Here is a 143374-nt window from a genome sequence, read left to right as displayed (position 1 = left end):
CAAAACTTGGACTCTACTCTCCACCTCCTTGGCCCTGTTCTCCCTGATTCCTGGTCCTTTTCCAGAGCAGGCTTCACTCCACCCCTCGTGTAAACCTCACCAGTCTTCTTTTTCTTTCATGCCTTCTACATCTTCCATGGCCCAAACCTTGGGTGTTTTAGAGCCAGCCCATCCCAATATAGGGAAAAATTTGGTTTACTCCTGTGTCTTATGGGATCAGATGTGACAGCAGTGAACACAATAGAAAAGCTCTTCACTGGAGGAAATACAGGGAGACTGGAGTTCAAATCTGATGACTGGGAACCATTTCAAGTGTTAATCATTCTTTGTTGTTCTTTATCCAAGTTGAAGCTAAATCTTAATCTCCTTAATCCCACTATTTCCATGTGAAAGGTCTGCAGGCAATGTGGGAGATAAACTCATTTATTTCTCTTAGAAATTATGTCAAGGATGGGAAGATCCGCATAGGCAGGAATTTTTAGGTACAGTCCCCCAGGGTGTGAAAGCCGTGTTCTTTTTTCAAACCTGATTAATTCTGCATCAGCTGGGCACATTACAGACACCATTTTCCTGAAGTCTACAGTGTATTCCCTGGGCCACAGCTGCTGCTTCTGCCACTACTTGCTATTTGTGGAGTGATTGCATCTGACAAATAGCAATGGGGAGACATTCAGGAATGACTCAGAGGCAAAGGCAATTTCACATCCAATTTTATATCCAAGGACAGCTCTTCAGTGGTTACAGAAATATGAATGGATGAGGCTTACTCCCACTGCAGCACACTCTTGGGATCTTGTCACATCCTAAGCCATGAGTGTCCATCACCTTTCAGCATTTCTCTGCTCCAGGCACTGGGGCAATGACAATCAAGCCCTCAGCACATTTCTTGGGTTTCTCCCAGGCTGGTGACAGTGTGCTGGGTTTGGATGTACCTATTTATCCCTGAAGGAGCTGAAGTGATTGATCTCTCCAACCTGAACTACCTTTGCAAGTTGTCAGGATTTACTAACTGGCTTTTCTTGCCCAGTCTGGGTGTCCTAAGACATTGCACATAGCTGTGCTGGGATCTTGCTGTTTTGCTCATCTAGTGGCCATCTACACCTGCCATTTTTGCAGCCCTCTGCTGTTTGTCTCTTCTGGTGCTCCTACACCAATCCTCATCCAATTTCCATTCTTTCCAGTCCCAGCATTTCTATTATAATTCCCCAACACACACAAAATCCCTTCTCCTGCTGACAGCATAACAACACCTTCAAGATGGGACAAGATGCTGCCACACAGGAATCTGCCCACACAGACCTCATCATCTGAGACATTTCAAACACAGTCCCAAGTTCCTGTGGGAAATACTGCACGATCAACAAATTCAGGCTACTGCTCTTCAAATCCCTTTGCTACAAACAACAGTAAACTTTTAACCACTCTGGTGTAATCAGCCAAGAAACACCCTGAGCCAAGGGTTGCATGTTCACACCAAGTTGTCCCTAGGGGAACATTTATCTTTGGTGGCAGAGATTGGTGTGACTTTATCACAGAGGTAAGACAAGAGTACCCCTGCCTTCTTTCTTACAGCACCATTCCACAGAGCAGAAGCTCTCTCTGCCCCATCCTGGGGATGTCTGTAACATGCTCCATGTCCACCAGTTTCACAGCACATGGCACTACTGGGCAATTTGTGGAGTGGGAGCATGGTTAAGGGCATCCTTATGCTGTAGTGATGAATTATCCATAGTGAGCAACCAGCCTGGCAGTACTGAGTGCTCCATCAAGGCAATGAGAATTGAGTCTATTTCCCTTTGCATCCAGTCCTTTCTGCAGCACTGTCGAAAGCCCATTCAAGAAACTAAGCAGCAAGCGGCAGATGTCAGTAGTGCAGCTTGCAAACTGCAACATTGTTGAGCTTCAGATACAATCCCACAGCTGGCATAATGCCCAAACAATAAAAAATTGATCTGCAGTGCTCAGTTTCCAAAGCACCCACGATATGAATTACTGGTGACAGAACATCAGTCAGGGTGGGATATGGCCACAGAAGTGACTCTCCTGCACCTGCAGGACCCACCTGCTAATGGGAACCAAGAGAAGCCTTGTCCCCCACTGTGGGTAAAGTTGCCACTATTACCACATCCCTGCACAGAGAAACATCGAATCACAGAATCATTTAGATTGAATATTACATCTGAGCTCATTTACAGGCATTCACCCAACACTGCCAAGTCCATCACTAAACCATGTCCCTAAGTGCCACATCTTTTAAATACTTGCAGGTATGATGACGCCATGACTTCCATGGTCAGACTGTTCTGATGCCTGACCACCCTGGTCAGACCACATTGTTCAAAATCCCATCCAGCCTGACCTTGAACACTTCCAGGAATGGGGCAGCCACAGCTTCTCTGGGTGACCTGTGCCAGGGCCTCACCACCCTCACAGGAAAGAATGTCTACCTAAGACATAATCTTTTATTTTAAAGCCATTCCCTCTTGTCCTATCACTACCTTTGTCAAAAGTCCCTCTCTAGCTCTCTTGTAGCCCCTTTGGGTACTGGCAGGCTGCTGTAAGGTCACCCTGGAGCCTTCTTCAGGCTGAAAAATCCCAACTCTCTCAGCCTGTCTTCATATGAGAGGTACTCCAGTCCTCTGAGCATCTTCATGGCCTCCTCTGGACTCATTGCAACAGGCCCATTTATTTCTACTGTTGCAGACATCAGGGGTGGATACAGCACTCCAGGTGGAGTTTCACCAGACCACAGCACAGGACAGAATAACTTTTGTAGCTGCCTAGGACACAATTGGATTTCTGGGCTGCCAGTGCAAATTGACAGGTCATATCCAGCCTCTCATCCACCAGCACCACCACCAAGGCTGCTTTCAATCCATCCTATGCCCAGCCTGTATTTCTGTTTGGGAATGCCCCAATGGATGTGCAGAACTGCGCACTTGGCCTTGTTGAACTTCATGAGTTCTCAGAGTAATGGGAATTAGCAGTAGATATTAACACCTCATTTTACTCCCATTGTTGTTAATATTAATGATAGCAATTGTTGTTACTCCTCTGTCAATTAGAAGAATAGAGTTATTGCAGATATTATATGCTGTCATTTACCTCTAACCCTGAAGCACATCAGAGTGCTCATCATGGGAGAGGACACTGTTCCAGCTTTCTCTGAGCCAGCCATGGTGACCTGAGCCTCAAAGCACAAGCCAAGAGGCTCCTTGGGGAGATGCTGGAGGGAGATAAAGTGGGGACATGAGACATGTCAGCACCCTGGCATGGTGAAAGTGTGCAAGTCAAGAGATCCAGAAGCATTCTCCATCTCCACCACAACCTTCCTGCGTGACCTCCAAAGAGGTATTTGGAAAGCCACTGGAGACAGGAGGCAGATGCAGCTTACAATGCTTAATTGCAGGTGTCTCCTTGTGTGTTAATGCCTGGTCTCACATTACAGCCACCAAGGAGCTCATTAGCACTGTCAGCGCAGACTAATTAGCAATTTAACTGAGTGAATGTACAGCTAACCCATTTGCCTAAACATAAGCACCACATGTTATTTGAGATGCTTGAATGTATCTCTGACTGAAACCTGCTGAATCTCTTCATGGTGCAGCTCCCCAGCAGTTACATGGAGATACTACAGCTCACTCCTCTACAGCTGAGTGTTCTGACATACTACTCCCCATGATAAGAGGAGCACAGAGCTCTGTCCTCAACTGAAAAACATCAATTATATTAGTAACAACACAAGAGTTTTGCTTTGTGGCAAGGCCACAATGTCAGCACCTGATTAACTCAATTTTGGGCTTCTATATGAATCTCACATCTGCATGGAAATCTCAAGATGAGCCAAACACATCTATATTTTGTATATATTTACATATTTCAACCCATCCTGGAAGGTTATAACATCTGTGAATGAGAAGACAAGCCCAGCTACATATGCTGACCACATCAATAACAGTGATTCACTGTTCCTGTCAGGAACATTGCAAAAACCAGCATTGGTCCTGCTGGCCACCCTCTGCTCCCCAGGAGTGACACATTACAAATGAGATTCCTTGTCCTTCCCCCAGGGTGTGTCACAGGTTGTACTAAAGACTTTCCAGTGTCCACTCCAACCTGAATCATCCTGCAATCACAGACTCTTGCAACAAAGCATGGATGCACAATGTGAATGTTGTGCCCACCAGTGTGGCCTCATGTCAGGAAGGGCTCTTTAAAGGGCAGTTTTTTATTGATTCTGGAATAACATCAGTTGTGCCATTTGTCCTTCTCTCATATCTCTTCTGTGCCAGGAGGCCTGGGGGGCTCTGCCTTGACAGCAAACCACAGGTTACCCTGGACAGACCTGGCTGAGGAAAGCCTGCCAAGGCAGCATGGCTGGGGCACACCTCTGCCTCCATCCAGCTCTGAGCAACAGCACAGCAGGGTCAGAGCGTTGTTTTTGGCCCCCCTCCAGCAGGTCATTGACCTTCCTGCTTCTGAGCAGGAGTTTTGGCAACAAGACCCATAATCAGTATTTATTTGTGAGTCAGACAGATAAATAGCAGTTAACCCACGTCCAGAGAAGGGCAACAGAACTGGGGAAGGGTGTGGAGCATAAGTCTGGTGAGGAAAAGCTGAGGGAGCTGGGAGGGCTCAGCCTGGAGAGAAGGAGCTGCAAGAATGGTCTTCTAGGTCTCTACAACTCACTGAAAGGAGGATGTAGCCAGGTGGGAGTGGGTCTCTTGTCCCAAGTAACATGTGACAGGACAAGAGGAAATAGCCTCAAGATGCACCAGGGCAGAATTCAGTTGGATATTATGCAAAATTTCTTCATGGAAGGGGTAGTCAGGCATTGGAACAGGCCACTCAGGGAAGTGGCAGAGTCACCATCCTTGATGGGATTCAATGGACATGTAGATGTGGCACTTGGGGAGATGATTTAGTGCTGGAATTGGCATTGCTGAGCCAATGATTTTAAAGGTATTTTCCAGCCTATATGACTCTTTGGGTTCTATTTCAGTTGTCTTTCCTTACGTGCTTCTTTAGGCTGGTGACTCTGAGCCTTGGGCTATGGCTACACAGCCAGCCTGATTCTCCATCCCAGGAATTAACATTGGTGATGGTTGTTGGATGGACCTTGTGATTTCCTCCTCCTGGCCCAGGAAGTTGGGAAGGACTCTTTGTTACTCAGCACCCTGTTTAATCATTTACAGCAGGGTAAAGGTGGGGCAGGCACAGTGTCCCCGTGCTCTCCGTGCCTGGGGAGGTGTCACACTGGAGGGCGTCCCAGCCTGCCCATCCCACTCCTGCAGCCCCACACAAGGCTGACCCAGGGACTCCTCCCCTGCTGGGGCAGAGCTCTCTGGGAAGGGTGAGTTATTTCAAACGGGTTTCAAAACACTGTTTACTCCACATCCAGCCACAGATCTCCCAGGTAATGCCATTCTTTTGCTTCACACTATGTGCCTACTTGACCCACACCCAGTTCTTTGCCCTCCCCACCCAAGGAGAAATTAACTCCTTCCCACCCACGGCAAGATTCCCTTTCACACCCAGGAAGTCCTGGCCATTCCTGGTGACACAATCTCTGTCCACAATGCTGACACTCTCCCTGAACCCCAAAATGTGCCAGTGGGCATCCCAGTACCTCCCTTGGGGTCAGGAGCACCTCTGCAGTTCCCTTCCCCACTGCCATGCATTAGGGGTACTCACATTCCTGGTGGCTGAGCAACATGCTCGAGGATCTCAGTGTGTGTCATTCCCTGAATCCTCCACTCACAGCCCAGAGTCCCAAGCACTGAAAACACTGTGGGAACAAGAACATTGGTAAGACATAAACAAGCAGACTGTAAGAAACCTGTGTGTCATTGATGGGAGGGCCTTGTTTCCAAAGTAACTGGGTGGAACTTCAAACCACTGAGAGTGGGATTGGGAAGGACATGAGGAGGTGACCTTGTCCTTCCCTCTGCCCCAAGGCAAGATCAAGCATGCCTGAACCAGTCCTGAGAGCTCTCAGTTTAACCTGCCTTTGGAACATCCAGGCCCACTACATTTGTTTCTCCAGCTCTGACAAGTTCCTGCCTCAGTTTCCCTACCTGTAAAAGGAGGAATGGTCAGAACTAGTGGATCCATTGCTGTGTTACTGGAGAGGAAAGAAGTGGGAAGGGAGACCTTTGGCTGGTGACTAATGATTCACAAACATATGGTGAAAAGCAGTAAATAAGCCTGGATTATTGTGTGCCTATGGGCAGGAACTGTGGCCCAATTTCCAAAGGATACCAGATATCTCTTTTTAACTTGTAGCAAGCCTTGCTTTTTTATTTCATTGAGCATGGAGAAGTGTGGGAATCACAGAGCTGGACTTCCTAAGAAAGGCCAACATTTGCTAGATTAGGTCAGCATCTGACTGCAGTCAGCAGGGTGGCAAGAGGATCCTTATTTGTGTCCAACACTGCATGGATCTGACAATTGTTGGAGTACATGATTCCAAGTACAGCCAAAAGGGTGTTTTTAAAAGAACAGCATTTTTATGGCACTTACAACCTCAAGATTTGAACTCTCCTGCCTTGAAAGACATCTTGAGCCTCCAAAACTGGTTATTGTGGGTCCAAGTCTCTGGTCAAGAGTCTGAAGACAGAAGGTAACAAAGGCTCCAACATGGGCTGTGAGTATCAAAGTAATTTGGGTGCTGGGTCTCATGCAGAGGCACAAACCTATTTCAGCTGTCTGAAACCATGGATGGGCTGCACCTCTGCTGGAAAACATGAGGAGCCATGAACAAAAGGAGGCTGAAAACCAGGCTTTTAACCCCAGATGCTCTCCTGCACTATAAGCCCATATAATGCATTATAACAGCATTACAACATACATCCCAGAAACCTCCAATATGACAAAGGAGCAGGAAGAAAAAAACAAAAGCAAAAAGGATTTTTTTCTCAAATTTGAACAATAGTTTTGGCACATGCCAGAGCAAACTTAGCTGAAGTTGATTTGGTGTCCTATATCTTATGATGTTCCTAATTTAGCTCTCAAGTCACTGCTTCAGCCAGTGACTTGATACACTAAACCTGTGTCATTAAATCATCTCACAGCTCTCTGGGGAACAGATAAGATTCAGGATGGCCTCTCAGCATTACTGTGCAATTTAGGTCTCTATAATTCCCTTTAGCCAAGAAATATGATGAAAATGTATCTAGGAGATCAGTAATCAGCCATACAGCTTCTATTCTTGACAGATGCACAAGCCCAGCTTTCCACTGATAGTTATTGCTGAGAACCAGGACCTCATGATTTATCCAAGGCTCTTAAGAGCTTGATATCTGCTGTTCTTCCAGCAAGGAAATGCAAAGTTTAAATATAAAACCTGCCTTGAAAAGTTCTGTGCAATCCAATCAGCCAGTATATTTCTTGCAGATGATAGCACACTGATCCCAGCATAATCCAATGTTTCATAAATGTCTTAGAAGATTAAGGCATCATTTTCTGCCCAAATGACAGAGGAGATTCACATGTCTGCAGAGTAAACACTGGCAACACTCTTGCATAAGAGCCAGCAATATTGTTAAAATTCTCCTTTGTGCTTCCTTACAAGGGCAATTACATAACCAGAAGCCTTCCATCTATCAAAATAAATCCTTTTCATTAAACATGATGCTGTAGTGTAAGTGCACAAACACACATCCATGGGAAGGAAGGGAAGGTGGCTGGATTGAATTGCATGACTGACCTGGAAAGAGGATTTTAACCCTGCAGTGACTCACCCCTGCTGGCTATTCTCTTTGGTTGATTTCTAGCTCTGACTCATGAATCATAGACCCCAGCACGCCAGACACTGTGCTTACAGACACATATGTCCCATTCTTTATAACAGACAAGGGTTGTGCCTGCAAAGGAGAATGGGTCTGGCTGAATGACCTGCAGGTGCAGAACTGCCAAAGAAACCTCACCAGCTGCTTGCCAAAATGGATCCTGCTCAGCCAAGCTCCCTTAGGGACTAGTAGTTCTGCTGCTCCCTCTGGCAGAGGCTCCCTTAGTTCCCAGTTTATCCTAAACTGCAACGAGGACTGCAAGTTACAGCAATTCCTGTCTGAATCCTAAGGTGACAGCAGACGGAGACAGCAGACAGGAGCAGGTGTCTGCATGTGACCTTTCATCCAGATTCCATAGGATCCATGAGGAGACATTCCCTAGGATGAGATGTCCTAGTCAAGCCTGTTTTCCTCTGACAATGGAGGGTGAATCTGTCATAATCTGCAGCACCTCTGCATCAGTTCTACAAACAGGTACAGCAATGGGCAGCTTTGTCACCACCTCCTCTGGTACTACACATAGCAGCTGTCCCAGGAAAAATCACATCAAGAGCCACATATGTGTCATGAAGAACCATGTCCAGTTATAGAACCAGCAAATGTGCCAACTAACCTGGAATAAAAGATCCCTGCTGTCTGCTCCCCAGCAAGAGACCCTGGGAGAGCCTGGCCTTGCTCCCTCACAGGAAAGCTGTGGGATCTCTTGCCCTCACTGGGGCTTTCCCTTGAGCTGGCAGCTCAGATTAGGACTAATATATTCTCCTAAAGGAAGATAAGACTAAAATGTGCAGGGGCTCTGAGGATGCCCCTCAGGAATTGAGATAAGCCTCATGTCTCTGTTCTTCTTATTGCCATCCATGATGCAGCTACAAGGGGAAAATCAGGGACAGAAAGGACCAGATTTAATAGACATTATCTCCTTTGAGTCAGCTGAGGAGGGATGTAATTCACTGAAGTGCCTTGCCTCAGCGGCAGAAACTTTCCTGACTGCTGATAATGAAATAGCAGGAAACTGTATTTTCCTGCTCAGACCTGGCAAGAACACAGCAAAGAGGAAGGATTTTTGACAGAGGTCCTCTCAGAGAGTAGATAGTAACAGGATAATTGGATGAAGGCAAATGGGAAGCAAGGAGAAGGAAGCCATGATGGCAAGGTTAGAGTCTGCAAGACAGCCCAGGACAGTTGGGAGCTGGAAAAGGAAGGGAACAAGCACAAGGAAAAATAGATGGAACAAGGAATAACTGGGACAGGGAGCTAGGGGCAGGACATGGGTGTCCCCAGAGAGTCCCCACCAGGAGCAGACATAACAGACAAACAGCACAGCTGTGACCTGCTGGTGTGTCTGGGCCTCCTAAAGGCTCTTCCCTACGGAGCAAAAACATGAAACCAGATGAGTTTATTTCTGAAAAGATCCCACCTCATATTTAGGCTCATGCACTTGTGATCTAAAAGTCCCACATTATCTTTCACTGCCATTTCTCTGGCTTCAATTCAGGCCCCTTGGGTTTCACGGCTAAAACAATGCAATGTCACAAACCACAGAATGGTTGGTTGAAAAGGACTTTCAAGATCATCTCATTCCAACTGCCTGTCATGAGCAGGGGCATAAAGATGATCTGGTCCGACGGGTTTCGTCCCTCTAAACTAGCCTTGAACACCTCCGGGGATGGGGCAGCCATAACTTCTCTGTGCTGGGCCTCACCACCCTCACAGTAATACATTTCTATCTAATATCTAACCTCAATCTGCCCTCTTTCAGTTTCAAACCATTTCCCCTTGTCCCCCTGTCCCCCCACCACAACCCATCAAACTTCAATACTTTCCTTGAGAAAATAAATCCCTGCTTCTTTGTGGTCCTCCCTCCCATCAGCAGCATGACCCAGTCCACAAAGCCACCCTCCTGCAGTGGCAGTTTTTGTGGTCTCTCAGCTCCCAGACTGGGAAACTACAAGGGCAAAAGGTAAGAGAGATGATCTAACAAACCACTGCTAATCATTCACTGCAATGAAGAAGCTGTCCTTGGACAAGTGGATCAATGAAACCTGCTTTAAAGAGAATGGAAGGTTTTTTACAGAGAGTTTTTTGAGATTTTTTAGAAACTTCAGCTCTGGGGTAATATGTAATGTCCTCATAGCATTGTATTTCCATTATTGGAGGCACTGAAAGAGACTTTTCCTTTATCCAGCAATTAATATTTACAAAAGTGGTAGGAATTTTTATATCTGCCACTATTGGCTCTTCACCTGACATGGCTGAAATGGGAAAGGATTCAAAGGTATGGAAGATGAAGCAGGAAAGGCATATCAAGAGAAAGCAAGGCAGTATTAGCTTCCTATCTCCAGTATATGAGAAATCAACATCCTTAGCTACTGACTGTAGCATCCTGCTATTGCAGGAACTGGCCCCGAAAGGTATGAAAAGATGGCTCAGTAATTTCAGAGGTTCAGGATGATTTTGCCACTTCCTGTTAGCATTTTCAGGAAAAGCTGGGCACCCAGTGGGAGGAGGAGGGCAAACACAAGGCGATTGTCTGAGTAACTTTCACATACGTTCACACAGGCGGCTGTGCAGTGAATGGTCCCATTGAAAGTGTTTCAAAGCCAGGCACGAGATTGGTTGTAGAAAAAAAAGTTTTTGTTGGAAAGTATTAGCACTGGAACTAAATACCTGTTGTGCTCTGCCCATGGCAAGGTTGCAGCTTATCTCCCCAGCAGCAAGAAAGCAACACAAGCCCTCCAGCAAAACAGCAAACAGCAGCAGGATTAATTAATAACACCCAAAAAGGAGACAGTGCAGGAACAAGCCATTACTACTGTACTCACAGGCCAGACCTGCTCTAGGAAGCCACTTTCAAGCATTTGAGGATGAGACAAAAAAAGGCTTATAAAATCAATTACTCTTTGCAAAAGGTCCCCTGTGATGGAGTTTCCATGGGTCCAGGCAAGGTAACACACAGAGAACCAGGGCCACCATTCATCCACTGAGTACCAGCAGGGTAAACACAATGCCTGGGACAATAGAAATGTCAGAGCCTGCACCAGGCAGAAGAAAAAAATAAAAGGAAAACTGCTGATATTGCAGCTGAGGGGATTGAAAAGCTGAACTGACTTAGAGCAGGTCACTTCCACAGTGCTTGGAACTGCCTTCGAATTATCCGGTCAAATGAGCGTTAGATAAGCAGAGTCCTTCTGGGCCTTCAGGGGAATTCAGACAAGAGGGTTATTCAGCAGCTGGGTGATGACTAAAACTTTCTGAAGCAGGTGGGGGATAAATCCCTTCTGTGACCAGAGACTCAGCTGGTGCTGGAGGGCAGGCTGGGAGGGTGCCCGAGGGAACCAGGGTGACTCAGCTGGGGCAGGGTCAGGGTCCTTGTCTGTGTCAGAGCCTGCCCAGTTACCACATCCCTGAGCTCTTTGAGGAACCTTATTTCAAGAAGGGATTTTTTTTCTCAGATTTGTATTTCTGTCAGGTTTCCTAAGTTGCCAGGAAATCCCCTTATGCAATCACTGTGCATGACTGTAACTCTGCTCCTGACCAACAATTTTTTACCTCACCAATGCAGGGCTCTCAGAAGTCCAAACAAAGGTTTTTTCAACAGGTGATTTGCAAATTGTGAATGAGGAGAGTACAGTGCTTGGGATCAAAGGGTTTGAGCAAAGCATGGGATCACAGTCTCTCTGTCCCCTCCATAACACCAGAGGTGAGGACAAATCCCTGTAGAAAAGCTGGAGGATGCTCCCCCTCAGACACACCTCAGATTGTAGAGATGGACAGGAGATGGAGAGCATTCCCATGTGGTGGGGACCATCTCTGCCTGCCTGCAGCCAGGGCTGAGCCTGCTCTGGGACCCTGGTGAGCACTCTGGGGCTTTGTGCAGGGGAGGGACCTGGAGAGAGCCATATCTGCAGTCTGGCACAGGGCTATCCTTGGAGATAGCCTGGCTGGAGATGGAGGGGGCTGAGAGATTGGAGTTTGGCTGCTGCCAGCGCATCACTGCAGAGCTGGGCAAGCTGCCTGTTCCCTCCACTCCTGGCAGAACCTGGGATACAGCTCTGTCCCCACACTGGGCTCTGAAATCAACTGAAGGAGGCAGGGCTTGTTTACTAGCCATCCCAAGGCTGTTCCTGAGAGCCTTGTGAAGGGAAAAGGCACAGTTTCTCCTGCAGCCAGCAGGGTCACATACACAGCTGATGATTCAAAGTGTGTCAGTAAGGTCAATGAAGGACACGAAGTCATTGCTCCCCCTTCTCTTTCCTTTCCTCTTGTCAAAACAAAGACCTTCTCTTTCATGTGCTGTCTGAGGAGAATGGAATAATTTCAGTCAGAAAGGTCCTCTGGGTGTCTCCAGTCCAATCTCCTGCTCTGAGAAGGCTCATCTTCAAACTTTGGTCAGGATCTTACCCAGGTGGCTTCTGGTAATTTCCAGGTGTGGAGACAGCACAGTGTCCTGTGTACCTGTCCCCTCTCCAAGTGAAAAAGGTTTCCTTTGCCATGCAGGGCTCCATAACAGAAATGTTCAGACTGGAAGGAATGTGGATGTTCTCTGTGGATGCACCAGAAGGAACAAATGGCAGGGAAGGGCTACACAAGCGGCACATTCTGGTGGCACCTGGCAGAACAAGCCAGCAAGATCCCAGCACATCTCCATACACCATCTCAGGACACTCAGGATTGGACACAAAGGCCAGTGAGTAGATCCTGGTGATTTTCAGACATGGGACAGGATGGAGAGGTTCAGCTGGTGACATCCCTTGTCCTCCATGGCTTTGCAGGGAACCCTGGAGAGATGACTCGGCCTCAAGTGTTTTGGTGCCAGACTGGTGGGTACACACAACTGCTGTGGGCATGAAAGTCGTGGATGCAGTAAGCAACAACTTTTGTTTTGTTTTGATTTGGGTTTAAAATGTAATCAACTCCCAGCAAATTCCTCCTGTTATTTGTCAAATATCTGCATGAGCAGCAAGAACAAGCTCCTGAATCTTTGGCAGCAAGTCTTTAAGTATTTGCTGATAACTAACTTTCTCCACTCCATTTCATGTGTCTCCTCTGCTCTGCCTGATAAATTGGCTTCCACATCTCCATCTCTGCTGAGCAAAAACTGATTAGGAGAAACATAAGAGAAACAAACAGTATAAGGTTCCTGCCAGTTTGGAGATGAAAGGGTGCTTTTAAATCATTAAGAAAATAATTGAGGGAGGTTTTCTTCCTCCAAAGCAGGAGCCCAGATCAGCTTTTAATTATTTCCTCACCCCTACAGCCCCCTTGGGAAGTTATTTCTCCGGCTGGTTGAGCTCATTGAGGCACAGAAGCAAGAGCAGGAGCTGCAAGACAGGATGTCTGGGCTCCCCTCTGGTTCTGTCCCTGACCTGCTGTGGGAAACACAGCTCAGCCCTGCTCCTGATGGCCTGAGCCTGCCTGAGGGGTGGGTTTATGCAGCATATGTCACTGCAGCTGTGGTTTTCACTGACTGACCACTATGGTGCTCTAGTGCTTCCTTGTCTTCTGCAAGTGTCAGGAAGATTAGCTGGTGTTTGCTCAGCACTGGACAGATGCAAGGGGAGGGGGAAGGTTCCCTGCCAGCTCTTCCTTCTCACATGTAATTCTCTCTCATATTTTCAAGGCCTGTCAGGATTCCTGTGCTTGCCTTTGCCTCCTCCCGTCCTGTGGCCCTTGCAGATCAAGGTACCAGAGCACAGCCTCCCCACCCAGCATGACAGGAGCCTTCCACAGGAAAAAATCAAGGCTCTCAAAAAGCCCTTCTGTTTCACATCTTGTTTTTGTGTCATCATGGAATGGTTTGGATTGGAAGAGACCTCCAAGATCATCTTGCTAAACCCCCTGCCATAGGCAGGGACACCTTCCACTAGACCACGTTGCTCAGGGCTCCATCCAGCCTGGCCTTGAACACCTCCAGGGATGGGGAAGTCACAGCTTCTCTGGGCAACCTGTGCTAGTGCCTCACTACCTTCACAGTAAAGGATTTTTTCCTAACATCTAATCTAAATCTTCCCTCTGTCAGTTTGAAGCCGTTGCCCCTTGTCCTATCATTTGAGGGCCCTTGTCAAAAGTCTCTCTCCAACTCTCCTGTAGCTGTTTTAGGTCCTGGCAGGGCCTCTAAGGTTTCCCCAGAGCCCCAGTTTATCTTCTCCAGGTGGAACAACCCCAGAAGTTCTCCATCCCTCAAGCATGGCCCAAGCTCCACTCTGGACAAGCTGAGAAACATCTACAAAGCTGACTTGGCCATCAGCTCTGGGGTATAAAAAGTTCCCCTGCCAGCTCTCCATGCTAATACAAGAAGCACAATTCCCTTTGTCTGAGACACTGTCAGGAGGAACTGAAAGTGGTGACACAGCACCACAGGTGACACACACCCCTGTGCCACTGCACCAGGGTGCAGAGGAGCCTGGCTGTCGTGCCCTGAGGACATTCTGCAATGCAGGTGCCTTTCTCCCAGGGGTGACCAGCCAAGAGCTGCACCAGCTCAACAGCACAAAGCCAAGGCACGACCTGCCTCTGGCAGGGACATCCCATTTGTCTCGTCTCTGGTCCTGCAGGCTTGTCATTCCCCATGCTGAGCACTGCCTGCATTCATTGAGCATCTCCTGATGCCTCCAGGTCTGGTCTGAGCTGACAGAGAGTCTGCAGCAGGGCTGCTGTGTCCCACAGATCCCTTCAGCTGTGTGGGCACAGGTCAGGGTATAACACAGGCACAGCTTGTAGGAAGCACAGACAGACCATGTGTAGCCAGGCTGGTCAATCCCACAGCCCCATGGGGTATGTCAGGAGCTCTGGTTTTGTGGCCATGGCCCATTCTTGGCAGACCTTCCCCTCCCACCACCTCCTGATCTCCCCAGCTGATGCCCTTCCATGTTTCCTTTGCACCACTCTTTCTCCAGCCACAGAACTGAAGTGAGCATGTGTGCTCTGCTCCAGTCTGCAGAGAGCTGTGGCCATTTCTCCAAGCCAGCAGTGCCATGGGGACAAACCCTGTGCTTTTAATGAGCCTCATGGGGAATAACCACGGAGAGTGCAGAAAAACAGCAGCCAAGCAGCACCACAGCCCTGCACAACTGAACTATTGTTTGAGGAATGAAGAAATCTCATTTTATGTGACCCTGCATTTGCCCTGTTCCACTCCCTCCTTGCTGCCTGAAGCTTAGACACTGCCATGATTCATCCCCAGGAATAAGAGGCAGGTTAGCTCTGAGTTACTTCCAATCCCTCACACAGCCTGGTGGCTGCAAAATTCCACATTGCCACCAGCTGAACCAGCTGCTGCTGGGTGTTGAGCCAGACTCTGAGGCTCCTCTATGTTGCAGATCAGCAGGGCTGTGGGGCAGGGGTGCCCTCAGAGCAGAGAGGGGCAGGAATACAAAACCAGCAGCATTGCTTCAGGAGAGCATCACATATCTGGCTGCAGTGGGGAAAAGGGGATGAATAACTGGACTTGCTTCCAGCTAAAGGCTGGCTTCAGTGAAGAGCATTTGACTTCATGCCAACCCCAGAGCCAGCAGATCTTTAGGGGAAAAAAAGCAACCCAAAAACAAAAGTTCAAAGTGAAGCATTCCTGTACTTGGAGGGAGGTTTTATGAGGCCTTGACTCACAGGATTTTTTTAAACCTTATCCTTAGCATAACCAAAAGGAGGGCAGGAGTCTCAGCAGGTGAGGGGACCTTCATCTGGCCAAACAGTTCTGAAAGCTTTCTGTCAAGGAGGATTCTCAGGTGACCCAGCCGTGAGCAATCTCTTCCCATGCTGGAGCCTCTGCTGGGGCAAGGCTCCTGCTGCTGCCAAACTTCCCAGCTTCAACACAGGACAGCAGTTTGAGGAATCAAGGAGAATTTATGCATCCATCTCCTCGCCCTCTGAGTTCTGGTCATGCTTCTGATTAAGCATTGTCTCCTTGAAGCCCAGGTTTCCCTCACCAAACACCTCTCTGGTGCTCTGTTCTGTATGTGCACATCCCAGTGCCAAGGGAGCAGCTTGGGAAGGGGGCCAGCAAACATGGGGGTGGGCAGGATCCCTGCATGCTTTTCTTGCAGGGAAACAGGTGTGCTGCAGGCAGAGACATTGCACATCTACATCTCTCCCTCATTTCACGCACCTCTTTCACTCAGCTGTTTGAGATCAGCGCAAGGACAAGGCATGAGGATGGCTTCCTCTAAGTCAGTCTCTCCAAATGTGTGTGCACAGGAAACAGAGATTTTGTAAGCAATGCTGCAGAGCACCTCCTGGCCATGTAACATACTCACAAAGCTTCTCATGACTCTGGCTAAGAGGGACCAGTGACCAGCATCTGGTTCAGAAGTCACAGGGTTTAAGGCACATGGAATGAACAGTGCTCAGCAATCCACCCTATTGCAAAACCCAGCACTGACCACTTCTGCCAAGCCCGCAATTTCCTTTTGTGCAATAATTTTGCTGTGTTGATTTGGAGATTTCCAGCAATGGAGAACCTACTGTGCACCAGCTACCACAGGTGTCTGTTCACAGTGGTCTGCAGCCTGCACCAGTTAAAGCCAGGAGGGCATCAGACTGACTGAACACATCGGGCCCATGCTCCACATCACTGGATGGGGTTTGGTTTTCCCAGTGGGACTGAAGTGTTGTTCATCCCTTGGAAAGTCTTTTGCATCTCATCCAGGTCAGCTCCTTCTTTTCTGAACTTCATTGCTGCTTTGGGCATAACTGTGTCTCACCATCCACAGTGGCCAAGAACAGCTGTGCTCTGTTCCCTGTTCTGATGCCCCTGATTCCCCTCAAGGTTATGTTACACAAGATCTTCTCAGATGTTCAAAAACCAAGAGCCACATCAGGGCCAGGAAAGACCAAATCAACATCTGCTGGACAATTTTCTCTCAAAGAAATCACAGTGAGGGTGCAGGACATACACACAGGACATGTAGATGTTATTATCTGGGTGTACTTTTATTAAGACTCAACATCACATGCTCTCATAGTCTCCACTGACCCCCAGCACATTTTTGGTGATGCTGGTAGTGCCAGCAGCCTGGGATCTCAGTTCCAGTCATCCTGCCTTCTTGCAGGCCCATGGGTAGAGGCAGGTAATCTGTCCCCAGATCACCTCATCCTTTCAGCCAGGGGCTGCTTTAAGCTGGGGGACAACCACTTTCATGGCATTCAGGTCCAGTGTGCAACTTCTTCTCTCCAGGAGCATTAGATCCCTGGAGACACTCTGGGCAACGGAGGTGCCCCATGGTGGAGATGTAGGGGGTGTGGAAAGCCAGGATATGCCTTATCCTCAAGTCAAACCCCAGAAAAGCAGGTTGTTGAATCCCTGTGAAAACCCACCACCAAGCACTGACAAACCCAAACCCCTTAGGAACCTTTTGCATGATCTCACTGACCAACAAACTGCTGACCTCACCCCCATTCCCATCTCAGACATCCCTGTGGCCACTCCATCTCTGCTCTAACCAGGGTTTTCTGACTGAAGTCAAACCTCCTCCCCAGCATTCTGTGCCGTCAGAGAAGCCATTTTGCCTTTCAGCTGCCAATTTCATGCGAATCTTTGATTTGCCAGCACCTGCCAGGTGGGACACGGCAGGATCCCTGAGCAGTGCAAGAGCCGCAGGGATGATCCACGCAATGCCTGAGCTGCAACCGGATCTGGAGGGAGAACGCTAGCCTGTGAGATCTGACACGCTCACAACAAACCCAGCTGGCTGGCACACACACCAAGCCCAAAACACCCCAGGCCACCCCCCTCCTACCCTTCTGATACCATCACACCCCTCAGCAGTTAATTAAAAAAGGATTAAAGCAAGGCTGTAAGGACGTGGGCGATGCTGAGGTCAAGGGGTGCCTTGCAAACCTACGCCAAGCCCCGCAGCTGGTGCTGGGACAGGGGGCTGCCTGCTGGTGAATTCAGCTTCTCCAAGAATAAGGCAGGTCTAATCCAAGACCCAGCAACGTATCCGGGCTGCTTGCCTGTGGCAGTGCTGCTCTGCACAGAGAGCTGCAGGGCAAGGATTGGGATGAGGGATGTGGGAGCCTGCAGGGTAAGAGAGCAAGCAGTTATGGCTTGTTTGCCAGTGCTTCCATGCTGTCCTGCTGGCCCTTCCACAGCTCATACCTTTACCCCACATGAGCCACGTGCACTCATCCCAACCCTGGCAGTGAGGTTCATCTCGTGCAAGCAGCTCTGTCACAACAGTACAGGCTGTTCCTACCTGCTCCCTGTTTCCGAAAATATTAATGTTTCACCAGGGCAGCGCTCAGAGGCTTTTTCCAGCCAGAGTGATGCCAGGTAGATAGGTCCTTCCCACATCCAGCCTCATAGAAAGCCCTGGGAATATGTGTGTGGATGAGGCACAATGCCAAAGAGTCCCTCATCTTACCTGGCTGAGATACCATGATCATGGATGGCTGGAAGTCACCTCTGCAGGGGGATTAACACTGGGGTTAAAGCTTCAGTATCAGTAAGTCACACCTTCAAGGGGGGACATTTTTTCACAAGAAGGTGGAAAACACCCTGGCTGACTCTGAGGACACTCCTATGCTGTTCAAAGGTCTTTGGGAGCAGACTCCATGACATACCTGGGAAGCTCCCACAGGGAGAGAAGCAGAGGGCAAAGCTCAGCAGGAAGGGTCAGGGGAATTAGAGACTGTGGAAGATGCAATTTGCTGGCACAAGGCAACAGGTCCAGGTCTGAAACTCACCCCTGAAGAAGAGATGTCTCAGGCTGGTGATGGACTGCACCAACATTCCTGATGGGAACCCTCTCAGCTTGTAATCTCTGCATGGAGAACTGTCCCTGCAGGACACAAGTTGGCTCCTCAGCAGCAGATCCATGTCCCACCCAAGCCTATAACATGGGGCCAGAGCCTGCAGGGAAGACAGGTGAGTCCATGGTACATTAAGACCTCCCCACTTCACCCAAATCACTCTCATGTCCCTCAATGCATTTTTTTTTTTGGTTCAGCCCCAAACCCACCGCTTTCAGAGTGACTTGGCCATAACAAGCCTGGAGAGCTCAATAAAGTTCTTCATGGTCTTTTTACCACTTTCTTCTATGAAAACTGCCTAAGGGCCTCCTGCTCCCTGGAGCCAGCTGCTCCATGCAGGACCTGACCACTTTTTATGTCCTAAGTGCTCCCAGTCAAAGAATCACAGAATGGTTTGGGTTGGAAGGGACCTTCAAGATCATCTCATTACAACCCCCTGCCATGGGCAGGGGCACTTTCCACGAGACCAGGTTGCTCATGGCTCCATCCAGTCAGACCTGGAACACTTCCAGGGATGGAGCAGCCACAGCTTCTCTGGACAACCTGTGTGAGTCCCAGTGACCTCAGTAATAGCTGCTGTCCCCTAACCAACCCATGCTACTGTCACCCAGCCTTAAAAAGTTTCTTCCCTCATTACCTTGCACTTGCCAGAGAAGGGCTGATTCATCCATTCTCTGCCTCAGGCATCCCACTCAGCCACTGATGATTGAGTTACTTAACAATTAAGCAGAGCCTTAAATCTTTGCAGCACTTAACATGTATTGACTAATTAATCCAAGCTTTATCTGAGGTAGGTTAGTTCAGTCTTGTGTGTAGCTTCCAAACATGCCCACGGCCGCCTCATTGGTCAAAGGCAGAAGCAGTTCTGCAGAGATGATGGGAGGTCCATCATTCCCACTGCCCACCCTTCGAAGAAGGACCCATGTAGCACTGCCCTTCTGTGCTGTGACTTCAGAGATCACTGGGCCCAGGGGACCATGTCCCCAGCACAGAACTCTTGCCAAGCTTGTCCTCAAGTGGCCTTTTCTCCTGCATCTTCTCTGGTGCTCCATGATTGCTTCATTCTCTGCTCTCCCACCCAGTGGGGCTCTGGGCACATCCACCAGCTGAAGCCAATTTGCTTGGACAAGCACCAAGTTGCCCGAGGCTCTGCCAGACCTCGAGTGCAGGTGGGATAAACCTTCCCCTGGGGTCTGGCTGGCAGCCATCCATGAGTTCTGCTGACGCAGGAGAACAAACCTGGCCTTAGGACAGTGACAGGTGAGCACAGCACAGCACTCTGCTGCATCCTGCTGAAGTGACACCAGGGGAGCCAGGCTTCCCCCTCAGCCTATTCACAGGGACTGTCTCAGCCACATCAAACCCCACATTCCAGTCTCACTGTCAGCAGGGAACAAGGCCAGGTGTGGAAGGCAAGGAACCCGTTCCCTGCATGGATGAGCTGCACAGGAACTTTGTGCAGATGAGAGGGATGGGGAGGTACAGGGACACACCCAGGGTTCTCCAGAGAGTCCCTGAGAGAGGTCAGTGCCTCAGTGGCTCCTAGTCCTGGGCTTTGAGAGAGGAAAAGGGAAGGGGTTGGCAGTAGCTAAAACCAGGGAGCTGGGGACCTGAGCTGGGTTCCCAGCCACACAAGCCCGGGGACCTGATCCTGAGAAAATCATTTCATTTTCCTCCAGTGCAGTCACTCTAGTTCCAAGATTAAAGGAATGCCTTGTTCCTTTTGCCCCACAGGTTCCCAACCATTAGCTAAGACCAAGAGAGACATCAAAACTCTTGCCATACCATGAGCCTCTTGCACTGGAGCACAGGATCCCCCCAGCACAACAATAGAGACCCAGAGATAGAAGACTCTCTTTGACATAACACTGACACCAAAATATTTCAGCCCATCTGAGTCCTCTGAGCACCTCTTACCCTTTTTCTGCCTCCCTGTCACCCCAGGGTTTCAGCTCAGTGATATCCCCAGTCTGACAGGCAGGTGATGAGCCTTGAGAGACGCTTGATGTGAAGGACATGGCAGAAGAAAGGGACTTTGTGAACCTGGGGAGTCATGGAGCAGCCAGGTGGAAGAGAGCTTAATCCGAACAACCTCACTCAGGAAAGCCAGGACCAGTGGAGTCTGGATCTGCCCAGCCCATGTGGAGCCTGTAACAGCAAGGTGCTGGTTTGAGTCAAAAGGCATCAGCCTGCAGGTTATAAAAGCATCTCTGCTGCTTCTAAGGGTGCCCTTCACATGCCCTCCACCTCATGTGGCTAAGGATGGGTTCCTGCCTACCCCATGGATATCACCACCATTTGCTTGCTTTTTAACACATCTAACAACAACAAATGCAGAGGAGAAACTCCTCTCCCTATGAAATTCATCCCAGAAAATCCTGAGTAGTAAAGCAGAGCAACTTGTGGACCAACTCTTTTCCTCTGGGTCTTAAACCATCACTTTTTTTTTTTTTTTTTTTTTTCTTGACTGAATATGTGCTGATCTCATTCATCCTGGGAAAAGCACGGGGTGTTCTCATCCCGGCTATACCTGGCAAGCTGCACACAGTGACAGAGGGAGCGAACTTCTGATCAGGCTCTGCAGTGGCTGCTGCCCAGCTTCTTGTGGCTCTTTCCTGGAGCGAGAGGCCGGCTTCTTCACCTGGCATTCCTGGGAGAGATGAAGGGTAAGTCAGCAAATCAGCTTCATGCACTGCAGACATCCTCTGCTTTCAGCCATAGCAGAATTAGCTCAGGTCAGGATTTGCTGGTAGCTGGGCAGAAAAACATCAACAGGGCTTTCCCCCCCCCCCTCCACCTCCTTTGGAAAGAAAAGGTAAGAAAATGTTTTTAACGTGCTGCATGCAGGCAGGTTGCAGGAGCCGTGGTCCCCGGCACGGCTCAGCAAGCACTGCCGGGGAAATCAACAGGGAACGTTCCTGATGCTATTTTAGACATCGGCAGAAAACGCCAGATAGCAACACCGAGTTCGACGGGGCTGCACAAACCCCGGAGCGGCGGCGGCGGCGGCACGGAACGCAGGGACCCGCTCCCGCCGATGTGTGGGTTGTCAGTCGATTTGTTGATGAGCTTGCTAACCACGACGTTGCTTTGACATGTCAGCTGGCGAGCCGGCGTCTGGATGCCTCGGTGTCATGCAGGCAGCTCCGTCTGAGCCCTGCGGAGAGCAGCTTAGATCCGCTGGCCGGGGTTGAAAATGAGCCGCAGTTAAGCTGCTGAAAGGGATCCGCGCTGCCGCCAACGTGAGTGCTCCGCGCCTGCCAGCGCAGGTGGAAGTGCATGCCTGTCTCCAAGGGGGGATGCAGCTCTCGCCGGGTGACTGCCGGCTCCATCGGGAGCGTCCTGGCTTGCTTGCCCGGGAGAGGATGGAAAGAGGGCATTTTAAGGGATTGATGCAGCCAGTGGTGCTGCTGAAGGCAGAGTGTGAGATTAAAGGCGGTATCTGAGCATAAAGATACCGCAACCTGATTTAGGAATAATGAATATAGCAGGGCTGGCTGCTGCAGGAAATGTCCCCTTTGTAAGTCGGGCTGTTTGGAGCAAAAAAGAGCAATTATGTGGATTCTGCTGCAGCTCATTGTGGTCGGGTTAATTTGGGAAAAGATTGCTTGCTGGCAGCTAAAGGAGGCAGCCTGGCAGAAGGGTTAAAATGTGCAATTATCAGACCAGGCTGGGCTTTGAAATGGTACAATAATCCCAAGGCAGGGGAATATTGTTTGGTATAATTTGTCTTCTGAAATAGTCGGGAGCAGGAAAATCTTAACTTAGAGGGCTACTCTTAATAATTTTTTTTTTTTAATTTTAAAAATATTTTCAAAGACAGACCCTGTTTTGCAAAGCCCTGACACCATAATGACAGGCACTGCTGATACCAGCTATCCTGCCTGCCATCTGAATGCCAGGCCTTCCCAGAAATGCTGCTTGTGAAAGATCCGTCACAGGGAAGTTTTTAACACCCCGGTTTTGTGTGTGGGTGCGAAAGCACATCTGTGTTTGGGGAGAAGAGACATGAACTGCTCATTGTACCCCAAACTTGGCTGTGCAGCCAAGGAATTACTGTAGCTGTGATGATGAGTGTTAGGCAGGGCTGTGCTTTTAAAAGGACAGCCTGGCTGGGTTCAAACGTGGTGTCCCCTCCTGGAGCTTTCAGCGCTCATGGTCTTGGGCATCTCATAGATAAAACTGGTGCCTGTTCCTCAAAAGCTGGTGTCAAATGCCTGGTGCTCTGATAGGACCTCCTGCATGGACACAGCAAGGACACAAGGTCTGAGTTGATTCATAGCTCCAGCTGGGGTGGCATAGTGAAAATGCCATGGAGGGCGACTTGGCAGGGTTGATTTGGACAGGATGGGGATTGGAAAGGAGGGCAAATAGCAGTGAATCTTCGTGGAGAGAAGGTGACCAGGGATCAAAAGGGAGAGATGGCATTGGTGTGTGCTGGGACAGGTCTGGGATGTGAAGGGGACAAGGGTTTGCGATGGCAGGGAGTGCTTCCTGTACTAACCCATCACTGTGTGTACTTGTCAGCAATGCACAAAGCCACAAATGAGAGATATTGTACGTTTGCAAGAAAAGGGGAATATGCTCCTTCCTCATTTCTCTACTAAAGTTTACATTGCAAACTGTGCCTCAGCTCTCCTTCCAGAGGAAAAAGAGCAGTTGCTGTGAAGGCTTATTTTTTAAAAAGCAGTAGCACAAGGAACTTAAAGCACAACCTTCCTCTGACATAACCTTACTCTGATCTCATTCCCAGTGGCTGCTTCAGGACTGACCAGAACGAAACCATTCAGCAGTGTAAGAGCTCATCCTCTGCAGAAGCAGCAGCCTACCTTGGAGGGCTACTTCATTTTCATTCATTAAATTTACTGTTTGTATTATTTTGTTTAATGCTGTTGAGGAAAAAGGGTCCTCTCTGCTGAGCATTCCTATTAAAACACGCCTATTAAACCTCACCCCACGAAATCACAGGGGCTGGCTGGTGCTAGTGGCAGTCCTGCTGGAAGGTTACAGGAACCAAGCACAGACCAATGTTGCTGTTGTCAAAGGCCAGGGGTCTGCTGCTATGAGAGCAAGTACAATGAGGGAGGGAGGTTTTACAGCTTTCTAGCTGGCAGGAGATGTTCCAGATGTCTTTTTCCTTTGCCCTTCATCTAATGTGAAAAAGGAGATGGAGTAAAGGCTGTCCCTTCATGGCTTGGGGCTTGTTGACAGCTTTTCAGGCAGAGGTTGGGAGGAACCAGTTAACACCTGGGTATTCCTGTAATTTAGTTCTTCCAGCAACTAATGCTGGTTCGTGATCTGTGTTTTCAGAAACCTCTCCATCCACCTCTGAAGCATGGTCACTGTTTTGCTTGGCAGGGATCAGAATCCTGGTTATCACTTGCTATTGACATGGGCATAGCATTTTATTCTTTCCACCTTCCCTCCATGAAAAGATGAAGCCCCACCAGCAAACTGATCCAGACTGCTCTGTTCTCCTGGGGTGACATCACACGGTGCCTTTCTCTGCCATGGAGCCCTGTGTCAGTGCAAGCTGCACTGAGAACATGGACCCAGACCCAAAACTGGGTGAGGACAAGGGCCTCCAACACCCCACAGCAAGGGGAATTGTATCACATGCACAGCAAACACTTTGCCAGTGGCTGCACCATATACTGAAGCAACTCCACAGCCTGCAGCCCTGATACAAAACCACTGACCTGAACAGCAGCCAGATCATTTTTCTTATGAGAATGCACCATTCTTGAGCAATTTTTCCAGCACATCCCACGCAAACAGGTTTCCTGTGAACACTGCACGGCAGCATTTACCATCTCATGCCAGCTCTTGTTTTTCCCTAATGGCAGGGGTTGGGAGGGCTCTCACGTAACACTGGTGTGTCAGTGCTGGTGGGCACAGAATCTGAGGGGTATCCTCATTGAAAATCGAGCACTGAACCATTTCATGTCACCAGTTCTTCTGAAGACAAAATTACAGGATGGTTTGGGTTGGAAGGGATCTTAAAGATCATCTATTTCCAACCTTAAGTTAGACAAGGTCACACCTTTCTGCAGAAATCTGAGATCCTGGACCTTGCACATACATACTAGTCTAATAACACATTCTTCATCTTATCACTGCAACAGCTTTTCCAGGAAGGGCCCGTTCACTCATCCCAGCTGGCATGCAGGGGGTTGCAGAAGCAGTGTTGATCCCTTAACACTGACACTAACTCCAGTTGTTTGGGATATTATGCTAAATTAGCTGATATTCTTGGTGGTAAAAAGGAAATGTGGAGGGAAATGGAGAGTGTCTGTAGAGTCTCATTTATGGCCCAGTGCATTTTGTGCCCACTCTGACCTGGAGTTTAAGCTACTGTGGAAGCAAGGAGATTTTAAGGCATTTTTTTGGCCCAATTTATCAACTTCCATTGCACAACAGCACCTCGGGGCAGCCAGGGTGTATCACCAGATACATTAACTGGGCTTCTTAGTGGTGAGTGATGGCCATGTGCTATTTGTTCATAACTAAGAAAAAGAAATGGCCAAAATCCCTCTCTTCCCACATGGCAGAGATAGAGGGATGTTTCTACAGGAGCAGCTCTGCTCCTTGGCAGCCACTACTTTTTGATCCAAGCTTGCAATCTCCTCATGTCCCTCATTTCTGTATGCAGGAGGGAGGAGGAAGCAAAAGCAGCTGTGCTTCTACTTGTCTGGCCCTGGTACCCCATACACTGATCTGATGGGAAGACCAGGGCAAAAAAAGGTATTTATTCAAGATGATATAATTAACATTTCCCATATTGACTCATTTGGTAAGAGACTGATACTCTATTTCTCCCTTGATCACACTGAAAAGTCCATTAATTTTGAGCTGCCAAAAAAGAATTCGGGGATATAAAATTTGACCCTCAAGCAAAAAAAAAAAAAAAGAAAAAAAAAAGAAAAAGAGCAGAAATTGAGTATTTTCCTTTATTTGTAATGCAATGCACTAAATAATGTTCAGCAGTGGCAAATGCCCAGGGAAAAGCATTTTATCATATAATTTTACAAGGGAGAGAAGAAGCAAACCCAATAGTTATGGACTCAGTGGATAGAGTGGATTGAGCCCTGTCCCTGTGCAGTACTGGAGTCAGTCTGATCAACCTCCCATGTCTCTTGCACTTGTCCTGTCAGACCTATCTGAGGGTATTTGAGGTGATTCTTACCTAATTGTCAGGCACAGAAGCAACTTCTGTCTGGTATCACGACTGTGCCGTCAGCTGTGAGCTTCTGGGTTTGATTCCTGTGTTCACAAACTTCAAGCAAGTACCTGTTGGGAGAGGGAGAGAATGAGCTGGGTGGTAAGTTAGGTTCTTCTTGCCATTGTCAGAGGATTCAGTGTGGTTTGGAAGAGAGGCAAGAGACTTTAGAAAAACAATTCTCATATACACAAGTCTACAGAGAAAGCAACAATCAGCACACAAAGAAAAACACAGCAACTTTAGCAGCCTACAAAATTCACAGCAATGGTGCTGCGCAGGGGGAGTTTGGCATATGTGAAAAAGTTCAGTGGCCCCAAGAGTGAAAAAACATGCACAGCTGGCAGTATATTATGCAGTTCTCATCAGAGCATCCAAATTCCCCCTCAGTGAGCTGCGCTACACTGCAGAGCAGTCTGTAATCGGGAAGCTTGGCAGTGATGGCAGAGATGTTCCTGGCATCCATTTTGACCAGTCCATTGTGAAGCCGGGTCTGCAGAGCCTCTCTGGGTACCAGAGAGAACAGAGGCCTCTCCTGCAACTGGGCAAGAGCTGTGGCTGTCCACACATTGGACAGGATCCACTTCAGCCCCCGGCACAAAGCCCTGGGAGCAATGGAGCTGGGGCCACGTTGCCTCTTTGTACCGAGTCTGGGCAGACACATCCAGGTCACTCACTCCAGACAGCATTCATGACCTGTGTCTTTGCTGTTTTTCAGTCGCCCAGAGGGGAGCTCAGAGCCTTGGCAGCAGCCGTGTCACAGTCCCCAGAGTCCCTGGGCTGTCCTGCCTGCTGAAGCACGGCTGGAGCGTGTGGCAGCTCAGGAACTTGGGAAGAGGCCACCACGTCCAGCTTGGATGTGATGTGCCTCACCCCACGGTGCCTTTTGGGTTCATTTAGGCACTCAGCTTATTCTTCAATGGCTGAAGGGAGATCCAAGAACAGGATTTAGCTGTGGCTCACCCTCCCTTTTCCCTCCTCTATCCTCTAGAAAGAATAAATGCTAAAGAGAATGAAGGTCATCCACGGCCAAGGCAAGTCCACACTAATCCCTCTCTGGAGTCTTGGCCGAGTCCAGCTTTTAAGTCCTGGGAAGTATTAGCAAATGGATAATAGAACAGGAAATGCCAGATTTTGGTAGCTGTGAAAAGGAGAGACACACACGTTACCCATGCCATAGAGATAAAGGAGAGGGTTTCCCTCTCCTCTCAGGCTATGGATGCTAGAACTGAATGGACAGGGTGTCCAAACTGGGTGAAAAAAGACTGTGCCACTCTTCTTGTGGGGCTTACAGGAAGGGGCCACACTGGGAAAAAGCCAATGGCTTGAGGATGACTTTCATACTTGGTGCCTACCCCTTGTGCTTGCTTCCATGGAATTTTCAGTAGCTCCCCTTGCAGGCATTTGAGAGGGAAAGAAAACATGTCTGGCAGCCCATTGCTCTTGCAGATCTTCCCTTTCATTTCTGAGCCCAGCTCAAAAAGGACTTTTCTCAGCCATCCTGGAAAAGGAACTGAAAGTGCATGATCAGCTGAAAAAGCAAGCTCAAGCAGCTGCAAGCAAACCTGACACTTTCTGCAACATCCAAGAGTCCAGAAACTTTGTTTGCTTTGTTTCTAACAACTGATCAATTGAAACCAATCGATGAAATGCTGGGGGCTGGCACATTCCTGCCTCCACCCCATGGGCTCTGCCTGATCCTGATCCCAACAGCAGCCCAGAGCTGGCTCCCATGCAAATGCACACACAAGTACAGATCCTCCAGTGACACCTGATCCTCCAGGATATCTCATGGGTGTCTAATTATTATCTAAAGCCCAGCCTGGATAAAACAGAGTTTTTGATATCCCTTTTCTCCCAAATCTTTTACCTAAATCTTCTCAAAACACAGTGGGCAACATTATGGTTTATCTGCCATGCAGGCAACTGCTCCTGCTCTCCTTCAAAGCCCATGAATTGTGGCTGCAGTTAAACCTTGTAGAATTTTTCAAGCCCAGCTTCTCCAGCCCTGCAGGTAAATCTCTTGCATATCTCTTCCTTCATCTGTTACTGAAGCACTTCTCCTGGGCCCTGATCACACCTCAGTCTTACCCATTCACAATACCACCATGGAGATTTTTCTCCTAACCTTTCTCTTTTGTCCTGTTTCTCAGGCTGTACCCCTTCATGGGTTAATCCCTTCCAATGACACCAAACTCAGGTCTTTGCTGTCAATGCCCTGTGACTTCTCTGTCCATAGCCCTTCCCACCAACAACCAGCCCACAATGGTGGCCAACCTCCTTTCTCTCATGTCTTTGGAAGTGCTCCTCAAAAAACCTCCAAAAATCAGTCTCTGGTAGAAACCCATCTTTGCTCCCAGTATCTACATACTGGTCATGTTGCCACACAACACATTGGCAAATATCACTTTCCTTCTCCATGTTCCCATTTGTCTGAGCCACCCATTTTCCTATGTCCTAATCTTGGAATAGCAAGAGTGAGGATTTGTTGCGTAGCACAGCTCAGCCCAGCTGCAGCTTCTTGTCCTATGGCAACAAGAACCAGGAATAATAACAGCAAGGTGGTGACTCATTAAAACCAATAACCTCAATAATTAGACTTAACTTTTCCAATTGTATAAACAGCTGAGAAAAAAAAAAATAGAGTCTTATGCTTTACCAATATTTTTCCTTCTTCCAGTTTCCCACACAGAAATTGTCTGTATTGGCACTTGTCACAGTCAAATTTCCTCTCTCTCCACACAACAGTAAATTCATGGAGTGAACTGAAGTGTTTGCTTTGTTCATACTCTGTGAGTGCTGAAGACTCTCCAGCATCTCTTTTCTCTGAGCAAGGAGGAAACCAGCTGCAGCCCTGCCTTGGTGCCAACATTGTTCCAGCTGCTGTTGCTATAGGAAAAAAACCAAAGGCAGAACTGTCCAAGTTTCGAGTTCCTGAAAAAATCTGTTTAAGTCAGCAGGGATAGAAACTGGATGCAAATTTCTCTCCAGATCTGATGATCAGTGGGTGCCATCTACCACTTCATTCAGCTGCTGCTGGTTGAAGCTGCATCCTGGTACAGCCTCTTTGCTCCCCCTGTGATCTGCCCCTCTTAACACTTCCCTGCCCATTGCCAGAGGCAGAGAAAGAGGCTTGGACCAAGGAAAAAGCTGACCATGGGATTAACAGAGGGTGTCTGTGGGACAAGGAGCCATCAAAGTAGGACAGAACTCAGAGAGCACTGCAGAGAAAGGTAGCCTGGGGGCAAAACACTGGGACAAGACAGCTGGTGAGATAAGAAGCAATCAGGCTGGCAGGGGGTGGGAGAGACGAGGCAAGGGACCAGGGAGGAAGACCTGAGAGGACTGAGATGAAAAGGCAATGAAGAGACCAAACTGCTAAGAGAGGTAGGCATCATCCCTGAGCAGAGCCTCACACTCCACTCCTCTTTCTCAGTCCTTGTCCCTGCATTTTGGGCACACCAGAACTTTGTGTTTAACTTTGTCTTTCTTTAATTTCAAAAAGGACCTCGGTCCCCTGTAGCTGGTGTGGCTGCAGAACCAGCACTGCCCTGGAAACGGCTGCTCTGACCCCACCAGGGCAACTGCCCTGCTGCCAGCATTGAGGGAACCTTAGTATGGATCAGACCTCAGGAACCTGAGTGCCAAACCTGCCCTACAGACCTCACCCCCCTCCCAAAAGAAGCACACCAGTGAGTACAATAATATGGAGTTAAAAATGGAAAGTGCTTTTGGAGAGAGATCAGCTGCTTTGTGAGGCAGCTGTATGTTCTGGAGCTCCTTTTGATGTAAATGTGTGAAATTACACATTTATTGCAGGATTCAAATGTAGCCATGGCAACATGATTATCAAACAGTTTCATATGGAAGTGTAAATCCATACAGGTTTCTGGCTGGCGAGATTAAACTGCCCAGAGACAGAGCTCAATGTATTCCAAGCTCAGACCCTCTGTGCCCAAAAGGATTCATCTCTGGCTTCTGTGCTTGGGAAAAATTCCATTTCTTTGCAAGCAAATTGGCTCCACTCAAGTGGGCCAACCACCAAACAGATGGAGGAGAGCACTAAACAGGCAGCACCAGGTACTCCCCTGCACACTGCTGTACGAGGTGACCCTGTCCTGAAGGCTGATTTGGACAAACTCCTCTGCTCAGCCTTGCAAGGGCCAGGGACATTTCAGCCAGTAGCTGTGTCTGCAGAGCAGGTTTCAGTTACACCTCGAGCATCATCAGGCTATATTCATAGAGTCCCTGGGCACAAAAACAGGCTGGGCAGCCAAAGACACCCCCTCACCTCATGTGACAGTGATCTGGTGACATGGTGACATCTGAAGAGGGGACAGCAAAGCTCGCATGTGTACTGGCTGCAAGTAGGAAAGGGCTGTGCCCTTATAGCCTCAAAACCGTGACCTTGACAGCCATTCCTTGGAAACAGGGCTCATCCATTAATTTTCCATAGCTGTCAGTTCCAGGCTGAGCCACAGTGTCACAGCCAAGGAAAGTCAGGCAGTCTCCTCCCCTGGATATGCAGCAGGCTCTGACACCTCATGTAACAGTGTCTGTACATAGACTGGGCTCAGCTCAGGGACCTTGTGTGTCTGGAGTGATAAGTGATGAGTATCACAGGTGGACTGTGAAACAAGGGAAAAGAAAAAGAAAAAGAAAAAGAAAAAGAAAAAGAAAAAGAAAAAGAAAAAGAAAAAGAAAAAGAAAAAGAAAGAAAAAAGGAACATGCACGCCAGCACGGAAACAGACTGGTGGGAAGGAAATAGAGGTTTTAAATAGGCACTAAAAGATTGGCAGAATTTGGCTGTAAATGAAAACACAGTAGTGGAAGGGCAGAACTTTGTAATTGTTTTGCTTTTTTTTTTTTTTTCCAGAGCCTTGATGAGGCTCTTTCACTGAGAAACACAAAAGTAGGGCACAGTCCTGCAGCAGGCGCCCAGGGTATCCACAGTCCTGAGGTTTGGGGATCTGCAGCAGGAGCCCTGGCATCCATCTGGAACCAGTGGAAAAGCAGGTTATCTCCACAACAACGTGGTGAGCAGCTTCATGGGACACCTAAAGCATCTGATGGCAATGCTCCCAAGCCATCAAGTAAAAATTCACAGGATGGCTTCTCAGTAGGATGTTTCTATAGTTAATTAACCTCTGGTCCTGATTTTCAGCAGGAACATCTCATGTTTTCATCTCCAGCAAATGGCTCTAATAGATTTGACAGCCTGCTTTCAACTGGCACCCTCTTCTCCTGCAGGTATTTCTGGGCAAAATCCCTTCTCACCTTCCCTACTGCAGTGTAAACATCCTGGAGCTCCACCACACTCCTGTTTCCAAACCTGTGAAGTCCCAGACGGTCCATCAACCATCCTCCTCAGTTTTGTTCTCTGCATTGTGAGACTTTCTAGCAGAACCTCCTTACCTTTTCTTGGGGACTTTTTTAATAGTGATGTTTCACAGAGGATTTTTGGGTTGGGAAAAAATATAGGCTCTTGGCACTAAACACAGACCCTTCTCAGTAAACATGAGGCCCTTGATTTTAAAAGTGACAAACCTTGCTTTTTAATTTAAAAAAAGATTAATTTTCCCAAGCCTATTTAGAAAATAAAGAAAAACTATTGCTGTGCTAATTGCTATTACCAAATGATTTTCACATAATCTCCCACCTGTGGCCACACAGATACAGGTCATGCAAATGGACTTGGCATTCCAGGCTGCAGCAGATCAAGTATCAGGTTTCTGGCTAACCATGAATTATCACAAAAAAAATAAAGGCATCCCAGCCCTGTCGTTAATTCTGCCTGAGTACCATGACTTGGGAGTGCTGCTGTGCTGTGCTGCCATGGCATCTGCTCCCCAAATTTGGCCTCTGCTCCTTGAGAGAATGAACCAAACCTCCCTAAGAGGGGAGGTGAAGTTGTTGCCCACACCTCCTCATTCCCCTCGCTGCAGTGCTCTCATCTCTTTGCTATATTAGCATTCTGGAGAGCACTAATGGGTGTGAAGTGGCTAAAAGCCATTTTCTTTATTGCTGGATTAGTGCTGGAAGGGTATGAAACTGCCGGCGCTCGGCTGCAGCACGTCAGAGCTTTCTGCTCCAAGCAGACACGAGCGCTCAGAGCCCCGGCCCTCCTCACACAGCCCAGCTCACTGCTTTTATGAATGGAGTTAAAAACAACACACGCCGTGAAACTGTTGCTCAGAAGCTTTTTTTTCTTCCTGGTGTCCTGACTGCTCCGGCCAATACAAGCCCCAGTGCTCCGGAGCAGTGCACAGCCATGAAAACAAGGAAGTGGGCAGAAAAAGCAAAGCACAGGTTCCCTATCTGTTCCCTGCCTGCCTTTAGTTGAGCAATTATACAGCTCCAGATCTGTGATTATTCCTGGCAAGGTTTGTTCATCTCATGGGAGACTTTTGGAACAACATAGTGCTTTTGTAGGGAGTGTCAACCACCAGGCGAACGTGTCTTCCAGATCAGATTTTTTTTTAAATATGTAAGTAATTGTTTCTTTACAGATTGGTCTTTGCCTTTTAATGACTCACATTTCTACCTTGTCAGCTTTCAGCACGGGCCCTGCCCTCCCTCCCAGTGCTACAATCCTCCCAGATCTCACCCACAGTGCCAGGTCACACCAGGTGAAATCCTGAAGGATGAGAATCCATTTTGTCGGTGCCCTGTCCAGATGTTCTGCTTACAGGGGCTGCTTTTTTGGGGGCTGCAGAAACTACAGGCACAGCAGTCAGAATGCATAAAACCGATGTACAAACCTGCCTCTAAAACACTGAAGTAGGGGTTTGTGTGTGGTTTATTTTTTGGACAAACCCAGACGCATTTTCATGGCAATGGTGACAGATTCTCATCCCCAGCCCTGCTGCTGTGCCAGGAGTCTCATTCCCACTCTGGCCTCCTGAAGTGCAAACATGCTCTTGAAAATAAAGAGGGAGAATGCTTAAACATCCCTAAAACTAAATAATTAGCTTTAAGCTCAGTGCAATATAACTGCACCTTTTTAAGAGGTTTTTTTTTTTTGTTTTTTTTTGGTTTTTTTTGTTTGTTTGGTTTTTTTTTCTGAAGCTTTTCCCCCTTCACTGCTCTCTGAAAATGTATTCAACATGAGGCAGGGAGCAATTATGGAAAATTTCAGGCTGGATGGTTAAGCATGGCCAACTTGTAAAGTAATTGGAAACGCAGAAAGAAAATGTTTGGCAACACGGGATAAAAGGTGCTGTGTAAGTGGAGGATTTTTTCTTATTGCAAACTGTCCTCTCTGATATGTTAATTGTGTTTGGCCTGATCCCTTGACAGTCCATTAATTTGTTGTCCAATTGCAGGCTGCTGAGAGCAGATAAATTTCAGCCTATTATGGGAACACCCTAGAAGTTTGTATAGAAAGGAAACTCTCTGTTTCCTGTATCATCCTTCTGGGGATCTTGAAAGAGTTCACAAAAGCCACTTAAGCAAACTTTCTTTGCTGGATAACGGAAGGAAAGGAAGCTGTGAACAAGCAAACAACACTCAATTCCATGAGACAAGAGATACTGGTAGGTCATTTGAGAGAAAGTAAAGTCTGTGAATGAAATGCACACACACACACGCAGAAGATATTCTGTACTTTGAAAATAATAGGTATTTCTGCACCCCTGCACTCTTTCTGATTAAAAACAATGTAAATTCTGCAAACCACCATTAAGACAGGAGGTGTAACATCCATCCCTGCAAGGCATGAAATGTATGGAGGGTTTTTGTGGTTCAAATAATACATCTCAGGATGAGTTGGAGATGGTCATGTATCAGGTGAACAGCTTCTCTTTCTTTCTTTCTTTCTTTCTTTCTTTCTTTCTTTTCTCTTTCTTTCTTTTCTTTTTCTTTCTTTCTTTCTCTCTTTCTCTCTCTCTTTCTGTTATTAACAGTGCAGCTGCCAGAGCTCTGCTACAACCAGCTCTGTGTTGTTTGTCACCCACAGATAAAAAGCAAAGGTCTGAAGAGCTCTAAGTTTCCCCGGGGCTGGCTTCAAGTGCAAAATTCAGACAGAGCTCAGGGAGCTGGGGCAAAACTCAGATTCAAGCAATCTAAACTCAGCCTTCAAGCCCTGGAAATATTGGGGGGTTCCAATTTATAGGCTTGTCCCTGTCTCTGAATTTTACACCAGTAATCTAAGGAGGTAAGTTTGATCCAACAGTGCAGTGTGTCCCTTTTCCTGAGAAATTTTAAATATCTTGGTGTCAGCTGCATTTCAGAGGGAGATCAAAACACAGAGAGGATGAAATGCTGTAAGTTTGTTAAAATAAGCTCTTAGTGGAGGAGATTTGTAGCTCATCTGAAATATGGGGTTTGTGGTATTTGATGTGAGTAAATCCATGTGTTAGAGAGACTCTGTATCTATTCAAACCACAGGAAAACAGGTTCAAGTTTGCAGTCAACAACAAGGCATGGTCCTTCAAGAAGAAATGGTTTGGGAGAATACTTGGTTAGCAGGAAACTACCTGGGCAGTGACTGAAAAATTTTTAAAGGCATTTAGGAAATCAATTCATCAATTGTGAGAACATTTTTCTTCTAGCAGATTCTGCAACATATGCCTATGGTCTGACCAAAACCACTAATGGTAGGGCGGGGTGGGGGGCGGCGGGGAAGGAAAAAGAGCAAGGAAAATATATTAGTATTTGCCAGCTGGAAAAAAGAAAGGTTTTGTTAAAATTTGGGGCAATCCATTCAGGTCAGTTCTTGTTTAATTGGGTCTGGGAAAGGCCTTTTCTGGCAGAAATATAGCTGATTACTTGACAGGAAAAATCTAAACTCCTCAAAAACATTTCTCCTAGTCTCTTCTCAAAGTTATCCACAGGAACACTACCTCCCTGGGGAGCTTGTTAAACCTCCCAAATAACCTCATTGCTAGGAACTTTCTCTCAGTTTTACAAACTTTTTTATCTTCAGCTGTAACCTCTTGAGTCTGCTCTCCAGGTTTCAAATGATCTCCATTCAAATTATCTGTTGTCCTTCTGTGCTCTGGCCCAGGTGAGGGCCAACACATCCCTGTGGAGAGCATCCATATGCCCAGTGTAACTGCACCACCAGTCCAAAGAAATGGGCTGGAACCCATTCAAGGAGAAAAGTTCTTTATTCCTATTCTGACAGTAATACAAAACTTTTGGTCCTACCAAAGCAGCCTTGAGTCTTTGAGGTGCTTAAGTCAAGAGCTTAGTTGCCAGGCTCCTGATATAAATAAGGAAAGAAGCTGCTGAACTGATAGGATTGTCTAAGGAAGAAGAGCAGCAGGAAAGCTCAATTCCATCCTAATCTTCCTGGGCTCTGCTGTTGGCACAGTGTTCATGCACATAGGCCACCTTCACGTCCCCCTTCAGCAGGTTGTGTTGTAGCTCTTGGAAGGTCTGGGAAGTGTTTGAGGGAAAATTATGAAATTGCTTGAGGAGAAACTGGAAAATGAAGCTGTTTTTATAGGAGTCAGAAATGAGAACTGGAGGCTGATTTGTTCTGTGAAAGGGCCTGACCATGACCTGCCAACCTTGGCAGGCTCACACAAGGTAGGACCGTGGCATGGGTCAATGTGTGCAGTTTCTTCAACAGAAAATTATACTTCTTTTTTTTTAGGGTTTCTTATCAAATAAATTAGATTAACTGATTCATCCCAAGACTAAACTCTTACAATTCCTTAGGCAGAGTTCTGGGGTTCCACAGTGTATTGCCATGTATTTATTCCCACAAAAATGTCTGCAAGTTGCATGACCTATCCCACATTCCAGAAGTCTTCTATCCAGTGCAGTCATTTAAGGAGAGCACTGTATTTGTGGGGGTCCTCGTAAGGGCCCCTACAGAGTTCAAGCAGTGCCTGGACAATGTGATAAGGTTTAGTTTTAGGTTCTGCAAGGAGCAGGCAGTTGGAGTAAATTACCCTTACGGGTCCTTTCCAAACTGAGATATTCTATGATTCTATAGATCACGAGGAGATGAAAAGGAAAGGAAAAGTTACTCCTTTTCAGAGTAAGTGGTTTTAAAATCATTGAGGTTGACAAGCCACACGAGAGCCCAAGAACAGTGGTGGGAAGTATCCACATTGTACTTCAGGTAGAGGGACTTTCACAAGTCCAACACTGCCTGAAAATCAATGACTGGGGTGACATTCAGGTCTAGCAAAAGGGAAAAAGTACTAAACACGATTAACTCAAAACAATTTTTTTGAGTTAATTCCAAAAATTGTGAATGCTTCAGTCTACACTCGGCTTTTAGGAGCAGCAGTTGGGGGTGGGGGGGAAATGATTAAAAGAATCCTAAAAAAATCCCAGTATTTTGTAGGGGATTTCCACTCCAATCAACTTTGGCATTTTTTCCTCAAAATTTAAAATTACTTTAATAATAAATACTTTAGGGCCTGCAGCTGTTTGGTTCTCTGGTTGTGTTTGGAAATTCAAGCAATTAGAATAAAAAGTATTCACCCAATTTGGTTTCTCAGTCACAACTAAAACAGCCTGCTTGGGGTTATTCTTGAAACTTGGGTTGCTTAAGTAATTTAAATAGATTTCTATTTCAGAAACAACACAAGAGCCAACAATTTCACAACTAAAAGCTCGAGGGCTACAAAACTTGGCTTCACCTAAGACTCTTAACATTGTTTTTCATTATCTTAATCACTAGGTTCTTTACATACTAATTTTCCATCCCGTTGCCAACGAGTGCCAATCCAACTTGCTTTTCCATCACCCAGGTGAGTGTTACTCATGTTTTCATGGAAATGTGAAAACACTCTGAATACAGTCAGCACAACAGTGTCCATTTTTGCAACTGCTCATTGGCTTCTGCTAACACTGAGTCACATCTGCAGAAGTCACTAACACGGGTGTAGCTTCTGAGCTCTTTTCTAGGATTTTCCAAAATTATGGAGAATGTTGATGGTTATCCAGATGCAGTTTTGATGACACAGGGCTAAACAATTTGTTTATGCAGGGACCCAAAATATTGCAAATACCAATTAGGTATGTGACTGATTAAGCAAGGGGAGAGATGAGATAAATCACAGCACGTGGTTCTAACAGGCCTTAGCAGAGCAGAGAGCAAAGTGAATCCTCCAGGAAGGCTACAGAGGATTCAGGTCCCACCTGGTGATCAAAACAGTGCCCAGTAACACCTGCACAGTTTGAATCCAGCTGGAGCCACAAGGCTGCAAAACAAACAGGCAGTGTGAACAGGGATAAATGCTCAGTTAACTAAAGGTCATCACTTAGTGTCTAGAGCTATAAACTAAGCATTTGTGTGGTAATCAGGTAAGAAATGATATTTTCTTCTCTCTGGCTTAGCTCAATTGTCTATCATCTATTAATTAATCCATGAAATGTGTTATAATGAGAAAGCATTAAGTAACCAAGAACTACAGAATGGTTTGTGTTGGAAGGGACCTTGAAGCCGATCTCATTCCAATCCCCCTGCCACAGGCAGGGACACCTTCCACTATCCCAGCTTGCTCCAATCTCCATCCATCCTGGTCTTGAACACTTCTAGGGATGGGGCTTCCACAGCTTCTCTGGGTAACTCATGTCAGTGCTTCACTACCCTCTGCGTAAAGAATTTCTTCTTAATATCTAATCTTAAGTGTCCCCCTTTTTAGTTTAAAACTGTTCCCCCTCGTTTTATCACTTTCTGGCTGTATAAAAAGTCCCTCTCCATCTTTTTTATAAGCTTCCATTAAGTACTGAAAGGCCACAAGATCTGAGGTGAAACTTCAGAAAATTTGGCTTTATGGGAGGCAGCAGTAGTCTGTGCAAGTAGAAGACTAACTGGTCTTTTTTTAGACATTTACCAGTGTAAACTGAAAATCCTACCAGTCAGCTTTCACCAGGGTAAGGTGAAAGTCACTTGAAAATCATCTCAGAATTAAACAGTCTCCTGTACTTCAGGCTTTGGTTCAGGATTTTGATTCTCTGCACACACAATATGATGAAAATATATACGTTTTTCAATAAAAATACAGCAACCAAAATACAAATATCCCTGTGCAGCAATGGAAACCTCATAAACATCACAGTCATGGTTTCATAAGAGGCAGCTCAGAAGGAAAACTGACTAATCTCAGCTCATTGCCCAAGTGCAGAGAAACAGAAAAGTTTCAGAAAAGTAAACAATTTAAAAAAATTAAAAGTAGAGGTTCTGATCTCTCCAAGACAAGGGAAGCAGTGATTGAACTGAATAAGCTCTGCAGTTCTTAAGTGCTGTCTAGCAGCATCTTAACTGCTCTTGGCACTTGAGGAATGAAAGCCACAGTTCTTGAAGGACTGTCACATCACCCCTTGACACCTATAAACTATTCTGAAGCTTAATTCCTCACAGTTTTATTGTGAAGATAATTATATACCACATAAACTCAAGAGGCAGGATAATTTCTGCAGCCATTAATACCAGGTTTCAGCTGTGCAAACCAGGAACATAATGACAGGGAACTCTCATTCTTCAAGGCATGAACTCATGATGAGACCTCACAAGTGGCAGAAGTAGGAAATCCCATCTTACAGCCTGTATGAGCACCTTGTAACATAACTGCTATCATGAGCTGTTTATTTTCCATATGTGGGTGATGTGAGGGAAGTTGTAGCTACTGCTTTTAGAGTCATACAATCATTTCAGTTGGAAAAGACCTTTAGGAACACAAAATCCAACCATTAACCCAGCACTGCCAAGACCACCACTGAATTATCTCCCCAAGAGTGATAGAGATCATCTCTCTTGTAGATAGTGGTAAGGTCACCTCTCAGCCTCCTTTTCTCCAGGCTGAACACTCCCTGTACCCTCAGCCACTCATCCAGACCCTTCCCTAGCTCCACTGTCCTTCTTTGGACATGCTCCAGCACCTCAATGCCCTTGCTGTTAGGGGTCCAAAACTGAACAAAGGATTTGAGGTGTGACCTCACCAATGCCCAGCACAGGGGGATTCCAGGTTTCAGTGCAGGACGAGGGCAAAGGGAACCTACACCTCCACCACCCTGTTTGCTCAGGACTGTTGACATTGCTCTGGGGTGGCATGAACCAACTGGCTCCAGATGGGTGGACTTTGGGCTGGTGGCAGAGCAAAGGGCTGAGTCACACGCTATACCTTGAGTTCTGTCGGAAGCCTTTTGGCTCTCAGAATAAGAAGTTAACTTTGGCTAACATGAGCAACCTGAATGGACCTGAAAATCTGCCTATCTGGGTGCCAGACACAAATTCACACAATCTCCTGCCCTTCTTCATAAAACCTTCTTGAGACTTGTCTGTGTCCAGATAAAATATCTTTGGTTGACTAGCCACAAGTTCACATCTGAAAAAACCAGAAGCATCCCAATGCTTTTAGGGGAAAAAAAAAAAAAAAAGTAGGCATCAAGGGACATGGACCATTTTGTACAGCCATTAAAGTTCCATTGTAATGACAGCATGTGTTGGGGGAGGGTGGGAAGAAGGATAAACAGCAGTTTCAAGTCCAGAGTCTAGGTCTCCCATTAGATATATCACCCTGGAGCTGAGTTACAGGCCAAATGTGTAAAAGTTGAGACTCATTTTTCATGTCCTGTTTATAAATGTCCTGGCTGGGAGACCTCACCTGGGTTTCTGAGTGCTCAGTGTTGCTTCAAGCACAGCCTCAGGCTTCCCAAACCCACGGCCACTCCCAATCAGGAGACACCTCAGAGAGCTGGCTGTGTCAAATATCATTAAGTCTGAAAGCAAGTCAAAACAATCCCAAGGGCTTCTGTCCATCCAGAGGGAGAATTACCTTTTTTTTTTTTTTTTTTTTTTTTTTTTTTTTCCGCTTTTTAATCGCAGCTTTGAAAGGATTTGGGAGCAGCAGTGTTCTCAGGAGGTTTGTATAATCTAGGAATCCCCTTGTTTCATATAAAGCAATTCACACTAGATCTGAACACTGGCAAACAGTCAGCTAAATCCATTATCGCATGATAATGCTCAAACATTTCATTAATTCCTAACCAGCTGTCCTCTGCTCCCTTACCCCTTTCATCATGCAAACATTTCTTTAACTGTCTAAGGGAGGGGAGAAGGGAGGATCAGCCGCAGCCTCGTAAAATTCCTTCACCCGCTTGGCCTGCGGCAAGTTATTTCTTTTGACACGCGTGTAAAATAATATTGGGGGTGGTGTTTGTTTGGCTTGGCTGGATGGTGAGTTTTCATAACAATTTGGTAAGCCAAGTACCTGTGAAATGGAGTACAGAGAACTCATGGCAGCTTGTTGATGAGCCTGCCGTCTGGTAGATTAACATCTCATTAAATAGGGAAGACCCCTTGCTCCAGCATCTATGCCAAGACACAAGGCAAGGTGTTTGGAGCAGGATGCTGCTTTCCAGTGGTTTGAGGTCCTGTAGGTTATTTCTCTTTTAAAGTCCTCGGGTACTCCATGCCAAACAAACTAGGGGAAGCGAGGGGAAGCAAGGGATCAGTACCTTGGGGGCTTCTCAAACTACGTGACTCACTGAAGTGGATACATGCACGCCAAGAGCCAGAGACAGATTTTAAGGTGACTTCTGGATGCTTTCCTTAAAAAAAGCTCCCCCTGAAGTGCCTCAAATCCCTACACGTTGCCTAGGGACTCTCCAAAGAACAGGATTCGCCACCCTGCTGAGGAGCGACCCGAGGGGAGTGCTCAGGGGCTGTCTCCAATCCTGCTCTCAACCTCAGCCCAGGGGCTTTTCTGCCAGTCCCTCTCCCAGGCAAACGTAGCACACGTCTGGACAGCACATCAGCCTCCTGACTGACACTCATTTCTCCCCTGCCAAGACATGAGAGTGCGTTTATTTATTATGGGTTAAATATTTGGAGTTGAGTAAGAACCTCAGAGGGAAAAGGTGGGTCTGTTTCCTTGGATTTTTTTTTTTCCTACCCCCTCACTCAGTAAGAAAAATCACATTTTTTAAAGTAAAATGATTTGTTTATGGAAAATTCCCCTTTCTGACTTTAGGATCAGCTAAAAGCTGAGAATTAACAACTCCAGAGTGTAAATAACATGAGGAAATACAGTGGAGAAATATCTGGACACGTCTGGACATGTCTGGACATTGCCAGAACGGGTCTAAAATGTCAGGCTGAGGTAAGGATCACACTTCACCACAACAGCAGGCAACAAAAGGACTGAAAAATAAGTACTTTAAATTTTTTTTTCAGTTATTTTGAAATGAGGTGTCAAAACATGAGGTAGCTGGGGCTGCCACAAAGGCATGGGTAACAAGAAGCACATCTTAGAAGTTGAGGTCTTTTCTTGGTGTTTTTAGGTGTGTTAGGCTCTCAGAATTTCCACTAAAGTCATTAAAGACTTTTTTCTTACCACAGAGCCATTAGACATTTCTATAAGTATAGGTATATTTCGTTTATTCTGTGGAAGAACCTTTAATGTTTTATTCATGTGTATCACAGTTTTGATACAATGGATGTTTTGCTGTCAAGAGTAGATGTTACACTGGGCTGTTATGGGTGTGTATCCTTTATCTTCACCATTTGGCTACTTAAGATAATTATTTTGCCGCTTTTTTTGTTTATAAACATCAGTAGTACGTCTTAAAAACCATCACTCTTTGAATGGACTTTGGACATCCTCACCAGAGGATGTTTAATTTAGTGAGTTGTGCATGACTGGTCATGCATGCTTTTCAGCCCTTGGTCTGAATTAGCCTAAAACCAAAAACATATTGATAACAGCATTATAGAACAAAATATTGCTCACTTTTTTTTTTTTTTTTCTTTAGGACTTGTAACAGAGTCTCTCTGTTAGATTCAAGATTCATCTTGCTTTTTAATAGATGTGTACAGTTCTTCCATTTTGCCTTCTGTGGTTTTCCTTTTCTGAAGTCTGGTATGCTTTGCGGTTTATTTATTCATGAGTTGTAGAAAAAGAAGTTCACCATTAAAAAAACTTGTTTTGGAATATATACTTAATGGTGTGTCAAGAAACAGAAAACAATTACACTTACGCAACATAACGTGCAATTTTACATGCCACTTGCAGGCTGCTTTATGTATCCCCAGTTTATGTAAGTAATGAAAATTAAATATCATGCTAGCCTGCACAATGCAGTCAGCACAATTAAAGCTAGGAGACCTTAATTGGGAATAAAAAAAACACACACCAGTACTAAAAAAACACAGTCTTTTATGGCAAGTTTGCAGAGGGTTCTTCCAATTTGGCAGGGCTATGGCTGCCATGGGGAATTAAGTGTTTTAATGTCCTGAGAGTCACTGGGGGCTGTGTGTTGAGGGTTGTGTTCTGCAGATGTGGCAAATACATAACAAATGCCACATGTCAACCTCTCCATGGTGGCCTGGCACATACCCGGTCACAAGGCTGGGCTAGACATGAGGAGAGGCAGCTCATGGTCTCGGTGGGCAGAGCAGCAGGGGATGGTGGGGAGGCAGGATGGGACCTTGACTGCAGCCAAACATAAGAAAAAGGTATTATTCTCCTTCATGACGAAGGACAATTTCAGCAGCTTGGGGCCAGCACATTTGCAGTATCTCAGGCAGAGAACAGCACCCACTCCTGCACTTTCCAAGTTGTTGGCTTGCAGCTGTACTTGGCACAACTTTGCCTGAGAGGAGCAAGGGGGTCTGTGATCTGTTTCTGTGCAAATGCCCACTACCTTGGCAGGGACAGGGCAGGTAGAGCCTCCATCCACCCTCAGGTTGCCACTCATGCTCCCTTTCCAACCAAGAGCACCTCTTCAACCCACGAGCGGTGCCAACAGGCTCATCCTTCATCCCTGGGCAGAGGGAAAAACTCCTGCTACACAAACTGTGAAATGACATGCTGGAAAGAAGCATTTTAGGAAGGAATCTGAGGGTCGTGGTTGATGGCAAGATGAATATGAGTCAGCAGTGTCCTGGCACCCAGGAGGACCAACCGTGTCCTGGGGCCATCAGGCACAACATCATCAGCTGGGCAAGGGAGGGGATTGTTCTGCTCTGCTCTGCGCTGGGGTGGCCTCACCTTGAATATTGTGTGCGGTTTTGGGTACCACAATATTAAATAGAAAGGTATTAGACAGCAACCAAAGGAGGGTAATGAAGACGGTGAAGGGCCTTGAGGAGACAAGGAATATGAGAAATGGCTGAGGACACTGGAGGAGACTGAGGGGAGACCTCGTTGCAGGGGGGAAGAGGGGCAGACACTGATCTCTTCTCTGTGGTGACCAGTGACACCACGCGAGGAAATGCCCTGATGCTGTGTTCAAGAGGTTTAGGTTGGATATTACAAAAAGGATCTTCACCCAGAGTTGGGTGCAGCTGGGCACTGGAACAGTTTCCCAGGCAAGTGGTCACAGCACCAAGCGTAGCAGAGCTCAGGGTGTGTTTGGACAGCTCTCACAGGCACGAGAGTTTGTTTGGATTGTTGGGGATTGTTGGGACTGTCCGGTGCAGGGCCAGGAGTTGGACTCGACTCACGAGTATTCTGCGTCACTCTGTGACACCGTCGCTCTCCAACACCGGCCCGGCCATCGCCCGCCTCAGCTCCCCTCATGTGGGCATCCCTGCGGCGGACGCCTGGGCGCCCCCGTAGCCCGCCCGCCGTCACCCAGCAACACCCCCCGCCCGTCCCCTACCCTGCCCCGAGGCCACGCCCCTCGTTACATATTCATGACAACCCGCCCACAGCCTGAGGACACCACGCCTCTTGATACATATTCATTACCCACACCTCACGTACCCCCGGGAGGCCACGCCTCTTTCGCTGCATATTCATGACCCCGGGGGCGGGAGGGGGCGGAAGCGGAAGCGGAAGCGGGTGCCGGTTCCCGAGGACCCGGTATAAAGCGGCCGCCGCTGCCCGGTGCCGCCGCGCTCGCGCCGCCGTCAGTGACCTCGTCCCTTCCCTCCTTCCCTCCCTCATCCCCCCCGCCCTCCCCGGCGCTGCCGCCTCCCCCCTCCGCCGCACGGAGCAGGTCCCGGGTGCTGGGGGAGACCCGGGGGCAGGTAAGGGGGGCGGCGGGAGCTTGGGCTGTGAGGGGTGTCTGGAGTGAGGATGGCGTGTGGAGGCGAGGGCGGCTGAGGAGCTGTGGGTGACGGGGATAAGGGTCTGGTGAAGGCGAGGAAGGGCTTGGAGTGAGAAGGTCGTGAGAGTGAGGAAGATGAGGGGCTGGTGAAGGTGAGGAAGGGTTTGGGGTGAAGCTGAGAAAGGTTTGGGGTTAGGGGCTCTTTTTGGGTGAAAGAGTTATATGGGACTGGAGAGATGAGAGGGTTGAGGAGCTTTGGGGTGTGGGTATGTGAAGTTGTGAAGATGGGAAGACAGTGAGGGTCTTGGGGATGAGGGAGATGTTGGGCTGCAGAGGTGGAAATTGGAAATGCCATGTGCTGTGGTGACAAATCGGGTCAAAGGAGATGTTGGGCTACAGAGGTTGGGAAGGGATGAGGAATGAGTAAGGTGATGTTGGAGAGACTTGTGGGGTGTCTGAAATAGCCACCTCTTTGTCATCAGAATTCATTAAGTGCCCCTTTAGGATTGTGTTGGGTGGAGACTGCACTGCAAGAGGACTTGACAAAGGGACCAAAGATGGAAATTAGTGTACCTTTTCAGACTGTTAAACTTAAGTAGCCTGCCATTTGAATAATTCCACGCTTAATCTGTCACCTGATCTCAAAGCTTTATCACAAAACAATTGTGTCTCTCCTTGCCTGATGTGATGGTGGGAGGGTACTGAGGAAAGAAATGACTTCCAACTTTGCTCTTAAACATCCATGAATGCAGCGATCATGTTATAAGTGATTTGCAACTCTTAACATGCCTTAATTTAGCACCTTTAGCAGGTGCAGAAACTCTGCTTGACCTTGAAAAATACTCTCTCCATGGGGCAGTTTTCTGTTGGAGTGCTTTGCCTTCAATATGCTCTAGGTACAGAGGGGAAAAAGGAGGGGAGGAAAAGATTTTGTCGAGGCTCTGACTTGGCACCGGGTGCAGTGAGTGAATCAATGTTTCTGGAGCCTGGCTAATTCAGGGACCTACAAATGGGAAAGCATAGGAAAGATATTGCAGGATATTGAATTGTTGGACAGAGGAGATGTTTTCTCCTTCAGGAAAAGAGATGTTACAAGAATTGAATCTACAAGGAGAGGTAGCACTAGGTACAGAGCACATCCAAATAACTGCATCATTGTGAGGATCTGTGGGAAGGAATTGCACTGTTACAGCATGTATCCTCTCTGCTCTGCAAAAACTGCTCCAGCGTGAGCTGCGTCATGTTCCACTGCTGTGATCAGACAGTGCTACTAAAATATTTAGTGAAATATGGCTTGAGCAGGTGCTTGAGCTCAAAGAGTGAGCTGGTGAATACTTTCTGCTTCCCTCCCAAGTTAGGCTTTTTTGTAAATGTCTGGCACAGGGGGGTTCCTGATGTGATTGCACTGCTGTGGCTTGTGTGACTTCTTCCCTCCTACCAGTACTGTGAAAGATAAGGTCTTCCTTGCTTGGTTTGTTTAGTGATTATAGTGGATTGATGAAATGTTCAACATGCCTAATTTTTCAGACAAGAGATTAAACTATTTACTTGACACTTTGGCTATAAATGCTTACAGAAGTGCTTTTTACTGTAAGTTTGAAAAGCTGACACTACCTTAAACTCCTAAAGGTGCATCCAGTAGTCTCTGATGCGTCCAAAAAACATCTGTGAGTTCCTGTTTATGTCAGAGGTAGTGGCAGCTGCTGTCTTGGAAGTGAGAGCTTCATTCCCATATTAATGAGATTAAATTGGATACTTAAGGGAGTTTTCATGACAAAATAACAACTTCCATGATGTAATGGGTGGGATCAGTGGAACAACTTCTATTTTAGTTAGCTATTTGTAATGTCAGAGGCTGGTTTACATGGGTTGGCTTGTGCCTCTCCGAGCAAGTAAATGATAGCAGTTCTTGTGTTCAATTATGTATGACTGAGGCATCTTCAGCAAAAGGAAAATGTGTGGTTCTACAGATAAACCCTCCTGTGTAACTGTGGGTTAACTCCTGCAGGAATCTGCTGCTCTCTGGGAGTCTGTTGCTGAGAAAGGAATGAGCAGTATCTGCTGACGTGATCTTGCTTGGATGCTGAGGGAACTGCCTGCAATCAAGGGCAATCCTCTCTCTCCAAGCTGAAATGTGCCTAAAAAAATCAGTCTGTTTTAAATACAGTTATATTGTACTGCCTTGTGCTGACAAGGGAGATTGTTTTCTGCTGGAGGTGTCCTTAGTTAGTCATGAGAAGGTGGCAGGAACACTGACTGACAGCTGGTGAACCTGCTGCTCCTTCTGTGTTGTGTTACAGCAAAACTCAAGAAGTGCAACTTTGTCCATGTGCCTTTTCAGTGGGGTGGCACAAGTGGAATATTTTCGTGGCTTCCAGTGAAGCGTGGTGTAACTCTGACTGAAACAATGCACATGCTTGTATGCCTAAGTGCATGTGACCTTAAGTTTTCACACTGAGGCTTGTTGAGCTTTCTGAAGTAACTGCCTTGATTCCTCCAGGTGGAAATCCAGGCTCTGAGAGAGCAGGCTGAAGTTGGACCTGTCTCACAGGGCTGTGACCTCCAAGGTTAATTACCTTTAAACTCACTCCAGTCCTGGCAGCTAGAAAGTTAAGACTTGGTAATATAATGTTGCTGTGCTTGTACGCTGAGACAGGAATGCATGGACTCTGCCTCTATCCCTGTATAAACTTAAATGGATCATTTATAAAAGCAAAGAGAATACTAACATTGGATGGTACCTGCAGAGTAATTCACCAGTGAGTCTGCATCTAATGATTGAAAAACTTTCTTGCAGTCAAAATATGTTGCCAACTGAGCAGCTTAGAAAAGTTGTTGAAGCTTTAGGGGTCATGAATTCCTGGGTGGGAAGATGATGGCTGGAATGACCTGCCAGGTGATGCCTGCAGTTGTGAACACAGCTGCGTGTATCACTTCAGGACTTTCAGCAGACACTGATTTAAGCTATAAACAGTTCCTTTATACAAGAGCATTTGATCTTGTGTAGCTTAGTCTGTAAACTCTGTTTGTGATGCTGCAAGTCATAAGGTGCTTATTTGAGCACCTTATGACTTGCAGCAGCAATTCCTAGAGTAGAAAGCCAGTTCCACTGGCAGAATGTGGGCACTGCTGCTTGCATGGTAGACAAAACCAGTGAAATCCTTCACATTGCTCATCACAAGGAGCTGGAGCTGGCAGTTGCTTTTGAGCTTTACTTGTGGTCTGCAACTCTTCTGCCTCTCTAACAACATAAGCCATCCTAAAATAATTTCATCAAATGATCAAGCAGTATCTGTTGAGCAACAGAGTATGTGTGCTGGTGTCATGTTTGACATAAAAACAAGCTTCACTTGCCCTTCAAACTGTCTGCAATGCTATAGGTTACTTTTAATAGTGTAAAAGCATGCTGAACAGAGGCAAAGCTCTTGAAGTTGAAATGGAGCTTCCCAGCTGATCTGCCAGGAGAGCCCTGTGGAAGTGACAAGACTGTCGTGACGGAGGAGGAAGCTTTAGCAGCTTGCAGAGTAATGAGTAATATGAAGAACTGTTTGTGCTGTGTTTTAGTTTTGCAAGGGTCACTCCCATGACCTTTATATCTCTAATACTTGCAAGATCCCAGGCTGTGACCTATTCCAACTATAGGCATAAGATTCACCAAAACGCCAACAGAACAGCTTTGTGTTCAGTTGTTTCCCTTAGAGATGGGTTAACTGATCTGATACCTGTTCTGTTGGAGCTCATGGTCCTTCAGCTTAGTGTCAGCCTTACTGAACACTTTGATTCAGCAGTAGTCCATTGACTTGGGATTACAGAGTGCAGAGAGCATTGCTTAGCTTAATACACCAGCATTAAACATGGTGTGAGTGAAACAATACTTTTCCTAAGCAGAGCATTACACCTGCCCAGTAATGGCTGTATCAAGTCCAATAAACTTTCTAGCTGTTGTGTGTTTAAGGCTCCATGAAAAACCAGAAAACAATCCAGTTGTCAAAGTTGAAGCAGAATGCTGTCAGGATGAGTGACACCATGTGTGTAGCTTGACAGCTGATGTTCCAACCTGAGAGTCACCTTTCAGACAGGAGATCCTGGGCAGCACAGAAAGCAAGCATGGAAGCAGACACTGTTAAGCTGCGGTGTTGTGAAGTAGGGACTGCGTGCTTTCAGTAAGCTGCTGCTGTCAGGTGACTTTTACGGTCAGCAGCTTATCAGTTACCCACACATCTTGCAGTTGGGTCACAGCCCTGCCCAGAGAAACTACCCAAAGCTTCCACTGGTAAACAGATAATATCCTGCATCTGGGACTGTGAGGGGCTCTGGTATCCAAGCACTGAGTAATTACTGCTCTTCTAAATAACCTGATTACTCTTTAGTGTGGTAAAGAAGCATAATATTCCTCCAAGTGAAACAAGGTACTCTGCATGAAAAAGAGCTGATTTCTTGCTATTAAATCTAGTCCTCCAGAAGAGTTGTCCAAGACTGAATTTGCCTTGAATTAAAAGCTGGGCTTTGGGCATCTCAGTGATGGGTTCAGAGCACTGCAGTGTCTGAGCCATGGAGCGGTTTGTGCCGTGACCTAACTGGCACATGGTGGCTATTAACTAAAGCCCCTTCTTGCTGGTACTTCCAACAAGTGCTGTGCAGTCATTTAGACTGCAGCTGGCATACGGCTTTGTAACAACTCGGGACAAGCAGCCAGGTTTCCTCATCAAACTTGCTCTTGGCAAGTGACTCTGGCAAGCATCAGGACACAAGGCTTTTGTTGGGTAATGACTGGGTTTGGCTTAAGAGCTGTTCCTGACCTTGGTTTGGCTCTTGCTGGGATGTATTCTGCTCAAAACGTGAATCTCAATCTATAGATGAAGGGAAGATGGTCTCTACAATGTGGACCACTACCAAAACTTAAACCCCAGTTAAAGATGGGGAAGACTTGCTTTCCAGGACTCCCATTTATGAAGACTAAAGACTATTAAACTTTAGCTTTAGGAGACCTGGCTGGCCTGACACTTCAGGCTTGACTCAATCTCTTTGCAGTGTTACATGAAGACTGACTAATCTGGTGGCCTGAGGTATTCTGGGAGAGGACTGAGACATACTTTCCTTGCATGACTGAAATTGTCAGTCAATAGCTGCTGCTCGTGTAGCAGGGCATAAAAGGGTAGGAGATAAAGCTTAGTCCTAAGAGCAAGCCAAATATACTTTTAAGAAAATTCTAGTGTGTAAGTGGCAGCAGGAAGCTGTTACCCTGAATTGTTTTGCTGAACTCTGTTTGAAGTGGATTTTGTCAGTATTCTGGGGAGAGAAGGTTGGTTCTCTCAGCAGAGTGGAGAGAGGACCTAGTTTCCTCATCTTGTTTTAAATGAGAGCTCTAATGTTTTTGTAACTGAAATTGAAACCAGTGTTATGCTGACCCTGCATATTTTCTATCCTCTGCTGGCTGGCCTGGACTACTTCTGCATGCAGTGTAGTTCATTTATTTTGGAGACTTGAAAACAAGCCATTATCACCCTTCAGTGCCAGATAAATAAATGATCTAACTGGGGGCCGAACCCAGTGTTCTTTTACAAAAGCACAATGGCATGTCACTCTTATCTTCTGCATTCTGCCCTTGAATATATGATCAATCTTTCTGGACCACATCCAGAAACTGGTGGCTTAACCCAGCAAGCGATGACTGCAGAGCAGTCAGATTTCTGTGCCACTTAATTTCCTATCATCACTTACACACAGCAAACAGTCTTCCAGAATACGTTTAAAGGAGCACTGTTTAACCTACAACTTCCTTATCAATCACATGGAGGTACAAATAACAGAAACAGGAATCAACTCTTAAATAGTCTTGATGCTGGATCTGTGCCTCCAGGTAACTTGAGGGGGTTGATTTTTTGTTTGGTCTTTTTTTTTTTTTTGGGGGGGGGGGGGAAGATGGGGGAGAAGGCAGGGTAAAAAATATTCCTCCCATTTCATGAGGGGAATATCTGAGCAAGTACACTGGCCTGAGCAGTCTGGCTCCGGGTATTCCCAGAGGAGTAATTTGACAGTCTGAACTATTGCTCCTTAGAGTAGTGTGGCTGGCCAGCTAACTCCCAAGAGTTCAAAAAATAACCCAAAACAAATGCACAGCTTGCTTTAACACCAGCACTTCTAGTGCACGTCCCGTTTGCTGTCTGATTCGTAGCTGGAGGAATCAGCTTGTGATGTAGGCTTGGTTTTTTTCTTGGCTCTTGTTCTGCTTCTAACTTTGGTGTAGAGGGAAAAAGCTTCCACTTCGCAGTGCACAGGTGCCCTAATTGTTTCCAACATCATAGCACTTCCACCTCCCTAAAAGTCAAATTCCCTTCAATGAACTGAAAAAAGAGAGTGAATGGGCAGTTACCTGTTCCCTTCATGTTCCTACAGTCATTTCTGGCCTTACAGTTGGAGCTTTTTCTGCTGCTTTGTTTTCAAATCACCTTTCCAATTTGTCATCTTCCAGGTACAGCCTGTTCAAAATTCTCATTATGCAGCTGCATAGCAAATCTTTCAGTCTACTGAAGAAATGGAATTGAATCAGATAAGGTGTGTCCCCTTCCAGACAATTGCTCTGGAATAGTGTGCGTGACAATTCAGGGTGCCAGTTGAAAATATGCCTTTTGACCCTACAGCACTAGTGGGATCTCTAATCTTCTTTGTATGCATATGACCTGGACACTACCACGGCTGTTTAATTGTGTAGCAGCCCCCAATTAAGCTGTATATAAAAGGGTTTGAGTTCCCATACAGTGAATTTTTGTGCTACCATCAGATGCCTGTGTGTCTAGTGAGTTTGGTATTATATTGTTAGTAAGTCTTTTATTGGTTAGGAACAGCAGAGTATATTTGTGGACAAGTAGTAGCCTTGGTGTGATGACTTAAGATAAAGCCTCACTACTCTGTCCCAGGGTATTCTTAGCCTGTTCATGGCTAGATCTCTGTAACAGCTCTTTGTAAATGTAAAACCTAATGAGTCTCAGGGATGTACAGTATAAACTTGACTCTGCTCCTTGAACAATTTCACTGCATCACCCTACTTCTTTGTGGTAGAGGTACGCTAAAACAAAAAAAACCCCGGTGCTCAAGTACTGCAAACTACAAAACATGTACATTCATCAGACTACAAACTTCCAGCTCAGTCCAGCAGCCCAACACTGCATGGCATTTCCCTCAACTGCACTGAGTAGTTTTCTCCTCTTCATTAACTATGCTCCTAAATTAACACATTCTAAGAGATCAGTTCCAGTTCTTTGTGAAGGCTGGTTACTGAATAACTGGTTGTAATTAATGCCTGAATTTATCGCTGGTACAATACTGGCTACACTGTTCCCTGCGCTTCAGCCTCTTTAAGAAGCTCTTTGTCAACAGACTCCCCGTCTGGGTGGCTCTGTGAGGAGTCTCTGTATTGCTGAGTATCTTATCTCACTTGCAGGATCCTTCAATGAACCTGCTGAGTTGCCCTGATTGTGGATCACAGCCTCATTCTGTCTGTTTGGAACTTAGTAACTGATGTGTCCCTGATGGCCCTTTCGGACCCCTGAAGTTTTAGGGGCTACCCACTGACAAAGCCATGCTGCTGAGTGGCCCATGGTAAAACATCACTACCAGAGAAAACTTTAAGTCCCTATGTGCAATTATTGTATTGACTGGAGATACATACACACACACACAAAAGCTTACAAAATTCTTTAAGGAGGGAATAAGATTTCAGCTTTGCTGCTGTTGAAATGATTTGGAGCTCTTGCCCTAGAAGATGGGATAAGAAAGCTGCTGCAGTTCTATGCTTCAGGCATTCACAGTGAAATTGCTTTCTCTGTGAAAAAAATAGTCTCAAATAAAGAGGTGTTGGTAGTGGTTCTCCAAGCTTTAATACTAAAGGTATATTTTCTAATAAGGGTATGTGTTTGAATACTTCAGCTCTGTATTTATAATACCTTCACTATGCACTATCCTGTCCTTTTTGCATCTAAATGAATGTGGTCAGGGTGGAAGTACTGTGCAAATGAAAGCAACACTTGATTTATCTCCAGTGGCAGCATTCAGTTCATTAATACTGCATTTTCCTGTAACTTAGTGGAAGCCTGCCTGTGTCAAAATATTAAATAAAAATGGGTTTCTTATTTTTGCATTATTGACTGTCCAGCATATTTTTTAATTCTTACCTGATGCGGTTATGCTCATGCCATTATAATACTTCATTTTCTTACTCACTGTTGATGTAGGGATTAAATAACTTCCTTTCTCATTGTCTGGGTAATAGTCATATCTTTTCAAAGAATGAGAATAACAAGAACACTGGCCAATTCTTGGCTTTCACCAGAGAAATTTTTAAAATATTGGACTGGACTGAGAGGAAAGCAGGAAGCCATGGCTGGAAATTTCTCTACTCCATCCTATCTGATAAAGCAAGCAAGAGCCCAGAATTTTTCTTCATTAATTTGTTGGCCTCACAGGACAAACTGGAGCTCTAAGTTGCTTGAAGTGAGCAGCTAAGACTAAAGCTACACAAGTCTGTCTTTTTGCATCTGAAAGGCCTTAGGCTTGTAATAGTGCTGTGACCCTTCCAGCCTTGCAGGGAATAATGAAAATACAGCAGGCTTACATGAGCCATGAATACATTCTACATTGTTTATATCTGGGCCATGTAATTTCATGTTAGATCTTCACTCCCTTCTAAGACTTTTAAGTAGTTTAGGCGCAGAATTAAACTGTAGATTGTGCAGCCAAAGCCTGAAAATCTGTGAAGCTTTTTTCATCAGGTAGGTGAGGGGTTTCACTCCCAGCATACGTGGGGAGGATGTATCCAAAGTGACAGACAGGTGTCACTGCTCCCAGACTGGTGGGATTCAGCTGTGGCTGCAACATTGAACTGCCAGTGCTTCTGAAATGGTTTCATCTCAGCAAATGGTTGTCAGGCCTGCTCCTCATGGAAGGGAGTGTTTAATAAAAAGCATATGAGAAGGCACATACATGTGTGCAGTTTGTTTTCTGTTCAGCAAAGAAATCTGGGATCAAGCCTCTCAAGATCCTACCCAGATGGCTGATTTAGCCCATATGTCCTAAAGTAAACTGGAGTCTGTTTTGATTACACTGTTCTTCAGAAGGAATTCACATTTCATACCTGGGAAATTTGTCTATGTAAATTTCAGTTCCACGTTTTGAAGGCTGAGTTTTGCTCTCCTTGCCAGTGAAGGTTTAAGCCTGGTTGATGCTCATTGTGACATGACAAGTATTCTTTCATTGGGTAAAATACAGAATACAGTTGCATATTTTATATTCATTGTGTTTTTCCAGACTTCATGTATGAGGGGTGAGCAAGGGCACACAAAGTCCTCAGAGGAAGATGAAAAAGCTTTCATAGCAAAAACTTGTTTGAGTTATGCACACTGCTGTTCACATTACTACAGATAAGTAGGAAGAATTTTACAGGCACCATGTAAACTCTTTTCCTGCAGGTTTTATTTTTTCCTGATGAACTTAAGACATTTTTATCCCCTAATTCTCTACCCCAATTAAGTTAACATAAACTGACTGCAGCTTGATTGAAAACCAGAATACAAGTTAAGGATAGTAGTGTGTCACATCATGGCTGTTTTAATGTGGAATTGAAACTTAAATTTAAATATCTTTTGGCTTAAAAGGAAAGGCTTAAAACAAAATGGAATTATGCCTGTTTTACTATATGATCATATGTACTTCTCCAGAGAAGTCTGTGGGTCAAAAGTCTGCTCATGTGTTTTGCAGAAATCTTTATATAGGAGCAATACATTGAACTTTGAAATTTGTTACTGGAAGAATAAAAACTTAACAGGATGATAAATGGATTTCACGTAAATGAGATAACAGGGATGTGGTGCCCCTGTTTTATCTGTTAAATCTTGAATGCTGTACAAAGCAACATTAAATTATTTCAAATCTATTTAGGCTTATAAAACCTAAAACAGTTAAGGATATATTATGGTTAATTGCTGCTGATTGCTTTAATCAAATCTTATTCCTCCTGAAAATCTGTCAGGTGATTATTCAAACAATAAAAAAATTAGCTTATTGCATGTGCTGGTCCTGTAATTGAAAAAGTAAAATGACTAAGCACAATGTTCTCAGTAAAGCCGCCAAAATAAAATACAGCCCAGAAGGGCAAGCCATGCATTTCATTAAAATAAGGTTCAGTAACCATGAAATTTATCACCCTAAGGGCTTCCTCACTCTGACAAGTGACTAAAGTGTAAAATGTCAAATACCTCTGAACTGACCAATGACTTGCATTAACTTTAAGATTTTGTTAGTCAAATACTAGATGTACTTTCCTGTTCACAAGCTACAAGAAATTAATAGTTTTCTTCCTCAGCTTCCTGTGTTACTGCTGAAGACTCACACCTACACACACAGCACATGCAAATGTCTGTGCCTTTGTGGTCTCTGACAGATGGGAAACTGTGTGGTCACAAGTGAAGGTGAAAGAGTGGCAGGGAGCAACCTCAGCTTGTAGAACCATGAGAAGTTGATCCATGAGTAGGGCAAGGAAGGAGTGAACCTGCTGATTGTTCTCCCTGTGATGGATAATAGCCCTTCTGTTACCCATTGCATCTAGAAAATATTCTCTAATTCTGTTACAACTTGGGCCAATCATTACCTTCTTGATGGAGAGCTTACATCATGCTGTTCTTTCAACAGCTTCTACATTTGAAACCCTCAGTCAAGACTTTGTTTAGAAATAATCTCATGCCCTTCAGACTTTGTAATCATGTCTTCTGGTTCCTGTCCTTTTGATTATTTCTTCTTCCAGTTTTTTCTGCTTGGCTCAATTTGATGTACAGCATGCTTTGCTCACTGAAGTGTTTGGCTTGAATGTTGTTGTGCTTGATGAGGAATCATTTGTCATATGAGGTGATCCTCACCTTTAATAGAACATTAGGACAAAAGTGAGAACATCTCCTTTCAACAGAATGTGCTGACTTGGGTTGTGCTTCTCTGCTGGAATCTACAGGTCTTCCTAAAAAATGTGCATCCCTTCTCTAAACCACTGTCAGGAAGCAGTGTTTGAATAAATATTTGTTATGTTTTTGGTTTTATTTCATGCTATGCTTTTGAATCCTTACAGAGCGATCCCTGTTCAGTAAACCTGCTCTCAGTGCATGGGCTGATAATATTTCTGGACCAACACTAGAAAACTCCTGAAACCTGGAATATTCCAGCTACTTGGGAATACTCCAGCTACTCTTTGCAGCAAAATTTGTGGAAGCTGTTGTAATGTCCTTTGAGTCTTGAGTGTCCCACCCACTTCAGTGATGGTTTCATCAAAGTTTGACAGAGCCTGAATATATTCAGGAATGCATGGCACATCCTATTGCTTATTAATAAGATTTGTGAAATTCTATGTGATTGCTAATTTATTAAAACCTTCAAATGTTTCAGAGTAGGATTTCCCCGGAAGACTTCCTGAGTGACCCAGTTCAGGCAATTCTACTTGTCTAGTATCAATTCTAAAATCTCTTCCCTCAACCAGAGGCCTATAACAAGCTATCCAGTATGCCAAAGTGCTTACACAAGGCTTTTAGAAATTCTAGGCAAGGTTAATGTCACCAGGATAACTGCCCGTTGCTCAAAGCCTCATTCACTTCATATTTTTGGTTTGTCTGCTCTTAACAGCTGTGTACTTCAAGCAGGTGTAGCACTTCAAATACTTAGGACTACATACATCACTATATGAAGGTAACAACTTTTTGTCTTGCTTTTCAAGGACTTGGGGTGGCAAAGTTGAACGACAAATCTGTTAATTTCAACAAACTCTTATTTAGAAATGCCTTGCAGGCAATGATACAGCAAAATAATTCAGGAATGAATGTCGTATCCCTTATCAATTCCACGTGTGATAAATGGATTTAGTTGGTTGTGATGTTAGAGAAAGGAATCTGTAAGTATTAACTATCTTCATGGGAACTGGGGTAGAAGCCAAGCCACTATCTTGTACCAGAATAAACTGATAAGAGAAAGTGTTCAGTTAAAAGTAGAGCAGTTGTTTAAAGAAATAGTCTGAAGATGTAAAACTCTTTGAAAAGTTGAGATTAGGTAATATGTGCAGTATTCATTCAAGTACCTGACTTTAGTTTTGTAACTTTAACTCATCCCCTGGTAGACATGACAACTGTCCTCCTGGTCTCCCCCACTTCTTCCCTTAGATGCAAGCCTTTGATTTCTTCTGCAGCACAGAAAGAGAACATCCCTTTGAAATTTATCTAGTCAGAAACACCAAACAGCTTCAGCCAGGTGTATGTGTGCTCTCATCATCCTTTGTCTGACCTCTGCCATTAGTGATACTCCTTGCTTGGGATGCTGCTGTGGGCAGTTGCCATCTCCTGGAAGATAAACATCAAGACAGTTTTGAAAATTGAGAAATTTAATATATTATTGCAAGTTGATTAGGAGTTGAAAGATCTGGAAATGTGACATCTGGAATATTGTGAGGTCAGGCTCAGCTTTCCAGAGGAGCAGTGAGAAGACTCTGCATCCATTATACTTTTAGGATCAGAGAACAAAAAGCTCTGAGAGCTTACAGAGTTGAGTCCCTGTCTTGTGGTGTGCCTGTTCCCAACAGCTGCTGCCAAACCATAAAGATGACTAAACCACAAAAAAGAGTAGGGACTAAAACTCTTGTTCTGGTAGTTCTTCTGCTGTCTGAGCAGAGCAGCAGAAATTAATCCAGACTGAATATGAGTGGAGCAAGATGAGGAAAAGTCAGTGATGGAACCACAAATTTTAAGCACTATTTCAAAGGTGTGTGGATGGCAGGTTATGAATGAGTTATTTAACTTAACTCTCTTCATGAAGCCCACACTCCTGCTAGATGCTATTACTCAAATTTACAGAATGCTCCTGTCACTCTGTTGAGATGCATAAGCAGGTAGCCTCAGAGCACTGAAGGCAGCATTCACTGATCAGCTCACAGTTTGGTGAGTTCTTCCTCTGTTCTGTGAATAGTCCTACAGCTCCTGAGCTGAGGTCCTTTAATGTTAGGTGCCTGTTAGACTAATTCTAAAGATTTATCTGAGCAAGATGTTGCTGTTCCCATTTATCCTTCAAATCAGCACCCACTCTTCAAACTGTAGATGGTGTGCCTTTTAAAATTATTAGGAGATACTCAGTCCTGAATTGAAGCTGTAGCTGTTATTTACACTCAGTCTGTGGAGTCCCTTTTATATTCCTTCCTTTGAAGATAGCTTACACTAACTGCACGTGTATTTTGGTGTCTCTTTAAACAATGAAGGCACAAAGCCAAATTTATCTTGTCAGCCGTTCAGGTTTCTACTTCTTTCTCTGGATTTCCCCCTTGGCTTGAGATTTCAGGATCTATCCAGGGTAACAGAACGAGCAAAAGAGATTGCTTGTTCTCTGAGTGCACTTTGCAGAGAGGATCCCGTCCCTTTCTGAGGATATTAGATGTCTAGTAGGATAACCTGCCAGCTCAGCTGTTACACTTCAGTATCAAGCTACTTTGTGCACTCAGTTCTGGTGCTTCCTTCATTGTTTTGCTCTTCACATATGCTGCTTTCTGTGCCTGCACACATTAAAGCAGCTCTGCCTACTTAGAGAAATACCTGTGATATTATCTGACCACAAATTCATTCTGCCTCTGAGAATGATCTGGAAAGGCACTCCAGCTGGTATGCAATTAGCCTTGCATAAAGAAACAACCACTAGATTAGCTTTGTTTTCTAAACAATCAATCGTGCTTGTATAGGCTGAACCTCTCACTGCCCTGCTCTTTATGTCAGCAGCCCTGTATCTGTAGAATGACTCAAGTGCAATCACTTTGAATCTTACACCTAAATTAACATTGGCTATGACTTGTTGATTTTAAATACCTTTTTAATGCAGAGAAACTCTCCCCTTCCTAGAAGAAGCCTGCCTAGTCCTGTAGACACTATTGCAACAATGTTTTTGTTCTTATGGATATTCAAGAAAAGCTGCTTTAGCATGTGAAAGATTAATTCACTAAGGATGTTTCAGGTAATCCATCTGTGTTATCTGATAGTAACCTCCAACAAAATGCTTTTGGAAGGCTAGATACCTTTCAAACAGCATTTTCTTGTTATTTGGGGTGGGTTGGTTTTCATTTTGTTTGGCGGGAAGTGGGAATAATAGCTCACAAGGGCAACCAGTGTTCTAGGTATTTAAATGTACATTATCATCTCTACTGCCTTTGCAACCTGCTTGCGGTAGTCCCAGCTGCCTTGTAACAATAGTTATAGTGCAGCTGCTGAAACCATTGATTCCTCTTAACCACTCTGCTTTGGAAACTTGTCTCTGTGGGGACTTAAGGAGGTGCAAGACCCATGATCTGGACGAAATGAGGATGGTTAGAGTTCCATGGATGAGATCTGCCTCCATCTCACAGTGCAGCTTTGTCCCTTGGGTTCTATGTTGAGTTTCCCTTGGAGGATGGCAGCTGTGTGTTTTGCAGAAAGCACGCAGGAAAAGTTGTTGGGACTGACAGAGCATGACTGAATTGTCTGACTGTGACAGGGCTAAACCTAGACTGGGAGTTGGGTTTGCTTTCAAATATTCTCACCTGCAAGAACTTCTATAGTGATTGCACTGATGTGACAGCAGGATGCAAACACTTCTCTGGTGCAGGAGTGCTGCAGGTCTCACCCCAGAGTGGTCCAGATGTCTGCTGTTGAAATGGCATGGAAGCTGGAGCTTGTGCATCCTCTAAGAAGAGAACAGCTGACAGTCATTCCCAAATTAGGTAAAAATGCCAAAATCTGGCAAGCCTTTGCCAAGTATTTCATAGTTCTCCAGAGTCACAAATGGAAGAGGTTTGTGTCCTCTAAATACTGCCCTGCCAGCTGGTCTTAATGTATCAAGTCCAACTGCCAAGCACTTGTAACCTCTTATTATTTTAGTGTACATGTCAGTAAATATCTTATCCTGACAGTTCTAACAGTGTTAGAGCTTGGCAAAACACATTCTAAAATAGCATTTGTTCATCGTCCAAAATCAAAATGTCCTGATCAAGTTGCTCTTAAATGTAGCCATCAGCTTTCTGTGGGACTGCTTATAAACCAGCTATCTGAAGCATATTATTTGCACTAAAATGGATGGTTTGTAACTTGGCCAAAATATAGTCTGTTTGTTAACTGTGTTTCTGTCTCCTGTAAGGTGTAACTCTTATGTGGTGTGAGTTCCCTCCTTTGTTAAAAGTACTGGTTGTGGAAGTTCTTACTCTATTGATCCTAAATGCTGTAAATAAGGTCTGCAGTCAGTGTGGTGATGCAACCCTTTTAAGTGCTGATTTATACATATTATTGACCAAACAGTAATTCTCTGATTTTAAGGTTTAATAATTATTGGGGTTAAGAGGGGATTCTTAATTTTGTTTGTCTTGTTTTGTAATCTTACACCTTACTTAAAATACACAGGCTGTGCATCACTGCTAGGTCAGTTCAAATGTTTATTTAAATAATTGAGAAACTAAATCAAATAGCTCTACTTCACGGCAGTGTACATAAACACGTCTGTCACGCTGGTATTTGGGACAGCCTCAAAAACTGGAGCAGGGATCTGCTCAAGTGCTCCAGCAATACTTTTTATGGAGTGTGCTTTCTCAACGTTTGTTTGTAATTATTTGTGCTGCTAAAGGGAGGCGCTGGAGATGTTTGCCAAAGGTGCTGCACCCTAAACCTGCAGTTTCCTCTATTAGCACCACCTCATGCATCGCGGGTGTGGGGCCAGAGGGGTGGAAAGCAGCTCTTTTACCACACCCTTTGCAGCAGGTTTAGGAGGAGGTGGTATTCTTTTGGTGCCAGGAAGTAAGTAAGAAATAAATGTTATCTTTAAACACCTTTTATTCCTTTCTTTCAGTACTGAAGTGATGAGTTCCATTTAATACTTCATCAGGGGATGTTAACAGTATTTTCCTTGGCTCAGATGGAGGAAAACTCGGCAAAGCTTGCATGGGGAGGGGAAGGAATCTCTCCCTCGTGCTGACAGGAGACAATTTCCAGCAATCGAGATGAGTCGGTGTGGGCTCAAACTGTAGGTTAGGCTGTAAATGCTGGTTTCTTTACCAAGCAATCACGGTGATGAGGTTCCCCTTTGATCTGTGAGTCCACTCAAACAAGGCAAAATGAGAGCACTTAGTGCAAGATGATATAACCAGTTACATATACTTGTTTACAAACTGTTTGGAGAATCTGAAATGTGAGAAACCCTCTTCTGAGATGTTTTGGTTTTTCTCTGAGGGATTAATTATTTCCTCAGAGTTAGTAAAATCCGGTCAAAACCTGACTTCTCTTTCTTTGTTGGAGGGTGAACAAAATTCTAAGGATGTTTTCAAAAGCTTCCTTTAACAGAGTTTTCTGAGATTGAATGATGGTAATGCGTTTAGGGACTGGTAATTGAAGATAATTCCAACGAATTAGACTTTGCAGACATTAATGATATGCTAGAGGAAGTCGGCTTATGAAGATCTATGCTGTGCTCTTTTTTTTGTCTTGATCTATTGAATAGCTTCTCTAATTGTCTAATACATATTCTGTCAGTATTTGGGTTTCTTAAGTATTTGCAGCCTGAAGAAACCAGCCTGTGAATTTTCAGGCAGTGAATATGATTAGTTTAAATGCCAGTATGTGAAAATAATGTGCTTTTCACAGTAGCATCTGCAAGGGACGTCTAACTTTGCAGCTACAGACTAAGTAATCAGTCCTGGCTTGACTATTTTTATGGATGAATATTCGTGCAAAACTCTACTCTCAACCTTTTATAGAAAGTATTTATTGAGAATCAGCAAAGATTGCTCTGCTGTATTCCATTTTTCCCACTGCAGTTGGGAGGACAGCCTAGGTGAAAGAACTTGCAAAAAAAAAAAGAAAAACGTTACTGGCAACAATGCTACTGGCAACAATGTCCCAATAGGATTATTCTTGCACCACCAGCCCTGCTGGGTTAGACATTGCCCTTCCTTCTGCAGAAACGTGGGACTGGTGCAGTTAATCCACTTGGTTATGTATTAAGATGTTTGCTGATGATAGCCTTAATTTTGTTTTCCTCTGTTGTTCTACTTCATAGAGACAGAGGGGACGAATATGTTTAATTCTGGTGGGAGATAACATTTGGGGTCAACATGGTTTAAAAACTTGAGGATCTTTAAATAGGACATTCCAAGTTGGCCCATAGCTTTAGCTCAGACTGAAGTTTGTGCCTATGTGACCAAATCAGTGAGTGTTCTTAGTGGCTTGCAGCAGTGTCAGCCCATAACATCATGTTTGCACACTGGCCTGAGTGATCTCTGTCCCCATGAGGTTTTGAGTTCTGTGCTTTTGTGGTGACTTGGTTGTTAGCTTTTGGTTTTGAAAGCTGTTAGTGCTTGCTGTCTTGCCCTTTACCTAATTTTAGGTGTAGAACCTGCTAATTGGAGATACAGCCATCGCAAATCAAGCATGCCTATGTGTTTGCTGTGCTGTGAAACTGCTTTAGTGTCAGTTTTCTTCCCAGCCTCCCTGGTCTCAGCTGTTAACGTTTTCCATTAGCTCTGAAGGCTTCTCTACTGCTATTTGTGCAGTACTCCCTTAGCTGTTTACTTGTTTAATGTATCTGTATTAACAAACATGAAGGTAATATGAGTATATATGACTTTTTTAAGTATCACTAAATCAAAATACAAGTTAAATCAGATAATGCCACCTCTCCAGTTTAACAAAATGAAGTATTTCCTACTAAAAACAGCAGCAGCCGTGATTTAACAATGTAATCTGATCTAATATTAGTAACAGGCTGTGCCTTTAGGGAGCAGTATAATATCCAATCCACTGAATAAAGTCTGTCTCACATTAAATTCTGGATCCCTCTTAAAAAGATGGCTTCCCAGAATTGTTTCAGTAATTGCATAAAGACTCTTGATTTTCTACATATTTTTCTGAATAATGAATAGAGAAATTATGTTGGCTCCCAAAATACAAATAATGATGAAATAGTGCTGTTCTCCCTGATGTCACAAGCACCTTCACCTCTCCACGTTACTTCTTGAGCTTTCTCTTCTTCCTCATGTGTCCAGGCAGGAACATTCCCACCGGGGGAGTTTGTCATGCCCAGACTGCCATCTGTGACTGCATCACCACATCTTCCAGCAGGAGCCAAAATCTTACTCTTGGTCATTTTCCAAATAAGCTGTGAGGGGATGGAAAGAGGGTCCCAAGAAAGCCAAGGGGGTTCTAGTCAAGGCTATGCTTTATGGAAAGAAGGAGGCAGGAAACCCTATGGAAGATTTAACTTAGGCAGGGCTGGAGTTTGTAAGTCTGCCAGCCTTTAATAATTTCTGGAATTTTGTATACATTCCGAGGAAAGGGTGCAATAAATCTTCATTAACCCTTCCAAAATCAAGCTGTTCACACCCTTCCTTTTATGTTTTTGATTGTGGTTTGGATATTTATTTGTTGGGAGAGTAGAGGATGTCAGATGTCCAGCGTTGAGAGTAGAAAAGCTGCCAGCGTCATCTGCTTCTCTTAGATGAATTTGTATTTGAAACATCGTGTTTTGGCTTAAACAGCAAGGTTGTAAAAGATATCAACTGACTTAGAGTCTGTGAAGCGTCCTGAAGGCAGGCAAGAGTTTGTGTTGGAAGAAGTGGGAAAAATGCTGTTTCTCCGTGTGAGGTGGATTGCTTCATATTGTTTTAATTCACAATGTGCTGCAGAATGACTTACCCCTGCCCAGACCTTGCTTCTGTGGCCTAAATTGTGTGGTAGCTTCAAAAGTAGGTCATGATGCAAAAGCACTGTGCTGTTTCTAGTGGCTCTTTTCTTTTTTTTTTTTTTTTTTTTTTTTTTTTTTTTTGTTTTTTTTTTTTTTTTTTTTTTTTAATTTTTTTTTTTTTTTTTTAAATCTCAGGTTTCAAGATGAACTTGCTAAGAATCTGACCTGCAGTCAGTATTAGTCATAGGGTTGTTTGGGCACGATGTCCTTGTAGAAGAAGCTGGTTTATGCTGTTGTGTTTCAATGCCTTTGATTACCTAAATGATGAATTAGATGTTAGGACATGTCAAATGTGGTTCTTTATTGCACCCAGTTAGCCTTAACCTTTTTCCTTTGGCAGGGTTTTAGTGATTCACAACCGGCCAGTCCGGTGTAGTGTAAGACTGTTTTAAAGTGAGAGACTGACTTTCAGGACCTGGAGGTAACATAGCTCATGTATGGAAATGTTGTTAAGCAATATATGATATAATTGATTTTTTAAAAAATTATTCCTGAGCAAGTGTAGTCTTCCCCCTCTGATAGGGTTAATACAGTTCTCTTCTTAGAAAGCAGTAGCTACAAAGCTTTCAATGTTTGCATTTAGCTGTCAGAACTCTTGAAACAACTGCCTGCCTATAATTGCTGCCCTTTTGAACCAAAGGCCTTATGACTCACCTATATAGAAAGTCATAGAGTTTGTCTACACATTTATGATGGAACAACTTCATCAGATCACAGAAGGATACAGCCCTTCCTCTGAACTTCCAGTAGGGTAGTTGAGCCCATTTATCCAGCTGGGCCAAAATTTCCAGGTATGTGTTCTAGATGCTTTTCTTCCTAGTGCAGTGACTGAACACCAAAAAAACATCCCTTGTCGCCAGTTCTGTTACTATAAACAGCAGCTAATTATTAGCAACAGTGTCACAAAACTGCCAGGGAGAAAATAACTGCCTGTTGGCCAAGCAAGTGGTGCTCTGCCTTGCATCTGGCAAGTACAAGGAGAATTTACAAGAGAGCTCTCCCAGCATGCCTGAGGATCCTTCTGCCTTCTGCACAGCAGCTGGCTGGAGCTGGGAAGATGAGTTTGCTTTTTGACCTTGTAGCCTCAGGGACCCACCAACAGCTCCTTTCCTCTGTGAGCTGCAATTTCACTCTGGCTTTGGGTATTACTGCCCAAAGGGACAATTGCAGCCACTCCTGTGCCTCCCTGTTACTGTGGTATGGATCCCTGCAGTCAACAGGATTTTATAAAGGATTTCTTTAGCTTGTTGGACATGTTTTTGTCAGCTTCATTTTCGGCCTGGATCAGTTACAGTGCCTGGTTCACTGCTGTGCTGCTCGTGTGGCTGCACAGGAAGCAGTGGGAGTAAGGAACAAGGGGCAAAGAAAAGGAAGTACAGAATGGTGCTCTTAGAGGAAGTACTTGTTTTATACCAGCTTAAAGTGAATGAGAAACCTAGAGTGTAAGAAGTGGAATAAGCTGGTAATGTATTTTATGTGATATTTCTTTACATAATCAGTTGCCTGATCTCACAGAGTAGTTTTTAATGTATTTTGAGAATGAACAAGGCTTTGTAAGGTGGTCCAGCCATGCTTGCAGAGGGATTGAAGGTCAGTCTTGCCTTTTAAGAACTGCTCTTTTACAGCAGCATTCTCTTTGTCTGTTGGTGTGGTGGAGCACAGAGCATTTGAACTCAAAACACCAGCAATTATGCTTGGACAAAAGCCATTTTACTCTTGAAAAGGCACAAGCCCAAACGATGTGTCCTTTCACAAGCCAGTCAGATGCCAAAGCAGAACCCATTGTCCACTTTCCATTGAATTGTGGAAGGAATAATAAGTGATGTTTGTCTGCAACAGGTGTAGAAGTGCCCAGCCAAACACTTATTCAGCCTGAAGAAAAGACAGATAAACTCAGAAACAAATGATGCCTGAAGAAAAGACAGATAAACTCAGATGCCTTTCTTTCTAATGCTAATATTAAAGCTAAACTTAAATCAGTCTCGATAACTCTTCAAGATGTGGCCAGATTACTTGAAAACCTGAGCATAAACCAATTTGGCAGAAAAGTATTTGACAAATAAATGGAATGACTGGGCACTTCCAGGCTTGTCAATCTGACATGATTCACAGGTGAAATAGTGTGGTTGCTAGCATGGATGTCTGTGAGATACACTCATTGAAGCTTTGGAGGAGGGTAAGTTGTAAGGCTCTGGGGAGGAATGAAGATCCTCTCCTATTAGACTGGCAGCTTCTGCAGTCTTACACTTTTTTTTTCCAAGTAAATATTTGAAAATTTCATGAAGAACTACACCTACTTGGGGTTTTTTTGTTATGTGGGGCTTTTTGTTGTGTTGAGCAGAATGGATCACTGACAGGTCCTAATGTGACAATGACAACTGTGACCAGAATTATTAAAGCCTATTTAAATTCTGTAATAACTGAATAATTGAGTCTTAGCTATTTTCCTTTGTGAAGATAGTGGTAAACAATGAGAAGTCATTGTATGCAATGATGGTTCAAGGTGTCTCTTCATCCTTCCTCTCCTCATCAAGAAGGTAAAATTCTTTTAAACAGTAGAATCTTTGAGTTAGAGTAGTTCCAACATCATTGGAAAACAATTCCTGTGAGCAAAACTGAATGCAGCTCTTCATTTGAGACAGCCTTGGTCAGTCTGTATCCCTTCATGTAAAAGAGAGTCATGATAATGGAAGAGGCAGATCTTGAAGAAGGAGATAACTACATGAATGACTGGAAGTTAATGCAATAAACTTCAAAGAAGAGGATGAGATAAGGGGTAGTTTATCTCTGTTCAATCCTCTCCTTTTTTCCTTATTCAGTAGTGCTTGGACAGAAGTGTTTCCATCGTTTTCAGTTTGCTCATTCCAGTTTTTCATAGGCTGTGCTTATTTTTGTCCTTGTCTTGGGATTTTATAATTAGTGCATACCACCTTTTCTGAGATTGTTTCTTACACCAGTAAATGCCTGAGGAAATGCCCAATGGCTTTATAGGAAGAAAACCTGAAAGATTTGAAATCTCCTCATGGTATCCAATTGGGCCCATTTAACTGTTTTCTACTTGCCAGCTTTATTACAGCTCAAAAAAAATACATTTGTGATTACCTGAAACGTGCTGTGTACTCCACAGCTTACAGTCATATGCTTTGGCATTGGTTCAGAAATTCTAGTTACTTGTCAAACAGTGCATTCCAATTCCTTGTTAGCAAGAGAGATCTGGAAACATGCATCAAAAATAGTTCAGTCTTAAACAATTTGGGCAGGATCACTGTTAACCTCATTTTATTTTGGTATTCATGGGTGTGCTACCAGTCTGCTGACCTCCAGATGGTGGCATCACAAGTGCAGGAACACTGCTTGTGAAACCCCCAAGTCCTGAACTTAAAAACACACTGAGATGTGTGATAGAAGTCATTTGCCTGAGGCATCATGTTGGATAATTATGTAGTGTGAGCTCTTTGTGCATCCTAAGCATCATAGTGCTCCCTAGGGAAAAGAAAACCATGGAATTTTGTGGGCTACAGATATGACCTATATAACACTTCCTCTGCTTTGGCAAACCCTGCGGAAAGGCAGTGATTTTCCTTTGGTTCTTTGATGGTTCACAGGCTCTCTCTGTGAAGAGTACCTATTTGAGGCTCAGGATTATTGACTTGTCAAGCCTGTAACATGTTTTGTGTTTGACACAGTCATATTATGCCTCAGTGGAAGGTAGGGAGTAAAATATAACAAAGATAAGATTGCAAGCAATTTGAGAAGCTTTATAAAATTTTGCTTACAGATTTGATTTTGCACTATATTACTCACCTGTTTTGTTGGAATATTAACTATTGCTTTATACGTTTTTGTCATTGCTGAAACATGGCCAAAGGTCAGAGTAAAATATGTGCAATTAAGCTGACAAAGAGCCAGTGTCATCAGTCCCCTCCTCCCATAAACACTCGCAAGATTAGAAATATTTCTGTATCTAAAGTTCTCTTCACACCCGACCTGTGAACAATGTCCAACAGGAATCTCTTCCCATGGATGAAATTCTTCATTCTACTGCTTTATTTGTTGTTAGTTATGAAAATACCCTTGAAAACCAGCCATGAAAAACAATTAGTGCTGGATTCAGACATCAGAGAATTCTGCATTGGTATTTTAATCCAGCTTCTCTTCAGGTGCCATTTACTTTGGAGTTCTTTGCTGCATAAAAGCCTCTGTTATATTTACTTCCATCAGGTAAATTAATTTCTCTCCCTCTTTGAGAAGAAAGAATGCCAGTATTCAATCTTGCCAAATTCAAAATTAACTTGGAAAAAAAAGAAGCAGAATATATATCAGTCTAAAATGAACATGAACACAACTGAGCAGGGCTTAGGAAAGAACTGAATATCTTTCTGAGAGGCTCTTGTTATTCTCTGGCTCTTGTATTAGACGTGCACTTGGAGTCAGATGAAAGTGCTGCAGGAAGTCTAGCGTTATGCTTACCACAAAATTGACATAATGGAACAGTAATTCTCTGTTCTTTTAGATAAAACCTGTCCATTGTGCCTCCTCCTATTGCACTTGAACACTGTAACTGCTTTTCCTGGCATGTTTAAAATATGCTGTACTTCTCTGTGTCAATTACAGCTTCAAAGTCTACCTCCATCTACCACCCATTATTCCTGGCTCTTAAATTATCTGATCACTCCCCATCATCTTCCACTTCAGAAATAACTTTTTCAGTGATCCCTTAAGAGCCTTGCTCAAATGGGCTAAATCTCAGATATCTGCTTTTGTCCTGCCTCTTTATCCTCTCCCAGAACAAATGCTCCTGGCTTGATGTCATCCTCCTTGCCATGTGCAGGCTGCCCTAGTGCATCACAGAATATTCTGGAGTGATGAACTGCCTTCCTCAGTGTCTCACCCTGAGGAACTGCTTATGGAAGGAGGTGTTTAGGGAAAGGGAATTAAATCCTTCGCAGGAGGGGAAATCAGGCATGAGAAAACAGTAGAGACTTTAAACCAGATCGTGCAGGAGAGTAATCCATGACACTTAGTCTGTGATGCCACATAGATGTTCTGCTGAGTTTTGGAAATTAAGGCCTAATGTGTATACTTTCAAATTCTATTGAATGTCGTGGTGCCTGAGTCTGCCAGCAGTTAAACATTTTATGACTAGTCTGTAATTAAAATAATTGCTCCTACTCCAGAACGTGTATTTTGTAGGCTTTACTCTCTCAGAACTTGTGTTATATAAGGTGGATGTGATTTTTTTTAATACACAGAGTACTTTACATTTATGATAAACTACTTACATCTTAATTTCTGTTAATTCTGAGTGGGTAGAGAAATGCTTTCCAAGTAGTTAATGCTTATAGATAAAACCTTGAACTTAAAACTTGGTTTATACTCTAGTTCAGTAAGTTATTTTAACTTTCTTGTGGAATTTAAAGATTTGTCCAACTCAAAATAAAATTTTAGTGTTAGTTTGTTGTTGAGGTGATCAATGGTGAGCATTCCAGTAATCTTGGGGAGCCTGGAAGAAGAAAAGATGTCTACCAAAAAAGATGCTTTTGAATAGAAGAATAAAATATGTAAAATAAACAATTCTCAGGAGGGTGTCAGCAGGAGGGAGTGCTCAAGATGGTGTTCTTATGTAGTAGAACAGTGTCTCAGGTCCCAGTGAAACAGAGCTGCTCTTGTGATGTGCTTTAAACACCAACCATAGCATCTGTTTCCTAAGGCTCAGTTTTAGGCACACCACTTAATGATCTGGTGTGTGCTCAAGCCCACAAAGAGTTTTTGTGGCTGCAACTGAAGAGACAGGGAATTGCAGCATGGGGACTTCTACTGAGGCCAGCTTTGCTGCCAGAGCCAGCATTTCATGGAACCATATCCCTGAGGGGTTTTGTCTTGGGCTCACAGCTCAGTCACCCTGTGTGCAGAGATGTAAACAGGCATCCTACTAATACAAACTTTATGTAACCTGACTTTTTATAAGATGCTTTGTTTTCTTCTCCTAAGTGCTTAAACACATTTTGATTGGCATGGTGCAGTATTTGTACATCTGCTTAGATTTTGTCCATGGCACAAAGAAGGGGAAGGTACAGAAGAAGCTTGTGTTACCTGGTTAGAATATATTTTAATAATTTTAATGTGGAAGATATTGTACCATTCTGCTTTCACAAATTTGAGCAGCCTCACAGGATGTGGGAGTAAGACGGTCTGGTCTTGTGTGCAGAAAGAAGATGAATTCATATGCTGTGTATATCTTCATTAAAGTTTAAATATTTAAATATCAATCCTTAGTTATATTCATCATGGCTTATTTTGCTTATGCTTCCTTGAGAAATATCTTCAGTATAAAATGGTGTGATAGTTACTGCAAAGTAACTTGCAACTTCCAAAAATCTAAATGGAGATGTGTGTGACCATGGTAATTGATGAATCATCTTCCTGGCATAGAACTGGAATATCCTATGCTGTTTCTGAAATGCAACCTGCTTTAAATTTCCCAGAATTTTAGTCTTGTGCTCCGTGTTCTGAGGATCTTGGACAAGTACCCTGGCATTCTTCTGTGGCTTTGTGTAGGACCACAAACCAGAGGAACTGGAGTACAGTAAAGCATCATTTAAATACAAGGCACAACTGCTTTTCAATGGAAAGTGCAGAGGTAGGAGGGAACGTGGAATAAAGGACCCTACTCTAGGCAAGGACAATGGAAAGCATGAAGCAGGAAATAGGTTATACAGTTAAGGGGGGGGACACAATATCCTGAAAAAGCCTATTGAAATTTTTAAATGCTTGCTTTTTGTTGCAGATTAATCAGCCACTCGATGGGGATTAACAGTGGAGCACCTCTTTGTGTCGCCTTTCCACCTCTGTGTAGCACGAATAACAACTTCAGCACTTCTTCAATAATAATTATGAAACTGGTATTAACTGAATGGCAATTATGGATTTTTAACTCTAACTCACAGTAAACCAGCAAGCCATATGTTGAAATTCTTACCAAATAGCTTTTCATTCTTAATGTCTCGTATCTATACAAGAAGTTGCAAGATACCTGTTTGTACAAGAGGAATATAAGCATTACTTGCCTGAGGAACAGAAGCTGAAAGAGAAGACACCCTAACTTGTTCGTGGAGTTATGGTAGTATTATTTATATAGATATAACAAATATATATATTTTTTATGGTAATGAAAATGGCTCCTCAGAATGCTGACTCGGAATCTATGCAAGTTCAAGATCTACCTGTGGCACAGCTTCAGAAACCAGAAAACAAGGAGAATGAAAGTAGGGAGGAGACCATTAGTGAAGGATCCATAGACCGGATACCGATACGTCTGTGGGTGATGCATGGTGCAGTAATGTTTGGCAGGGAATTTTGTTATGCCATGGAGACAGCTTTGGTAACACCTGTATTGTTACAAATTGGTAAGTAATTCTCATTTCTGTGAGTCGAAGCTTTCTATATATTTTTGCATTGATTGAAGCCAGGAAAAGGGGGAAGATGCGTCTGCCAGCTAAAGGTACATAAGGTAAAAAGGATTTTGGTTTTTTTCCTTAGTGGCTTTAGCACAGATTGAACTGTGTGATCATGTTTAAGTGGGAAGGATTTCTACATGCATTCATCTTCTGTCTAATATTGCTTCCCTCTGTAAAAAATGTAACCTGATTTAATTCTAAAATTCTCTACTACAAGGTAAGTGTCCTAGAAACTAGAAACAATACTGGACTATAAAGGATTGCAGTGAAGCATTTTTTTTAATTTATGGAGATATGCTTCAGGTTACAGTACTTTACAATATCTAAACAGTTAGATAAATTGGTTTTTTTCCAGTGAATTACTGTATTTATTTCTAACCACTAGAGAGTCTTGTTTTGTGTGATTAATCTGCAGTTTACAGCATGTGAATACACATGAATAAACTGTGATACCAATAGCCTTAGATGATGATGGGGGGAGTGGTGTGGTTTAGAATAGGGGTAGTCAGTGTTAAATTTCATGGTGAGTATTGTCATTAGGTTTCAAATAAACTGTTAACATTATTAAGAGTATCTGCTATTGCCTTTATCAAATACAGAAACTTGCCAATCATATATTGGAAAACATTACACAACATGGAATGGAAATGCCAGACTGAGTGGGGAGTAAACCAACCATGTGTGTGCACTGTGTAATTGTCTATATATTTGTATATTATATGTTTGCTTTGGCTTACCTGTGCCCTACCTGTGCAGGTGTGCTTTACAACTTGCTCAGCTGTGGCCAAACAGAAGCACTCAGCCATCTAAATAATAATGTTCAATGAGCACTATTTACAACATTGTTTAAAAATTCCCAGGGTAGCATCTTGAATGAAACACATGGGGGGTTTTTGTTTGTTTGACACGAGAAAAAGGCATTTTAGATTCAACTTCTGAGCATGTGATGTACAAATCCCTTCATGCAGTCTTGCTGCAGTTAAAAATGCATTTTCATATGAAATTGCTAGTTGGTTTATTTTGAGTGAATGGCGTGAATAATCAGTACAGTTAGTGCCATGGGAGATGCTGATGAGTTAAGCCTCGATGTTTTCCTGAAAATGTTTATTTTCAGAGCTCATCAGATGGTTTTCTTGGATCTATTGTTTGCATAGTTAAAACAGATTCTAAAAAGCTCCAAAAAAAGAGCTTTTGTGATCAGTCTGACTTGCTAAATAAAACACGTGCAGCTTCATCTAGGAATGTTTGTAACGTTTGTAACTTGTTCTGAGGTTTTGGCTTTCGGGTAAGTTGAGATTTAGAGACTTCAGTCCCTTGTACTGGCAGCATTGATTCAATAGCTGTGTACCATAAACTCAAAAACTTGCATCCTGCTTTGCATGGAGAAGATCCCTGGTTTTGTGAGTGACCTGTACGTTTTTGTTAGCTTTGTTTGTGCTGGCATTTGGATGATTAAAATGTATGGCTGGCTAAGCTGACTTTACCTTACCATAGGGTAAGGTCAGACAGTATAAATAAACCATCTTCGTAATTACTGACCTGTCTTCCAGTTTACATTTCTTTTGTGAGCTTTTCTAACTGTTTCCTCCAGATAATTGAGAAATATCTCTTCCCTTCCTTCCCTAACTCCAGTGATCAAAATAACATTGGGATTTGGGGGAAGGGAAGAAGAGGGCTCCCATTTCTAGAAAAGCTGCACATCGACAAAGCAATGTCAAAGTCTGTGGGGATGCAGCAATGATGTTCCAAGCCACAGACATGAGAAATGGAGGTAGCAGTTACAAATGTCAGTACTTTGGGAGATAACTGAAGTCTTTCTGCTTGGCTCCTGTGCCCTCAGCAGGGCTAAAAACAATGTTGGATTCACTAAAGGGTTAAGTTATTCACGGGTGACTTGTCTGGCCTCTTTGTTAATTACTCTTACATGGTTCTGTTTACCTTTATCAACCTCAACATCTGTCTGCCTCAGCATGAACTATATTTATTGCTCACTGGAGGGGGTTGCAGTATAGCTGTCGAACTGATGTAGTATTCCCTTTGCTTCTTGTTTTTGGTAAAAGCAAAGATCAGTTTCTGGGAGATTAAATTGGCTCGAGAAATTAGATTTGAGAATTGGTACCTGGGGAAGTGGAGTGACTCAACCAATTTTGCTTACAATACACTGAAGAACAAGAAGCCTTTTGGGTATCCAAAAGAAGATTACTCTTTACAGAATGTGTTGAATATTAACAATTAAACTTTGTGTGCTTGTGTGTGCTTGTGCTTTTCTGTACCTGGGAAAACTTTGATCACTGAAATAATCTGAGACTCTTATCAGATATCACCATGAAAACCTGAGGAACATTAGTATGGTGTTACACACTTTCTGCTTGGAAGTATTTGACGTTCTTTGCAGTTTGAGTACCCTGGATCAGAGGTGTAGTTATGATTTGGCAGATGACCAACCTGTCCTACTTGTTCTGTAATCCACAAGATTTTATCAGCTGCAGGAGATGGTCACTCTTATGGTCCCTTTCCAGTTCAGTGGTGGTTGAACTCATTGTGTTTAAGTTTCCTGAAGTTCTGAAATTTTAACAAGAGAACTTGAAAGCATCAGTGAAAACTGTTTGACTCAATGCATACTGTGAATTGGAAAGGTGCTGAAGCACCCAAGTTACTGCACCCCTACTGAAAGAAGCTCTAATTTCTGACTTTTAATTGTCTTTATTGCTATAACTGATGTTACATTGCTGTGTCAGAAATGCAGCTACAAATCTATAACAGCCTTGTAGTCATAACCGGGCTTTAGTAGCCTAGCAACAAGTACAAGCCAAATATATATTGCATGTTTTTTTTAATTACAGCTTGCTCTTTGGTTTCTTACTATCTGCAGCTTAGGATTCAAAATGAAGCGGTGAACTTGTTGAGAATTCAAACAATGTAAAAAATGCCAAATATGAGAATTCTAGTCAGAGTCCAGATGAAATTATATTAGTTGACACTTGCAGAAGTTATAATCTCTAAAAATCTCCATGAACCATTTTGGGACTTGTTCAACAAGCAGTTTCTCCCAGCCAGGTTAAATTTTACTAGAAAATAAACTTTCAGCACCTTCAGATTTTAAGTTTTACTTGTTCATGAGTCCAAGGATTTTGAGAAATTGAGTGATTTGTGTTATTCTTGACTATTAACACTGCTGTTTGCTTCCCCTGCACAGAAACTACAAATTCCATAGGAGCAGGATGAGGCCTTTGTCTTCTGAAACATCTGGTACTTAATGCTGCTTATCTGTGAGAGGGAATTAAAATCCCTGCTATTGTTTATAAATGATAGTGTATTTTCTTCCATCATTAAACTTGGCTTCTAAGGATTAAGTCTCTAAAATCATCCCCAGTTCATAAGTTCATGGAAGATTTGGATACATGATAAATTTATTTTGCACGGGATTTTGCTTGAATAAAAGTAAAAGGAGGAGGAACCGAAGATTGCTGTGGTGTAAACTTGGAGAAACTGCTTTTTGAAGAAACTTGTTCAGTGAAATTACAATACAGTACTTATGTTAAAAACACTTTAAATCATTAATAACAGCATAACTTGGTAATTTCAGATTATTTCTACTTTAATTCAAACAAAATTTTGGTTTTAATACAAGATGTAAATTTATTTTAGTTCTTCTGAAGGTGGGATCCATGTACCTGTTTCATTAGGACTATAGAAGAAAAAAATATATCTATTTTATGTCTTGGGGTGGCTGCTGCTTTCAGCATGAAAAACTCACTGTCTGACTAATGAATAGTGGTAGCTGTAAACATGAAATTTCACATTTTATATTTAATATGATAAAAGGTTTGTCAAGCCTTTACTGTTGCTTCAAAGGCTCTTTCAATGCTATTGAGTTTTCTGTGAATAGTTAATAGACACAAAAGTGACTGTCAGCACCAGAGCTGTTCCTCATTCCCCTGCATAAATTAATTACACTGGTGCTCTTTAAAAGTATCTGTACATTTACATAGTTTTATAAGGAAACATAAGGAAAATTACTTTACATGTGCTGTTTACCTATATAATGTCACTTAAAATTAGGGATGTTTGTCTGGTACGCTGCAGGAATAGTTGTGTTTTTTATGCATTTCATATCTGAGTGCTTCTCTGTGATGGCATCACTTTGTTTTACTGTGAGTTAATGGGTTCTTGTAGTAAACGTTGGCTAGTCTGCCATTAAATATTGAAGTTGGTAATTTTTAGCTTAACCCTGATCATCAGTGTTGTTTTTAGGCAAAAACACTGAAAAATAGAATTTCTGGAAATTGAGTATTTCACTGCTAATTATTAGATTTTATTAAAAAGAAAGGCTGAGCTACATAGAGCAGAATAGCATAGATTATTTTTGTCTGGAAATGATTTCTCTCACTAGATCATTTCAAATCAGCAAAATGCTGTGGTTGCTCTAGTCTCATATACATAGGAAAGCTGTTCAGGGGTTTGGGCTGTTATTTTACAGCTAAAGCAGTTACATAGAATATCTCATTAAAAAAGAAATTGTCTAACATTCAAAATTCATCCAGCCTAAAGCTTAACAGACTGTGCATAAAGGGTCCTGAAATCTAGTTCATGTGAAACTGCCAGTATGGAAAAAGTGTGTTAAGCAATAATTCAAAGTGCTGATTTTGAGAAATCTCTGTGGTAGCTGAGAACTCATTATGCAGAAGAGATTCAGTATTCCAGAGTGAATTCTTTTAGTTTGTTGTGTGACTCTCTCCATTGAAATGTAGTGTTGATACCTGCCTGAGAAGAATGCTTGTAGGTAAAGGGAGATTATGGAGATGTATTTAGAAACCAAGCATGAAATGTTAGAGATGAATTGGCTTCTAGGTCTGTTTCTTCAAAGGAATTAAGGTATCAATTGCTGACTCAATTCCTGTGGAAGCGGATAGCTTCCTAAGGCTAAGCCTGAGATCAAAGGAAATCTAAAAACCTGAAAGATTTCTTGGGGAAGAAGGGAGCAAAGAGTTGCATGGGCTGTTAGAGGCTGCCTATAATTTAAATGAAAAAGAGCTGAGTAGCTGGAATGCCTCTTGCAGATGGAGGAAGCTCTTCAGCACAAAGCAGCACTCAGTCTATTGCAGCTCAGCTCCAGTAGTTGAGTTTATTCCTCATCTCTGCCAGAGGTTACATTAAGGTTATGTATTTTTTAACTGCCTTTCTGCAAAGCTTCATCTTCCATTTCAGCTGTGTCCTACCTTACCTTTTCTTACCAGGAAGAAACTGAGTTGCTATAACCTGGCCTTTTACTCCCAGAGTTAAATTCCTGTTCAATCCAGCTGCATCCGTGCTCCTAGGCATGGCTGCATTTGGTGCAGAGAGTGAATTGCAGGATCTGAATTTCTCTTTGGAAGAATTAATGGCTTGAGAGCTGACCTGTCCCAAGAGAGGGCTGTAACACAGCTAACCTGAGGGCAAGAACTGAATATACAGTGGATCCAGAAAACCTGGAATGATAAACAATTAAATCCTTTTTTCAGCCTTGTTAGCTGTAGTTAGTCTGTAAGATCATGTAAAGTTTGTATTCACATCTCATGTGGTGGAATGTATAAGACTGCAAATACTGTGCCTGAGGCACTTGTTAATTGCCCTATAAAACCACCCCACCCATCTTTTTTTACTTATTGACTAATTTTATGCCCACTAAGAAGTTGTGTAAGACTAATTTTACTGTACTTTTTTTAAACTAACAAGCAAGCAGGCTTTCATATCATGTATCACTCTTACATTAAATATCTTTTGACCTCAAAGCAATAGCAGCACAGATTTTGAACACAGATAGCCTTAGTGGAAGGTTGGGTTAAAGATATATTTAAAGCCCCTTTAAAAGAAAGACGCTATGGAACTGTTAAGATTTTTTAATCCTGGGGGCAGTTAAGAGCATGTGCTTTATTTCCATATGAAGGCAAATGCCATGCAGTTTGGCAGTTGTGCAAGAGCTATTCCTTACAGCATTTTTTTTATATCAATGTTCTGTTTTTCTTTAAGTAACACTGAATCTGGCATTCAGAGGCACCACTGATAACACATGGCAGATTTTCAGCTGGGTAATGTGAGGATTCCTGCTGGCTCTAGGGTCCTACAGACTGTGAGTTTGGATGAAAAGCCTTTCTAGGAGAGAGAAGTTAAGTGCAAATGGCTTCAGAGCCTTCTCCCATAGCATGAAATATGTTTCCTATTACTACTTACCAGTAGGTAACTTTTTGTTCCCTTTTTTTGGCTGAATAAGGCTCTCTGGAGAAGCTACTTCTAAAATAAGGTTCATATTTTCCCATTCCATTCCCATTCCATTTCACATTTTCCCATTCCAAATCTTTAACAGAATTCCTTGAGCTTTTAATTGTGTACTGTGGGAATTTTAATGTAGTTTGGGTTTTTTTCCCCCTAGTATACAGAGTGTTCACAGTAAAAACTGTTGTGTGAACACTCTTTGAATCCTCAGAAGTTTTCATTTTTAGAGTTTGTGTGGTCTGAGGATAGAGCAAGTGACCAGTATATGACACAAGAAATATGAACAGGTCTGAAAACTGGTAGAAGCAGCACAGTGCAGGGTAAAGCAAACTGTAAAAATGCAAGCTGTCTGTGAAGGATGGAGGTTTAAAAGCAATTTTTGATTTCATTGTCACCTCTGTTCTTCAAATACTTTTTTTTTTTTTTCTGCAGCAATAGACATTTTAGTCTGTGATTTGTCAAAAGAGCTTGAAGCCTCCAAAAATAATCAATCTCTAACAAGGAAAGGTACATCTCTATCCTTATGTAGTTGCTTCTTCCTGCTTGTAGATATTTCCAGCATGTTTCCTACCTTTTATCTGGAGTAGCCAAGGGTTAGGAGAGGCTAAACTGTTTGGCATGACTTAGGTGTACTTTCAGATCTCTGTTCCCCTTCTTTCCCAAATTCCTTTTCTCCTGCCCAAAGATCTAGTAGAACACAGAAGTAAGGACTAATCACTGCTAGAAGTTAATGGTGGTGAACTGGGTATGGGACCATATTAAATTAATTTTTTTTTAAATTTTTGTATCAGCCAATAGCATTAAATTATTTTTTCAGTCTATTGTAAGCAGGGTTTTTATATTTCTCTTATCATTGGGTCACCAAATTGACTTGAAATTCTTTCCTCTCACACTTACCAGACCCACCTTTTTGTGAGACTCAAGGCAAGCCTTTCTGCTGTTTTCAGGAGCAGTTCTAGAGTAGAAATGGGCACAGATGGGAATAAAGGATCCCTGGATTTTTACTAAGATTTCCTGTGAGTAGTGAGAGAAAGATTAGAGAAGTAGGAACAGACTTTGGCCTCCTGGAAATGCACTAAAATTGAGTCATTTTTAACACACATTTATGCAATGTCTTTCTTAGCCTAAACCCTTCCTCTTAATCTGCTTTCCACTCACATGCCAAACATCTCTTTATACTTCTGTCTAAACGCCCTCATCTAGGACAAGATGTCAGGAGAAGCCTTGAATGTACATGCATGAATTTTTCTCCTCAGGATTTGAGTTTGACCCTCAGCTCTGACCAAGAGGTAACTTTGCCATAGTAATAACAGGTGAAACATGATAGTGCGTCCATGCTCCTTTATTACAAAGTAATTGCCACCAGGGCAACTTTCCAGCAGGCAATTGCCTGTTCTTTACTGTAAAAAGAAACCGTTCAGCTCTTGCATGAGGTTCTGGTGGCAGACTTGCAGATGCAGAACTGAGATTTGGATGCCCAGCATTGGAACTGGTGACTCTACACCTTACTTCAGTGGGTTTCTGTTCAGTGTGGACTGTGAGGTTATGAAATGGGAATAGCTGGGAGCTTGTTAGTGAACAGAAGTCTTAGTTTTCAAGGAAATAGGATTAAAGCCACTTTGGAAATGAAAAGACTGTTAGCAGGCCAACTCATGTAATGTGTTAATATATGACTGTCTGAGCTGCAGCCCCTTGGGCTCTGTTGCCCTCAGTCTCCTGTGTGCTTGTTGCAAGAGTCTTTCTGTTGTGATGCCCCTCTGGGACCCCATTTAATCATCCTCTTTTCACCAAACAGCAGTTGAAGAGGTTTCAGATACACTTCCTGCAGGCTGTTTTGCAAGAAGTTATTGGAAATGTTTTGTGCTACTGATTCAGTTTGATAATATTTAATACAAGTCCATTTAACTAAATAGGGAAATCCATGTTATGGATTATGTCTGGATCAGTTTGGATAAATCTCCTAGAGCTCATGTAACTCCATAAACATCTTTCTCTCCCTGAAGTCTTGAATGGCTGGGTACAGAGCAGCACAGATGCAGATTTTTCCAAAAACAGATGAACCCAACTCTGTTAACATTTGGTGATCTTCAGTTGGAGCCTCCAGGTGAATTTTTTCCAGGGTAGTAGATACAGAGCATGTAAACTGAAGAATTTGAATCTGAGCTTCTGTTATTTTTAGGGAATGGTGACTGCTGGGCTACAGTTTTCTACAGCAAAGTTAGGTGCCATCTTTCCAGGCTTTTGGGAGTCCTCTGTGTGAGGAGAGAGCTTCCACACTTGGCTCAAAAATGTCTTAACACACTTCCAGAGCAAGGATGCTTTTCCCCATGGAGGTGCTGATATGGGGAAGGGTGAACAGAAAGGCTCAGTACCTACAGTGGCCTGGTTCTGTCCTTGGTATAAGCTTTGTCTCTGGCAAGTGTCCCATCATGAGGCAGTGCAATTGTTTTTATTTTGCCCATAAATTTTTCTATAACTTCTGCTCAGATCATCTTCACCTTGAATTTCTGTCCTCCCCTGAATCCCAGTGTCTGTTCTTTCTGGCTCAAGTGATAAAACAGAGCTGGATAATTTTTTATCTGTTCTCTGTATTGGCTGTATAAAAACATGAATTTCCTGCTTTTATCAGTCTTTCAATAATTCAGTCTATCAGAATTGAGCTTACCTGCCCCCCCACCCCCCAGGATAATCTGCAAGTTCCAAAAATATCATGCTTTAAATGAGCTCTTGATCTGGAAGTGTTTTAATACCTCTTACAAATGTTATATCTGGACACTTCTGGAAAGTAAAGTATTTCTTTGGAGAATAGAGATCAAGTTCATGCCCTTTAAGAGTTCATGTAGGTCGCAGGAAAATAAATATTAAATTACATATTCTAAAATTAGTATTAAACTTGGGCACTCTGAGAAGAATCTTCATGAATTTAAACCAAAGTGTCTTGGGTATTCAGATAAATGATTGTTTACTGGGGTTAATTAGTTGTAGTGGAGACAGTTGTGGTATTCATTATGTTTTCTTTGCCTGATTTGGAAAGTCAGAGTCAGTGTCCTACCAAGCCAGACATTTTCTGGCAAGGAAGAGTCATTACAGGCATACCTGCTGTCTTATATGGACTGCATCAGGTGACTTCAAAATGATTGTTTATCATACTCAGCTGCAATTTAAACAATTTGTGCAGCAGTTGGATGTCACTGAAATATCTGATCTGCTGTTTTCTTCTAAGCTGCAGCAGAAAAGAAGAGCAGATGCAGTGTGCTTTGCTCTTTTTATCTCCCCTTAAATCATTACTCTGCAAAACTTTAAAGGAATAAATTTCTGCTTGCTAGACTTTGGTGTCAGTTTATCACCTCTGTAGTGGTTCTGCACTACATGTGCTGTTTTAGAAAAAAAGGTTTGGGTATTCCTGGTATTAATGCCTTTGTAAAATAGAATCATAGAATGGCTTGGGCTGCAAGAAACCTTCAAGACCATCCAGTTCCATCCCCCTGCCATGGTCAGGGAACCTTCCACTAGATCAGGGTGCTCAGAGCTCTGTCCAGCCTGGCCTTGGACATTTCCAGGGATGGGACAGCCACAGCGTCTTAGTGCATCCTGTGCCAGGGCCTCACAGGGTAGAATTTTTTCTTAATATCTAATCTATACCTACCCTCTAACACAAACTAAATAATGCTTACTTAATACTAACCTAAAATAAGAGCAGAAGAAATTTTATCATCGGTATAAAATTAAAAGAGAACTTAAATTCTTTCCATTCCACTACAACCAACAGAAGTACGCCAGAAACAGAGTTTTCAAGCCCAAACTGGCTGACATCTCAGAGGTCATGGCTAGGCCTGTGGTGAGCAGCAGTGTTGACACCCCTTCCCCAATGACTTCCTGGGTCCCCCCAGCATGGTCTCACTGTGTAACAGTGGAGAAGCTCAAGTGCATGGGGGAGCCTTCACAATATTTGAGGTTGGCATGAGAAAATAAGATTATGTAATTAGTTAAAAGGCTGAGAGTGGTTCTTTCTCTGTAATTTAATTAAGCAATAGTGCACCAAGTGCTCCCCCTTCTCTGAGGTGGTCAAAGTAATGCGTCATAAATTTTGTGCCAGGGATTCCATCGGTCTGGAGAGAGTCAGTGTGTGCCAGAGGTTACGGAGATAATTTGAGAGGAAGGTTATTTCTCTGCTCTGTGTATTCTACCCTGTTGATGTGACAAATGTGTTTAAAATAAGTTTTTAAATGTTTTTAAGCTGTATCATTCAGGAGAAGAGTTTGGTACAACTTTGTCAGGTATGAAAGGATTGCCAAATCTTGCAAATTATTTAGGTTTGAATCTTAAAAATTATTCAGGGTCTTTGTTGGACAACTGAATAATGCTGTGTTGCTACACCTGTAACTTATATATAATTTGTATATATTTATAAATTACATATATATAACATATATAATAATATACAAATGTGTATATAATATATATAACTTGTTCCATTTTTTTATAAGTTTAATTGACAAGAAAAAATCACATGCAGAGTGGTATAAAAGACAACTGGTTTTCACTATATATATGAAAACACTTGTCTGATTGTTGGAATAGAGTTCTGTTCTGCTTCCTCCCCAGTGGGGTCTAACTCTCATAATTTGTACATTTGGAAAGGAAATGTTTGCTGTATTTTGTGCTGGTGTGCTCTGCTTGTTTAACTTCAGGTTTTATTGGTAAATTTATCTTTCCACGTGTACCTTCCGTGATTGGGCAATAATACATGTGCGTAAAGATCACATTTAAGGGTCTGCAGTAAGAAGTCATATTCATCTTGTATTATTACATTTTATTCCAGACTATCAATTCCTGTTATTTGGTGCAAAGGGACTCCATGGATCTCATTATCCTTCACATATAAATGCAGTTGTATAATTTTTGAACCACTGAGTGGGGGGGGGGAACCACTTCTCTGGGAAACAGTGAGTGAGTTATTTGGAGTGATGCCTGAGACTCTGCTCTAGTTACTAAACTTTCCTATGAGAGCAACCCTGTAGTATGACCCTGCAAGCTCAAAATATTAACATCAAGGGGTTTATTAACTAGAATTTAGAAAACTTCAATGTGAAAGCAGCTCTGCTTTTAAATCTCCCCTGTAATTGTATAGAACGTGTTTCACATAAGTTAATATTCAAGCCAAAACATGCAAGTTAGGAAAGTTTGAAAGTTTGAGGCAGATTCCATAAACACCAACACTGTCTTTAATCAGCCCCAGAATTTCATCTGATAGTTTTCTATAATGCTTTACCACAAGGCAGGTGGTTGGTGGCATGAATAGCTGCAGAGAAAACCCACATTTTTTGGCAGGGAAAATCCTCAGTTGATTAAAACTCTCTGTCTGATAGTCCTCATGCTTATATCTAGAGATTGTTCAGCCTGTGGTGAACTGCAGTGTTTTTCCTGGAGCAGTGTACATGGAAAACTGTGCCTGCAAACTCCAACATGCTGTTCATTTGTTGCAGCAAATGGGAAAAGCACTAATAGGATTTCTGTTCCGCTTGATGTAGCCACATGAGGAATTAACCTCAATAAAGGCAACTGCAGAGAGGAATGCAGTTTCTCTTTAGGGGCTTAGCATAGGTTATTTGCAAAATTCGCCTGTTTGGGTTTTTTTTTTTAAACAAACAATGAATAATGAGTTAGAAGAATCAGCGTGTTTCTTTATGTATTCATTCATATAATTCAGCAACACTTTTAAAACAGCAAATAATTTAAAAGCAGATGCTGTGTTACCACTCATGCTGACTCTGGTAGAGCTTCCCAGTAGCACAGTTATGACCAAAATGATCCCAGACAGAGTGTTTATTCCTGTCATAAACAAACCTGTGGTCCAAAAGCGTTTAGAAAGTCCAGAAGGTTGATTTTTCGTCATGGTAACAATTAACAATACACTTTTTGTAAGCCTGTCATGAGAATGGTGCTTTTTTCTGAGGCTTTGAGTATTGAAAAAGGGAAGGAAAGCACTTTAAGACTGCATGATGTCAATGGCCTAAGGAGTGTAGGTAGGATCAATTCAGCTTTTTTCTTTTCTGGCAGTTTGGGGGGAAAATGGCTTTTGGAATATGAAGTGTATATTGGGTAGCTATAAGGTTTATTAGGTATTACATTTTTTTCTGTTGGGTCAACCAGGGTAATTGTAGAAGGGGCTGCCTGCACCACCTTCTGACCCTTAAAAGGACTATGAAAATGTGATCCCAGCTGAAATGTAAAGATCAACTGTCTGGTCACTAATCCCCAGGAAGAAAAAGGTTCTCAGATGGTGTTTGCAGGGCTACACAGGCCAAAAAACACCTCCTTAAGTCAAAGTTTTCATGTGACTTCCAAGATGTAGTCAAGTCTAAAACCTGGGGAAGGAAAGAATGATTTTTATCAATGTGCAGAGACAAACTCTTTGCATTTTACTCTTGAGGCTTGAAATGAACTGTTTTCTTTGCTGCTTGCAATTCAAGGGCGCAAATATTGTGCTGACCAGACTCTGTCTGGCTGCCTGCTCAACAAAAAAAATACTTTTTTGGCTACCCTCAAGTCTGCTTGCCTTCCTTTTTCAAGTTCTGTTCCTGGATACACTGAGCAGATGCCATGCTGGACTATGTATATGCCAGTCACTTGTTTGGCAGGGTGAACCAGATCCTTTATGATTCCCTAGGGTTTGGGAGTTGGTGGAATGGAACAGACACATCAGGGGAAACTTCTGCTACAGTGAATAGGAATTAATATCTTGGTGATGCCTTCTAGCCCAGTGTTTGCCACAATGGTGGTTTAAAAGTCTTGGCCATGAGCAAGTCCCAGAACATTTGGAATCTCCTAGCCCTGCTGATTATCTTGCCCTTGCTTAGTTATGTCAATCAGACTTTCACCTCCCTGTGAGGTCTGAGTGGAGCAGTGTGGAATGGTACTCAGAGTTTCCTCTGGGCACAAACTCCTTGCCCTGTGGAGTAGAACAGCACCAGAGCAAGGAAGGCACAGGCTGCACCTACTGCTGCCTCATGGTGCTGCTGGGCAGCCCCATATTGAACAGGTCTCCCTTAAGTCAGTAGGTTTTTAATAAAAAACTTGTTCTTAAGGTGAAAAGTTGTTTGTTGACCAGACATTTTTAAGAGGTGGGAGGGTTGCTTCAGTCTGGGTTAAATACCCGGAGTTAACAGTTGAGGCTTGACTCTACTTGGAGTTACAGCTAGGGGTTAACATGAGTTTTTGGTTGGGATTTGACTCAGCCATGTAAGTAGATGGTCATATTCTAGGGTATTAATGTGTTAATCACTGCAACAAAAGCTCCACTGTTGATTAACAGAACAGGTTGCTGAAAGATTTTCTGTTGTGTGCGTAGGAATCTCTTGGGTTTGGGAATTTTCAAGGAATTCAAGCCAAAGTCCCATGTTTATAAATTTGTCAATATTCTAAAAGCAGTGACAAAAAACCCTATTGAGCTTTGGATAAACTGGGATGCTGCATCTCTTCAGGCAACACATGTCACAGTAATTGATGTGTAATCTTGCAGCCAGAGGAGCGGGAAGTGCTGCAGCGTTACGTAATGCGCCGAGCCCAAGTGGGGCATCACGTACGGCTGATGCCTTTTAATTACATCCCATAAGGGCAAGGAAAGGATCAGTGTGGTGAAACAGCTTATTGACTGCTGCATTCATACATGGGCCTGCATACATTTAGACACTTAGGAGTGAAGGGAAATGGATGCTGATGTTGTGTGTGTGACCTTCAAATCCTGTGTCTGCAGCTTGCTTAACCAGCCAGCAACAGGAGACAGGCTGAGAATAAATACCCTGACATTGAAGTCAGCCTTGGGTGGTTCTATGATACAGAACATCACTTATGTTTTTCTGAAACACTGAAGAAAATTTTCAGTTTTTTACTTGATGTAAACACCTCTGTTATACTCCTAAAACTGCTAAACAGTGGTGGTTAAAATGAAAATTTTTTATTAGTGCTGGTTCAGCACACTGGAAGTTGCATCAGATTTAATCTATATTCCATTTCAGCTTGTTAAACGCTGTGATGCAAATTTCTTATTAGTGTCAAAGTGATATATTTCTAAATATTGGTTAATAAGTGAGAGAGCAAGAAAAGTTAAAAACAAGTTTCCCAAGAGCCAAAAAAGACAACACAGATAATCTGGCAAATTTGAGTGAATCAGCTTCAGCAGTAGGTGGGAGCCCTTGGCAATGTTGTGTTTCCTTGCTCTCTCTGCAGCTTATTTTCCTGCTGCAGCATGGGAGAAGCTTGTTTGGCATTCTCAGTATTTGAGCATAAAAGGTTCAGCTTCTGTCTTAAGTAAAGCTGGCACTTTACACTGTACCCTGGCAAAAATAAATACTGTGGGTTTGATAAGGATATAATTCAGTGGAACCTATAGGAATTGTTAATTAGCTACAGTAAAAAAAAAAAAAAATAATAATCGAAAACAGCAGTTGATTCTGTGGCCTTGTCTTGAGCAGGGCAGGTCATATGCATTGCTTTTGATTCCTCCTCCTCTGCAGCAGCAGGAGTAAGTCAAGTAATAGGCATAGTGTCAATATTGGATAAGGAAGTAGGAAACTGGATTGTTATAAAGGCAGTAAGCTAGAAACAGTATTCTACCTGAATTACCATAGGTTACCCCTGTGGAAGTAGGTTAGTAGGAGGATTAGAAACTTTAAAATAAATAATGGAAGCTTTAAAAGCTATGCTTGGCAGCATTTGTGATCATGCTAAAAGGAAAATCACATTTGCCTGCCTGCAGATCAGCCTATGCGTTCTCTCTCTGATTCCTCAAACCTCAGCTGTTCCCAGGCTTTTGCTTCCCCTCTCTCCCTTCCACACATACCTTTGGCTCACTTCTCTTAACATACGCTTCTCTTTCCTGACACAGCACCATAAAACTGGGTTATAAACCAGAAATTGTCAGGAAAGCCGCATAAACCTTTCTACAACTTTGGCAGAGCAGCCGTGCAGCAGCAGAGCTTAATGAAACTCTGATGACTCCCACAGCTGCCAAATATGAGAAGGGGAGGACAGTTGTAGGAGGTTGAGAAGCAATAATTGAGCAGAGACAGAAAATGGGAGAGTTGGATGATGAAATCCTTTAAGAGGCCTGTCACTTATTTCCTTAATTCCATTTTCCAGAAGTGTTATTTAACCCACTGCGGTTGCTGCTGGCATGCTTTTGCATAGGGAGTTTCAAAAGGCAGAACAGCTTTGCCAGAAGGAGATATTACTCTTCTGCAGCTTAAAAACACCTCCAGAACTCTCTGTGTGAAACACCACACTAATATTTCTGTACTGAAGCTGTTGAAGAGCAAGGGCTTTCTTTGTTTTATTACCAGTTGAGCTGGTCTTTCAAAATGGATGGCTCTAGTCTAGGTGCAGACATGGCACGAAATAGTTTCCAAATTTTTGGGAGTTAATTCTGCTGTAACAGTGTTGACTTGTTTGCATCCAGCTCCTAAGGAAATCAAAAATTTGAAATACAAATTTTAAGAAAGTGTCAGACAGTTTTTCTACATCTCTAACCTAATATAATCATTTTAATTTTCCTATTAATTATTTGTTCCTATGTCTCTAATGTAGATGAAGAATTTGTCTTGAATCATGTCCTTATGATAGGGAGTGACTAAAGCAGAAATGTGGGTGCATTTTAAAGGTCTGAATGTGCTGTAGAAGGTTTGAATATCACAGCAATACAGGAAGCAGGTTTCTGTCCTAGAAGACAGACAGTGCCCCAGCCCTCTCCCCTGCAAAGTGTCTCTCTGGTCCTCTGGGTTTTTCCTGACCATTCCAGGGTTTCTGCAGCTGACTTCTGCTGGTAGTTTTGGAAAGAATTTTCTGCTTTTTGCCCTTGCATGTCAGGTTTTTGCAGTGCCATGTTTTCTATGTCTCTGCAATATTCCTATTAATTATTTGTTCTCTTGATTATCACTCTCCTCAGTGCTCATAACCCCATCCAACAGAGAAATTATACTTCGTCCCTCTGGTCTTGTGTCCCACAAAAAATTCCTTATTTGCATGGAGGAGGCAGCCCTGTATATCCTCCAGAGCAGTAACAGAGCAGCTGAGTGAGCTGGGAGCTCAGCATCCCAGCCCTTGTGCATCCATCCCTGCTGACAAGACCTTACAGGAGGGGGATGAGGGAGAGGAGAGACTTCTTGCAAGTGGCTGACGTTTGTGTTCCCGCAGTGTTCGGCTTGGAGCACACGTACTCCTGCCTGTGAGATGGGATAATGTGCTGACAGCTCCTGAATGTTGCAGGCTAAGCACAAGAGTTCTGATTTGACAGGCACAAGAGGAATTTCAGGATGTGAATTTTACCAGCAGGAAGATTGAAGCCACAGTTTTGAGATGCTGTTTAGGCAGTAGGGTGTTCCTGAGACACTGAGCGAATCAAGATGCCTGACAGCTTGCTGGGCAATCATTTTAATGTAGGAAGCTAAACAGCAATGAAAAATCTCACAGTTTTGTTCTGAGTTCTTCCACCTGCTCTCTTGCAACTCATCTGAGCCCTGTGATCACAAGTATTAGTCAGTTTTTCATCAGTGTTGTGCTGTTTGCTGCTTCTTCCAAGCAGGTTCTGAACAAGCACTTGGCTTGAACAAGTGCTTTATGCAGGCTGGGCAGGAGTCATTGAATGAGAAGCAAATTTTTCATCTAAAAATCAAGTCCTGTGTAAGCTTCATTTCTTCTCACCCCAGCAGCTGTAGATACTGTTGCATTAGGGCTGCAAATTAGAGGCTGTCTTGTCTCATGTGCTGCCAGACTCTGATTTGAAGAAGTACTTAATTTATTTCCCTCTTAAAAGCTTGTATTCTCACTGCTCAGATCATGGTAGTGGGCACCCAGAGAAATTACTTTACTTTTTTTTAGTCCTTCCCTGTTGGCCAGAGTTTCTGTTTCAATCCAGAAGTTAGAATGTGGTTTCTCATGGGTGCAACAAACTCTATGTACAAGTGCTGACTGTACCTCAGTAGCACTCAGACCACCAGCCAGGTCTATTCCAGTGCATTGGCTCAACGCATGTTGGTTCAGGTATGGTTTCTCTGGCAGCTCAGGGTCACATTCGAAGCCATTAAAAGTCCTAAAATCTGAAGGGAGATAGTAAGAAGCAAAGAATATATGGTCAAAGTTTCATGGTGTCAAAACAGGGATTGCAACTTGTTTGCAGTTTCTCTGGGAGACACAAATGTGTGGCAAGTCTGTATTTTCATTTTAAATATAAGGGAATATTAAGCATATTTGGCTAATTTATTAAATTATTCTAAAACCCCTGCTCCTCATATATATACTCCAAAGCTAAACTGCTTCAGTTTGCAGTGTTTCCTATAATTTTTATGTATAAGATGAAAAACAGATACCAGAGTTCAAACTTTTCTACAGCTTTTTGACAAGGATTGGTTCTGCTTGGTGCACTCCTTAAAAATAGTCTAAACAAAGCAGATTGTATAAGCAATGCAGTTTTAAACAGATCAATGTGAAATATTTTTAGCAGCATGCAGTATTTTATACAAGGATGAAATTGTGGAATAGAAAGCATTTGCAGGGCACGACAGCTTCTTGTGTTCATTCAGAAATTTGTATGGTGTTTATTTAAAGTGTATAAACAAGTCTCTAGGTGATGATTTCTAACAAATGAAAATAGGACCATAGCATCCTATTCCCATATCAGATCTTATTGTTAAGCTTATAAAGAACTATTTTTCCCCCAATAGAACTTATCAAAAAGAGATTTTGAATAGAAACTGCTGCATGTGACTTAATCTTTCTTCCATGTAACTCGTGACCTCACGCAGCCCTTAGACTGATGGTGACACAGTGAGCATTTCCTGTGAACCGTGAGCAGTGCTGGTCCCACTATTGTTGGGCACTTTTTTTGTCTGGGAAAAAACAAACCCTTATTTACTAGAAGCCAGTGTCCTGTTTGTTTGTAGCTGGCTGGGAAATGCCATATTACAAGGGTCTCAGTGGCAGTCGTCGCTCCTAACAGAAGCTGTTGTTGTGTTTTGCTCTTTTTCTCACTGATTTGTATGAGACTTCTGAGTCTGCCTTGTGACCTGCTCCACATTCAGTTCACGCCACAAATGCTAACCTTGTTTATCCAATATGTTTTTTCCCTCCTCGGTGTTTCCTCAGATTAGCTGTAAGTAAAAGGCTAAATAATAATCCTCCAGTTGTTATTCCTCCCCCGTGAGGCCACCAGGCTGCTTTTCCAAGTTGGTGGATGGTGGTTTGCTCTAAGAGCTGCTACCTGGCAAGGCAAGTGTGGAGGTGGAAAATTACAGACAAAATAAAGGAACAGCATTAAATTGGTAATGGGATGCAGCTGCTTTGGCCTTTGAGTCTGCATGTGTGTCTCAGCAGCCTTTGGTAAAGGCATGTGGTGCATGAAACCACTCTTGGCCATACAAAATCAGTCCCAGCTGAGCTGTGGCCTGTTTTGGGGGGATACAGCAGCTCTCAGCAGTTGGGACATTTCGCTTCTGGCTGCAAGAGGTTGTGGACAGGCTGTCAAATGGATGACAATCTCATGGTTGTGCTGCCTTGAAATCCAGTCCAAGCCAGCATCTGTGCATCTGTTGTGCACGTCAGAGACTGGATGCTGCAGGGCTGCTGGCCCAGCACGTAACCACAGCCAAGTTTATTTAAAATACACCCCCCAGCTGAGTCCTTGCCACTCAGTGGGGGCGTCAAAAGGAACTTCTTGGTGTCAAAACATTCCCTCTGTCTCTACATTTCTGCTTATTGTTGTCTTTCCTGCCTCAGCTTCCTTCTGAACTGTCTTCCCATTTTAAAATATTGCATAAAACGGTGACATTCCATAGGTTTAGCAGCATACATATACAGAGAGAGGAACCATTAGGATATGCAATTACCTTCCTCAACTTTCTAATGCCCTTGCAGACAGAACTTTTATAAAGTTTCACATTTGGAGCTCATTCTAGTGAGGCAGAAAACTTCTGGAAGACTTAGAGGGGTTTCTGTTGTTTAAACACAGACACACACATATACACAAACAATTTCTTTAAGTATTTCAATTTTCAGTTTGGTTTTTCTTTTACTTCTCCTGCTAAATCACATGCGCCAACCTAAATATGCATATCATGTATGCAGACATTCAAGATACTAAAACCAGAACAGCCTCTTTTAAGGGAAGAATTGTATTTTGGGGTTGGAGTTTTCCTTGTCTGTCTGGAATGTTCTCATTTATATAAAAATGTCTAGCACTAAAGCAAGCTGCTGTTAAAATGATGACGGTCCTGCAGACTCTGCCAGCATGAAGGGTGAATTTTGGGAAGAGCATCTGCAAGGCACCTTTTGAAGTCTCACTTCGTGGAACAGTGGAGGTCGAGGTCGTGCTCGGTGCCTCAGAAAGCTCTTTCCTGGAAAACTCCTGGTAGAACGTGGCTGTGAGCTTTACAAAAGTCTGATTTCCCAGCAACAATGCTGAGCACAGACATCAGAGATGACACTTAAATCTGTACAGAGAAAGAAGACTCTTCTGGGCACTAGAACTCTTCAGAGTTTTGGTTCACTGGGCAGACTGAGTTTATCAGTTACACATCCCAACTTTCAGATTTAGGAAGCAAACACAAAAGGAAACTCTGGATAATCCACTTTCCTGCCCATTGCTACAATTGATTGCTCTGTCTGTGTGTTTATTGCTGAGGTGAGGAGTCTTGTCAGGTTGAGGAGGGAATTCTCCCAACAGCAGATAAATTTTTTCCTGTACTGCTTTTAGTTTTCATGTGTGCCTGCTTCCCACCAGGAGTCTTCTCTAACCCCACTCAGTTGTTTTCCACTTGAGCAACCAACCATTCTGATGTGACAAACTCACAGTTTACATACTTACAGTAAAGCCATGCACATCACTTAATAAATGGTAACAGTTTGGAATTCTGCATAACTGTATGTAAAACACCCATGATGACTTTATAAACTGCTGGCTTACTCTTGGAATGCAATTTATCAGGGCCCTGCCATTTAGCTTATGGAAGCAGTCCCATGGCATGGCTTTTCCAGCAAGAGAGAAAGCAGGTTGTGCTCATGTCAGTGATTCCTGCCATTACCCAGTCTATGGGAACGGCTCGTGTTTCACTTGAAAGTTATCCCTTTCCTGTTTACTTGGGGGAGCACTCAAAGCTTTTTAGAAATTCTTCCATTTTCCTTGGCATGGGGCTATTAATTCTTGTATAGATTTTTATCATGGCCTCTTTTTCTAAAGATAGATATTTTGGCTGCTAATGAGTAGTTCAATTAAAAAAGAAATCAAAGTGGTTTTTCTAAAAAAGAATCTTGAAACATAATGTTCTTGGGGTTTCAAGTGTCCTTTTTTACCCTTCCATAAAAGCTGCATCCATGGCTCTGTTCTGCAATCATTGAGATTCATGTCTTCTGCAAAGTAAGCAGTTTTCACTGTAAATATTTATATTTAGGCTTTTATTTATAATACTTAGATGTTAGGAAGATCACCCTTTGCCGTAAGTAAAAATAAATTCTTCCCAAGAAAGCATTTCAGTCTCTCTCCTCTGACTCACAAATGGAAAGATAAAGCTCATTAATTGTAGTCATGCATCAAAGGTTAGGTAAAAAACCTTTTTTCCTTCCTTTTACTGACCTGTAAAATCAAACCAGACTTTAATCTGATTTTGAGTTATTACATGCAAAGTTGATCTTGAAAGTACTTGAAGTCAAGTACTGAATGTTTTTTTAATAATTTTAGGACATTTTTATGACAGTTAGCTGTGGCTGTAAAGCATAAAAATACCTATCCGTCCAGTTCAGAAATGTGCAGGTTTTTGGTTTTTTTTGCTAAGACACCACAGAGAAGTGTCATTGCAGACTGGAGACAAAGTGATGGCCTCAAGGACAGAGGGACAGTGAGCTGTGCCAACCCCTGGTGTCCCTGATTTGCCCTTCTATTGCTTGTCCCTGATCTACCAGTGTTTCCTTCTTGTTTCTGCTCACAGTCTCCATTAAAACAAATTGTTTGTCCCAACGGATGTTGGATTATTCAAAGAGAATCTTTGTGTCCCTTTTACTTAAATATGTCTATTTGATTGTTTATTCACATAAGATGTGATGAGGCTTGTTAGGCAGATGACAGAGCTCTTGCCAGCCTTCACCCCTGTGTTTATTTAAAGTCTCTGTATGATTTACTGCAAAACTGTCCCAGCGTCTCGCAAGTGTTTACTGATGGATGAGCTCAATTGAGACGTCCCAGCTCATAACTCACAAGTCACAACATAATTCAGAAAAGAAATGTCTGCTTTCAACACACAGCCCTCGTGCAGTGAAATGCCATCAAGTTATTCCAGATGCTATGATCACTGCAGTAAAGATCCATTACACTGGTTAAGCTGCAGCCTCTCACCGTGTTGCCGTGTTTGAAGCAGACTCTGCAGGGACTTGGCCTCACACAGCAGCAACTTTGGGTGCTTTACCACTGCTCTGTGCAGGCTAAATGGGATGAGTATTTACACATTACCATTTCTTCTGTGTCCTGCAGAAAAATCATTCACCCTAAATTAATCGTGCTCAGCCTTTAGTTTTACTTGCCTTGAACTAAATGTTTCCTCTTCCCCATCATTAAGCCGGCTCAGGCACAGATAAGTGTCAACATCTTGGAGCAGGTGAGGTGCCAGTTAAACATGAGGTGCCTGAACCTGCTTGTGTGCTTGGGAAGCTGTTGAACCTGGTGAAGTTAAAGGGAGTGTTAAAACCACAGGGGGGTGGAAGTTTTCCTTGCACTTCTGCTTGAATTGCTGGCTTCCTGACTTGCACCTTTGATGAGGACAGTGTTCGTGAAGAGAAGCTGGATGGTGCAAATAAATGCTGCAGTCTGGAGGTGTGGCTTCTTGAACAAGAGCTTTAGGTCTAATATGCAAACACACACAGAGTTATGTCTGTGTGTGTTTGCATATTAGACCTAAAGCTCTAATACTTCCATGTATTAGCTGGACATACAGCCAAGACATCACCAGACAGCAGGAAAAGCTAAGCAGGAGATAGTGATTTGAATCATGATGTGAACATGGTGCCACCTGTACAAACACTGCCCTTTCCTAAAGATCTAAATCCTGTGCAAAAGGAATCAACAGTTCCATGGTAAGTACAGATACGGAGTATTGGCCTCAGTGCAGGCCTGCAGCTGCCTGTAACAAGGAAAGGTGGCTGAACCATGATGCCGTTCCCTGTGGCACAAGGTTCATGGCAAACACAGGTTGGGAAGTTTCACCAGGGGCAGGTCCCTTCCAATAACTGGACTCATCAGGGCATCTGTCACTGTTAGCTTGTTCATTAGCCAAAGTTGAGTCAAATCACACAAACCTTGGCCTCAGACCTGGATTTTGAATCCTGATGATGAAACTGATTGTTTATGCCACAAAATAGCTTGTTTTCCATAATATAACCTCTGTATCACCACAGAGTGTGCAACACTCTTGGGAAAATCTGATCTGTCTCATGGTAGAAGTCAGTGTTGCTGGTCAAGATTTGGTGCTACTTTTAAACAGCAGCAGATTAGACTTCCAAATTTGCATCAGAGGCTATTTTGGGCAGGGATTGGTATAATCCTGCTTGGTAATGGATGCCTCAATGTGCTGAACAGGGAGCACAAGGTACAGGTTGATCTCGTCAGCAAAGGTCAAATGCTGCTCACACTCACCAAATATGAGTTTGGGTAATAAATGGTTTTCCTTCCTGGGATAAAGACACTGAGTTTTTCTGTCTTGGCATCAGTTAGACTGCAAGAAATAGATTGTTTTGTTTTTAATGTTATTCTAAGAACCGTGCCGGAGTGTTACCTGCCCTGTGCTGATAAACAGAGGCAGGTCCCAGAGGAGCCACCGGGGCTGCTGCTGTGGCCAGTCTGCCATCTGCAGGCCAGTGCTGGGGTTGTGGAGAGCAGGGCTTGGGAGCTCTTAATTCTCAGAAATTATTCTTTCTAGCAAGTTGTTGCTTTCTAGTAAGTGCTATGTAGTAAATTTTAACTTTTTCCCATCTGATCCTGTGAATAGTCATCTCTGTTCTTTAAGAAAGCAAAGACAGTGGGAATGAGCAAACTTTGGATTTATTTAAGTTGATGAATAATTGCTAATTGTTGTTTTATTGTCTGTCATTCATTTTTGTAAGTAAACATTTTTGTGCTTAGAAATGGGACATTTCATGAGACATTCAAATTCTGTCCTTCACTCTCAGTCCATTAAATCTTTAATAACCCTTATGTGGGGGTGGTCTTAGATGAAAGCAGCACCACTATAATTTTCAATTTTGAATCTTAAAAGCTTTGTTGAGCAGGGTATCTGTGTATATGACAGCCAGGCAGTTTCCAAGCAGCCTAAAATCTTTGGTTTTATGTTCCACAAATCAATAGAGGATTCAGTAGCAGAAATGCTCCAACTGTTACCTTCTTATTGCCCAGGTATTTGAAAGGTAAACAATCTCTACTTTCCTTAGCTGTTTTTTAACCATTGCTAAAGAATCTTAAATGAGTTTTTAAGCTGGGAGAGAATTCACTGGAGATAAATTACCCTCAGATTTACACTTTTCAATGCTTTAACAAAACTTCATGTATAGAGTGAGATGTTTGTGTGTACCACATAACCTTTCCATCATTTTTGTCTTCGTTTTAGGTCTTCCTGAACAATACTACAGCCTCACTTGGTTCCTCAGCCCTATCCTGGGCTTGATCTTCACTCCGCTCATAGGTTCGGCCAGTGACCGCTGCACGCTGAGCTGGGGCCGCCGGCGGCCTTTTATCCTTGCTCTCTGCATTGGTGTCCTCTTTGGAGTTGCACTTTTCCTTAATGGCTCTGTGATAGGTAAAGAACAAGGAAATGCCCTACATGCATCCCCTGCTAATGTACCTGCTTTGAGATTTTAATGCAGGAAGTAAAGATAATGTTCTGCAGTTGGTTTACCTCATATTTAATGTTAAAATCTTTAGAAATCTCCACAACCCTGCACTTGAGCTCTGTCCATCTTGCCTGTTATTATTTGAACTCATGAGTTACAGCACTGTGCTGAGCATTGTGCAATCCTAGCTGTAACTGGTATTAATAACAATGTTATTAATACAATGGTTGCCAGCATAATGTTTGCAGTCGCTGAGACGAATTTGGTCGATCCTTGACATGGGAAAATTGTAGCAACCTGTTCACAGGGAAATGTTTCCTGTTGTGATCCATTTTCCCTTTAATGCATATCTGGCAACACATCCTGTTTCCAGCATTATTTCAAAAATTATCTTTTCACTTTTTCTTGTGCTTTTCTTAGACCCGGTATTGAAAAAGTCCAGAACACAGTTAATATTTGTTTATCAAAAACTATGTGGGAAAATAATTTTCCCTGAGCCCCCATCAAAGCTGGTAAAAATAGTTTCCCTTGAACATAGTTTACTACGAATTTAATCTACAATCTCTTTGTAAATTTATTGTAGGAGAGGTGACAGCAAATACGTTTAGGAAAATGTTTACAAAATGATTGGATTGATGCAAACAAAAGGAACTTAGCACCTAATAACATCCTCTTGGCTCTCTTCTTTGGGGTTAGATGCAGCTCTATTGTGAAAGAGGTCTACTAATTGAGGGAAAGGAGTGGAATGTTACCTTGGCTTGGCCTGTTAAAGCCAGACCGGAATGCCATATGATTGGCTTCAATTCTCTGCAAACTGCAGTGGACAAACTATTCAAATAGATGACATTTCGCTTATGGTTTTTTTAATTTATGCAAATAATAAATATTATTTGTTTTAATTGTTATCATATGGCATGGTCCTGGGGTGACTGTATGGTTTGATATCAATTGTATTTAGTTGTGTCTCCAAGACTTATTCCTCTTCCTCCAGATGTTTGCAGGATGTTAGGCTGCAACCCCCTTACAAGATTTTAAGTGATAAGAAGCTCTCAGTTCCATATAGTAGTTTAGATCAGGAGCCATTGATACTGGCAAGCAAACTTCAGGCTCTGTTTATAGGTTTGTTTTGAAGCCTTCTGATAAAGCAGCACAAAATATTGTTGATTTTTTTGCTTCGCTTGCCTATCCTCAGTCTCCAGTTACTTGCAATCCTAATTGCAATTTGGGACAACACGACATGCTGCAAAAACTGTATCAGACCCTCTTTCATAACTTTGCCTCTGGCAGTAGGAGTCATAGGGAGGGGAACCAAGAGCACAGAGGTTGGCTAATCCCAGTCGTGATACAGCCATGTCCCAGGAGAACACCCTACCAGCAGATCTGCAGCAGTGTTGGTGTTTTCTGCTGTAGGGTTCAGCTGAATGTGGAACACTTATAAATTTTTTTAGCCTTCAAAGGGCTTGGTATAAATGAGGATTCAATATGCAGGAATCAGCGCTTGAGATTTAAGATGATTTTTGGTGGCTAAGCCAGTTCATCTCCTTCCACAGACATTTTAGTCAGTTACACTAATGGTTTTATCAGCCTCACATGTGTAACTTCCAAATCTCTGTGATTCGAGTAATTCGTGCTTTTGTCACTGGTTCCTCTCATGACAAATTATCCAGCTCTGCACTAATGCTGCCTTTCTACTCTGTAGACAAAAAGCATTTCATCTTATGCTGTCAGCAGAAGCTGACTGATGCTTTTTGCAATGCAAAATACATCCATGTTGCTTCATCCTTAAAAGTTTTGCTTATAAAAAGCAATCTAGAAAATAAGAATGTTTAAGAAAAGCAAAGAGAGTGATGAAGGGGTTCAATTTCACTTTATCCTGGTGTGCTGCAACTACTGCACATTAAGCATTGTGTGAGGAATGCTGCCAGCAGTGCAGTTACCTGTGGATGTGTCTGACAGATGAAATATGTCATTTTGGATGCTCCCCTCTCCAACCATGGCTGTCTTTTATAAAAATAGCCTTCAGCATCTGAAGGAAAATACATGGGATGAATATGAAATAATATCCAGTACTCCCAGAGGTTTAAGAGATGCCTTATAAAATAACATTTTGGTAAATGTCAGTCTTAAGGACATAAAAACAGTCCATGTCCCAGACCTTCCATGATGCTGTGCCAAAGAGCTGAAATTGCCATTTTGCTCCATAAGGGAATGTTTGCAGTGAAGACGTTGGCCACCTCTCTCTTAATGTTTTAAGCTTGTTCTTAGGAGTTTGCCCTGTTTGAGATGCTCAGATACCTTTCTCATTTCTCCCCAGGTCTGGCTATTGGTGATGTACCGGACAAGCAGCCCATTGGAATAGTTCTCACGGTGCTTGGGGTTGTGGTGTTGGACTTCTGCGCCGATGCAACCGAAGGGCCAATTCGGGCCTACTTGTTGGATGTGGTGGACAGTGAAGAACAAGACATGGCCCTGAACATCCATGCATTTTCAGCTGGTAGGGAGTTAGCTGAGATGTTTTTGGCAGCTGTTCAGTCTTCCTGAAGACCAGGTCATGGCTGAATTGATTATTCCTGAACTCACTTCTCACTTTTTTCTGTTTCACAGGTCTTGGAGGAGCAATTGGTTATATGTTAGGAGGGCTGGACTGGACACAGACCTTCTTGGGTAGCATTTTTAAATCTCAAGAGCAAGTCCTTTTTTTCTTTGCAGCCATTATTTTCTCTGTCTCCGTTGCTCTCCACCTTTTCAGCATTGAAGAAGAGCAATATAACCCTCAGCAGGACAGGATCGATGACGAAGGAGACACACTTTCAAGTGCCAAATTCAGTGGCAGTCTACCCCCTCTGAATCGGCTGAATGTAATTAGTGAGGAAGAGCCGTATGGAGCTTCCATGTTCCATGATGAGGTTCAGTCGGAGCATGACCTCAATATGGAGTTCCTTGAGGTGAACATTGTGAGAAGCAAGAGTGACTCAGTTCTGCACATGCCTGATGCCACACTGGAAATTGAATCAGAGCTGCTTTTCCTGCATGACATCGAACCCTCCATTTTTCAGGATGCTTCATATCCAAACACTCCCCACAACACGAGCCAGGAGATCATGAAGTCCAAGCTCAACCACCTGTCTGCTTTCCTCAGGGAGAATGAGAAGGAGGAGGAAATGTTGCTTGATAATCGTTTAAATGAAGATAAAATCCCAAACATCAACGGCTCCCTACCAAAAGAGTTCCTCAACGGCCACGCCAGAATAGGCATGAAGCAATCCAGCACTTCCAACTCCATGCGGCGCCGCAGGCACATGTTCTACCGGCAGCCATCCTACACCTTCTCGTACTACGGCAAGATCGGCTCCCACCGGTACCGCTTCCGCCGCGCCAACGCCATCGTCCTGATCAAGTCCTCGCGCAGCATGAACGACATCTACGACATGCAGAAACGGCAGCGGCAGCGGTGCCGGCACCGCAACCAGAGCGGCACCACCAACTCCAGCGGGGACACGGAGAGCGAAGAGGGCGAGACCGAAACCACCGTCAGACTCTTGTGGCTGTCGATGCTAAAGATGCCCAAGGAGCTGCTGAGGCTATGCGTCTGCCACCTCCTGACTTGGTTTTCCATCATTGCTGAAGCTGTGTTCTATACGGATTTCATGGGACAGGTCATCTTCCAGGGTGATCCAAAGGTAGGAGAGCAGTTCCTGTGGGCAGACCTGCTCAGAGTCCCTCGTTTCTGAGATGTGCTCAGTACAACAAAGTGGTGTTGGTGTTTGTGCCTGTTGCAGGCCCCTTCAAACTCGACTGAGCTGCACGCCTACAATGCTGGGGTTCAGATGGGATGCTGGGGGCTGGTGATTTATGCTGCTACTGCTGCTGTTTGTTCAGGTAAGAGACTGTGCAGTCACACAGTGTGGAATGCACTTCATGCATGTATTTCTAAGGTAAAAGTGAATCATGGAATATTCCGAGTTGAAAGGGACCCACAAAGATCATCCAACTTCTTGCGCTCCTGAAATGGTGTTGCTTCAGTTGGCATCCACCTCCTTGAGGTAAAGGACATTTTGGAAAAGCATTTCTTGCAGTCATAAGGGGAAGGGCTTCTTTAAGAATCAATATTAAAAAGTTCCTCCAAATGTAGAGGTGGAAATATGAACAGATGGTTAAGTGGCATAAAGCACAAAATGAAATCAAAGGATATTGAGTGGCATTTAACAAGCCTTCAGGAAACTAAAATCATGCTTCGTAGAAGATTTAGGCATATTCAAGAGGGTTCTTGCAAAGACTGTTTTTAAATCAAAATTATAAATATGTAGTTCTGAAAATTATTCTGCAGATAATTTGCGCTTGCAATAGACTCTGAAATTGAGAGGTTTTGCCAAAGTTAAATTCTGTGTTTTGCAGCACATAGCAGGCGTGTCTGCACATCTCAGTACTGTGGGGACGGGCTCTTTCTGAAGCAGGAATACATCCTGTTCCCAGTGAGGCCTGGGCTGTGCTGGTCAGACAGCCCAAATATGAGCATCCACCTCCTAAACAGGGTGTAGGGCTGCCATGGCCACATCAATCCCCTAAAATTTTAGTGAGTAAACTGATATTTAAGGGGAAATGGCTTCAAACCAAAAAAAAGTAGGTTTAGATTGGATAATGGGAAAAAATTCATCCCTGTAAGGGTGGTGAGGCACAGGTTGCCCAGAGAAGCTGTGGTTGCCCCATCCCTGAAAGTGTTCAGGGCCAGGCTGGATGGGGCTTGGGGCAGCCTGGGATAGTAGCAGGTGTCCCTGACCATGGCAGGCGTGGTTGCAACTGGATGGTCTTTAAGGCCCCTTCCATCTCAAACCATTCTATGATTCCTGTTTTATTCTTTATCTCTGCAGCCTTGTTGCAGAAATACTTGGACAATTACGACCTTAGCATAAAAGTGATCTACATCCTGGGCACGCTGGGTTTTTCCCTTGGCACTGCAGTGATGGCCATGTTCCCCAACGTGTACGTCACCATGATAATGATCAGCACGATGGGAATAGTCTCCATGAGCATCTCCTACTGCCCCTACGCGCTTTTGGGACAATACCATGAGATAAAACAGGTATGTGGAATATTTGGAGCATATATGTGAATCAAGGCAGAACATCCATGTTTCTCTTAAGATCACGGTGGCAAAATAGATTTGTTAAATCCTATTATTGAAGATATCTGCTTGGTTGGGATGTGTGCCAAAGCTTGAATGGATAGTAAATAGCAGGAGCTGGTGCTGAAATCAGATAGTCTTGGCATTGAATTGGCTCTGAGAGGGTCACGATTGCTTTTTCCTCTGCTGGGTGCATATGGCAGATGAAGAGAAATTACATTATTATTGGAGTGAATATTTATATCTAGTTGTTACTCCTGTCTTGATGTGGTATGGTAATGTCACTCAGGTTTTTCACAGTCTTAGATTTTGAACTGAGTCTGGAAATGCAGCTGTAATTTTGGGCATATATAAAGCAAAACAATTCTGCTGGAAACAAGGACAGTTTTACTTCCCAAAAGTGTCATTCTACTGTTCCATTTGGATTACAAACTACAGGAGGAACTTCTATTACGAGTTCTTGAATTGTGATTGGGAGGAGGATTCCTTGTTATAATCATAGAATTAATGTTTCATGTAACACCAAATGTTTAATGTAAAGTTGTTTTTACAAAACCTAATCTTGGAGCTGATGTGGGCTAGAAGTGACCCTGTCAATACCTGCCTCGTGCTGCAGGGTCCTGAGGAGGCTGTTGATGAGCAGATAAGGAGGCTCTTGCTCTGGAGTTGTGTCATGGTGCTGCACAAAGATGATGTGAAGTTGACCATGGGGCTGACAAATTGGAGGAAAGTTCTGGTGTTCAAGTATTGCTTTCATCCATTGTTTTACCTCCTACCACATTTCTTGTCTTTTTGCAGTACATTCACCATAGCCCTGGGAACTCGAAGCGAGGGTTTGGCATCGACTGCGCCATTCTGTCGTGTCAGGTTTACATCTCCCAGATCCTGGTGGCCTCCGCGCTCGGCGGCGTGGTGGACATGGTCGGCACGGTCAGAGTCATCCCCATGGTGGCTTCGGTGGGATCCTTCCTGGGTTTTTTGACAGCAACTTTCTTGGTGATTTACCCCGAAGTCAATGAAGAGCCAAAGGAAGAGCCGAAGGGACTGGGTCCTCCAGAGACAGCCGAGGGCGGCGGCGCGGGCGCGGAGAAGCCGACGGTGCTGAAGCTGACGCGCAAAGGAGCCGCGGCGGCGGAGCCGGAGGGCGAGTCAGCCGTGTGAGGCCGCCAGCGCTTGTTCACCCACATTCCAAGGAGTGCAGGTGCAGGATCAAGAACTTTTGTTGTGGTTTTTTTTTTCCAGGAAAGTAAATTAGGACCTTCACTACTTGTAGCTAAAATTTACAGAAGAAAAGGAAGTTTCATGCAAAAATGTAAATGAAATTCTGTAGTCCTTCCTCTAGGTTTGAGCGGGTCGCTCTGATGCTAATTGCTTTCTCTACAACTTAGAAACGTCATTTCTGAACACTTTTTTATTAAGAATACATTTAGATTTCAAATAAGTTTTATTAATCTGCATGAAACTCACAGTGTATACAATTAGCAGTTAGAAAAATTAAGTTTTCAGCTGTTCTTAAACTAACAGAAAATGGAAGCTATCTCGACCTATAGTCTCTTGCCATTTTTTTGTCTGAACATTTCAGATTTCACTATGCTTAGACATCAATTGATTTTTTTTCACGAGCATGATATTACTGGTCTGACAGCTACGTTAATTTTAGACTTCATGTTTTTGTTAGTGCAATTACTGCAGACTCCTTTTATTTGCAATTATTTTCAAGGAAAAAAAAAAAAGCAATTACTGCAGTTTCTAAGAAACTGCCGTGAATTCTTTTAGTCATACTATTCACAACCACTCCCAGATCTGCTGCTTGTCAGGAGAGGGTGACACTGGGTGCTGGATGTCAGCTGTAGATGGAAGGAGCAGCAGCTGGGAGAGGTGACCAGCACTCACAGGTTTCTTTATCACAAGTGCTGCATTTTATGAATGTCGTTGGAAAACGCTGTGACAATTTTAAGCTGAGAGTTTCACGTGCTGGTGAACTCGGGGGTTTTCTCAGCATTTAAACCTGATCATCTCTGGATGAAGCTGCCGTGGAGAAAGGGCATCTCTGGGGTCAGCTTTGTGGGAGGGGGCGTGCGGATTCTCTTCCGTAGGGAAAGGAAGTCATTGATTAATTGCACTTTTTACTATCCTTTAACCTTCTGGCTGGGAATGCAGCAGCCGAGGTAAAGGCACGGGGTCAGTACAACAAGGAGAACCCAAGGCCTACCTCTGTCACTTTATGGCATAGTCTGGGTGTATAAAAATCTGTGTCAGAAACAGTTTTTAGGCCTTAAAATTCAAATGTTGCTGTTCCAGTCCCTGTGTTGGAGGAATTGTAGGCCAGAGCTCTTCTGAGCTGCCATACCAATGTTGTCAGCACATCCTCCATGTCCCCTTCTGTGATTCAGGACACAGCTGCAGTGCAAAGATACTTTTCTGGAAAGAGGTTCAAAGAGTTATGCTAACTTGATTTAAAATAGGTTTGGATCATTATCCAGCAGCCATTTAAAGCAACTTTCAAAACTTGTGTTTCACAAACTTCCGAATGTCATTTGTAAGGCACGTTTGTGATGCTGTTGACTCATTTTGGCTTGGGCCCCCCAGGCTGCCTCAATCCCTGTGCTGGACAGGCAAACACAGCACGGTGTGAGATTCCTGCTGCCTCAAACTCCTCCTCCTCCAAGACTTGCAAATGCCTGTGTCAATCATGCTGCAATCCAGGCATTCAGACAAAGAAGCTATATTTCAGTATGAAAAGCAGTTTTTAGTGAATTACTTGAATTGTCAATGTTTTTGAGCAATGGATGTTTGGGTGTATTTGTAGGTGGCATCTGTGGGTTTCTCTGAAGGCTTCCAGTCAATGCCTATGGCCTTTGTTGTCAAGGGTGATGATGTTTTTAGACTGGTAACATCACAGAGCACTGAAGTGCATGTAATCACACAGGACTTAGAGTTGTATTTGTTTTTCCAAGTGTCTTGAAGAAGTCTTTTTTTCCTCTGGTGAATATTTTTTTATGTAGAACATGTACTGTGAACTGTGTTCAGCCAGGGGAGCAATACTACTGAAGAGTGTGAGACCTTACTGAAGAAAGCAGTTGTGAGAAATTCTGCCATGAATTTTATCATCTCAGTTACATTTAATATATTCTGGTGATGTTCATGTGTGAGAGACAAGTGTTGTGTTTCACCCTAGAACTGGCATTCATGTAAGTTACATGCTGAGTTACACATTTTAAAGTGGCTTTAATATTTGAGTTTTGAAGCTCCCTGAAGATTCTGCTTTTGGTTAATTAACCGCTGTCAAGTACTCCTTATTTTAATCTTTACTGCTGGAAAGGTTCTTCAACAGTTTAAAAATCTGCATCCTCTGACTGGTGCCAGCCTTACCTTTTTCCCAAGGGTTCCATGGACCAGCATGGATCAAATTTCCATTACTCCACGTTGCACTTTCTAAGCCAAGATCTCTTTCACTGCACCATCACACTGGCCAAGTAGCTGCAGAGAGGGTGGAGAGGCTGAAGCTCCCTCTGACTTCAGATCCCACAGAGAACATGAAACCATTTTAGGAGTGAGCTCACCCATGTTTATGGAGCTTTCTTAGCCAGAGAAGGGCAAGGACAGAGGAAGGACCTTTCATCTGGAACCCAGAGGCTTCAAGCAAAGGCAGGGCAGGGCCAGTTTTGTCACAGACAGCATTTGGCATGGCTTCATTTCTAAGAACTGGATGTCAAAATCCATGTTTGGAGTTGTTCACGGGGCTCATAACGCAGGAATATGCACTGTGCCACAGCAGGAAGCTGATTTCACTCCCTGGTAAAGGCAAAGGAAATAATTATTCATTGTAAATGTGCTGAAGTTTTTGTAGTGTTGCCAGAAGAATTAACTTGGGGAGCCCCAGCCAAAGCATCTCCTCCTGTCCTTGGGCCCAGCCTGGGAAACCCCCACACTGGCTTCACACGCTGAGGTCTCCCAAGGGCTTTTCCTTGGATGTGAAAGTTATCTTTCTAACCCCAGCACTGCTCAGTGTAGAGTGGGCAATGATTTATTTCTTCATCTGTCCCTTACCTTATAATGATTTTTCTTTGCCATAATTAAAGTAGTACACTTTTATGTGTTTATTGCAGAGCTTGTGGAAAGAGAAGTTTTAAGTGGCCTTTTTTCTTATTCCTGGTGACAGCTAACATCTTTCTTTTTGTTTGTGTTCCTGTTTAGTTGAAGTCATCCCATTGGACCATCAGTGTAGTAGGACTAAGGTTTAGGGTTCGATTCTGTGTTGTTCAATACTATAAACAATTTTAACATGTTCTGCTGCAGTGATGTGCAACATGAGGCACTGCTGGTGCTCAGACCCTCGAGGGCTGTGGTCAGCTGCACATCTCGAGATGTTTCCTGTGAGAGCAGAGGAGCTTTAACTTTCACCCCTCGGAAAGGCACAGTGTGGCTTTGGCCCTGTTGGGTTATTCCATGAGTGCAGTGAGATCTGTGCTGTTTGTGCACAGCAATTTCAAACTCCAGAAGCAATAATTTCTTAGTTTCTCTTAGTTTCTCTTTCTGCTGGTTTGATGACTCTCATAGAGATTTATTGCCTAAATAGCCTTTTAATAACATAAATATGGTGTTTTGCTGGTGCTGGCTGTGAGTAGTTGTGGAAAGATAGGGGTTGTTCATCAGGAGGGAGGACGCCAGTAAATCCAACGGAGGTTTGTGCTCTTGAAACACACAATGTCCTTTTCCCCTTTCATTTGGAGCCTTTTTCTAGGCTCTGAAATATTCCCAGCACATCAATGCTGGCACTCAGACCCCAGGCTGGAACAGGCTGCATGAGGTTCTCCTCAAAGGCAAGGACTGAGTCTTTCTTATCCCTCTCCCACCTCATCTGAACCCCCCAGCACTTGGAATGACAGCAGCAACCACGGTGCTTTTTGCCAGGTACCTCATTAAAACCTCGCTTCCATTGTTAAGAACATATCCCCTGCCCTTGGTCCAGGGTGAGCTTGGCTTCCTCCAGCATCCCCCATGAAAAGCAGGATTTTCCTGGCTGCCAGATCTCACAGCCATGCAGGTTGAGGTCACATCTATGAGTAAAGGTAGAGAAGGTCACACTTATTTCCTGGGAGAGCTGGGACTTCTGGGCAGGAGGGAAGCACAGGAGGCAGGTGCTGAGATTTGGGGGTTTTTAGGGATGTGTGTGTGTGTCTGTACCTCTGTGTTTGGACATTTCCAGACACACTGCTCAGGCCAAAATACCTTTGGGGGTTGTGTGTTGCTGTCACTGTACTCCACAATGTTTTCAACTGAGTTCTTCCAGGCTTCCCTCATCCTAGTCCAATGCAAGACAAGCTCAGCTATAAATATGTATCCTATTTAAATGAACAAATGAACTCCTGCATGATATTCCAAGCACATGTAGCAGCTTCAGCATCTCAAGTGTCTGTCGTGAAAGAGAAGTTGGTTTTCTTTGCAGCTGTTTTGTCCTCGTTTCCTTTGAATAGGCCAAATAAATGTAATGGACACCAAATATTGCACAGAAATGTTATTGATGACTGTGTGGAAGAAATACCAAATTTTATTTTTCTTTGCAGAAACTTTATGGTTCCAGAGAGTCCTTTAGCTGTTTTCCTTCCTTAAATGACAAAGCTGAACATTTGTAAAGCACGTCACAAAATGGTCATTCGGAAAAAATGGAGCTACCCAAAGTTTTCTCTTTGTCATGTTGCATCCAAAGGAGCTGCAGCTGCTCAAACACCAACTGGGATTTGAATTTGAGGCTCAGTAGTTCAGAAACAGCCTTATAAAACAAAAAAAAAGGCTCAACTCCTTTTCCTGGCATGGCACTTGCACCCAGTGATCTGCTCATTAAGGTGTTCCAGGTTTTCCTGTTGTTTAAATTAAAATCACCTCCTGGAAAACTGATTTGGTTTGGTTCCTCAACCCGAGCAGCTTCACCTGAATTTCCACCTCAGCTTCCCTCGCCCCTGGGAGCACAAGGGGTGCCCAGGAGGGACAAATGCATCCCTCACCAAAAGAGAGCATCTGCTGTAATTAAAGGGCTTTTGATGCCCTTATGACCTGCTACAATTTTAGGGAAAATGCAGAGCATGGTTCAATTTGACCTGCTCTGGCACATTTATTCTTAAATGTGGAAGTTTGGGGTGAAGCTCTTGGAGCATTTAATCAAACTTAGTGTCACCTTATTTGCTGTGCACCTACTCAGTCCTTCGTGACAGCAAAATTGTAATAAATTACCCCAAAATCCAGACTTTTCTCTCAACAAATTGGCAGTTCCCAATGTGAATTTGTTTTGCCTGATGTAACATGAACACTAAGCCCTTTAAGTAGCCAAATGACCAGCTTATTTTAAATGCCTCGTATTACTAGAAAGCTGCATATAGGCATCTCATAGTGGGGAAAAAATTAAAAAAAAAAAAAAAAGAAAAAAAAAAGAGAATATTTAGTTCCTTTGTGAACTGGCCATATGACAACTACTTTTTTATCAACTTATTAAGTTGGGGCACTATAATAGCTCTTGCTGAGTTTAGCAATGTTTATAAGCATGTGTTAAACACATAATGTTGTTTTATGAGGAAAAAGGGATAAAGAAAAGTGATGTCACAGATGAATGTTTGAGTGCGTAGACGGCATAATGTATGTATGATTTTTATTTCTACACTGTTGAGCTTATTTTCTGTTTAAAGGTTTAAAAAATTGTTGCATGAGAACTGTTTTACTGTGTTCTGCACTTTCTGTTCTTTTTGTATAATCTTGATTTTTTTTTTCATTTATGCATAGAAAAGAAAAAAATCAGTTTAGAAATATTCTACTCCACGAGACATTGTGTTCCAATCTGTTGTTCCGAAGTTCGATCTTAATAAACATTTCAATAAGAGTTGGTGGCTCGTGTCCCTGTGGTGTTTGTAGGGAAGGTGAGCAGAGGGACACCTGGTCCCTGAGCTGTGCAAGGCAAGTAACACTCACCTGCACCCCAGAGCTTTGTGAATATTTCCAAAAATGCTACTGCCAAACATTGCCTGGCAAGAATGCAGGTGTTGCAACTCAGAGATGGTTCTAAAGGCACCTGACACTTGCAGGGTTCAGGTGTAACCCAGGAGGGAGCACAGGTGGAGCAAAATGGGGATACCTGAGGCAGGTGTGTGTCCCCATCTCCAGGCCCTGCTCTGACAAAGGGTGGTGGCTGTCACACAGAATCCATCACCACTCATGCCATCGCTAGGGCTGAAGAGCTGAGGGTCTCCTCAGTCACCTCTGAGTCTAGGATTTAATAGCCACAAGCAGCTCCCAAAGAAATCAGTTCACATCCAAACTCATCCACCTCTTGGACCATTGTGAACCAGAGGAGAAAGCTGGAGCCAGATCACAAACACCAGCTGATGGGTAAACTTGCAGTGAAGAGCTCACTTGCCCCATTTGATTTCTAGTTTCCTTGACAGATTTCATCTGTGATTTTTCCTAAAGGAAATTCCTCAGAACAACTATTGGCAGCTCTGAGAAGTCAATGTCTGCCTGGGGTTTAGTTAATTTTGCATAGAATCATCACAGAATTAATTACACTGGAAAATACCTCCAAGACTGGGTCCAGCCTATGACCAATCACCACCTTTGTTAAGTAGACCAGAGCAATGAGTGTCACATCCAGTCTTTCCTTAAACACCTCGAGGAACGGTGAATCCACCACCTCCCTGGGTAGCCCCTCTCAGTGCTTGGCAACCCTGTCCATGGGGAAATTCTTCCCGTGCTGGCCACACTGGTGCTGACACAGAAGGCCAGGAAACCACTGGCCTCCCTACCCAGCTGGGCACACACTGGCTCCTGTTTGGCTTTTGTCACCCAGCACCCCCCGGGCCTTTCTTGCTGGGCCCATTTCCAGCCACTCTGCCCCCAGCCCGGGCCACTGCAGGGGCTTCTTGGGACACAAGGGCAGGACCCAGGCCTTGCTCTTCTTGAACCTCATCCTACTGGCCTTGCACCATCCATCCAGCCTGTCCACAGAGCCTTCCTACCCTCCAGCACAACAGCACCCCCACCCAACCTGGTGTTTTAACCTTTGGCCTTAGAAACACTGGGGAATGCAGCCACCAATGCTACAACCTCTCACATGCTACATGAGCACTCTGGCAACTGCACTAGTTCCCCTTTTGGCCAAACAAAGCTCATCCATACACTTTTCCCTGGACATGAGTTTAAGGAAGATGTGAAAACTTAAAAACAAAATAAACTGTACATCAAGCCCAGCCTATGCAGTTGCTTTTTCACCAGTACAGAGAGGAGAATGGTGCAGGAAACATTAGCCTTGAGGTTTCCAAGAAACAGACAACATTTCCCTGAGAGAGAACAGAAGGGGATGGCAGCACAAGCTGGGCTCAGAGTCTCAGACAGAGGCTGGCCAAGCCCAACAGCAGCACGGCTTTAGGGCCAGACAGGGATGGGGAGTGCTCAGCCCGCTCACTCACAGCCTCCCTTCTCCTGCCAGGGGCAGCTCCTGCTCCTTTTGTCCCTTCTCTGGGAGGCAGTGACTCACAGAGGCAACTACACCTGGCCAAGCTCTCACTGGCAGAGGGGAAAAGAGCAGCTCTGAGGTGCCTTCACACCATCAAGGGGCCCACGGGAAGCACCTGAAACTCTACTGAAAGCTGAACAGAACCTCACAGTGCTGTGACTGCAGGTCCATTCCCACAGCTGAAATCCTGGAACAAAGCTGAGATGGTCAGTGAGCACCTAAAAACCAGCTAAGAAGAAAACCAAGTCTAAAAAGTATGCCAGGAATGAAAATCAATAAAGACAGAACAGGTGGGCAGCAGGTTGGTACAGCTGGTTCATTTCTGGAGCCAGGGAAAAAAAGTTCATTAACAGCCCTTGTGTGTCTTTGAATTCAGTAAAGAATTCATGTCACTTACCCCAAGCAGCCTGACCAAGCCAGGGGAGGAAAGAAGGAACCTGAAAGTCACAGATATGGGGCTCAAAAGGGGACATGTTACAGCAGAAGCTGCCTCAGATAGGAGAACATGCAGAGAGAAAACCCCAGGCAATTCTTGTTACAGCACACAGAGAGGAGCAAGTCAGTGCTAAAATCATCATTCTCGAGTATCAACAGGAAAACAAACAAAGTACAGAGACTAGAGTATCAATATAGTGTTTAATATTCTTAAACTGATATAAAAGATAAAAAAGTAACATTTTTGTTACCATGCTGTGATAAAAACTTTTATCAGCAGAAATATTATACAGAGTCATAACATTTCTAGTCATAATATTTTCCAGTTGTTTATACCCTTCTATTTAGCCCTACACTGCTTTATATTTATTAAGAAAAGTAGCAGCCCATTTTGTCCTTCTATTTACAGTCTTTTAGACACTCTTTTCTACTCTGCAGTGATGCAGATGAAACTATTTTGCACAGATGTGTTATTTTACTTGCAGATAAATGTCACCAGTGGAAAAACCACTGTGCATCAGGCACCAATCAGGGAATGCTGCTCTGGAGACTCCTCCAGGCTGCAGCCCCTGATGCTCACTCCAGGGATTGAGGAGGGGTTTCAGGACTGTGCAGAAGTTAAAAATGAAGCAGTTGCTACCCAAAATAACAGCAGTTCCTTTGATTGCAGGAACAGAACTGAAGGGAGGAGGGGCAGAGGTTGGTCTGCACAGAGACTGAGAGGTACTTCCAAAAGCAAGTATAATATATACAGGAATTAAATAAATTAATGCTTCAGATAAAAAAAAAAATCAGTTTCACAAACTGTTCCAAATGCCAAGTGCTGTGCATTGTTTTCAAAGAAAAAATACATTAACAAAACTAAATTATTAATTGGAAATACATTGTTTCAGCTGGAGGAGCTTTCATTGCTGTGGGGAGAGCCTGTCTGTGCCTGCATTTTAAACAAAACAGCCCCAGAAATCCCACCAAAGGTAAGGGACACTGCCCCCCTACAGCTCTGAGCTCAGAAAGATCATCACAGTGACAACTCTAAGTCCAGGTGCACTTGGTTTTTTCCTTCCAGTCCTTCCAGCCCTTTTCCACCTAGTACAGGCTGTAAAGACATCACAAAATCCTTTTTTTTAAGCAACCTGGCACTGCTGAGAGAGATCTCCCATGGAATTACTGAGCTGGCTCTGGTGTTCCCAATGTGACCTGCCCCAGGCAGGTAACCCCAACCCTCCACACCACCTCATGTCCAGTTGGAAGACAGTGACCTGTCTTCTCCCATTTCTGTTCCTTTACCAATTGTGCAGGAGCAGGACAAGGTGTGAGGGAAGATTTGCTTTGATTTCCATTTTCAACAACACAGGGATGGAAACCCAATAAATACAAGACAATAACACTGGCAGGTGGTTGAAATAGATGCAAAATGCTGAAGTAAAGACAGTCCCAGGTGTTTGCCTTTCCCCAGAGGAGGCAGACACATTGGGAATAGCGTGGCTATCCAGCCTTCCAAATGGCAATCTTCCCTTCTTCCCTGCCAGAGCCGCTGAGGACGTACCTGTCCTCTGCCGAGCACAGCGCCTTCACCGCGTCGGCGTGGCCGACCAGCTCCTTCTCCACACTCTTCCTCTCAGCACTGACCACGTAGATCTTCCCTTTGCTCTTGCCCTGCAGCTTCCCACTGCTGCCAACCCACAGCTGGAGGAACAAAACAAACCCACAGGCATTTTCACTATTTCACAGTTCAGTCCAGGACATAGTCAAGGAGGTTTATGTGGCACACATTGGTACAGTGGGGGTTCCCTCATGCTTGGCTGGAAAAGAGAAACACTGAAAATTTCCTTATCAGTACAAACAGGGGCTTGGCCAGCATTGCTCCTGGCCACCTCCAAGTCTCCTCAGCTGTTGTGGCATGAGCTGAGGGCTCCTGGTGGGTGTCTCTGCTCCTGTGCCCCACGCTGGAATGTTGAGCTGTTGGCACTGGGGCTGCTCTCCCTCACCCCTGTGTAAGGCACAGTGTGCCCTTGCATGCAAGAGCAGAGAAAATCCAGGGAAGAGCAACTAAAACTGCCAAGAGAAAGGAGCAGCTGTGTTCTGGGGTCATATGAGAAAGATCAGAAAATGTCTTGGGTTGAAGGGGACTTTAAAAGATCTGGTTTCAGTCCTCTGCCATGGTCAGGGACAGCTTCCATGAGACCAGGCTGCTCAGGGCTCCATCCAATTTGGCCTTTAACAGGATGGGGGCAGCCACAGCTCCTCTGGGCAATCTGTGCCAGGGCCTCACCACCCCCACAGGGAAGATGGAAAAGCCAAGACTCCTTAGGTTGGACAGAAGGCAGCTAAGGAGCCTTTACAAAAGGTTTATGAACTAACAGAAGAGAGATAAGCTGAATGTAGAACCACTGTTCCACCCTGAAATTAAGGAAGTCAGGAACATGTGGGAACTAGAAATAGTTCCGTTTCACTGAGAAGAAAGTACTTCTCTGTACAGGGCTGGCAGGGAAATTCATGAACCTGCTGCTCTCCAGGGAACTGTGGCACCAGCAAGTTCAAAATTAAATCAAAGCCACAGAGATTGGGTCAAATAATAGGTAATAAAAGACAGAGGCCAAGGTGCCAGACAGAACACATCCCATTTCAGATAGACATGGCATGCAGCTGAGTTTCTCCCCAGTTTATTAAAGAAAAACAATGGCTTGTTTTTAATTAAAGCCTGTGACTGACAGCCCTACCAATGTTGTTGTCAGCCTTGACCAGGCTGCAAGTTCACTCTCCATAACTCATTGCTGTGTAGAGGAAACAGGAGTGTGAGTGGTGGCACAGGGTCTGCTTGGAGCCTGTCACTAGTAGTGTCCCCCAAGCGTCAGTTTTTCTTAATTTATTCATAAATTACTTAAAGAAGAGAAGAAAAAGAAAAAAAAGTCTTCAGTAGAACAAAAGAGAGCTTAATGCCTTGAGGGGTTCCAAACAATCCTCTCACTCCCTTGAAACAGAGGTTAAATATATCAGTCTCTGCCTTGGGGAAGAATATCCTAAAATGCTTTCCCATTTTAGTACCAAAGTCTAATCAGAGGGTGAATACAGAGCAAACCTCCCTATTCCATTTTTAAAAAATCATTTTTGAGGAAGGAAGGAGGAAGAGGATTCCAAAAGTTGCTTTCCCAGTAGATATACATTAGCTATTTATTTGCAAAGTAATGTTGAATGGGCCCCCGTGGTAGCACAAACAATCATTTGCACAGCTCCTGACACCACATAAAAGCAGGTACACACAGGCCAATAGTGACATGGCAGAAATCCACTGGCTCCTTTGGTCTGTCCTGAATTAGCAATGTGGTAACTAATCAAGGAAAAGGTCATCTATAAAACCAGGCCAATTAATTGGAATTTGTTGTTTGTCTGGTAACCTTTTTTCAAGGCTTAGTCTGAGGAGCCCTGAGATAAAATATCAAAGGACCTAAACTTTCCATTTCTACAGTACCCTGGAAATGTCAATGGCTAATAAATGTCACCAGACATTTAACTACTGATGAGGGGTTTTGCCTGCCGTGCATTTTGGGGTACACCTGCAACAGCCATTTGTGTTAGGCAGTCTTTAGCTTCTCTGATTTCAAAGAGGAATCTACATTCCAAACCTCGTGTACTTATGCACCCACCCAGTGAGGAAGAAATGACAGCCCATGACAGCTGCAAACAAACAAAACTTCAGGAAAGAAATCCACAAGAGGCAAAAAACAGCCCAGATGTCTCTCACCTGATTTTTAACTCTTATCATACAAGTAATCTCAGAGCAATCCTGAAGATGAATCTTTTGAGGTGTACTTGAAAGGTCTTTGGTGTTCCAAATGTACAGGTCACTACTCCCCGAGTAAGAGGCCCAGACTTCATCTCTCTAAAGCACAGAAATATACACTTAAGCACTGCTGACACAAAATGTATCAAAATAACCAGGGCTTGTAATACTACATGGCTCTGCCTCCTTTAAACTGTATCACCAGAGTAAGTGCAATACCTCTGGAAAGAGCTGGAAGCCGAGAAAAGAGGAACACACATCCTTCAGGTGGTGCTCGATTTTCATCTGCGGTCGCAACTCCTGAGTTGACACTACAAGAATGCAACTTCTGGTACCTTCAATATTAAAGATACAGAGTTAGTAACAGAGGTGCCCACTTCTTCCATCTCTACAAAACATGGATGAAAAAAGCAAAATAAAATGGGACATCCAAAAACTGTCTTGTTTCTTTATGTGAAGATGATTTTTGTAATGATTACAATTTGAAGAAGGGACTTACAGCACCACAGTTGGTCATTATGAAGCTTCATAGAGGTGAGATTTTGGCAGGGCAGCTGACAGACACGGTTCACTTTGAGAGTGCTGATGTTCCAAGCAATCACCATTCCATCTAAACTGCTGGAATATGCTTCACTGTTGGCACAGATTAAAACATTAAGAAGTATAGTGTGCATTCATGTTCAGAAAAGAGTGCACATACAGAAGAGACTTGCAAAATATCCAATTTTGCAGTAAGCTAAATAAATGTTAATTTTTAAATTATCTTCAAGATTATCTTTTACAAACTCTGTATCAACTAGAAACACTGCAGGCCCAGAGCTCAGTGAATGAGAGCACATTACATCACACATGAGGAGTAGAGCACAACAAAACATTCCCTGTTATTCCTCTGAACAATGTTGCCTGATGGATCTTCTCTTGAGTTAGAACAAAAGTATCTCAATCTGTTCTTATTTGTTACTGCACCTGAGAAAACAAATTATACTATTCCTTTTCTTTTTACCTTTAATATTTGTTGTTTTAGAATGAGCAAACCTTTTTCAGAAGGTTCCAACAACACTTAAACAAATTCTTCCTGAAACCCAGTCACATCTGCTGCAGCACTGGCAGACCTATTGACCCTGGAGCTGCTTTTCCCATGAGAAGACAGCAGGTTAGGACCTGCAGCCAATACTCTTCCCAGTGCTACCAAAAGATCAAAAGCATTTTGCCTGAACAGAACAATAAATGTATTCTTTTTTTATAAACAAGCAGGAAAAATCCAGAAGCTTGCTGTAAATATGTTGTCAATGATATGCTCAAAGCAAAAGTGAAGTGGTCTTTAAACTGCATCTGTATTAGTTCTTCACTGGATGCTGCCAGTTCCTGGCTGTTCTCATCCTCATCCAAAAGAGCATTCATTCCTTTATCCTCTTTATTCCAAACTACACAGTGCTCTTTATTTAAAAATGAAATTCTTAGTTGACATACACAATATGGGAGCTACAAAAACGAGCTAAATGAAGACTTCATGAGCAGGACAAACCCTCCCATTTAAAACAATAAATTCTTTCAACATCTAGGAAAATCAAATTAGATTTACCTGGGTGTCCCATTCTTCTTCTCCACAATGATGTCTGTAACATCAGAGCGATGATCATTCAGTTGCTTATTACAAGACATACTGTGGGTGTTGATGATATAAATAATGGAGTCCTGGGAACCAATCCACACTTGACTCTGTTCCACCATGACCATGCAAGTCTGGGGAGAAAGAGCTCAGGGTTAAATAAAGCCTCGGAGAGAAATCAGGCTTTAAAGTAACATGGAAAAAGCTGTATTCAGATGCTGCAGTTTGCTGGTGATCACTGTAGGAGATGAAGACTTGGCTCTCCAGTGTTCTATTCTTTGCTCTGCTCTATAAATAATGAGAGGACAGATCTCTTTGCAAAGTTTATCCTTCAGTAAATAGGATTAATAATTTATCTTAGGGACTGACTAAAGGTGTGCTTCCTGGTCCAAACAAAGTAGAAGTTACAGAGGGCACCAGGGGAACTAGAGAGGTTTGTGTGCTCCTTTCCTCTGGATTGGAAGCCAGTCAAACTGTCCAATATAGCCACACTTTCTAGTTCAGCTAAAAATGGTGTTTAAGAAAATACTGTCTCCTCTACTGTCTCTGGAATGTCCTTCCCCTCCATCACTCTTCATTCATCTCCCTTCAGCCATCACTTGCCAACCTTTTTTGTCTTCTTTTAGGTATTTGACTCTTCTAGAATTCCATCTTTCTTCCACCCAGCTCTTCACCATCAGCTTTACCCCTTCCTTTTGGACACTCTCTCAGACTCACCCACAGAAATCTCTTTTTTATCTTTGACACAAGTGACATGTTCAATCCCTTTTCCTTGTGTACTCTCTACTGTGTGTTTTTCACCCAGGTTGCATGCCTGGCTCAGATTCCCTTCTCACAGAGAGAGTTACTCTTTCAGGTGGTCTTTCACAAACCACTCCCTTTTTCACCTGCTGGTTGAGACACTTTCTTCTAGAGCTCTGTCTCTCTATCTATAGCATCGACCTGGTTTCTTACACCTCCTCCCAATCTCCAGTTCTTCAGTATGGGTGAATTTTTATCTATTCCTAGGATTCCCCTTCTCTTTGGGTTAATTGTCTTTTATTTTTTCTCTTCAACTATTTCAACCCTGCTTTCCTGCCCCAAGGACCCATCAGGCCCTCCCAAATCCAATCCATCACTTCTCACCACATTGACTTGTTTTACTGTTCATCCATTTATCCTCCTTTCTGCTTTTCTCAAAAACCTCCACTTTTCCAGGTTAACAGAAGCCCAAACAACTCAACAACTTTTAAGGAATGATGTGATTTGGGGTCAGACAGGTGACAGCAACAAAACCCAGCTGAAGCAGGAATTGTGATCCTGTGCCAGTCTTACCAGTTTAGAGCGGCCCATTTTGAAGCAGTGTTGCTGGATAGACCAGGTAGAGGCATCAAAGACCACAACCTTCCCCTCATTTAAAGCACACCAGAGTTTTGGATGAGCATTGTCCAGTCTTTCTGAAGGGTCAAGATGCCCTAGAAATAAAGCAGAGAAGATGAGAGAAGTCAAAGAAAACATAATGCTTTTGGAGACCTGTGGGAAAGCCACTATTAGGCAGAGCAGGTTTGTAATGAAATGCATCTTCTGGAGTTTACATCACCAGTTATTGACTGACACAGTTCTCCTAATGCATTGTGCTTGTTATCATCTATTTGCTGAGTTCACCCAATGATTTAATCTTACACTCCAAAGATACTCAGAGCAGAGATAATCTCTTTCATTGATGACTAAGAGCTGAGCTCACTGAGATTGCAGTAAGGCTTTTAAGCCCTATAAATACAACTAATAAATTCACTCACTCTTGTCTACTCCATCAAAGCCTCTCATACTATGAAGAAAGAAAGAAAAGCATCACTGAATCCAGCACCCTCCCCAATGTTCCTTGCACTGTGGCTCAAACTAACTCCCCCCCAGGACTCTAATGAAAAATAAAAACCTAACAATGAATATTGATCAATGGGGGAACATCATCCATCCATCCATCCATCCATCCATCCATCCATCCATCCATCCACCTGGCTCAGTAAGTGAGCCAGAAATCTTAATGAGAAATCAGCCCATTAACACAGAATTGAAGTCTGTGATAAGGCACATGTGCAGAGAAAGGCAAATTAAGACAGTGAAAACTATGCCTTGGAGTATCTTAATATGCAACATTACTGTTCTTCTTAAATTATTTTTCTGGTTTAGTATTCAACACACAACCAGTCCATGCCAGAATGTGAACACATCAGGCAGGTGTTATATTATTCTCTTATAACACCTGGTATTAATACCAGGTGTTATAAGATAATGAGCTTTATAGGCTAATTAAAGCTGGACTAACCTAAAGAGAGCAACACATCACCTTACCTGGAGTATAAAGCAAGACATCTATTGCCTGTGGAAATGTCTCACCAGCTGAGGGGTTGATCTTGTGTTTTAGTGTCTCTGAAGTTGTTTTGGGGACCATCATAGGCACTAAAATAGATTTTTAGAGGGTAATGAAGAGCACATTTAAGCCTGAAATAGAACTCAAATTCTTATGAGATAGCAATTCTAAACCATTCATTCACATTTCTCACTTTTATTTCCCTCTATTTAACTGAGAGCCCAAACATCATTTGTATGAATTCTGATAGCAGAGACATCCACCACCCAAGGAGTCTAAAAACCAAGACAAAAACACAGCATCCAAGATGGAGGCAGAAGCAAAAATTAAAACCAAATCAAACAAACAAAAAAAAAAAAAAAAAAAAAGGGAAGGACAAAAAGGAAAAAAAAACCCAAAACAACAAATCCTAAGCTTTCTACTTAATATTAAATAAATTGTACTTGTGAAAGTGCAATCAGGCTAATGTCTTTTTGTATTTCTACACATAACCAATTCACAGTTTGAAAAACAGAATACACACTGAAAGAGCAGAAAGAGATGATGCAACACCAACAGTCTTTGTAGCATTGCTGTGACTGACCTTCATTTTTCATCCTGTCAAAGTAAGACAGTTTAGAGGCTGCATAGATGCTTTTGGAGGACTGCAGGGCACCAACCACAGCATCCATCAGGAGAACATTTGTCAGTGCTTGCTGGATATACTGAGGATCCTGAAGACAGAAGTCTTACTGTAGTTTATCTGTTGCTCATTATTCTTACAAGACACCATGCTCAAAATCACAACAGGTGCCATGCTTAGCACAAGCACCAGGCAGCTGCTGCCCTGCAGCACAATTCCTGCCACTTGCTGGCAGACCCCACTCCCACATCCCATGTTCCAAGCCAGGTCTTGGAGCAGGGAGTCAGAAGCCAGTGTTATTACAGGAATACTTCAGATCTGACTCTGCCTTGATACAGGATATGCAAACAAAACCATATGAAAAGATACAGGACACATAGGATGGATACCCATTTCCAAGCTGGATCTTTCTTCATGGGAGAGAAGCATCATGAAATTCTAAGATTGGTGCATTAATTACTTAGAACAGAGACAGACAGCATATTCTTCATATTATTTGGTTATAAATTCTCATGTTTATACCTTGTGATCATATGCCATTTTCTTTCCAGCCCACATTTCTTTCACTATCAGGTACCAGAGATCACACTCAGTTTTAAGGTTGGCTTCAAAGACTTCTTTTTTAGATAATGTTTTAATCCTCAGAGTAGGTATTCTCAAAAGAAGGAAAGCTACAGTTGTGCTTTTAACATCCTAGAAAGTTACAGGAAAGAGAAAACAAAGAGAATGTACCCAAATAACAGATGATTCAGCACTCAGCCCACAGGGCAGCTTTGTCTAATTACAAGCCAGATTTATGAAAATAAGTTTAAACATCATCATACAGCCTTGGTCCACAGTGGATATAAGCTGACCCACTGATACCTCAGTCACATGGGCACATTTAATACTCATGTTATTAAACTTATCTACTCCATATCCTGTGTGCTGCACTTTGCACTTTTCTCTGAGGGTTTGATTTTCAGTCATGAAATTTTTGGTCCAAACCCCCAGAATTTTACCTAATCGCTCTCACAGTGACTTCAGCACTGTTTCCTACTCTCCTTACTGAAACTTTATGTTAAGAGCCAATTCAATCTGAAGAATGGGACATAACCTATATCCCCCAGGCATGCCAGAGGAGAGGAAGTTGATGCTCACCTCTATATCCCTGAAAGCAGCAATTGGGACATAGCCAGGACGGCCTCCCTCAGTCAGCAGGAACAAGCGCTTCTGGGTCAGAGCTATTTTTCCCACACCATAGCTGGTTTTCACTGAGCAGGATAACTTGTAGACACATTCATTTTTATCTAGATGCTCAATTACTGCTGGTGGCAGATTCACCTCTTGAGCTTCTGCTTCAGTTTCTTTCCAGTAGTTGTAGAAATCTCTGAATGTTTCAGGATCAATTTGTTTCTGCTGTCCTAAAAAAATTTTAAAACCCCTTTAGTGTGAGAAACTATTAAAAAGATTTGTACAGAAGATGGGTTTAGAAAGACAGTAACTGTCAAATTGTGCCTCTTTATTGCATATAAGTATAGACATTCTAGGCACATGTCCCCATCCCAAGGTTATCTCAGGCACTATCCTGAGATATCCCCCACCAAGGTACAACCATCCCTCACTGAGTAAAATGTGTAACTAAAGTCACTCCAGCTCCACCTAAACATAAAGGAATAGTAAAAAAGTGAGTTAAGAATGGGGAGAAGTTAGAGAAGATTCCATAAAAATTCTGGGATCAGTCAACAGGCTGAACCTGTCTTCTCCCCCATAGGATCACCTGCTGGGTAAGAATCATACTCTAGGCACACTGAATCATTATTTCAAGCTGGCTCTTACTGGGGATTAGAGCTTGTCCATATAAGGCTCTGAATTAATATATTGCTTTAAATGTATTTTTATAGTCAAATATTACAACCAGCAATTCTCAAACTTTAACCTCTGATAATTTTACTAATAGAGAGTGTTCTTCTTTAAACTGTTAGAGTGAGTCCTGCAAGGGTGCTGGCAGTGGGTAAAGGACACCCAGGAGGGGTCTCTCTGTTTGGCAGGGGACCTTTGACAAGTCAGTGGAACCCTCCTCCATGCAGCAGCTGTTCAGTGAAAGGTTTCCACAATGGAACACAGACTAGTCAGACACAAGGGGCTCAGCTCTCCCAGGGCACTGACAGACCAACCAACACTAAGAGTTTGAGTAAATCTCCCTTTTTCATGTGACAATGTTAAAAAATAATCAAAAAAACCCCAACAACCTCATACTCACCTACTGTCAGGGCATCGAATAACCGGTGGATAGTGTCTATATCCCTGACAATCCCAGACTCTTGAATTCTCTTCACAAAATCATCCAGCTGCATGTGTGTTTTTGGCAATTCGAAATTTTTTACATGGTCATCTATTTTCAGAACTTCCCTTTGCTTTTCCATCACTTGACTGATCAGCCTCTTGAGCTCAGGTTTGCGGTCTGCCTGCAAGCGCTCCGAGCGAGGCAGGTTCTCCACTATTTTTCTTACAAGGTCAGTAGGGAAAATTCTTAAGTCTGTTTTTTCTAGGTTCTGAAAGTCAGAAAGTGCATTTAGTAGTTTCCCTTGCATCAAGCTAACAAGGCCCCGGAGGTAGAAGTACCTTGCCAGCAACGCAGAGTTCTCGGGGGGTAAAGTACTGATAGCTTTGCTGAGGTGGTTGAAGAAGTCTGTGTAGTAGGAGTGAACACACTGGAACATCAGAGGAAAGTGAATTTCAGGGATTTTGAACGTGGTGATGGATTTGGAGGGTGTTCTCATAGCTAGAAACAAACACCAAGAGAGTACATTGAGCAAGGAAAGGAGCAGAAGTGTAAATATCTTCACAACCAGCAATACTACAAACAACAAACAGAATCCCCATCACAGCAACAAGCAATTACAAGAAACAAGAAGGATTACAGCTGTGCTAGGGACACAAATAGATTTCTGTATCTCTTGCCCCTATTATGAAAGTATTACCTAATCAGGTAACATCAATTCTGGAAAAGTTAAAGAAAAAAGGGAAAAAAAAGGCCTCATGGAGTTCTTTCTAAACAGCGATAAGCTTAAGCCTGTGTTTAAATTAAAGGTAGTAGAGAACTGGACATAAGGTGGGTGAGGACTCAGAAATCAATTATCCAATATCAATCCCACTGAGACCAATCACTCTTTTGTGGTCCAGCAAAACTTGCAGCAGGCTACAGAGTGACTTCACAAGCCAGGGGAAGCACAGACAGGCCCCAGCTCAAAGTGACTCAGCCCATCACTTCTTCCCAGCGGCTGACAGTGTTCCTGTGACAATTACTCAGTGATGTCACCCCAAAGACAACAGAAGTGTCTTTGTCCATCACAATCTTCCCTTACCAACGCCCCTTTCCACTTTTCGAAGCAAGGAGTTCCTGGTGGGGCCCTCTGGCAGTCTGATGTCCTGCAGGTTGGGCATGCTGATCACCATGCGCCGGCTGGCCTTGCGCGCGGCGCTCATGCGCTTGGAAGCCATTTTCTCTATCATCAGCCTTCTGGGGGTGGGAAACATCAAATCTAACCTGGAAAATAAAAATAACACATCACTAGTTTCAGAACTCACACATACACACTAAATTGCTGCCTGTTTTGTTTTCTTTTTTGTATAATAGTATTAAATCTACAATTTCAACATCTGTTCATGTAACCCTTTTTACAATAATCGTAATTAAATGAGTTAGCAATTAATCATAATCTTTATATTTATAGATGACCTAAACTCATACCAATAGAGACAAAAGGACTTTTATCACTGATACCACCAGAAGATTCAAAACCAGAATAAGAAATGAGAAAACTCTACCTGTCCTCTTCAGACTGGGTACTCAAGTCAAGCCAAGCAAAAGCATCCATCTTTCTGTTCAGACGAGCTTTCAGGAAAGAGTGAAACATGTAGGTCTCTAAAACCTGTGAGACACCAAGGAGTTAACTGTGGATCATTTATAAATTTACATTTTTATTAGCACGTCTTGCTCATTTTTATTACCCTTACCCACGTAAAACTGAGACTTTCCAATTTAGCAATCACAAAAATAAAAAGATTGAAAGCTTCAAGAGAAAACTAATCCAAATCCCATTCATGTTCTGGACTTTGATGATACTTGTTTAGTGGCAAACAGTAATCTCAAACTGCCCTCCAAGAGGTGAAACCAAACAAAAATGAGAAACACTGAGCAAAACAGAGCTACAATTTTAGTATTAACTTTTCTACTTAAACCAAGTGCTGATAGTACTGTCTATGGCTTGGAATAAGAATTTGGGGGTACTCTAAATTAACATTATGTCATCATACTGAAAAGACAAGTGAATCATCTTTTCTTCCGGTAACCCCAAAAAATTGTTCCCTGCTCAGATAATTATTGTGGTGTCATCCAGAAATAACTTCTAAAAGGTCAAATTGTCACTTTTAGGATAGAGGACACAACAAAAAATGCCAGGTGTGAATTAAAAAGAGGGATAGCCACCACCTCTCATCACTGCACAGTTAAACAAGATGAAATCTGGGATTTGAGGCAATACAACATGTCTATTATACAGATGTTCAAATGCCTCTTACTAATCCACTTGCACAATGTAAAACAGCATCTCCAAAAGCATTAGGATTCCCAATTTCCAGGATTCCTCCAGTAGGTGGCATAGTTTGCTAGCAATTGTATGTCCAGGAGATTCCCAAATCTTAGTCCTTTCTAGTGGATTTTTTTTAGTTTTCTGAATTCCAGACACCACTAGTAACTACTCTATAGTGTGTTATTTTCTAAGATTTACCTGAAAGCAAACCTTCCAATTTGCTATTTGTTATTTAAGTGAATCAGCTGCTCAAAGCTCTTCTTCAATATGTACATCTGAGTTTTTAGGTAATATTAAATTTCAATTAATAAAATTGCCACCATTTCATTTATAGCATTAGAAATTGCTGGTGAAAATATTTTAATTATTTCTATTAATCTGAAATCCTGGTCAGAAGATTTCCAATCAATTTCTTTCCTGAGGATATACTAAGATTTTCATTTTAGTCTGTTTGTTTTTAAGAATGTTTGCACATCGCAACAACATTCCATTGGAAGCTTTATCTATTTATAAACTTATTTAAAAATAATTTATTTATTTATAAATAAATTTATTTATTTATTTATAAACACTGTTTCTCATGTAGGATTTATTACTTTGTTACCTTTAAATTTCCAGATATTGGCATTAATCCTAAAATAAAAAATTATTAATAGCAGATAATCACAGCACTGAATTTACCTTTTTGTAAAATGGTTGGTCTCCGATTGCCCTTGTTTTCAGAAATTCTTCACTGTTGAACACTCTGTGTTCATAATTTAGATGGTCTTTTACCTCCCTGGAGACAAAAATAAATAAATAGATAAATCTGCTTGGAGATTTGTAAGCAAAACGTACTTTTGCAATAGCAGCAGCCCACTGGTACTACCAGAAATATGCTGCAGCATCAAAAGACAAAATAGAAAGGTGCTGCAGTATTAGAAGGCAAACTCAGTTTTAATGAACAAATGTTACTGAATCATAGAAAAAAGAATTCAAATTCTTACAAGTAAGGTAGTCTACCTGCTGCCAAACACACATACACTCTGTAAGATTTAGTAAACCATGAAGGAGAATCTGTGTAAATCATGATTTAGGCTCCAATCTTGGATTTCCATTTACATACACAGTTCCTGACTCACACACAACCCATTGGAGCACAAAAGACAAGTGCACTTATCATGGGCAATTTGAAAGATGTGACCTGACCTCCCACTGTCCCATCACATTGAATCTGTAACAGGCACATGAAAAACAGGGTTCTTACTACATCTTGTTAACAGTTTATCCAACCATATGGGGTCAGGAAAAGATATGGTCAATGAAAGTACATAGCTCCATGTAATTCTATATAATTTAGCCCTGTCTGCTTTAAACATGGAACCTCCACACACAAAATCACTACAATGCTTTGCTGGAGACAGAACAACTGCATTGAAGAGTTACTTTCCTTCACTCCTGGATGCTGGCAGAGTTAGAAGATAGAAGAAACAAGGCTGAAAAAAAGAACAAAGAAAAAGTTTGAAGGAAAGGAGAAAGAAAGCAAAGAATCAACTCCTTTGTGATACATATTATCTCTTAGAGAGCAAAGCATCTGTTCATTTTTTGCAGCCAAATGTTTAGTGCAATAGAGTTCAATCTGTTATGAGCAAAAATGTATTTTTTTCTCATCTTTGTCTGGAATTATTGTTGCCAAACACTGAAATCCACAAAATCCCACTGTAGAAATAAATGCATTTCAGATTCCATAATCAGCTATCAGTAAAGGCTGTTCTATTCCTCACACCCAGCAGCTACTGTCTTTCCTGGAGGGTCCAGACACCTGCAGGAGCACTCCTTAAGCTGATCCCATAACAGACACCTGGTATTTGGACTCTGTAAATTAACCCAGCTCCTTCTGACTGAAAGTGTCAAGGAGAATTCCCATGAGCAATTCAGTAGCTGACCCAAAGGGAAGAACCACCTCCAGAGCAAGAGGTCACATCATGTTAAAATGCCAGTCCCAAACACAGCCAATACCTCACATATTTTATCATAGAATTATGGAATTCCCTGGAAGGGTCATTGAGTCCAGCTCCTGGCCAATTGTCCCTTCTTGTGCCAACACTTTGCCCTTGAGCTTAAACAGCTCCTCTCCCTCCATTCTCAGGTGTTGCACTCTTCAGGTATCTCATCCATTCTCAGTCCAAACACACCCAGGTGTTCTGATCTCTTGTTCTTGCTTTCAGCTCTTCTACGCTGTCCTGGTTTGAATTCATGTGCCTCTAACAAGAGGGACCAAAACTTCACTGATATCCCTGCTGGGCTTTAAGCTTTTCCAAGGACTGCACTTCTCTTCCTGAAATCTTACAAAAGATAAGCTCAAAAGCAGAAGAGTTTTATTTAATATATTTGAGCAATGTATATATATATCAAAACATCAATGACTCGTATTCCATCAGGCTACAGGACCTCCTTCTCATAGTCCCTAACAAAACCTAAGCTCTACAAAATATCTATAAAGCAAGACAAAATGAGAATATTTTCACTGATGCTTGAAGTGCCTTAACCAGTACCACATGCTCTCACAATGGAAACTACTACACCCACTTACCTGAAGATATTAACAATTAACTGCAACATGGTTTGCTGCACATCCATGTTCAGTTTCTGCTGCCAAGCTCTCCTGCGGGTTTGGAGCTCCCCCAGGTCTGTGCTGGCTCGGAGGTGGCAGAGCTCCAGATCAAAGTGCAGCTGCAGACCCTCCACTCTACACACAGAAGAAAACTATTAACTTACATCCTAACACCAACAATTTTTCCACACCTTAAAAAAAAAAAAAGTAATTTAGGCCCTTGCATCCTAATCTTACAGCTAGAGAAGTGCAAGATTGATTTACAAGTGCTGACAAGCTAACAAGATTCTAGGGAGCCCCACTCAATCAAATCACAGTGCACTCAGTCTTCTTTGTAAAATTCAGAGTATAATCTGTATCAATAATAAAAAGAAACAAGCATTCCAGTTGTTGCAAAATAATTTGGTGATTATGACTGCTTCAAGCCACTTCTACACTAATTAATAGAAATTTTCAATTTGCCATTTTTTAAAATACAGTGGGGTTTATATGAATGAAATAATATTATAATAATAAATAATACAAATTAAAAACTTGGAGCATCAAGCATGGTTTATGCACTAAAATAGACACATCTTCAAGATCTTGTCACCTTTTTATGAAAGTTTCTGCTGCTTGTGCTGGAACATCTGGAATCTCAAGTTCCTCTTCAACCATTTTTGAATGTGAAATATCTCCATTATCTATATTAATTAGAATTAAATCTTCACCTTCCTTTTAACAAAAGAAAATAGAATGACTGTATATTTATTGTAAAAATATTTACTTCTTATTTACATCCTTCTCAGACAATTAATTTCATCAAGGAGGTAAACCAGAAAAGGACTAAATTTTTTTCCACAAGTAGAAAATTGTACAGATAACTGAACAATTACATTCAAGAAAAATAAATGCAATTGCCTTAACAGATGTTAATCCCAGTACATAAAACACTTAATGATCTAATATTCCCTAATATGGAAGGGGACAAATGCACTGCAAGTAAAAATTGGGAGTGGTAATGGTGTAAAACATACCGTGCTCACTTCATCAAAGTGATCAATATGACATCCCATGAGGAAAGATGTTGGAGCCATCACAAAATCCAGCATTTGCCTGGACAGAATGGGCACAAAAGTGTGCTGCCACTGAAGGGGATGAAGGTACAGCATAAAGCATTCAGCAATGAGTGTCAGCAGAGCCCAGTCAGAAGAGAAGAGAACGATTCTCTGCTCAGTCAAAATACAGGTCATAATCTGGAAAACAAACCCAGAATGTTTAATGTTTGCAAAGAGGCATTTAGAACACGCTAGAAAGGCAAATGTTTCATTTGTTTGTGAGAGTCAACCTCAAAATTCTCATTTTTAGTAGTTACCTTACAGATTTATAAGATGAAATAATTCCCATTTCAAGATGCATGAGCTGCACCATTTAGGATTTGAGATGCTTTTATTCATAACATGCATGTTTTGGCAAAACCCCCAAAAAATAAGGCAGAACTGCCAACTCCCATGATTGAAGAGGTTTCTTAGAGAAAGTGGCTCAGATAATTCTGATGACCTTTAACAACATAACTTCACAGGTGGCCTTTGAGCAGGGAATTGGATCAGGAAACCTATAAAGGACACTCCAGCTAATATTATTGTAAGATTCTGTGAAACACTGAAAAAAACTCTTTGCAAATAGCTTTTTGTATTTTGTATTTCCACACCATTTACACCTTATTTGTAGAAGTGCCAATTGTCATCAATCCTTCCCACAGGCCGCTTTCTTAAACATGAAAAAAAATTATTATAAATCTTGTAGAAATGCATGTAGTGAAAATTAAAAATAAAATCTGTCAATTGGCTTGGGTCTTAAAATATATTCTTAAGAAATTTAGCACCTATTTCTAGACCACAGGCAAAGAAATGTAATATCCCTTAATCTAATCAGATCTATGAATAACAAAATATCTTAAGAATTATAGTTTATTTTGCCATAGCTCCAATATTCAGAACTAAGACTATTCTGAATTCCTGAGTTTATAAAAATTTTTGAGTAAATAAACATCTTGATTTTTTTCCCTAAACTACAAATTGCCAATACTGATAATCTCTAAACCTTTAAAAGTATGAGTTAGTTTTACCTGCAGCACCTGCTCTGGCTTGAAACACAGCAATGGAAGATGGAGATCCAAGTCAATAATTGGACTGTCTGGATCCTCTCGTGAAGGAATTATTATTTGAAGTGGTTTCATATGAAATACCTGTAAAAACAGATGGTTTCTGTTTACTCCTTAATGAAAATGTTCCCACTGCACATTTAATTCAGGATTTTAGTTCCAATTACAAAATACTAACTTTAATTGAGAGAAGAAGACAGGTATTTGCACACTGCAGACAAGTAAAATAAAAAGAGAGGAAAATATTAAAAGACATAATGAGTAGTTTGAAAGATTAATATGAACTTGTCTACTCTCATTCTCATAGAGTGATTGGCCAGTAATTTTTTTTAAATAACATCTTTTAACATAATTAAACTTGCTTTATTATAAGCATAACAAAATAATTTAATTTATATTTGTAGATACAACTGGGAAAACAAAACTACTGATAAAATTCATACAGGAAACAGAAAAAAATATGAAGAAAATAAGTGAGCATAGGTTGTCATGCTAAGAAAATAAAACAAGCCAAAAGGAATGAGGTCTCTCAGTGTTTCAGATACTTCAGCTCAAATCTCTGGGGGTCGGGTCCTGCACGTGCTGCACATTTCAGCACTCACAGCTGGTTTAGCCAATCACTCAGATATTTTCCAGCTATGCTATTTTCCCTCCCCTCCTAACCCCTCATCCCAGGGTCAAGGAAAGCAGCTAAGGAGAAGCCCTTGGCTGAAGTTCTGCTTCCCTAGAAGCCACTGCAGTAGGTAGTAAGAGTGTGTGCTGAAATCACTGACCCAGCTGACATCTGGCTGGACTTGGGAAGGCTCAGAAAGGAACAAGTACACAGCACTGAATACAAATGTTGATGCGAGTTTCCCCTCTCAGCTTGGTCTTATCCAGGCAGCAGCCAACTCAACATTTCATCCACTGCACACTGTTCTGCTGCTCCCAGAGCTGCCCAGGCATCATCTCACACCACAAATAGCTGGCATGAGCCAAAGCCTTCCCAGAGGAGTACTGAAAACTAAAGAACATGACTGGTGTGCCAGCACTCCAGCCTGAACCCTGGTCACACTGTTATTTTCTCTACTAATTTTTAAAACACAGGTATTGACATAAGTTTCACATCACCAAGTAATCTCTGACCTGACACTCATGAATGTCACCCAGTTTATTGAAAACAACATCTTAGTATCTTAGAAGGCATAATGTTAAAATCATGATGAAATTCAGGAGGAATAATTACCAAGTGGAGTGATCCTGGTGGGGGGCTGGGGATTAAAAACAGCTTTGCTGCAAATTCTTTTATGTGCTCCTCGACATCTAAATCCCTCAAAGGTCGTAGCTGCACTAGTAAGCTGTAATTAAATGATAGGAAATTACTTATCAATAGTAACATGCAAACACAAAAAACTCTTTCTGCTGATAATCTAGAAAAAAATTATTAGGAGTAATGAAGCTATTATTTCAGCTAATTAATTTCTAATTTATTAGCTACTTGAGCAGCTTCATTAAATTTTAATGATGCTTCTGTGTCAGAAGTAGAGTTTTTTTGTACTCCCATGCATGAAATACTGCTGCATTATATCCATCAGGGGACACAGCAGAGTGGTTTGATGGCCAAAGGAAACCACATGTGAGGTGAGATGGTGAAGTGTAGCTACAGCAAGTGTCTTCTAGAGACTGCTTGAGGAACCAACACCCACAGCTGCAACACTTGGTGCTCCTCCATCCCAAGCATCAGACACCAGCTCTGAGATGGAAAACAGCGCCAGAGGAAAAGAGAGGTTGTAGACCCAAGTTTGACTGCAGAGGAATGTGAAGCAAGAGCCATATTTAGCATAAGGTTTAGGCCTGTATGGACACTGCTCTTTGCTGTCATTCCCACCCACACAAAGAATAAGAACATTTATGCAAACCTGCTAAATGTTTCTGGTTTTAAACTGTATTACCCTAAAAAAGGTCACATGGTTTATATTATACACCAAATAAATTCTGGAACATTTAAACATACACACAATCAAGACTGAAAACTAGTAACTCCCACAGCATTTCTGAAATGTAACAATTACCAAGTTAGGTATTTGTGGTCACAAAGGGTGTTTTGTTCAATAGAAGACTCACTTGCATGTTTATAGCCAAAACCCCAAATATTTACAAAATCAGAAATCTAGGCCTACAAATCTATATATAGAGAAACTAGGAACTGAATATGGTTGTCTTCTCCCTGGAGGTTTTACTTCAGTTTGCAGCTTTACTGGTTTCCTGCAGAAGAACACTTGCTCTTCAGGAAGGAAGCAACTGAATAGGTTAAGAGATATATAAGGATCCAGGACACCATATTTGTGTACAGCATTTAGATTCCAGAAAAAAAACCAAAAAAATATTCTGTCATATATTACTGGCCTTTCAAATGAAATATTTAAATTCACTATTTTCCTATATAAGAAAGCCCTGGGCTGTTAAATAAATATTCAATAAAGTCCATCAGCTCTTCAGGGGTGCAGAGAAAGGGGAATTTAAGAATTATCAAAGAAAATCAGACAGTTGAATCAACCATTTAAACAAACACTCTGTCACACTTAGTGATGCCTCAGATTTGCCCAAACAGAGTAAGCACATCTTCCTTTTTTCTCTTTCCTTTGAGACAAAAAGCTCTTATCAAGACAGTAAATGTCACCACAGACACAATGTGACAGAGAAAGCAGCAGATGTACAGAGAGGACAGTCAGAGCTCCCCATTCAGGACGTGGTGCCCATTAATGCAGCCTAACAGCAGCTGACAGCTCTGCACTGCAAACGTCTGCAGAAATAAATGAAGCAATCTCTGAAACACTCAAGTGGAGAGCTAAGGAGTTTATGAAGCTTTCATTACTGCTATTAACTGTCCACACACAGGTGTTTCAGAAAGCAAGAGCAGCTCAGAATAGGCCCTTTGTACTGCCTCAGTGCTGGGAGTTATTTGCACACTCCCACCTTTTCTCAAGGCAGCTGAAAGGACGAATACACAGGCTGGAAGATTTACTGTTTGAATGGAGCTTATTCATCCATCCAAGACAGGAGTTCATCCAGGAGATTACTGCCAGGAGTATTTCACTTTTCATGCAGTATAACAGATTGAGGTAATACTACATGTGCAAAGTGCCAAAACCTCTCAAGTTAAACCAAATCTTTTCAAAAAATGTAGAATAATCCAACAGCCACCATGCTGTGAAACCATTTAGGTGCACATCTGCTTGCTGTGGAGAAAGACAGACACACCTCACACAAAATGTTCTGGATTTGGAAGCACTGAGTGCTAGCAATATGCAAATTAGTTACAAAATTAATGGCATAGAATACAAAGACCTTCATTACTATGATGACAGCTTGCAGATTCCCTTGCAGTTCAAAGTACCTGCATGGATTTACATCTTGATGTTGCCTGTGCATCTCAGCTTGGTTTAATTTTCAGCTGTGATTTCTACTCTGACACTTGAAAAAGTTTAGGGACCTGGATTTTATCTAGGAATAGTTATGTTAAAAAATATATACTTTTGATGATTGTTCTGACTGAAAACAAGTACCACCTCAAATTCTGTGCACTTAGGTATTGAAGAAAATAATCTATGCACAGAATTCTGGAGGAAAAAGAAACCTTTTGCTGCAAAAAATGATCCTGAATGGAAGCAGAACCCCTTTAGATGCTACTTCAAACTTCAGATCTTCAGGAGCAACAGCATTCTTGCACTAGGTATCACAATGAAAGGGCTACACGCTAGAAATAGGTGGTTTGAGGTCCACCAGCAAGCGCTTTCAGAACTCCTGACTGCAGAATGATTAATCAGTTCAAGCATCCTGCAAAACAGCTCTGCAGCATACCAAGGATACAAGTGTGCTGTTGAAGGTGTTATTATTTGTTAAGTATAAGAGGCACTGCTACCTGAGTACATTCAAGCAACAAAAACACTTAATTAGATTATTAACCCATTGGTCACCTGATGACACACAGTATCTCCCTTTCTGGTTTACAGAAACACAATGTCAGTGCTTTGTAATGTCCCAAAAAGTCAGAACATCTGCAGCTGTACAGGGCACTTCACTCAAAATATCTCATAGAGGTCTTGGCTGCAATTGTTTATGTTGCATTCAGAACAGCCACACACCCCAGCAGCTGTTTCATGCCACATGGAAACATTTCAGTAGTACAACCAAAATAAGGAAAACTGGTACCTCTCCACCCCTTCCCTTCCCTTCCCTCCACCCTAGTGTACTCTGGCACAGTGAAACACTTTTTCTAAAAAAAGAAACCCAAGGCACCAAAACCAGAAGGGCAGACATTCTGAAATGAGCCATTAAATACTATCAAGAAAAAGGAAATTAAAAAAAACCCACAAAAACCCAAACCAAAAAAAAAACCAACCACCCAAACTAGAATAAAATTTAATGGAAACCTAATCAGTTGAGTTTCCAGCACCGTGGGAAATGCCAACACCAAATTCAGCTGTGTCACTGGCATTCACCCCGCCTCCAGTTACACACACTCCTGTCTCACAGATGCAACAGCAAAAAGGGGAAGAGCTGTGCAGCTGTGTGAAAAATTCCCCAGTTAAAAGACCAAGACAACACACAAGACTAACATGGAGGGTTATTGTCCTGTTGAACTTCCCTATAATTATTCACATATTTACAAATCACTTTAAGCTCAGATTGTACAGTACTGATCAAATGAGCTCCTCTCAGAAACCAGTACAGACTCAAAAGAGAAAAGCCAATGTGGACATGAATGCTTTAAATAGGTGCCAAACCCTACTATATGTGATCAAGGCAGAGGTGTTTAATTATAAGGTTTAAATAGTTATTAAGTTTAAAATACCCACCCAGAGGCAGAAGCAGATCTAGGGGGTTAATTCCATCTGGTTACTGTCTCCTCTAAACAGATACAAGAACTGGAAACACATTTATAATATCTGGAATTTTCCATGGCTGTCCTGAAGATTTTCCCACTTCTCCCTGAGTGGGCTCTTTTAAAATCCATTTGTTAATTGACTGCTTATCCCAGCTCAGAGATGTCTCACTTCAGAGAAGAAATTACTCACTTATGAATACTCTGCATAAACCACTGATGGGTTCTGTAACTGTCTAGCTGAATCCATTTCCCACCCGGTGGAAAGCTGGTGTGAGGTGAGCCCTCTCACAGGCTGAGCTCACAGTAGAAAAGCAGCAGGAATCCCGCTATAAAAGCTGAATGGAAACAGTAGCCACAGCTGTAGTCACAGCTGGAAGAGTTCCACATGCAGATTAGCAGCAACTTGAGATTTGAGGCTTATAAAAGGCAGTAGTGAATCAGTTCCTGCAATACCAAGAGCTGATGTAATTCACTTGAATATAAAGGGAGGGGGAGAGTGATCTGGGCAGGAAAGGAGAAAGGAAAACAAACATTTCCTTTTTATTTCACTGAACATTTATTTTGATTTCACACTGACCTGTGCACACCCTGTTTCCATTATGTTGAAGTGCCTTGTCCACATTAAACCCCTTCACTAATGCTTTAAAAATGACAGAGCAGAGGTACATGCCCTTAAAAGGGCTGCCAGAGTGACTAATTTCTGATCTCACAGCCTTTTTCAGTCAATGCCTAAAATGCCCAGGAGGAAGGCACTGCTTTGCTCCTCCAGTGCTCTCTTCATGCAACCTAGGGAAAGCCAGTCAGTGCTTCAAGAAGATCCAAATCCACAGCAGAGGGAAGCAGAGGTGCATGGGCTGGGGAAATTATTGCTCAGGTTTCTTTTGGTCTGGAGCCAGGTTAGAGGCTGGGGATGTACCTCAGCTGGCACCCAGGGAGTGCACCCTTGCTCCTCTGCTTGGGATATGAGCACCAGCAGAACACAGGGGAACACTCAAGCTCCAACCTAAAACCCCAACATCTTTCAATTCATGTACAAGAAGCAAATACCTGCAACTGGGTTCAGATTTGACTTGAGAAAGCTTAACTGAAATTTAGTGAAGAAAATCTCTTCTACCTTTGGGCAACAGGTCTGCAAATGAAGACACAGAGCAATGGCCAATGTACCCAGGCAGATGTGAGAAGGTTTTATTCCAAAACAGATGCAAATAGATCTTAACAACTTAACAATAAAGTAACCTCAAAATAAGAGAAGTTACTTAATAACATGATAGATCCATGTTCACTTACCTTTTACATCATCTACACTGCAGAGTATTTGACTGTTTCTAACCAGTGTATCCTAAGAATTTCTCTTAGTTCTACAGCATCCAAGTAACCACTCTACTTCCTCAAGTGACTTGGATTATTTCCCTAATGTGTCATTAACTGCTTATTAATACATATATTCACATTCTTATGACATTTATTTGGTGCATTATAAAAAGCTTTTTGTGCTTTGAAAGCGATTTTCATAACAGTGGAAAAAACCACTCCAGAAAAAGCCAATAATGTCTGTAAAATATCAATTTCCTACACATTAGCAAAAACCCCCAAAGAAAATGAAGACAACATCATAGCTAATACCCTTGGTATTTGCACTTACTGTATGGGCAACACTGACATAGCATTTCTTCTTTTCTCTCCCACAAAACCTTAACATAAAACTAGCCGCTGCTTTGGCACCACACAGCTCTCCTGACCACATAAAGCAAATTCAGGTATTAAAAAGCTGCAATCACTTCCAGCAGAAACACACAAGGGAGCAAATCTTACCATGAGAGACAATCCTTGAGGGCACTAAAATAAGGGTATCTGGATATAACACAAACAGCACAGGGTACAAAACAGACAGGCACCTTCCCAGTCTGTGTGGATTCCCAAGGGCCCTGCCCATTCGAGGAGCTGGAGCCATCCTGCAAGAAAACTGCACATTAATGACTTTATGTTAATCATCAAATTATGGCTGATATTTTCTTGAGAACCTTAGAGATGTGATATCCAATTCCCTCTATATTTCAAAGGGATTTTGATGTCTATCTCCCTTTAGGTCTTCAGAAAAATGTCAGCCTACAAGACTTAGCATGTATTAAAAAGAATTTCAGCACAAAATGTATTTAGAAAGAACATCTTTCATTGTTTGGAAAGAAAAATCTCTACCAAAAAAAAACCATCCAAGGGATGCTGCTCCTAAATATCCAAATCTCCAAAATGAAATCCATAACAGTTTTTCCTAATGTAGTGTGTTCCAAAGTACTTCACTTAAAATGGCAATATAAAAGTATGATTTGTCCTGTTCTCCTCCTAACATAAAAACTAATTTGATAACTAACTGTTAACTAATTTGATAAATTAAATCCCACATTATTTTCAAAAGGTTTTGCTTTTATATATTTTAATGTTTCAACAGAAGAATGAGTAAAATAACATACTTGCATAGACTGGTAGTACTGTGCAACAACACCATATGTTCTGTTACCACAGACATCAGTAAAAACCAGGAAATGGATGTGGTCCTCTTTTAATTCAGAAGATACATAAAGTCCTCCTGAAATTAAGGCAGCAACCATATTTTTAATTATATATTTAACTACAGTTGTGTGAAAGACAATTCATGACAAATACTGCACACTACCACTTCATTTCAAGAGAAACGTTTCATTTTAAGGGATTAAAATGAAATATACAGTCCACTTGAACTAAAGGCTGTAAGAGGCTGTAAGCTGCACATTACTGAAGAAGCGAAAATGAAATTATTCTGCATTTTCAGAGACAAGATATGCGTCAAATACAAGAAATGGGTTTAAATCACTTTTTTTCCCAAGATATTAAAAAGGTCTGCAATAATGACACACATATTAAAATTTCTTCAATTAAACGTGGAGGAAATATTCACTGCTTCAAGTACATCAAAACACCAAATAAAAAGTGAGAGAGTACTCAGCCATCTTGGGATCAAAAATAATTTTTCAAGTGCGTGCATATCTGCACTTCACTCAAACCAAGATTTATCAACAAGGGCTAAAAAACAAGGGCTGATCTATGGGTCAAGAAATATTTACATTAGTATTTACAGTTCTCAAGAAGAAGCGTGAACCCTCCTGTACCTGGGAAGCAGAGCTGTGGCACAGCAATAAGATCAATGTCCTTTGGAACTGCCACATCTTCTGTGTCAGGTGCTCTCTGCTGCCCGTTGAGGCTCTTGACATTTTCAACCTTGGGTCTCTCTTTTTTCTTTCGGAAGGAGCGGCGTTTGCTTTTATTCAAGTTACTACCAGCATGAATCATCTGAACATCATCTCTGCTGATAAATGGAGGCACAAATACAGAAAGAACTTCTGGATCAAGGGGAGGAAGATTTCTGAGTTTTCTTTGAGTGCCCTATAGAAAAAAAAACCAACAAACAAAACAAACTCTAGTATGACACTCATCCTGATATGTGGGGTTTTTGTCATAATTTTTAACCATGGTTTTCTTCTACCCCTAAAATGGTGGGTTTCAAATATACTTTTCTGCTTCCTAAATAATTGATTTTTCCTTTTAAGTTTTTGTTTTATACATGTTAATGCAAGGAAAATGGGCATTTTTAGCAGGGAAGGAATCCTTCATCATTCAAAATGTCCCATATCAGTATTATGCCTTTGGCAAAAGAAAGTAGCAGATATCAAATACCATATTTCCTCCTTTTCAGTGTTAAGACATACTTAAACTATATTTAAAATAAACACTGGCAACAAAAAAAAACCATGGACAATAAATAAATGAAAAGAAACAGAAACAGCTGAGCCTCTTAGATAAGTCTTTGTTTGACTTCAGGAAAAGCTTCCTTTCAATTCAGAATAAATAACGTGCACCAAAAAAAAAAACAAAAAAAACCCTAAACAACACAAACACAGACTTTCACAAGACAATGTTTAACTACAGAAGGCAATTAACAAAGCACAATTAAAAACTACAATCATAGTTACAACATTACAATAAATACAACTTTAAGACAGTGAAGCCATGAGAATCTCTCCATATACTGATGACTCAGTGGAACAGGCACCCCAAGAGCAAGTATGAAATTACAACATTTTTTGCAAAGTATGACTGGTCTGAAAGCCCTCACTGCCCTGCAATGACAAGCTGTGGGGGAAGTGATCAGAGAGATTTCCTCATACTGGGGAGCACTTTTTGTATTCTTGACCATACAGTTGAGCCAAGTAGCTGCATTTCTAATTACTTCACTGTAATTTTAATTCTTCCTGCAAGGTTAAAAAAACAAGTAAAAGCTTTGTTTAACCAACGGATATTTGGAAACAGGAAAGGCGAGCCCCACCGTGGTAAAAAGTTGTTTTGTTTTTAACTTTTTACAAACATCTTCAAAGTCAGAGGAGGTGAAGCATACATGCTGCTTTTATCACCAGATATGATGCAAGATGCTCCTTGAGAACCAGTGCTGGCCTCACCCATCATTTCCTTATTTTTTTTTAAATAGGTACAACATAGAAAGCTCTGTTGCCTGTGTTCCACTGTCCAGGTTTTGAGACAGAAGTCTCAGCTCTTACATCCCAGCAGATATGTCCACTAATAGTTTTCTTTCCCACATTTGAGCATCATAGGAAAAATGTGAAGGAATGCTTCATGACATGTCAGTTAAGGTCTCTTAAATTCCATAAACTAAACTGTATTTATAATAGGATATTCTAAAGAAACTACTTTACTAAAAATAAGAAGTGAAAAATGAACTTTTAATGAACAAAGAGCCTGAACTAGAAGTAAATTGGAGTGGAAAAGAAAAGTTCAGGTAAGTATCCAGTGGGATAGTCAAAAGATAGCAAAGACTTTAAAAAGCACATCATGAATTGGGGTACTGAGTGCCACATCCTCACATGCTAAGAACTTCAAGTGCCATTTCCTTAGCTGGCAGCTGACAAAGGCAGTGAAGAAACTGGAAACACAGATAAACTCACCATGATCATCCTCAAACTAACATGCAACTAAACATTTCAGGAGGAAATCAAGAATTAAGGCTCAACCCTGAGGCTGTTATGCAAGAAAAACACAGACAGTACTCCAACAGCAGCATTTTCAACTTGGCAGATTTGCCCTGCTGAGGTTTTCACACAGAGCTGCTTTGACAGGGCAATCCCTGACTTACACTGAGGCACCTCTGTGCTCCGAAGTGCTGGATGGCAGCCAGCAGTTTAATGGCCTCACAGCCTAACAGCTCCTGAAATGGCAGATCCTTGATGTCTTGAACTACTACAGAGACATTAAACACCATTTTTCCCTACAGAACAGCATTGTCAGCACTGTCACTGACCCACTGACTCAGTCTCCTCCATTTGAGTCAGCTCATATTAATGTCTTGGCCAAAGTCACATTTTTACTCCTTGAGTTCAGGGATAGTGAATAGGCAGCAACAGAACAATATTCACTTGTTTCTGCTATTCTTTGAACATTTTATCTTTTCTGCTGCTACTGTTACTTCTTCACTTTGAAACACTTCCCTTTTGCAGCTTCTTGCTACCGAATCTCCTTGCATCACACATAGCTTCTTGCAAACAGCAGTGGGGGAGTTTACTCCATCCCCATTTGATGTTCCTGTAACAGCACTGCTGTAAAGGACACTGATCCGAGACAGATTTTTACAATGACTGCACTATTTAGACACAAACAGTAGTGTGTTGAAACCACAAATCAGAGCATGACTTCAGCTATCTGGTGTTTCCTTGACCTCATTCTCCTCTTCCCGTCATTGAAGAAGTTAATTTCACTTTGAATGTCATGAAAGAACTGGTTTCTTTAACAAATAATTAGGCAGGGAAAGTACGAAGCCTCAGAAAAATTAGATTGGGCAGGACAATTAGGTTGTAGCAATAGGACAAAAATGAATGGTTTTAAACCAACAGAGGGCAGGTTTAGATTAAATATTAGGAAGAAATTATTTATTGTGAGGGTAGTGAGGCACTGGAACAGGTTGCCCAGAGAAGCTGTGGATGCTCCATCTCTAGAAGTGTCCAAAGCCAGGCTGGATGGAGCTCTGAGCTAGCTGGTTTAGTGGAAGGTGTTCCTGCCCCACAGCAGGGGCATTAGAACAGGGTGATCTTTAAGGTCCCTTTCCAACCCAAACAATTGTAGGATGATCTCTGCAGACTCTTGTGCAACACTTTGCTCAAACTAATGATAAGGTTGACATTAGGTCTGGTTGCATTGGGTTTCATTCAGCCAAGTTTCGGAAGTCCCTTGGGAAGGAGATTCTTCCTCCCTTATGGCCCAGCCCCCAGCACAGATTCTTCTGGTCTCACTCTTGTTTGCCAGCAGCTCTGCAGTATAAAGATACCCAAATGTGGGACAGTATTCCAGATGTGAACTCAAGGGTTTTGAGTAATAACAATAATAGTAATAATCCCTTCCCTTTGTCTGTGAACCACAGTCCTGATGATGGAGGCCATTACACAGTTACTTATCAGACAATCACACAACAGCTTGGGTTGAGAGGGACCTTAAATTATGATCCCATTTGAATCCTTCTGCCATGGGCAGGGCATCTTCCACTACCCAAAGCCCCACCCAATTTGACCTTGAACACTTTCAGGGATGGTGCATCCACAGCTTCCCCGAGCAACCTGTGCCAGTGCCTCACCACCCTCACAGTAAAACTCTCCCTAATATCTAATCTAACCCTGCCCTCTGTCAGTTGAAGCCTGTTCCCCCCGTTCCACCACTCCATGCTCTTGTCGGAAGCCCCTCTCCAGCTCTCTTGGAGACCTTTCAGGTACTGAAAGTCCACAATAAGGTGATCCCAGGGCCTTTTCTTCTCCAGGCCAAAGAGCCTCAACTGTCAGCCTTTCCTCACATGAGAAATGCTCCTCTAATAATCTTTGTGGCCCTCCTCTGGACCCAATCCCAGGAGCTCCATGTCTTTCCTGTGCTTAGGACCCCAGAGCACTCCAGGTACAGCAGAGGGGTTGAATCTCCCCCCATTCCTGCTGCCTACACTGCTCTGGATGCAGCCCAGGATCTGGGCTTGTTTGGCTTTCTGGGCTGAAAGTGCACACAGCCAGGACATGTCCAACCTCTCATCCACCAGCACTCCCAAGTCCTTGGCAGGGCTCCCTGCATCACCCAGTCTGTACCAATAGTAGCGACTGCCTTGATTCAGGGGCAGCACCTTGCACTTGGCTTTGTTGATTCCCATGGATTCATTTCTAGGGCTTTTCCAGTTGCTTTTCACTGCAACAAGCACGCACTGCTGACTGATGCCCAATCTGATCACACCTCATTTCTTTCAGGCACCTTGACAGCCAGGGAGGCATTACAGAAGCAGGAAAAATTGTTTTGCTGAAAAACTGTCTGCATCAGCAGGGCCAGAGAGCATGAGACAGCTCCCTACCACTGACTGTGGTGGGCAGATACAGAACCCACTGATGGAACCTGTTGAAGATCTGAGACACGTCACAGACAGCTTGCACACGCTTGCCAAAAGCCAGCTTTATAGCTGTAGATAACTTAGGGAAAAGAAACATTACTTCAGTACATTTCTTTCTTACGAAATACACACTTCCAGTGCTAAGAAATAAATATCTAGCTGAAAATAGCAGCCATTGATCTTTTCAAATTGAAATCTCAGAGTGACAATTTTCTTGGCAATAAGGATAAGCAATGGATGACAGCCCAGAAACTTCTGTTTAAGGAGCTTCAGTGGAAAACGACTTTTTTTTTTTTTTTTTTTTTCCTGGAGTCCCCATTGAGAACAGGTCAGTCACAGAAAACTTTTCTCACTTTGGGAGTGGGTTATATCATTGTCCCATTAACTTCATTTGCTTTCTCACTCCATGTGTAAGTACAGTTAAGAATGCACCAACACACTGTGAAGACCACGATTTGAAGCACTATCAGGATTTTTACCCGCTGTTTAATCTGTAAATATCAGCAGAGATCCACTACTTTCATTTGGAACGTCATCTTCTCTCAGTAAAGTCTTTTCTTTCTACAATCACTAAAATTAGCCATAAAAACATATTCCACTCTCCACTCTATGTAGATAGTGCTGCAGGAGGAAAAGGAAGTGGAGTAAATCTGTAAGCTTTCCCTAAGACAGTGACTGAAATCCCCGTGATGCAACAGCTTGCACGGACTTTACTGAAGTTCATATTGACAAAAGAAGGGACCACTTTCTTTTCTGATACCTTTTTGCATCTTGAGCAAAGAAATAACTCAGAACCTGCAGTGGGATTGGAATATCAGAATGGCTTCTGCTTTCTGCAGCTGATTTCTTACTTGTTGTTCCACAGGCGTTTTTTTCAGAAAGCAGTGAGAACTAAGCAACTGGAATGAATAAGAAATTCCCTTTCCTTTGGGTTCACTTCTCACGCTCCTAATAAAACACCATGTACACACTGATTTCAAAAGTCTGGTGCTGACATTTAGGAACTATTTTCCCATTCTGAAGGTACACATGAGTGAGATCCTGGAATGTGAACGTCTCCTTGGCTGTTATCACTTAAGAAGCTGACATCAGCAAAAGCAGTCTCCTGAACGAGTGAACAAGCAACAAGCCCAACAAAGACTTCTTTATCTAATGCTATTAGAGCGCAATCAAATTCAAGTTCAAGCAGAGCAACTGAGAGCCCTGGAAGCTGTCTGGCCTTTTTTTTTTTTTTTTTTTTTTTTTGCACGTGCTGGCACCACTGCTCTTAGCTCATAGGTATGGAACAAACCCATCAGCACACTTGAACCGAGCAGAACCAGGAGGAGAGGGCTGTCATTGTGAGCCCACGTGTGAAAATTATAAACAAATTCTAAACCACATATTCAAAGCAGTAAGCGACCCACCAGCTCCTGCCGTGTCCAAGTGGTTCAGGTTACGCCAAACTCAGAGCACTTGAGCTCACGGGGATTTAGATCTCGTGTTTTCCTGAGGATACGAGCTACCAGGCTTTATTCTTTACTTTTCTCTCCAGCGGAAGACAGGTCGTGCAGTAACACCCAGCAAAGAACGCATCGTTAAGCGTTTTGCTGTCCCTGCTTATAGAAACCTACACTGAGTTCTCCATCTAAACTCAGACCTTTGGAAAAGTGCAGCTACCTGACACCGCTACCAAATTCTCGCTGTTTTGCTGACGCTCGCCTGTCAAAACAACTTTCTCTTGGGATATTTCAGCTCCACGCGCTGACAAACCCAGCCCCACGCACTGGCACCGCCCGCCCGAACCCCGCTCACCTGGAGCAGCGCCCGCACCCGCTCTGTGGGCGCACCGACCAGCAGACAGATCTCCAGCAGGCCCGAGGGCAGCACGTCCTCCATGGCACAGCCGGGACAGGGCGGCTCCTTCCCCGCGGGCAGCGGCTCCTTCCCTCGGGACAGCGGCGCCTTCCCGCCCTCAGCGCCGCCCGGTCCCGCCCCGCGGGGTGGGGAGGAGCGCCCGCGCCGCACGCGGGAACCCTCCCCGGCCGTCGCTACTCTGCGCACTTTGATTGGCTGTTCCCCTGTCACTCTAAGGAGCTATGGCCAATCAGAACGGTAGAGCGTGCGGTGGGCCGGGCGCGGCTTTGGGGTGAGGTCGCTGCGGGTGCGGAGGGCTGGGAGCTGAGGTGCTCCAGTTTGAAGTGTTGAGGGCTCAGGATTGAGGGATGGAAGATAAGAGGTGGGAGATGAGGGGCTGGGAGCTGAGGTGCTCCAGTTTGAAGTGTTGAGGGCTCAGGATTGAGGGATGGAAGATAAGAGGTGGGAGATGAGGGGCTGGGAGCTGAGGTGCTCCAGTTTGAAGTGTTGAGGGCTCAGGATTGAGGGATGGAAGATAAGAGGTGGGAGATGAGGGGCTGGGAGCTGAGGTGCTCCAGTTTGAAGTGTTGAGGGCTCAGGATTGAGGGATGGAAGATAAGAGGTGGGAGATGAGGGGCTGGGAATTGAGAGTGGGAAGGATGAAGTGCTGGAGGATTCTGGGCTGAGGGGCTCAGGGTTGAGGGAGTGAGAGCTGAGGGGTTGAGGGGCTCTGGGCTGAAGGCTGAGGGAATGAGGGTGCACAGCTGAGGGGCTGAAATACCACTGGTCCCATTAAAAACTAGTGATGGGGTTTGTGGTTTACAGCCACATGACTTCCACGTTGATATAACCAAGGACTATAATATTGCTTGTTTTAACCAACAAGGTGAGGACCTAACTCAAACAAGAGGAGTCCCCAGTTGTTGCTCCCTTAGCACTGTTCAAGACCAGGCTGGATGGGGTTCTGAGCAGGCTGGCCTAGTGGAAGCTTCTCCCTGCCCATGGCAGGGACTTGCAACTGGATGATCTTTAAGTTCTCTTCCAACCCAAACCACTCCGTGATTCTTTCCTCACCTCGTTTCACTGTCTCACCGGGGCAGCCCCTGGGAAAGACACTTCCCGACTCAAGGTCGAGTTAATTTTTCTCCACGGGCTGTTTTCCTCGTGGGGCTGTTGGCCAACAGGGGTTGAGGTGCCTCAGGGCTGCCTGTCGCCCTGTCAGATGTGGGTGATGTCATGGTCTGCCTCCTTGTGAAGCACAGCCATTCCCTGCTGTTTGCTGCAGGTGACTCAGCAGGACTCTGTCACTTCGTCAGGACTCTATCACTGCCACTACACGGGAGTTGTCTCTTTACACTACCACGGGTCACAGTTTCCACGGGCTCTAAGCACAGAGCTGGTGCAGGCAGTGCCGTGTTTCCCCTCTGGAGCAGCAGGGGCACAGCACAGGGAACTCCGAGGTTTCTTCTTGAGCTGCTTAATCTAAATACACCGTGAGTCACTCCGTATGTATTGGCTCTGTGCAGATCTACACTGAGAGAATGTAATTCCTCCGGGACCGGAGCATAAAGTACCCGAAACCAGAGATCGGTTTCTCTGAAACTGGAGGTACGAGATAAAGTTTCATCACAACCACAAACATTTTTTTGTGGACTAGTGTTCCGGTATTTTAAATACAAAAACATTCCCCGTCTAAATGGTTCCAGGATTTAATGAACTTTTTGTCAGTTCAGGGGTCAAATCAGGTTTCCTCAAAAAGTGTAAAGAACGAGGCGATTTTATTATTTCATGGGGGTTTTATTATCTGAATTTTTGTGGTGTTAAAGCTCGGGATTGATGGCCTCTGGTTGTCTCAAATTTTGGAGAAGACACACATCCAGAATATAGGAAACTGTTCATATAGCAGTGACTAAAAGAAGAAAATTCTTGAAAACCTGGAAGTTTCAGGGATCACTTCTCCAAAGTGGTAGAAGAAGATCCAAGGCTCAAAGATTTATATTCATGAACTTTGAGGTCATAAGGGATTCCTGTTTAGCCTGTGTCCCAGGTCACAAAATCAGAGTAAATCTTGTATTAATGCTGTAACTTCTGGCTGAGGCCATGCCATAGGAATTGTTAACACTCCCTTTTAAATGTTCAGCATCTCATTTTTACTTTCACTTTTTAGCTTAGCTCTTTGTCACTGGATCATGTTACATTGGCTGTTGTTTGAACAGACGTTTTGCTATGAAAAGTCTTCTCTCTGCAAAGTTCAAGATTATTAATCTCTATTTCTAAATGATTATACAATTCATATTTTTAAAACTTCTGTGTATCTTTTCTCAAAAATTTCAAAATTTTCCAGTATTATTTTTGAATTAGGAACACCAAAGCTGTATTATTGTTGAATGCTTAGTGGTAAATCACATTGCTGTTTCTGACTGATATCTCCACCTAATTAAAACAGAGACAGACAGATACATGAATCATTCACAAAGGGTGTAGTGTTTAATTAGTTATCCACTGCAACATGATACAGTTTTCTTAGGGTTATTACTTCCAGCATGACAATCCTACATCTTACATTGCTTGATCTATGACTATGACCAAGCATTTGACCATATTATAAAAAAATTACAAATGAACCAAGGCTATTAAGCAATTCAGGTCACCCATAGTTAATTAATCTGTATCACGATCGTCTTCTGATTTTTCTGCTATCTGCAATGATAAATACAGGATGATTCTTGTTCATAATTAATGTAGCACTCAAAGCAAAGATATGGTGAGGTTATTATCAAAACAGAGCTCCAAGATGAAAGGTGCTAATGTTAATCTGGCAAAATATCCAGAACCCTGGAAGCAGGAAACCTGCTATATGGGGTCACTGGTAAGAGACAGAATCATTCACATAGAGAAGGATTCCTCTGTGCTAAAAGAGATTAATGTAGCTGAGTAATTTTCTTCCTAAGAAAAATTGTCAACTGAGGAAGAAATGCCAGCTTTTAATATGTGTTTTCTTTTTGTAAGATCACAAATACAGTAAATGTTTGTTTATTAACTCTCTGAGCTGGTACTGGCTGCTGAATGCAGAAAAAACCTGCAGTTCTTGATATGTCTTCAACATGGGAAAGGCTTTATCAGACCTACAGGGCCATATCTGAATAATTAAAGATTCTCTTGGCATAGAATGTAATTTACCTTCCAAATACAGTGTTTCTGTTTTAGCCAGACTGTTAAGGGGAGAAAATAATTTCACAAGCTGTGTTTCTTCGATGTGATCTTGCTTATAAAATAGCTGAGTGACTTGTTGAGTTGTAGACACCTCAGTCCTGAGAGATGTGGGACAGATGAGGAGTCTGGACTATGAATTTCACAGAGCAAATTTTCAGCTCTGTAAAGAATTAGTGAGTGGCACCCCCTGGGAAACTGCTCTCAAGGAGCTGAAAAGAGCTGGCAG

General features: G+C 42.9%; 2 protein-coding genes and 3 long non-coding RNA genes across 12 annotated transcripts; 3 read left to right on the top strand and 2 right to left on the bottom strand.

The window, feature by feature from the left end:
• Window positions 1–16725: 16725 nt before the first annotated feature.
• LOC121359989 lies at window positions 16726–21192 on the bottom strand. Of its 3 annotated transcripts, XR_005956116.1 has the most exons (4): window positions 21070–21192; window positions 20457–20687; window positions 17630–18639; window positions 16726–17420 (listed from the first exon to the last, which is right to left on the bottom strand). It is a non-coding gene; the product is annotated as an uncharacterized LOC121359989 (long non-coding RNA). The 3 variants fall into 3 exon arrangements; XR_005956115.1 differs by having other exon boundaries at window positions 16726–18639; XR_005956117.1 differs by having other exon boundaries at window positions 16726–18568.
• LOC121359988 lies at window positions 21075–23491 on the top strand. Of its 2 annotated transcripts, none has more exons than XR_005956114.1 (3): window positions 21075–21205; window positions 21642–21781; window positions 23293–23491. It is a non-coding gene; the product is annotated as an uncharacterized LOC121359988 (long non-coding RNA). The 2 variants fall into 2 exon arrangements; XR_005956113.1 differs by having other exon boundaries at window positions 21078–21205; window positions 21473–21781.
• Window positions 23492–33085: 9594 nt separating this feature from the next.
• On the top strand, window positions 33086–41631 carry LOC121359990. The gene is made up of 4 exons (XR_005956118.1): window positions 33086–33294; window positions 36402–36471; window positions 40699–40827; window positions 41480–41631. It is a non-coding gene; the product is annotated as an uncharacterized LOC121359990 (long non-coding RNA).
• Window positions 41632–43524: 1893 nt separating this feature from the next.
• On the top strand, window positions 43525–106043 carry SLC45A4 (solute carrier family 45 member 4). 3 transcript variants are annotated; one of them, XM_041479448.1, is made up of 9 exons: window positions 43525–43700; window positions 69270–69888; window positions 93828–94016; window positions 96365–96544; window positions 96655–97730; window positions 97830–97929; window positions 98919–99130; window positions 99971–100373; window positions 104740–106043. In XM_041479448.1, exons 2-8 carry the CDS (start codon window positions 69645–69647, stop codon window positions 100331–100333), a joined length of 2364 nt encoding a protein of 787 aa, XP_041335382.1. In that variant the 5' UTR covers window positions 43525–43700; window positions 69270–69644; the 3' UTR covers window positions 100334–100373; window positions 104740–106043. The 3 variants fall into 3 exon arrangements, with proteins under 3 accessions (XP_041335382.1, XP_041335380.1, XP_041335379.1); XM_041479446.1 differs by adding an exon at window positions 58364–58478 and having other exon boundaries at window positions 43526–43700; window positions 99971–106043; XM_041479445.1 differs by having other exon boundaries at window positions 43526–43700; window positions 99971–106043.
• A 3130-nt stretch (window positions 106044–109173) lies between these two features.
• DENND3 (DENN domain containing 3) lies at window positions 109174–140041 on the bottom strand. Of its 3 annotated transcripts, XM_041479406.1 has the most exons (23): window positions 139894–140041; window positions 133790–134063; window positions 133115–133230; window positions 132459–132598; window positions 127005–127116; window positions 125744–125863; window positions 124653–124871; window positions 124229–124350; window positions 123616–123771; window positions 121725–121821; window positions 120280–120383; window positions 119817–119998; window positions 118712–119233; window positions 117610–117872; window positions 116992–117162; window positions 116431–116560; window positions 115829–115936; window positions 114812–114951; window positions 113471–113631; window positions 112388–112521; window positions 112108–112223; window positions 111850–111987; window positions 109174–109793 (listed from the first exon to the last, which is right to left on the bottom strand). In XM_041479406.1, the coding sequence occupies exons 1-23, from the start codon at window positions 139975–139977 to the stop codon at window positions 109593–109595; spliced, it is 3810 nt and encodes a 1269-aa protein (XP_041335340.1). In that variant the 5' UTR covers window positions 139978–140041; the 3' UTR covers window positions 109174–109592. The 3 variants fall into 3 exon arrangements, with proteins under 3 accessions (XP_041335340.1, XP_041335341.1, XP_041335342.1); XM_041479407.1 differs by lacking the exons at window positions 133115–133230; window positions 139894–140041 and having other exon boundaries at window positions 133790–134026; XM_041479408.1 differs by lacking the exons at window positions 127005–127116; window positions 132459–132598; window positions 133115–133230; window positions 133790–134063.
• Between the last annotated feature and the right edge of the window lie 3333 nt (window positions 140042–143374).

The sequence above is a fragment of the Pyrgilauda ruficollis genome, unplaced genomic scaffold (genome assembly GCF_017590135.1).
Source record: "Pyrgilauda ruficollis isolate IOZ18807 unplaced genomic scaffold, ASM1759013v1 scaffold48, whole genome shotgun sequence".
In the NCBI taxonomy this organism is placed as follows: domain Eukaryota; kingdom Metazoa; phylum Chordata; class Aves; order Passeriformes; family Passeridae; genus Pyrgilauda; species Pyrgilauda ruficollis.
The sequence above is the reverse complement of the archived record's forward strand: the minus strand, read 5'-3'. Positions and strand labels throughout refer to the sequence as shown.

Excerpts from the sequence above, each read along its gene's own strand:
- SLC45A4 (XM_041479448.1), top strand. The coding sequence starts at position 69,645 with ATGGTAATGAAAATGGCTCCTCAGAATGCTGACTCGGAATCTATGCAA. Across the intron at positions 94,017-96,364 it reads CCTTAATGGCTCTGTGATAG|GTCTGGCTATTGGTGATGTA; the intron begins GTAAAGAACAAG and ends ATTTCTCCCCAG. Across the intron at positions 97,930-98,918 it reads TACTGCTGCTGTTTGTTCAG|CCTTGTTGCAGAAATACTTG; the intron begins GTAAGAGACTGT and ends TTATCTCTGCAG.
- DENND3 (XM_041479406.1), bottom strand. The coding sequence starts at position 139,977 with ATGGAGGACGTGCTGCCCTCGGGCCTGCTGGAGATCTGTCTGCTGGTC. Across the intron at positions 127,117-132,458 it reads CTCAAGGATTGTCTCTCATG|CTTACTAGTGCAGCTACGAC; the intron begins GTAAGATTTGCT and ends ATTTAATTACAG. Across the intron at positions 120,384-121,724 it reads ACCAACCATTTTACAAAAAG|GTTTTAGAGACCTACATGTT; the intron begins GTAAATTCAGTG and ends GGTGTCTCACAG.